The following is a 105,703-nucleotide window of genomic DNA, read 5'->3' on the forward strand; positions in this document are numbered from 1 at the left end:
AGGAACCAGAGATCAAACTGCTAACATCTGCTGGATCATCAAAAAAGCAAGAGAGTTCCAGAAAAACCTCTATTTCTGCTTTATTGACTACGCCAAAGCCTTTGACTATGTGGATCACAATAAACTGTGGAAAATTCTGAAAGAGAGCATTCAGGTATGACCTAAATTAAATCCCTTATGATTATACAGTGGAAGTGACAAATAGATTCAAGGGATTAGATCTGATAGACAGAGTGCCTGAAGAACTATGGATGGAGATTCAACACATTGTACAGGAGGCAGTGATCAAGACCATCCCCAAGAAAAAAGAAATGCAAAAAGGCAAAACGGTTGTCTGAGGAGGGCTTACAAATCGCTGAGAAAAGAAGAGAAGCTAAAGGCAAAGGAGAGAAGGAAAGATATACCTATTTGAATGCAGAGCTCCAAAGAATAGCAAGGAGAGATAAGAAAGCCTTCCTCAGTGGTTAGTGCAAAGAAACAGAGGAAAACAATAGAATGGGAAAGACTAGAGATCTCTTCAAGAAAATTAGAGATACCAGGGGAACATACATGCAAAGATGGGCACAACGGAAGCAGAAGATATTAAGAAGAGGTGGCAAGAATACACAGAAGAACTATACAAAAAATATCTTCACGACAGATAATCATGATGGTGTGATCACTCATCTAGAGCCCAACATCCTGGAATGTGAATTCAAGTGGGCCTTAGGAAGCATCACTATGAACAAAGCTAGTGGAGATGATGGAATTCCAGTTGAGCTATTTCAAATCCTAAAAGATGATGCTGTCAAAGTGCTGCACTCAATGTGTCAGCAAATTTGTAAAACTCAGCAGTGACCACAGGACTGGAAAAGGTCAGTTTTCATTCCAATCCCAAAGAAAGGCAATGCCAAAGAATGCTCAAACTGCCTCACAATTGCACTCATCTCAGAAGCTAGCCAAGTAATCCTCAAAATTCTCCAAGCCAGGCTTTAATAGTCTGTGAACCATGAACTTCCAGATGTTCAAGCTGGATTTAGAAAAGGCAGAGGAACCCGAGACCAAATTTCCAACATCCGTTGGATCATTGAAAAAGCAAGAGAGTTCCAGAAAAACATCTACTTCTGTTTCATTGACTCCACTAAAGCCTTGGACTGTGTGGATCACAATAAAGTATGGAAAATTCTGAAAGAGATAAGAATACCAGACCACCTGACCTGCCTCCTGAGAAGTCTGTTAGCAGGTCAAGAAGCAACATTAGGGCCTGACATGGAACAACAAACTGGTTCCAAATTGGGAAAGGAGTACGTCAAGGCTAAATATTGTCAACTTGCTTATTTAACTTATATGCAGAGTACATCATGAGAAATGCAGGGCTGGATGAAGCACAAGCTAGAATCAAGATTGCCAGGAGAAATATCAATAACCTCAGATCTGCAGATGATACCCCCCCTTATGACAGAAAGTGAAGAAGAACTAAAGAGCCTCTTGATGAAAGTGAAAGAGGAGAGTGAAAAATTGGCTTAAAACTCAACATTCAGAAAACTAAGATCATGGCATCTGGTCCCATCACTTCATGGCAAACAGGTGAGGAAACAATGGAAACAGTGAGAGACTTTTTGTTGGGGGGGGGGGGGCTCCAAAATCACTGGAGATGGTGATTGCAGCCATGAAATTAAAAGACGTTTACTCCTTGGAAGGAAAGTTATGACCAACCTAGACAGCATATTAAAGAGCACAGACATTACTTTGCCAAAAAATGTCCATCTAGTCAAAACTATGGTTTTTCCAGTAGTCATGTATGTATGTGAAAGTTGGACTATAAAGAAAGCTGAGCACCGAAGAATTGATGCTTTTGAACTGTGGTGTTGGAGAAGACTCTTGAGAGTCCCTTGGACTGCAAGGAGATCCAACCAGTCCATTCTAAAGGAAATCAGTCCTGAATATTCATTGGAAACTGATATTGAAGCTGAAACTCCAATACTTTGGCCAGCTGATGCAAAGAACTGACTCACTGGAAAAGATCCTGATGCTGGGAAAGATTGAAGGCAGGAGAAGGGGTTGACAGAGGATGAGATGCTTGGATGGCATCACCGACTCAATGGACATGAGTTTGAGTAAGCCCCAGGAGTTGGTGATGGACAAGGAAGCCTGGCGTGCTTCAGTCCATGGGGTCGCAACGAGTAGGACACGATTGAGCAACTGAACTGAAGAAACATATGTATTGTATAACAAAGGGAACTATGTTGTAGTATCTTGTAATAACCTACAGTGGAAAATTATCTGAAAATCTATACATATATGGCTAAATCACTTTACCGCACACCTGAAATTAACACAATACTGTAGATCAACTAAACTTCAATAAAGTTTTTAAAATTACTTTATTTTTTACTGAAGGATAATTGTTTTACAGAATTTTTTTTTTTAATTAAATAATTAAAAAAATTTTAAAGAGCATTCTTGAAAGAAAGTCTTCCTATGGAGGGCAAAGTCCTGGTCTGAAACAAGGTTGTATTTGAAAGAATATTCAAACAGAGCACCTTCCAGTGGCGTTTTATAAATGCATCTGTGTTGGCTTTTTTGCAACCTTAGTTCAAATGTAGTGAGTTTTGGAGAAATTGGACCAGTGGTTAAATGGAAAATTATGCTGGCTCTTTCCATAGTAGTTTTGGTGTATGATTATGATTCACAGCCATGACTTTAGCTAATGATGGGGCATCTTTAGTCTTTCTGAGCAACACTGCCTCCTTGTGTAATGAGAATGACCTTCCAACCCATTAATCTGTATAATTTTAAATATATATTTTCATTTGAATTTATTTATTTTTCTTTCTTTGGCTGCACCATTTGGAACCTGTGTCCCCTGCGTTGGGAGTATGCGGTCTTAACCACTGGACTGCCAGGGAAGCCCCTTGTTTGAATTTAGGCTCTTAAACAACCCCAACCAGAGAGGGTGCCTCACTGAAGAAATATCTTTGTGCCCACATTTGATAATTTCCACTGATAAGGTCAACTGTCTTGTTTTCAGGGACTGTTTGCCCAATTTGATATTATCTTGGTTTTTGATATTTTTTGCTGTTACTTCTAATCCCTCTCATTATCACTTTAAAGTGGTAGAAAGCAATAGAAAAGTGAATGAAATACAAAACAGTATTTTTGCTACTTATTACATCATCTTGTCAAGTTTTTGTTGGAGGAAAGATAGAAAAGGTAAAATAATCCACTAATCAGAGATTCAATTATACAGATATTCTAACTTTATCAAAAACAGTTGATCCAAAGTAGTAAAGCCTGATGCATTTAAGTTACATATTTTCTCACAGTTTCCTACTTAATCTTGGTTCAGGAGATTGGTGCTATTTGGCTCCATGCAATTCATCCAACAAATATCTATGTGCATCTGTTGCTGCTGCAGCTGCTGCTGCTGCTGCTGCTAAGTCACTTCAGTCATGTCCGACTCTGTGTGACCCCATAGATGGCAGCCCACCAGGCTCCTCCGTCCCTGGGATTCTCCAGGGAAGAATACTGGAGTGGGTTGCCAGTTCCTTCTCCAATGCATGAAAGTGAAAAGTGAAAGTGAAGGCGCTCAGTCATGCCCAACTCTCAGGGACCCCATGCACTGTAGCCCACCAGGCTCCTCTGTCTATGGGATTTTCCAGGCAAGAGTGCTGGAGTGGGTTGCCAGTTCCTTCTCTGGTGCATCTGTTAGGAACACTCTTTTTCAGATGCTGAACAAAACAGAGAAAAACCTTGCCCTCATGGAGCTTATCTTCTAGTGAGGAAACAGATAAGAGAGATACTAATATATAGTTAACCCTTGAACAACATGGGTTTGAACTGCATGGATCCACTCTTATTTGGATTTTTTTCATTAGTAAATACTACTGTACTACAGGATTGCTCGTTGGTTGAATCTGCAGATATAGAGGTTATATGTGTTACATATAGAGAAATTATGTGTTACACACTGATTTTCGACTGCACAGAGGGTTGGCACCCCAACCCCTTTGTTTTTTGAAGGGCTCACAGTCTATTATTTTAGATGGTGGTAAGTGCTAAGGAGAAAAAATAAAACAGAGAAAGGGGGTAGTGAACATCCAGAGTGAAGAGTGATATTACAGTGTTAGCTAGGGTGCCAGGGGAGGCCTTACTGAGGAAGTGATATTAGAGGAGGTGAGGGGAAGAGCAGACCATGCCACGAGGATATTTGGGAGAGGAATGTTCCATGCACAGCTAACAGCAAGTACAAAAGTCCTGAGAAGGGAATGTGTGCCTGGCTTATTTGAGTGACAGCAAGAAGGCCAGTATGGCTGGAGCTGAGTGAACAAGCAGCAGAGTCATAGAAGATGAGACCAGACAGAATCTTATAGCCTTTGCAAGGATTTGGGATTTTAGGCCATTGTGAGGTTTTGAGCAGAGAAGTGAGACATTTTGACTTATTTTTTAACAGAATAGAATGCAAACAGATTAGATTGAAAGTAGAATATATGACTAGAAGACTGGATTTTGACTTTGTAATCCACCCGCCCCCATTTTGGGCACCAAAATCTATTACCAGAAGGAGGTGTGTGTAGGGGGGATCCAGCTGCTCGCCGCTCAGAAGCCAATAAACAGGCCAGGTTGGTGGAAAGGAAAGTTTGCTTTGTTTCAGATGCCAGCAGCTGGGAAGGGGAGGGTGGTAGACATCTGTCCAGAGGCCAACTACCCCCACTAACAAGCAGGAGGTGAGAGCTTTTAAAGACAGAGTGGGGTTGGGGGGAGGTTGCATGCAGAAACAACATAGTCATCTCTAACAGTCGTCTTCAACTGGTCATCCGTGGTCTGACTAGCATCACCTTGTTTGTTTTAGGTTCAGTTAATCTTTAGCTCCGGGGTGCACTTTTCCCATTTCTTTGTGGTCAGTTCTTGGAATTGCGGCAGCTCAAGTCCAGGGTCCAGTCTGGTCATCATGTAGCTAACTTCTCCACTTGCTGTTTTGGTGTCTGTAAGACAGCTCACAGGATATGGCTCAGAATATTATATCCATAACCTTTGAGAAAGAACTAAAGGTCCTTGACTATGCTTAATTACTACATTATTATCATTATTTAGTCTCTTTTGACTGTTTTTCTTTGTTTCAGCATTTCCCACTTCTCTGATTAAACTTATTCTTTGACTAAAGTTTTCCACAATCTAAGACATCCAGAGGACGTGGTGGAGGGGGCAAGGACCATATGGTGTTGCTCCATTTCAGTACCATCATTTATTCTGGAGTATGCAAAAATTCATGAACCAAGAATTCGTTAATAATGTACAGGGTACTGGTCATGATCAAGGGTTTGTTATTAATAACGAGTTGCTGCTGCTGCTGCTAAGTCGCCTCGGTCGTGTCTGACTCTGTGCAACCCCAGAGATGGCAGCCCACCAGGCTCCCCCATCCCTGGGGTTCTCCAGGCAAGAAGACTGGAGTGGGTTGCCATTTCCTTCTCCAATGTATGAAAGTGAAAAGTGAAAGTGAAGTCGCTCAGTCGTGTCCGACTTAGCAACCCCATGGACTGCAGCCTACCAGGCTCCTCTGTCCATGGGATTCTCCAGGCAAGAGTACTGGAGTGGGTTGCCATTGCAGTTGAATACTGAGTAGGGAATAATTTTTAGAATTCTCAACAGTAATCAACAAGGAAATTTTTGTTTAAACAGCAAATGAGTAGATTTGGGAATAGAAATGCAAATATGATTTTAATTAGTATTTTATGTTTATAGAAACCTACCCCATTTTACAAAATTGTGACTTATATAGAAAGAAACTTAGGATACTTAGGGATAGTTCATCTTCTAAGAGCAACCCTTTCCTGAATGTGTTAATCTAGTCTAAACATTTTAGCTAGGAAGATCTTTTGACAAAAAACGGAATAAAAACTTGTTCTCTTTTCCTTTTTATATATAAGTACTCAGCCTTCACAGCAGTTCTGCTTCCCAGCAGTCTTGATTACATTGCAACTGTTTATGTTTTCCTAGAACTACCTTAAATGCATGGCATCACCATTGTATTGTATTGTAAAAAACGTGTATAAATTCACATTTTTCAAAATTAATGTTTCGAAAACTTTAGCATTATTACCCAAATGCTAGTCCCTGAAAGCAGACTGTGGTTTCTGTATATACTCTGGTAGCTCAGACAATAAAGAATCTACCTGCAATCAGGAGACCTGGGTTTGATCCCTGGGTCAGGAAGATCCCCTGGAGAAGGAAATGGCAACCTACTCCGGTATTCTTCCCTGGAAAATCACGTGATGGCGGAGCCTAGTGGGCTAAAGAGGTGCACACGACTGAGCGACTAACACACACGCACACACGGACACACACACACACACAGAGTAAGAGCTTCACACATTTTTGAATTTGCAGAGTTCCCTTACATTACCCTTCTATTCAGGAATCATTAATTTGAGGATTAAAGGCTTTAATAGTGTTGATGGTGTTCAGCCACCACTAATGTGGCAGCTCTCAAGGATATACCTCATGTCCTTGAAAAGATTCTGTCAGTGGCCTGAGGTAAGAGAAGCTGTCAATGATACCATGACTTAATGCTCACGAAAATCTTTTATTATTTATTCACTCAACATATAATTATTGGACACCTATTATGTGCAAGCTGCTGTGAGAGGATTTAGATATTCAAGAATCAAAAGAAATAGCCTAGGTGAAGTGGGGCAGGGAGGGAGGAACATCCCTGATGTACGCGTAGTATGTACCATAGCTATGACTAGCGTCAGACTGCCCAGCAGCACTTTAAGAAAGTCAGATGCCTGGATTGGACTCTGCAGAGCACAAGGGACACCTTCACATAAAGGCTGTGTTTCCTGGAATCAATACTTGTATTTGTCTAGTGCCAAGTTAAAGGCATCAAATTATAAAACACTCCTCCTTAACATTTTCTCAGTGAGACTCCCAGGGCTTTTAATATTTCCAGAATATATTTTTCCATTTTTCCATAAGACTCAAAAGTAATATAAGCTATAAAATATCCACTAAAAAGACTGCAAAAAGTATAAAACAAAGGGCACTCTGATGAAGAAGGGGACAATAATGACATGAATGAGCTGGAAGAGGAGCCCAAGGATGACCCTAGTGAGGTCAAAGGCTATAAAGACCTGGACAAAGTAGTACAGTCTTTACAGTTTGATGTTATCCTGTAGACAGGCCTAGATACCGGGAAAGGTTAAAGTGGGAGATACATTGGATCTTCTCATTGGAGAGGATATAGAAGTGGAAACAGAGAAAGTGATGTGGATTCTTCTGAAAAAAGTCCTGAGGGAGAAGATCAGCAATGAGAAGTACAGAGTGGTGTTACGACGGTGGAAAAAGTTACAACTGCCTAAAAAGAGTATGCTCAAATAAATGGATCGCTTTTCTCCAATAAAGCTGCTTTCTAGCGGTGCAGGAAGGAGCCAGGTTCAAAAGAATATATTTTTGTTAAAGTTCTTCCACCATTTGTGGAAGATGCCGAGCCGTTTGTGGAAGTCAGGATCCACATGGTAGCTTTTGAAGATGCTTCCCTGGGCCTGGATTTCCCTCCCAGGCTTGATTTGTTCACATTTTGACCTCATGAGCAAGAGTGAGACGTGTGCTGAATAAGCTAAACTCAGAGACGATTTACATGATCAGCCCGCTGTTTCCCAGGTGCACTGCCTCGAGAGGCAGTGTAAAATAAACTGGCCTTGTTCTTAGAAAAAAGAAGAAATAGCCTAGAAAATGTATGCATTATCTTTAACTAATACTTTTCTACTATTAACAACTTTACCTCTGTCCCTAGGGATTACTGTTCATAAACTGAAAATAAATCTTAATCATAAAATGTACAGATATAAATGTTACATATTCTATCTTGACCCTGTATTTGAGAATTAACTGTCTTTTTTCCTCAGGCTTAGAATAGAGAAGATCTATTGTCCCTTATCCTTCCACTTCCTATCCATACCCAAAGTTGTTGTTGTTTCTATAATTGTATTTCTTTATTTTGGCTCTGCTGGTTCTTCACTGGTGCCTGGGCTTTTTCTCTTGTTGTGACAGATGGGGGCCACTCTCTAGTTAGAGTGTGCGGCTTCTCATTGTGGGGATTTCTCATGTGGAGTGCGGTCTGTAGGGTGCGTGGGCTTCAATAGCTGTGGCCTGTGGCCTTAATGGTTGCTGCTCACGGGCTCTAGAGCACAGAATCAGTAGCCGTGGTTCACGGACTGAGTTGCTCTATAGCATGTGAGATCTTTCCGATTTAGGGATCGAATCCTTGTCTCCTGCACTGGCAGGAAGATTCTTTACCATTGAGCCACCAGGGAAGCCCACGCCCAAAGTTCTTAAACATTTATTTTGTCTTCTCTGATCATAGTTGCTGATTCCCTCTGATTAGCCAGGCTTGTTTGTTTGACGCAGACTCAGTATTTATGCCTTTAAGGAATTTCCCTGTCAATTCTAGGATGGATTACCACCTGTGCTCCCTCAATTATGTTTCCCTGGATACCAGAAAAAAAGTTCAAGCTCTTTGCTGAAGCTGCATTTAGGGCCAGTCTTATTAAAGCGTGGACTTTACTAGGTGCTCAAAGCCTTGTTTGAGGCCCTTCTCCCCTGCAGCCCCTCAAGGCCCCGTGATGTCCCTTGGCCACTGGTCCTTCAGGGTCACTTGAGAGGTCTCCTTCCTCCCGAGAGCAATCTCAGCCTCTCCTAACCTTGCCTTCTTCAGTCCTTCATCTAGAATTTTATAGCAAAATTTTTGAGCAAACAAATAAATCCTCATGGATCTCGTCAAACCACAGTAAATCACAACATTCCACCTTTGGGGTAGCTGCACTGTAGATTTATAACCAGAGTATATTTTTTGGAACTAGAAAGAACCTTAGGCATTTCTGGTTTTGTTTGTTTGCTTTTTTAGTACTCATGATCTTTGCTTAAAAGAAACCTTATTTAGAAATCCAGCATATAAAACAAGTGAGAGTAGAGCTGTGCTAGATGGAGGTGTAATGGGTCCCCACATGTTCTAATTTCTCACTCTCCACAGCCGCAGAGCCCCCAGAGACATGGTAGAAACACTCTCCCACAGAGACCTCTGCAAACCACCTGATTTGCTAGATGTAGATTGCCCAAGAGCTTCATTTTGTGTACTTCCTCCTGCCTTTTGGAGGTCTGATCTCTGCTCTCATAAACTTGAGGCTGTTATTTACTTGCCCCCAACCTGGAGAATCCCAGGGACGGCAGAGCCTGGTGGGCTGCCGTCTATGGGGTCGCACAGAGTCGGACACGACTGAAGTGACTTAGCAGCAGCAGCAGCAGCAGCAGCAACCTGCCTGGAGGCTAACAACACTTCACTGTGGTGAATGTCACGAGGCTAGTTTTGATGGATAAGGGTCGTGGAAACTATTCCAAGAGCCAGCATACAAGGGCTAAGTTTTCTTTTATTACAGCATTACACTCTTAAAAATATTGTAACAAAAATAGAGACTTGTGAAAATGTTCTCCTTTCCAGTGAGTGTGGTGAGAAAGCACTAGAGTCTGCAAAGACACAAAACAATTCTCATTCTCCCTTCAGCTTTTGACGGGCAAAATCCAGTTGAATTGCCCTTCGTATCAATAGTCTGTGTCCCCAGAGAAATCTAAGCCCATTTCCATTACTTTAATGAAAGTGGAGGGAGGCTTGGCACCAGGCTGATAGCAGTGATCATATTTTGGAAAAGTCCATGTTAGAGAACACATTGTTTTCTTTACTTGGCACACAGGACAATTTAGGACAGATAGAAGATAATCAGGAAGCTTGATGTAGGCAACTTAATTTAGTTTAGGCTTCCGATTTAAAAATAAAACCCCATGTTTAATGGTGAGGGAAGCGGAGGAAAGTAAATAGAAGGCTCCTTTGTTTTTTATTCCCGGTAATTAAATTTTGCCATCACAATAGACCACACCCTTCTGCAGAGGCAATGGAATATAGAGGAAAGTATGGGAGCTTTCAAGTCTTTCATTTTTTTTTTTGGTCATTAATCTATACTTTTTCCCCATTCCCTCCCTCCTCTCCTTCTTTTCTTCCCTTCCTTCCTTCTTTTCTTGACAGTAGTTTTTGTCTCCTAAAATGTGCTCGGTGTTGCTAGCTGCTGGGATCACAACACTAAATTACACAGTATGGTGCTTCGGGAGAATTCCTGTTCCATCTTTGCCATTTGCTGACTAAATGACCTTTGCCAAATCACTTAATATCGCTGAGCCTCAGTTTTCTCTTTTATAAAATGGGAGCAATAGTAGCTCCACACAGAGTAGCAACAATGAAATAATTAAATGAGATAGCATGTGTAAGTTACCTCCACAGAGTGCCTGGCACAGAGTAGGGGCTTAAAAAATGGGAACCTCTTATAGATTCCCATCTTTATAGTCATTATAATCTGATTCAGGTTCATCTTTCCACATCTTATGAGGAATTCTCTGAGGGTTTTGGCATCTGGCTCTTAATTTCATTCTGCCTCAGTCAGCAATTCATAGGCCAGCAATGGCTCCATCCCAGAGATTCTGAATTCTCAAAACCCCTTCCATACTCCAGCTTCTGTCCTTCAAACTCTCTCTCTCCAAGTTCACTCTCCCACTAAATGGGATTTTCAATTCTTTTGACATCCCTGGTTTCTGGATCTCATCTCAGCTTCCCAGACTCCACACTTCTCAGACCTTCCACACTCCATCCCATCCCTTCTGCCCACGGCTTCATTTCCTTCCACATTCTTCCTGCACACCACAGCCAAACTCTTTGCTGCAGGCTCACCAGGATGTTACTTATTGCATTGCTTGGTAATCTATCACTTAATCAGCCCAATTACAGATTTTTTTTTTCCTTCTCATACCCTTGGTTTACCTGTTGCTGCTGTAGAAAAGCATTCGACTGTGCCAACACTCATCTCCTTCGGTTTACATTTCCAGTCTCACTGTCCTCTCAATACTGCCCAGGGATTCTTTTACAAACCTTTAGTTGGTTTGATTTCCCTTTCCTCCTACAGAACTATTCTAGCATAAAACCTTTACTATTCTCCTTAAGCCCTCATCTCAGTGCTGTTCTTCTGAAATCACCACCCCCACCACTATCTAAAAGTCGTGTGTACATCCTTTCTTAACTGCCCAGGTGTCCAAGAAGAACGTGCGCTCTTATTCTTTTTGAAGACTCAACCTGGGCTCTTGATCCTTTCCTCTCCCAACTAGTCTGTCTGAACCAATCATTTCTCATCTGTCTCTCTCTTTTCATTGGCTCTTCATTAACCTTCAGACATGTTCAAATCAAGTCTTAGGAAGTTTCCCCTGCCCTACTCTCTCCTCAGGACACCACTGTCTTTCTCTCTTCTTCTTCAGTGCCAGATGTATCAGTAGTGCTGTTTATTTTCATTACTTTTACTTTTTAATCTACCATTTAAGCTGTCACTAAAATTGAGTTTGGCCTCCACCATTGTGCTCTCTTGGGGTCACCAGGGTTCTTCTAAAGAGCGAAGCCAATGGTTTCTTTAAGTTCTCATCCTTCTTGACCTTTCTGGATTTTGACATTGTTGATATATACCCTCTTGACATGTTCTCCTACTTTGGTCAATCTTATAATCATTTCTTTAGTTTTCCTCCAAAATCTCTGAAGATTCTGTTTCTACTAATGGTGCCTTGTCTTCCCATTCTTTAAATGTTGGTGATGTTCTACAAGTTTTCATATTCAGCTCTTTTCTCTTCTTTTTCTTTATTTTCTCTATGGATGATCTCACCCATACATGTGACTTTAACTATGATATATAAGTTGATTTCTAAATCTATAACTCCATTTCCAAATCCTTCCCCTAAATTCTACTGTCTCTGGTAATATTAATAGCTAACCAGATAGGTATACCCTTCAAATTCAGTGGAGCTTACCTGCCCCTCCATAATTTGATCACCCAATCCCTGCCACTTTTCAGCTCAATGTTAGATGCTTTCAGTAATTTCCATGCTGAAAAAAATTAGGATCTTTATAGAATTCTCTTTCTTTCCCTCTCTTCTCCGTTACAAGTAACTAGTAATTTTCAAAAATCACTACCTAATATTACAAGCAATTTCTTACCCCTGGATGTTTAAAAAGTTCAAATTGAACTCAGAGTTTAAATTATAAAGGTGAGAAAAGTCTTAATCTCCAGGTTCAATCTGAGTTGAAGAGACCAAACAAAGAAATAGCCCGAAGATGTGAGAAGCCTGGCTCCTAGTCAGAATTTGCCTTATGTTTCATCATATGGAACAAGAAAGGAAATTTCCAGTGTCTTTTAAATAAATTTAAGTATCTTTGGAATACAGTTTTGCAGGTAAAGTCTAAAGCTATTTATTAACAATGTCTAATTGCCCTATTTTTTGTTTGTTTGTTTTAAAAACAAAACAAAACAAAAAATAACCTGGGCTTCTTGGTCAGCAGGGGGAGCACTGCTACTTTGCTCTGGGAAGCTTTTCACCAGGGTAACTGCTATCTTTTAATATAGACCACATCCTAGCAACAAGGAGGAAAAAAACAATGATACGATCGATACATTTGCTCCCTTGTGGTTGCAATTTTTAAAAATAGCTTTTTTTTTTTTTGCTTTTGTAATTCAATACTGTTTGCTTAGGAAGGTGTCATCTTTTGTCTTTTCATCTTCTCTGTCCTGCCTTTCAGTCACTTTCTAATTAGAGAGGTGTTTATTAAGGGGACAGGGTCGAAAACGGGTCATGGTAACAGCACTGAGTATTTAGGCTATGTCTGTGTGACACAGAAACAAACACCCCGGTTTGCTCATTTTATTTAAATTGGTCAACATGGTGAAATAAATCAGTCAAACCAGTTTTCTGTCTAAAATGACCTTTTGCTTGAGTGAACTGTTCAAGGATATCAGTGGGACACAGTGTCCTTCTCAGACTGAGCTGGAGTGAAGCCTATCAAGCAAGGGTGGCAGCATTGTGAAAGGAGTCATAGACCAGGCTCTCATCTGGATTCTGCTCTGTGACTGTGGACAAAACATTTAACTTAACTCTTTGTACCTTGACTTCTTCTTTTTTGTGTATATATGTAAGTATGAAGTCTATACACATATAGGAGATAAGGAGGTAAGGACAGTTCTTTCTGAAAATATTGTATTGTTTATTCCATTCCCTGAGAATAATAATAGTTTACAGGCTGAATAAAAAATCTAGGTCTCTATTGATAATCATTTACTTACTAAAATTCTTACTTGGTGATGAAAAGTTTGTATCTCTTATTTCCCATGCACATTTTATAAGGAAAAAATTACAGATGATGCTTTAACTAAAGCTTATAATATACATTTATCCATATTTAATAATATACCTGATATGTGCTTAGTCGTTGTTGTGTCCGTTTCTTTGTGATCCCATGGACTGTAGCCCACTAAGCCCCTCTGTCCATGGGGATTCTCCAGGCAAGAATGCTGGAGTGGGTTGCCATGGCCTCAAAATAAACCTGATAAGACCTAATAAAACACTTTGCCACTTTTGTTCACTTTCCCCTTGTCTTATTTGTACCCTGACTAAAAGCACAGAATCAAAATATTTTTGTAGGCATTTTGAGATAAATAATGATTAAAAAATATACATGATTCCTAATAAAGAGAAATCTAGCTCAGTATGATGAAAAGTGTACATTTTATCCACTTAGTTTCTAAAATGGCTGATTTTTTTCAGTAAATCTTTCTTTTTTTCCTAATGACAACAAATAATTTAACAAGTGACATTAGGATTGTTATGTAGTGAATTTTAAGACAGCAAGTGGAATAGCTTTCAGTTTTAGCAATATATTCCTCCATTTTAAATGCAGTTGGAACTAATTTGATCTGTGGCCAGTTAACTCAGTGATTCAAACTGAAGTGCTAATGAAGTCAAAGAATAAATTTAATTCCTATGAGGTTAGGTTTATGCATTACTATTGCATAAACAGACACACACACATCCTTAATCCTACATTAAGGATTTGTCCTACAAATAATTAATACTGTCCAGAACTGAGACCAGACAATGAAATATCTACATAAGGTAAAACTATCATTATCAGTAAGAGGAAAGCGACTAAATTCCCTTACCCTACTTCTAAATGTTTTTGGTATAATCTTGGGACAGTTCATTCACAATTATATTTTGTGTTTATCTAGTCTTAGGAAGGGCTTCCCTGGTAGCTCAGCTGGTAAAGAATCCTCCTGCAATGCAGGAAACCCTGGTTCGATTCCTGGGTCAGGAAGATCTGCTGGGGAAGGGATAGGCTACCCACTCTATTATTATTCAGCTTCCCTGGTGGCTCAGACAGTAAAGAATCTGCCTGCAATGCAGGAGACCTGGGTTCAATTCCTGGGTTTTGAAGATCCCCTGGAGGAGGACATGGCAACCCATTCCAGTATTCTTGCCTGGAGAATCCCCATGGATAGAGGAGCATGGCATGCTACAGTTCATGGGGTTGCAAAGAGTAGGACTCGACCGAGTGATTAAGCACAGCACAGTGCTTAGGAAAGGTTATAGATTGAAGAATTTCAGGTATTTTAATTGAACCTAGTAGGAAAACTGATGTCATCTCAGATAAAAGCTGAAATGCTGTGAAAATTTTCCTGGACTGGGAACCAGACATACTGTATTTGAATCCCAACAATTCCACTGAGCACTTAGACAAGTCACTTGGCATTTTCTAGCCTCAATTTTCTCATGGAAGAAGGGAGAGAACTATATTCCAACTTTATTGCAGGAATTAAATAAGATAATATATGTAAAGTACTTAGCATAACACTGGTGGGCTGCAGTCCATGGGATCGCTAAGAGTCGGACATGACTGAGCGACTTCACTTTCCCTTTTCACTTTCATGCATTGGAGAAGGAAATGGCAACCCACTCCAGTGTTCTTGCCTGGAGGATCCCAGGGACGGCGGAGCCTGGTGGGCTGCCATCTATGGGGTCGCACAGAGTCGGACACGACTGAAGCGACTTAGCAGCAGCAGCAGCAGGCACAGAATAAGTACTCAGTAAATAGTAGCCATTTTTAATCCTACCAATCATGATTATAACTCCTACTGAAGATGTATTATAAGAATTAAATGAATTATTTCCTGAATTGAAAATATTTTATACACCATTAAGCATTAAATTCATGTAAAATATTACTATCTCACTAGGAGAAAATGATGCTAAGAAAACTGAGATGATTTCTTTGTTCATGAATTAAAAATTCATGGCACATTACTGTGTATTGTGCACAAAATATTGAGATAGGGATCAAACAGTCTCATATGAGATTTTCTCTTCTGGGTAAGATATAGTTCACCATGGCAAGCCAACACTCCTCCGAGTACAACAACTAGGTTAACCTGGATAAATGACAAAAATTGTATTTTAAACGCAACCAGTTGCTATGGAAGCAGTAAGGATTAGATAAACTAAAATTTCAGAGAGAGAGTAGAGTGCTTTCTAAAGTGAGTTGACACTGTCTGTTATTTGTTCCCAAAGACACTTGCTGATTCTGAGTGTGGTCAAAGGATTTGTTTAGGCAGAAAACCTCTGCTGGGGCAAAGAAAAACCAGTGAAGTTCTTAGCAAGTATAATTCAGTGATGGGAAAAATAGGAAAAAGAAGACTCAAACGTATGGCAGAGATCCCCCATAACAAGTTTTCTGAATTTAGGTACTGCACAGGAGGCTACACATCTAGGGGAAAAAATTTCAAAAGACAAAATGAAATCTACCTCCTTTAGTCTTGAAATGCTTAGGAAACAAAAGCCCTTTGAGGAAGACTTTGCCTCTAGTATCTCCTCAAGATATTGACTTAAAGTGCTGTAGAACAGGAGGCTGAAGAGCTGGGCTAGAATTTCTGAAGGGCAGATCTAGATCTCTTGTAGTCTTCCAGGGCTAAGTTGCTGAAGACCCTTAGGCTCACAATCACAAGCCCAGGAGAGCCATATGCTCAAAACAGGGTCAGATCCAAGGTAGAGCAAGTCTTTATAAAACTACAATCAGGTCCAATGCACATCATATTCTCATGTAATGAAAGTGACTAACTCCTTATCCTCAGCCTAACAGAGGAAAGGGTGAGCTCTCTTTGGTCGAAGGGAACATTTGGAATCTTTATGACATCTTTATGCCTAATGTCTGGCATATAATATAAAAATAATGGACATTCAATAAGGCAATAAAATGTGGCTAATAATCAAGAGAAAAGGCAGATTGTAGAAGTGGACCCATTGATTATCTAGATATTGAAATCAGCAGTCAGGAACTATAAAACAATTCAGAGCATAATGGGAGGCCAACAAAGGCACCATCAATGCAGAATGACGATCATGTATGACTGATCTATGGTTTATGGGGGAGTATCCTCAATCAAGAGCATTTATCCTGCTTCTCTCCACCTTATGAAGGTGGTGGTAAGATAAAAGGAAGAATGATCTTTGGACTGTGTAACCAGACAGGGGCCTCATGTCCTGGATTGTGAGCGAGAAGAAACCTAGATTAGCAAATACAAAATTCCAAAAAAGAGTCAAAGATTACCAGCAAAAAGTTCAGGAAACAATAACTGAAGTATTAAGGTGAGAACTGAAGACTTACCTTGATCCAAAATGCAACTAAAGCAGCACACAGGAGCCAGGCAGGAGGCTGGCTCTGAGAGATTCTAAAGGTTGTGAGAGATACTAAAGAAGCAGAATCAAGAGGAGATGGTGGTTGTTTGGATGAGTGAATGAAAGAAAGGGAAGAATCTATAGTGTTTCCAAATTTGGGTTATTGATGAGTAGTTCTTAAATAGGGAAAACCCAAGGAAGAGGAGGTCTGAAGAGCAAGACTTAAATATGGGACATTTTAAGTGCCATCCAGGTGGAGATGGTCACTCACTTTGATTTACACAGTCACATCAAATAATGGACACAAGTAAGAACTTTGCAGAAATATAGATGAAGGTGTCATCAAAGAAAGAGTGGGAGAGATTGCCCAGGGAGGATGTTTCCAATGAGACGATATCCAGAGATAGAACCCTAAGAAATGCTGACACTGAGGATTCAGACAGGAAAGGTAAAGTTGAAGGGGGACCTGGTAAGACAGAGGTAGGAAGAAAATATAGCAAAGAAGTATCACAGGGGCCTGGAGGAAAGCCTGGCTTAAGAAGGGGGGTGCAGTCAACTGTGCAAATGCAAATATGCAGAAGATAAGATTGAAACTTAATAAAAATTAAGCACTGGAAAATGGCAAAGAATTTCTTAGAGAAGTGGCCACAAGATTCAGAGCTATTCTTGAAAGTTTGATTATGAAGGAAAGGAAAGGCATAGGTCAGTTCTGGGAGAGGGTGGGGTGCAGTTGGACCTAGGCAGACTTTCTTATTTTGTTTTGTTTAGGAGAGACTTGAACATGCTTATATGTTGGAGAGAAAGATCTAGTAGAGATCAAGGAGGTGGAAGTAATTAATGGCATCAGTTCCTGGAAGAAATGGCAAGACTTTATTTGATTTAAAAATAGGTGTCTAATGTCTGGATATATATTTATATATCAGTAAGACTACATAGATAAAAGTCAATTCTCTGGATAGGATTTTAGCATAGTAATATTGAATATACCTAATATGTATATTTAAAGTTTTTTTATTGGTATATATTTGATTTACAGTGTTGTGTTACCTTCAAGTGTACAGCAAAGTGAATCAGTTATACATCTACATATATCTACTCTTTTTTTTTTTTTTTAGATTCTTTTCCTCATATAGGCCATTACAGAGTATTGAGTAGAGTTCCCTATGATATACAGTAGATTTTTATTAGGTATCTATTTTATATATAGTAGTATGCATATGTCTTAATTCCCCAGTTTATCCCTCTCCCCCCACCCCTTATCCCCTGGGAGTGTAAGATTGTTTTCTAATACAGCTGTGACTCTACTTCTATTTTGTAAATAAGTTCATTTTTAAAAAAATTGCCAATTAAAAAAAAATTCCACATATAAACTATATCATGTGATATTTGTCTGTATCTGACATTTCACTCAGTATGACAATCTCTAGGTCCATGCACATTGCTGTAAATGGCATTATTTTTTTCTCTTTTTGGCTGAGTAATTTTCCATTGTATATATGTACCACATCTTTATCCATTCCTCATTGATGGACATTTAGGTCGCTTCCATGTCCTGGCTCTTATACTACTGCTGCAATGAACATTGGGGGTACTTGTGTCTTTTAAATTATGGTTTTCTCTGGGTATATGCCCAGGAGTGGAATTGCTGGGTCATATGGTAGTTTTACTTTTAGTTTTTTAATGAACCTTCATAATGTCCTCCATAGTGGCTGTACCAATTTACATTTCCACCAACAGTGTAGAAGAGTTCCCTTTTCTCCAAACCCTCTCCAGCATTTATTATTTGTAGATTTTTCTATGATGGCCATTCTGACCATGTGAGGTGATACCTCATAGTAGCTTTTATTTGTATTTCTCTAATAATTAGTGATGTTGATCATCTTTTCATATGCTTTTTGGCCATCTGTATGTCTTCTTTGGAGAAAAGTCTATTTTTTGATTGGGTTATTTTTTTTTAATGTATAGATTGAGCTGCATGAGCTGTTTGTATATTGTAGAGATTAATCCCTTGTTGATTGCTTTGTTTGCAGTATTTTCTTCCATTCTGAGGGTTATCTTTTTGTTTTGTTTATGGTTTCCTTTGCTGTGTAAAAGCTTTTAAGCTTAATTAGATCCCATTTGCTTATTTTTGTTTTTATTTTCATTACTCTAGGAGGTGGATCAAAAATTCTTGCTGCAATTTATGTCAAAGAATGTTCTGCCTATGTTTTCCTCTAAGAGTTAATAGTGTACAGCCTTACATTAAGTCTTTAATCTTGAGTTTATTTTTGTGTGTGGTATTAGGGAGTGTTCTCATTTCATTCTTTTACACGTAGCTGTCTTGTTTTCCCAGCATCACTTATTGAAGAGACTGTCTTTTCTCCATTGTATATTCTTGCCTCCTTTTTCATAGATTAGGTGACTATAGGTGCATGGGTTTATCTCTGGGCTTTCTATCCTGTTCCATTGGTCTATTTTCCAGTTTTGTTCCTGTACCATACTGTTTTGATTACTGTAGCTTTGTAGTGAAAAGTTGTTGAATCACGCGAATACACCGGGATTCTTGGCCTCCGGAGAAGAATTCAATCTGGGGCCAGAGATGAGGCTTGATCACTCAGAGCTTTTGTGTAATAAAGTTTTATTAAAGTATAAAGGAGATAGAGAAAGCTTCTGACATAGGCATCAGAAGGGGGCAGAAAGAGTACCCCCCTGCTAGTCTTCAGCTGGATGTTATATAGTCACTAGCAGTCTGTTAATGAAAGAAAGGAATGTCTTAAAATTCAGAATGGCCCCAGGCCCCTCGCCCATAAGATGCATTTTGGGATAATCTTGGCACCAAATGGTTTATCCTGGGCCATGAAATGATTAACTTGAATCTTAAAGAAGGGCAGACCACCATACAAATAGTTTCATTTACATAGATTAGGGGAACAATATCTGAGTATAACATACTGGTTTGTCAAGTAGGTTCTGGGCCAAGAGGCGGAACCGACTTGGAGACAGAGTTTGGGGTAAAGGCATAGTACATTAGCATAGCTTAAGACAAACATTTCCATAAGAAAAAGGCATTGGTTATCTCTAGGCTCAAGAATAGCTAACTTCAGGTGAAACCAGGTGTCATTATGGCAACACAGTATTTTAAGAGAAACCTCCCTTTAAATTTGTATAGAGAAGGAAAAAAATATTGCTAGTTTGTTTCCTCCTGCCGCTTAAGAGAGATAAAAATGTCTGACACTTGCAGGCTATTTCCTCCATTTGGAGACCCCTTTCTCCTTGGGGACCCCTAGATTTCCTATCAACCTGCCTAGGAAATGACTCTCTCAGTAGTATAGTCTGAAGTCAGGGTGCCTTATTCCTCCAGCTCTGTTTTTCTTTCTTAAGATTGCTTTGGCTATTTGGGGTCTTTTGTGTTTGCATACAAATTGTAAATTTATTCTAATTCTTTGGTAATTTGATAGGGATTACATTTAAATTTGTAGATTGCCTCAAATCTATAGTCATTTCCCCAATATCGATTCTTCCAATCCAAGAATATGGTATACCTCTCCATCTGTTTGTGTCATCTTTGATTTCTTTCATCAGTATCTTACAGTTTTCTGAGTACAGGTCTTTTGCCTCCTTAGGTAGGTTTATTTATAAGTATTTTATTCTTTTTTGGGGATTATGCTTAATATTTTAAGTGGAAGTGCTATTAACAGCCAACATGATATAACCTGAACTTAAATGCCAACTTTAAAACTTTATTTTGGAAAGTGATTTTTCCCAAATGCTCTACTTTGCCTTCTTAAACAAAATGTTCTGAATATAATTTGACCTTATCTTGATGACTTGCTTTGAACATCAATCATTGTCCAATGCTACAATGCTGCCATGACCTCAGGAATATTTGAGGTCCTCAGGGCTCTTAGCCCAATGCTAAATGGCTCCAGACAGCTGTGCATTTGCAATTCTTCTGTCCTTCACCCTGTCATTAGTCACTTCTCTGCTGTTTTCAGTGTGTCCTGACTCCCTGCTTCTCATATATTGCCCTCACTTTGTACATACTTGCTGAGTGAGGGCCCAAGAGCAGCTCCAGCCATACAACGTACAGACACAGATGTGGGGAACAGCTTGTTCAGCCACTCAGGTGCCCTTATGCAGAGCCCTGGCCCAAAGGGATATAGGCCTTCCTGTCTCCAGGTCTCTTCCCTGGGTTCAGGTGAGAGCTGAGGGTGCAGAAGTCTAACTTCTTGGATATAGAGATACAACTGGCAAGCCTTCAGCTTGGCTTAGTCTCTCCTTGGTCACTAGGCACTCTTCCATCTTGGAGGTGTGTACACCTGAGTCATCAGGAAGCCCTGATTAAACCCTCAGTTGCATATGGTACTGCTCTAAATGAGTCATGAAATCTCACTAGTGTTCTGTTCTTGTTTTTCTGTCAATGAGGCCAGATTATTTTGTCTCTGGTAAGCTGGAGTTTAACAGCCTCCTTTTCTGTCTTTAGGAACCATATATCCCAGAGACAGATTACCTCATAGTTAGAATCTTTGTTTAATACCCCTGGTAGGAGGTATAATTCTCTCTCTTGGACTGAGTAGCCCACCTACACACACAGATATCCACAGATGCAGAGGCAGAAGCCAGGCGGTAATTGCTGCTGCTTTCCCTGTAATTGTATCTGTACACTGACATCTGTGTTAACGGCTGGGATGATTTTTACTTTAATTCTTCCAGCTCTTTCTCTATTTACAAATTCTCACATAGATAAGAGAATTGGTTCTTGGAGGTTCAGAATTATAAAGGAAACCAGAATATTACTCCAAAATATGCCACTGTTAGAGAAGGATTATTTTAAGCTAAAGGCACCTGAAAAACAGCAAGTGTAATGGGAGTGCTCTGATCTCCCCTTTTCTTCCTAAAAGCAGGAGATAAAACTTCCATGTGAAAGATGTCATCACCCTACCAAGAGGAAAGAAACATTCTGATCCCTGAAGTGAGGAGCTGAAGCTAAGAAAATTCTGTACAAACAGACCTGGTTAAAATGATTCCTTTCTTCCATTAGCCTCCCCATTTATTTTAGTTACTTTTATACAATTGCCTCTAGTTGCTTAACCTAGTGTAAAAGCATTTAGGTTTTTGCCACTTCTTTGGGTCTTCATTTCCTTGTGACGGCCCTATGAACTTAGAAATTTTATTATGTAAAACTTATATTACATAAAACTTGTATTATTTTCCCCCGGTTAACTCGCTTGTTTCAGTTTCTTAGTCCTGGCTGGAAACTCTAAGAGGGTAGAGGTAAAGTTTCGCCTGCCTTATAATTAGCTCTGGAAAATGATAGCTTTGCCTTTGGAGGAAGTGGTCAGCATTTTCTGTTGTCCTCTCTTTTAAAATGTCTAGTAAATTTCTAGAAGCACAGGGTTGTACAGGTGTATACCAGGCATAAACCTACAGGTGGACTCACATTTTCACAGGCAGATGTGATGTAGTCAGGGTATTGGCAGGAGCTACCAGTGGGCTTCTTAGCACTCAGTTACCATGACATTACTAATGGCAGGTGTTGCTATCCAGCCTTTATACAGTGCCTATTAGGTGTACAGTGATTGTTGAATCATCAATAATGAGATCCTGGAGGCTGTAAAAGTCAGAATAGCTTCCCCTGTTTCTCTTTCTCCAAAGCAATTTTTTCTCTTCTGTGTTATGTAATATGCTTTGTGGTTATGGTGGTAAAATCTACTTCCAAGTAAGAGAATAAAAAATTGAAATTGATAGAAAGCTGTTATATTTGATAAAAATGATACCTTTTTTGTATAAACAAATAAACATGTATATTCATAGATACACAGAAAAATCATTTGAAAAAATGTACATAAGGATATTAACAATAGTTTTGTATGGGTAATGACAGAAGTACTTTGAAAAGTATGAATGGGCTTTATAGAGGTATAATTTGCATATAATAAATCACATCCAGGTTGAGTATACAGTTTGATGGATTTTGACAGTATATAAGAATTCATAATCATTACCACCACAAAAAGTTTCTCTATGTCCCTTTAATCAATTTTATCTCCCCCAACCTCCAGGCCCAGGCAACCACTGATTTGCTTTTTCGCAGATGTACTTTGAATTATTTTCCTTTTGCTTGTCTGTATAATATTCTTCAGTAAACATGTATCTTTTTTTTAATTAAAAAAGCTATTTTAAAAAGTAAAAATTATGTTAAAAACAGGAAAGGAATACAAAAAATTAGTCTATGAAATAGTTATTTCAAATTGATTCATATATTTCACTCCCATAAAATATGCACCAAAGAGCAGGATTTTCATTTTCCTTTTTTGCCCCTGAGTCTGAAGGACCTCCCTATCCATCTCCCAACCCACAATCCAGGCATTTAGCTGACCCAGAGTCACTCAGCCCAAACCTGCCCAAAGTTGGGAGCTCCCCACCCCTTTCAGATTCAATAGTCTCTAGGGCTTATAACAAGCTTCTCACCCAAAATGGAAAAAAGAGAGATAGCCCCCTTTTCCGATGTTTGTAGATACATGACATTGATATAATTTATTGTACAGGACAATCATTCAAATTATTCTTCTTCCTTCAATTCTCTTTGAAATTCCTCCTGACCATTGAGTGATAATTAAATATAGTGGAAGCTTAACACAGTCCAAATATGTTAAAAAGATTGTCTTCCGTGGATAGCTCTTTTGCCAAGCAACTGGAAACATTCTGAGACTAAAGGAAATGAAGAAATTGTGGTGAATGAAATAGACAGGATCTTGGGATTAGGTCAGGATGCTGCAGACCTAGGAAGCTGGTTGCTTCTCTACCTACAGAGGTTGTGAAGCAGATCTGAGATTAGCTGTTGGGGTATCCAAAGTAATTCCATTAAAGCCAAAACAAATGATCAAATATTTGTTGAAGACCTGCCTGCCTAATATCCAGATACAAAATCCTCTTTGTACCATGTACACTTTGAGTGATGTAGCCCAGTAGCCCTGATAAAAACAGTTTTATTTAGTTTACATTGCCCTAGAGGAGTAAGGATACAATAAACACTGATGCTTATCTTGTATAAGAACTTTACATATATTATTTTTCTTAATTGTCTCCATTTCACAGATGAGAAAGTCAAGGCTTTGAAGGCTTAAGCAAATTGGTTGAGGCTGCATAGAAAGCAGCAGAATTGGAATTTAAACCTTCAAAGCCCTGATCTCATGAAGGGCCTCATTCCTGTTTGCTCTGCAAATATGGCTGCAGCGCCCTTTAGTCTACTTATTAATCTTGTATTGAAAGCACTTGCAAAAAATTCTCATGGATGTTTGTAAGGCTCATGCCTGCACCTTTCTCTTCTCTGAGAGTATTTCTTATATTCATTTCCTCTTGACTCCTCAAGTGTGAGATAAAGTAAAAAATTACTGGCTTTTATTTATTCATCTGTTTGTTACTGAGAAAACATTATCACCATGGAGAAAGAGAACAATTCAAATAAATCACATTCTCAGTTCCTTTACTGTATTTACACCTGTGTCTGTTAAACCAATTTCTTCATGGGATTTAGTAGTTGTTAGAGTGTGGTACAGACAGAGCAGTTGATTTTCCCTCAATCTCTGAATTATTAAGATTTATTAATGTAGTTAATCTTTATTATTGTTCTGATAGTTTTAAACGGAAGGTGGGGAAATTTTTTATGTGCTAAGAACTAAGTATTTTACAAAGATTATCTTATTCCTTTTATCAACATTCTTGTTTTTCAGTTTAAGAAAGTAGCTTAGAAAGGTTAAATAATTTGTAGAAGGCCATACAGCTGATAATTGCTCAAGTTCAACAGAGCCAGCTTTCAAACCCAGGCTGTGTGATTCCAGAGCTGTTGTCCTGTGTTGTTGTCGTTCAGTCGATAAGTCGTGCCTGACTTTGCAAGCCCATGGATGGCAGCACACCAAGCTCCTCTGTCCTCTCCTATCTCCTGGAGTCTGTTACACTGTGCTACACCTCTTCCCAAATTCAACTGGGCTCTTCTAGGGTGGCATACTGAATTCATTCACATAACAAATACATCTGACATTTCTTTGGCAAAAAAATGTGGGGGAAAAACAGCAACAAAAATCAAGCAATATTAGAAATAAATGAATCAAATGGAGAGAGAAGAAGAAGAAAGGCCAGTTAACAAGGGAGAAGAAGTGAAAGGGTCTTGGGGTCAATTGAGATCTTGGTCTCTAACCAGCACTGCCTGAAGCAGGGAGTTGTGTTGATGCTTTTAAGGAGATCTGGCAGAGAGTTACATGGCATGAACCAAGCCTATACAGTGATGAGTTATTTTAATTGTTTGGCTGGTGTGTGGCTTCTAAAAGACTTTTGTAAAGAGAAGTGTCAGGAAGGCTGGGAAGAATGAGATGAAAGGGATGGGCTTTTAAAGTGATTAATTGGAAAGGACTGTATTTATTGCATAAGTGCTGGCAAGATGGATAAGAAATCATTCTGATCCCTTAATGGTGCTGCCTCACAGAGGCCTGGTCACATGAGGTTGTAACAACTGTTCTGAATGGAGCATGGTTCTAATAAGGTCACAGTCATATAAGTCATAGGGACAGTTTACAATAGAGGACATCGTTTTCACCTGACCATGCTCACCCAGCCACCTGCAGGACACTGGTGACAATGGATTCTGAGTGAGAGAATATGTGCGAATTCATTGCCATTGTTACACAAAGGATTCTAGATATCTTGCCAGTGTTCAGTAATAGAATCTTGTTATGGTACATAAGCAAATATTTATTGAGCACCTACTATATTTTGGGTTCCATTATGAAAATAACTATAGTTATTATTAATTTAGGCATGAAATCCTGATAGCTTTTTTAAAAAAGTCTCTCACATTAATCTTTTTGTTTCACTTGTTACTATCTTAGGTCAGGACCTCATATCTTACATCAGGATTATTGTTAGAGCCTCCTAAAATGGAATAGATTAGAAAATAATAAATTGTTTTATTAAAAAATTGTTTTATAGTTGAAGGGATATCATTTAGTTCAAATCAATTACAAGGCTCAGATTCTACCAGAGATGAACATCTCTTAAATCATTGCCTTTATCATGGTGTTCACCTGTCTTCTCAAGGATACTCAGGATTTTCCCACAGAGTTTAATTCATAGTTTGGCTTTAAGGTCCCACCTTGTATTGTGGCCCTACTGTGTCTAGTCTCAAGTTCCCAAAGCACATCCTCTCCTTCAGATGACCCTAACTTCTTACAGTTGTCTCCCACTCATATGGTACTCAGCTCTGCCTCTGAGACTTTGTTCATGATATTTCTTTCTCCTAAAACATCTTTCCTCCCGTTCCTACTGTCTAAATTCCACCATGGACATGAGTTTGAGCAAACTCTGGGAGGACAGGGAAGCCTGTCACGCTGCAGTCCATGGGGTCAAAGAGTCAGACACAATTTAGGAACTGAACAACAACAATTACATCTTTGATGAAGCCTTCTTGGCTGTTCCAATCAATTACAATTATCATTTATCATCTCTCTCAAACCACTAGTGAAATTATAATGCATTCCATAAATTAGGGATTCATTATAGAACTTCACGGTTGAAAAGGTCTTTAAGGTCACCCAGTTACACTTTTTAGTCTGTGTGCTAATCTCCCCTACTATAGCCTTCCCAGTGAGCGTTTGCTCTTCACTCAAACATATTCTGGCAGATCTCGCCAACTTTACATTCATTCATACACTCAACCAATATTCACTGAGCACCCAATGTTCCAGGCATTGTACAAGGGGCTGGGAATTCGACAGTGAATAGGAAGCAAAAGTCCATGTACCACCATGAAGATAATATCATATAGGGATGAATGCTAAAATAAAATAGTGTTGCATTGCAAAGTGACTGGAGATGCTAACTTAGATAGGGTGCCAGAAAAGCCTTCTCATCAGAATTTACCTAAATGCTAAGGGCCTTAATGATAAAAGGGCAACTATGTACACATCTGGGGGGAAAGCTTTTCAGACAGTAGGACTAGCAAGAACATGAGGCTGAGGTCGGGTTGGTGAGTTTGAGGAACATGAAGGATGACAGTAGGTGACCTATAATGAGTGGGTGGGAGAGCAGTGGGACAGTGGCTAGAGAGAAGCCTCGTACGGTAGACCCCATAGAGCTCATTGGCTGTGGGTAAATGTTTGGACAACACGGTTTGTACTTCATTTGAGCTGAATGTGGTTCACTCTAGTTTTCATTGCTTTATCCTACCTCAGCCTCTAGATGTCATGCAGAACAAGTATAGACCCTCCTCCACAGAATAGTCTTTTATATATTTGAAGATTTGTATCCTGTTCCCAGTGACCCTTTTGGGGGATAGACATTTCCGTTTCCTTCTGTCACAGAAGCCATCTTTATTCTGGCCCATTTCTTCTACACATCCTTCACTGTTTGTGTATATCTCATAAGGATGATACCTGGGCCACTGCCTATTTACTTACTCTTTCTAATATATGTTCGATGCATACTTCTCAGTATTATAGTATCTTCTTTTTTTCTTTTTTCCAGCCAGTCACACTGCATAGTCATATTGTGTTTTCTACCAAAGTCCATGAATCATTTTCTGACATCTGCTGTTAAATTATATGTTCCTTCAACCTGTTACCGCTATGATGTCATTGTGAGTTTTTGTCATTGTTAATTTTGGATTCAAGGGAAAAGACATATTTATCTTTATTATATTCAGTATTATTTAATTTAATCTATTACACCAGCCTTTCAAGATTCCTTGGGAATAAATTTCATCATCTGCAGGATCTACTATTTTTTTTTACCTGCTTGTCATAGAAAAATGTAATTAACGTGTTTTCTGGATATTCACCAAAGTCATCTAAAAATGTTTATGGAACAGACCTGACAGACTCAAATTTAAGATCCTTAAGGGCAGAAACTGTCTGTCTTGTTCCTTGTTCCTTTTGCTCATCACAGTGTTTGGTACAGACTATGTTTGATGGATTAAATTGGAAAAAGTGCTCAGGCTCTTTGGTATGACACCAAGAACCTCCTTTTAAATGGACATAAATTTACCTTGACTACACTTTGAATAACGTATAAATTCATCAGTCACCCAATGTTCACATTCACCCAATATTCACATTCACCCAATGTTATCATCTTGACCGCCCGATATTGAGAGATATCTATTTTGTTGCTATTCAAGGATTTCCTACCTACTACAATTTTGCTGTTGCTGCTGTTTAGTCACTAAGTCGTGTCCTACTCTTTGTGACCCCATGGATTATAACCGGCCAGGCTCCTCTGTCCATGGGATTTCCTAGGCAAGACTACTTGAAGTAGGTTGCCATTTCCTTGTTCAGTGGTCTTTCCCATCCAGAGATCGAACTCACATCTCCTTCATTGGTAGGCAGATTCTTTACCACTGATTCACCTGTAACTCTTGTCCAAATGGAAATGAGGTAGTCAGAGATGCCTGACTCTTAGAGGGCTTGGTTCATTCTCACACCGGCAGATTGTCTAACTGATCATTTTCTAAGTGCTTACAATCTGGCCCTTTAAAGATTCACTGCAGGGTCATTCTGGTGATTAAATTTCAGACCATACCTTCCATCATGTTTTGGAAATTAAAATGATATTTGCCTGTCCTCCATGTTTCTGCAAAGATCTCTGGTCTTTTAGTAGTTTTCAGCTGTAATTTATTGGGCCTGAAAACGTGAACTCAAGGTAGGGAAACTTTCTTAAAATGTACTTTCTTAAAATTACTTTGCAGAAGTCTTGATTTAGTCATCCCCGTCCATTTTTTTCCATACCTTCTCAGTTTGAATACCATTCACCTTTACTGAAAAGACAGAAATAAAAGAGACAAAGTTGTGTTTTTTTTGGTATTCATAAACTACTATTTGTTCCAGTGTATCCTGATCAAATATAAGCATAAAATTTTTTTGTTAACCTTAGCATTTTTTGCAACAAGTAGTCTTTTTCCTTTCATGTAATTCTTTATATAGATTGATGCCATTCTTTTATTCTTTTTTCATTGGTCTTTTTCTCTTATGCTTTGTATGCAACTGTTATATATAACCTCGTGAGAAAACTGTATAATTACATTGCTTTTCCATTTCTTTCTCATAGAGAAACCACATAGTCAGAATTTCATTTTTGATAACTTCTTAACGCCTTAAACTATATCCCCTTAAAGAATCTTCTGCCGTGGAATTATATTTTCTTCTGTACCTCAATCTCAGGCTTTCTAATCTTAGACTATATTCAACTTCTGTTTTCCTGATGATCATCCAGAGAAGTTTTCTCCTGGGACACCATTATTTTCCTTTCACCAACAAACTCCTCCTTTCTGGCTAGTTTTGGCTCAGAGTTGAAATTCCTCTAGGCACTTCATCTGCTCTTTGGGAGATGAAATTGTCTGTGTATTAAACTAAAAGTTAATCAAGAATTAACTTTAGCTGGATGAGACCCTTAGTAAATGTCTGAATATTTGAAACTACGTCATAACTCATTCTATCCCATCAAGTGCTTCCTGTGAAAGTGTATTTACCATGCCATGCTACAATATCAAATGTATTTCCTTTATAACCCATATTCTATGTTAGTATGTAAAACACCTGATGTTATGAGACTGTGAGACTTGTTTAGGACACAATTCTCTATTATTTTTATTGAAATGATTTGTAACACACTCATAGTCATGCTTTTTTTCTACATAATTTAGATAAGAATTGTTTGCTTGCAAGAACTAGGTACCTACTCAAATTAGACTAAACTAAATATGAGGGCTTTAATGACAGAATATAGGAGCATGTTATAGAATATGTGACCATGGAGGATAGCTGAGCTCCATAGGAACTCAACTAACATCTGACACTTAGGAATTGCTATCTCTCCAGGCTTCTTTGATTTTGAGGTTTATCTGTACCATTCTCCAGCTTCTGCACCCTAGCATTTGTTGGTTATATGTGCACAAGGTAAAAAATGGTGATGTTATCAGCGATGGACATGACCTTCCAGATCAAGTGTCCAATCCCCAAACTCAGTCTTGGTACCCCTACTGTATCTCCCATATCTAATTGCCTTGTAATGGCCTATAACTTATGTTCTTTGGTGTTACAAGCTCACTTGCTCCAGCTATTTGGATCTAGAGAAGAAAGATCTTTTCTTGACACCAACAAACTGGGGAAAATAGCTTTCCTAAGAAGAGGGCACAGCAGAAAAATGTCTTGGAGTTTCCATGTTAGAACTACCATCTTTTACTCTAATTATTATTCCTATAGGTTTATTTCTAACTTTTATTCATAATTACATTAAGTAGTTTATAGACAAACAGGCTTACACTTCTTGGAAAGATACAGTCCCATCTTAGACATGGCTCTTTAATTTCATTGTTTTAAGTCATGGTTTAGAAAATTTCATTCACTAATATCTCCCATATTTTTGTCTTTCTCCCAAAGGGAGTCAATTTAAAATACCTCATGTTCTCAAATATTTGTTTCCTTCCAGTAATGGTATTACCCTAAATATATGTCCCAATTGTCTCTATGGGAATCAGCTTGACTAGGTAACAATCCTGGGCACATGCTTGAGAAAGATAGCCATACTAGCTCTCCTTTGGTTTGTTATAGCTGCCTCTAAGTTCCACCATACGGAGCTACCAACACCAATATATATTCTTTCATCCCAGGGTTAGTATTTGATAGCCTTGAACTACCAGGACTTTTTAGTTCTGGCATTTTTTTCCTTCCTCAAGGGAGGTCCAGTCACATCCCATCTCTACTTCAATGAGAAACACATCCTTTCTGTGCATTTCCAATGAACCAGCATCTTCTATTTCTTCTCTCTGTCACATTCCTATACTTTTCATTCTATGAATTCTGATTTTGATTCTCTTCTCCGATAGATTGTTCTGTTGAAATTGGTATGAAACCACTTTTATAGAAGGTCTGGATTTACTTTTGAGAGTAAATATCATTGTGCATGTTTAGTTCATTTGAATTTCTTCACCTTTGCTGTCTCTTTTTCCTTTTATTCATTACTCTTTATTCACTACTCATTTTATTCATTCATACTGTTGGATCAAGTTTTTCTTACCAAGTCCAAGCTCTCTCTGCTCACCGCATGACAGGCCAATAAATTGGGAGACAAGTTGTTGGGGCAAAGAATAGTGACTTAAATCGGAAAGCTAGCAGACTGAGATGATGGCAGATTAGCATCTCAAATAAATAAATAAAAGAGCCCCATCTTTTCTCAGCCCAGATTCCAGGATCCCTTTATACAGAGTAGGGGGAGGGGCCCACTGTGGTGCTGACCAATGGCTGAGAGGGGCTGCTATAGGTAGCGCCTGCCCCACCCCTATTACAATTCCCACCAGCAATGTTCATTCCACAGTCTTGTAGGAAAATGGGTGATGATCTTTCTGGTTACTTCCCACTGAACAGAGGTGATGAGGGTGTGATCATGAAATTTAAGTGATTGGCTTGGGGTCTGGAATATTCCTAAAATTTTTAGTAAGCAGTACACTTCTCTGTCCTTATTTACAACTGTTTAAACTTAATGAAATTCCTTCTGTGATGAGATTTGAATCTCATCACATCACCTCTGTGATGAAATTTTACTCTTTTTGAAGAGAAATCTTAACCCTTCTAAGAATTCACAAATCTATTGCTCTCTAGGCCTCTCAGGAGTTGGGTCATTTTCTGATGTCAGTGGGGCTACTTTAACCCAAGTGTGATGAATCCATGGCTTTACTCTAGCTAGCTTGATGGATGAATGTGTGATGAGTAATACCACGTATGGTCCTACTGACCTTGCAGTCAGCTGGTGTTCAGGCCCTTGTTTTCAACAGGTTTTAAGGAGGATTCAGTCTCCAGACCGGAAAGAATATAAGACTAACTCAGTTGGATAAGCAGACCTACTGGAAACAAACTCGTGAACAGAGGTTAGTTATAGTGTCCAGAGTTTAACATAATTGGCAACTGTTAGATTGTTCAGAGAATTTATATATTCTCCCCCCAAGGCAGACACCTGGAATGGCCTACCATACAATATTTCAAAGGAGCTTAATTTAAGCCTGCTTCTGGGAGCCACACTGATCCATAGCAAGGCAACTGGCAAGGCCTTATCCCAAGTTAAATTCGTCTGTTGACATATTTTAGCAATGCTCCTTTTTAATGTATAATTCATTTTCTCAGTTTTTCCTGTTGATTGTGGTCTCCAGGATGAATGTAGCTTTCTATTAATTTGCAGTACTTTATACACTTGTTGGGTTATTCTAGAAACAAACACAAGCCCATCACCTCTTTGATGGGAGTTAAGTTCAGTTCAGTCGCTCAGTTGTGTCCGACTCTTTGCGACCCCATGAATCGCAGCACGCCAGGCCTCCCTGTCCATCACCAACTCCCAGAGTTCACTCAGACTCACATCCATCGAGTCAGTGATGCCATCCAGCCATCTCATCCTCTGTCATCCCTTTCTCCTCCTGCCCCCAATCCCTCCTAGCATCAGAGTCTTTTCCAATGAGTCAACTCTGCATGAGATGGCCAAAGTACTGGAGTTTCAGCTTTAGCATCATTCCTTCCAAAGAAATCCCAGGGATGATCTCCTTCAGAATGGACTGGTTGGATCTCCTTGCAGTCCAAGGGACTCTCAAGACTCTTCTCCAAGGCAGTCCAAATTGGGGGATAATTTCCTTAAGGAGGACTTTAACACCTTCGGAAGCTTTTCCTGACCTGGTGGGATATGCTTCTACCTATCCTGAAAAAGTGTCTGCAAATGCTAGCAGGTATCTGAAGTTTCCTATGTCTCGAGGCATTTGAGTAAAGTCTATATGCCAGTCCTTGGTGCACAGGTTCTTCTGTGTTGGGTCCCCATCTGGGGAGATCTGACAGCAGTCTCTGGGTTATTTTTAGCACAGATTCTATAATTTTGAGTGATTTGTTGGATGGTCTTTTGTAGGTTAGGCCCTAGTACATACTTTTGTGTCCACTGTAAGGTGGCATCTCTCCTAGAAAGGGTACCATTATGAATGTGCTGCAGCACAGTGTCCAAGAGGGCCTTGGGAAGAAAAACATTTCTGTGTGCATGACACTCCCAACCAGGAGAGGTGTGATGAAGAGTGAATCTCCACTCTTTGACCCTCTCCTTCCCTTTTCTGAATACACAGGCTGGTATTTTGACAGGTCAGTCTATGGGAGAAGTCATGGCTTGACCAACCCCACCTTGGCTACTTTCTTTATAGCTTGGTCAGATAACCAATTGCCTTTTATTAAACGAGCCTTGCCATTTTGGTGGCCCAGGAAGTGCAATATGGCCACTTGGGGGGTTTATGGACTACTTCAAAGAGTGACAGGATTTCAGAAGCATGTTTTAAGTCTTCATTGTTTGAAATGAGGAGCCCTTTTTCTTTCCAGATTGCTCTGTGAGCATGCACCACAGAGAATGCACAGAGGGAGTCTGTGTATGTATTTACTTGCTTGCCTTTAGTGAGTAGTAGGGCTCTTGTCAGAGGAATGACTTCTGTCTTCTGAGCTGAGCTCCCCGGCACAGGGCTTTTGCCCCAACAGTCTTTTTAAAGATTACCACCACATACCCGGTGCACTGCCTACCTTGATCCATTAAGCTGTTTCCATTGGTGAACAGGTCTGATAAGTGTGGTCTGTTGGAATATACTAGCTGAATGACGTGTAGGCAGTCATGCTCTGGGGATTGTGCAGCATTAACTGGGAGCAGTGGGGCTGGATTTATGACTGAAGTGACCTGAAGCCCTACATTGGGATTGTCCAGAAGAATTACTTGGTGCTTTCCCATTTTCCCAGAAGTCAGCCAATAGCTCCCTTTTTGTTCCAGTAAAGAAAGGACATGGTGAGGGACATACACAGTGGTGGGTTGCCCCAGGGTAAACTCCTCAGCTTCCTGAAGTAACTGCTTCAGCTCAAAGGAAAGGTGGCTCCCAAATTGTCAGTTTCTTGTTCCAACTGCCAAGTGCTGGGGCAGCTGGTGCCACTTTAGGGAATTTTGAAGGGAGGGTCCTCAGGAGAAGTGGTCCTGGAAGCTGCTAGGGCCTTACATGAAAATTCTCTAATTGGGGTCAGCTGGCTTCAAGCAGCAATGATCCTGGCTGACTTTACCAAAATTTGTTACCAAGCTGGGGCTCAGTAACATTTTCACCCTCTTCTTTTTTAAGTCAAGATTTTGTACTTTAAAATTCCTCTTCTAATCTGATTTTGTTGGAATTATTTATGTTCAGATGCTCTCTGCAAAGCCAAAATATATTTTTCAAGTCTTCTTATATTTTTAAGTATGTAAGTTAGCTAGCAAGTATTCAAAATTCCCATAACTTATGCTTGCTTCTAACAGGAAGACAAACTTCATTTTTCCCTCTGCATTCCACTGAACTAGTGCCATTATGTCCCATGAATGTTGGTTAATTAAGACATCAAGATATGTATTATCCTATATCACATCATTGTTTAAAACTCATCTCTTGAAATAGAAGTTAACACCATAATAGTCTTAGAGGTCAGCTGGACCTTTGTGATACTGCAAAAGTTACTAAAACTCTGTAGGACTCACTTTCCTTGTCAGTAAAATAAGGATTATAATAGTTCCTAAAGCATAGCATAGTTATACAGATCAAATAAGAAAAAGTGGGCTCACTGTTTACTTCATAGTAGATGCAATCCCTGCAACAGTAAGGAGATCCAACCAGTCAATCCTAAAGGAAATCAACCCTGAATATTCATTGGAAGGACTAATGCTGAAGCTAAACCTCCAGTACTTTGGCCACTTGATGTGAAGATCTGACTCATTGGAAAAGACCCTGATGCTGGGAAAGACTGAGGGAAGGAGAAGAAGGGGATGACAGAGGACAAGATGGCTGAATGGCATCAACGACTCAATGAACATGAGTTTGAGCAAACTCTGGGAGATAGTGAAGGACAGGGAAGCCTAGCATGCTGCAGTCCATGGGGTTGCAAAGAGTCAGACATGACTGAGTGGCTGAATAACAACAACAAAATGCTCAATAAGTGCTGCTGCTGCTGCTGCTAAGTCGCTTCAGTTGTGTCTGACTCTGTGCGACCCCATAGACAGTAGCCCACCAGGCTCCCCTGTCCCTGGGATTCTCCAGGCAAGAACACTGGAGTGGGTTGCCATTTCCTTCTCCAATGCAGGAAAGTGAAAAGTGAAGGTGAAGTCGCTCAGTCGTGTCTGACTGCCAGCGACCCCATGGACTGCAGCCCACCAGGCTTCTCCGTCCATGGGATTTTCCAGGCAAGAGTACTGGAGTGGGGTGCCATCGCCTTCTCTGAAATAAGTGCTAGCTTTAGTTATTCTTATGATTACTTTTGTTAGATTGTAAGCTTCTTGAAATTAGCAACCATGTTCCAAATATTAAACAGTGAATACCTAATACAAATATATTATTTATTATTCATTTATATAACAGTTATATTTAGTGATAAGAATTCCAGAAAATGAAACACACTGGAATTAAGATTACTAGATTTAATTCTAGTTTATGTTCCACTTCTTTATTTCCCCCAAGTTGGTGGGTTGTTTTATTTCTTCCTCTTAATCTGACAATTTTTTATTTTTGAAAAATAGTAATCATTTCTTTTTTTTTTTTTTTAGTAATCATTTCTAAACTTCCTTTTGTCTTTTCTCACTGCAGGGTGATTCACATTCAAATTCCACCTGTGTTTTTAAGTGTTAGCTGCTCCAGGCTCTGTGCTAGGTACTTGAGCATACTTAATATTATCTCCATTTCATAGAGAAGAAAACCAAGGCTTAGAGAGTTCAATGGAATGGCCCAAGATCATACAATTAATGGGCTTCCCTGGTGGCTCAGATGGTATAGAATCTGCTTGTAATGCAGGAGACCTGGGTTCAATCCCTGGGTTGGGAAGATCCCCTAGAGAAGAGAATGGCAACCTACTCTGGTATTCTTGCCTGGAGAATTCTATGGACTGAGGAGACTGGAAGGCTACAGTCCATGGGGTCACAAAGAGTTGACACAACTGAGCAACTAACACATACTAGTTCAAGAATGACCAATTAGACTTAACTATAAACCACTGAAAAGAACTTTAGGAGGAAAATGACTAAGTAGTTTGATGTACAGAGAGATAGAAATGTCTCTTCTTCAAAAAGGGGTGAGGAGGAGAGTCAGGGAATTCTTTGTGAAGATGAAATTACTCTCGGAGATGGCCAGTCACTCCATGGACAATTGAGAGCTGACTAATCTGGAACAAAACTTTTTCCTTTCACTCCTTTCATTTTATATATATATATTTAAATATATATAAAATAAATATATATTTTATTAATCATATATATGTATATATACATGCATGTTTATGGCATATAAATGAAAGTAGATAAATTGCCACTATTTGGAAGATAACATGGTAGGCATGGGAGAAAAGCATTTTATTTGATGATGTGTGGACCATAAGTACTGGAGAAGGAAATGGCAACCCATTCCAGTATTCTTGCCTGAAAAATCCCATGGACAGATGAGCCTGGTGGGCTACAGTCCATGGGGTCTCAAAGAGCTGAACATGACTGAGTGACTAAGATGATGATGGACAATAAGTAAATTCACAGGCTTTTAATATATAAAGAATGAATCTAGTAGAAGAAGACCCCTTGTCAGTGTTGAAAATGATAGCACATACGTCCTTTCACCATGTTTAGTTACAGTTCTCATAATATAAAACTAATCCTTGAAATGCCTGGTAAATGTGCTGATTCTGGGTGCAGATGAATCCACCACTTCTGAAGGCTTGGTATGGACTCCGATTTAGGTCTCCAATACATGTCCAGCGATTTTTGGTGCCCTTGCGGGAAATACACCATTTGGCATGATCCTGATAAGAGCTGAAATAAGAGTGTCTAGATATCTTAATTGCTTTGATATTGTAGACATGGTGAGGAAGGGAGCAGTTTGAAGGAAGCTCTTGTCTCTTCCGCTGCCAGGTTTCTGTTAGCAAGTGTGTCTTCAATTGTTGAGCCATCCAGGCTGCAAAGATGTCTAGAGTTTATAAAGAGAAAAATAGGTTAATAATTATTCTTAGATAAATCCTAAAAATATCATCAGGAAGAGAATCATCACTCATGCCTGATATGTGGATGTCACAAGCATAATAAAAACAACATGATTGAAAGAGTGGATGGGAGAACATTTTGTAAACGCTAAAGTGATATGAAAATAAAAGTTATTATTAATAAGATGATATTGGTGCTGAAAATGTCTTCTGTTCTGCACAAACAAGGGAGCAATATATGTTTTTGTCCTGAAAAGACCTTTGGAAAGACTAAGGCTAGAGAAGTAATCAGAGGCCAGAGTATATATATATAGAAATATATATATAGTAATATATATATAGTATATATATAGAAATCTTTATAAACCATGCCAGAGTATATGAATTTTCCTGAAATCAATGTGAAATTTTTTAATACTGTATTTTATTTATTCATTCTAAATTAGTTAATTTTATTTCCATTGCTCTGGATCTTCATTGCTGCATGCAGGCTTTCTCTAACTGTGGAGAACAGGGGTTACTCTCTAGTTGCAGTGCACGGGGATTCTCATTGCAGTGGCTTTTGTTGTGGAGCACAGGCTCTAGGCTCATGGGCTTCAGTAGTTGCAGCACATGGCTCAGTAGTCGCTGCTTGCTGGCTCCTGGGCATGCAGGCTTCAGTAGTTGTGGCTCATGGGCTCTAGAGTGAGGGCTCAGTGGTTGTGGTGCAGGGGCTTAGTTGCTCTGAGGGAGGTGGAATCTTCCTGGGCCCGGGACTGACTGAACCCGTGTCCCTTGCATTGGTAGGCAGATTCTTATCCACTGTGCCACCAGGGAAGTCCTCAACAGAGAATTTTTTAAAGAGTGTTAGTGGCGGATCACAATAAACTGTGGAAAATTCTGAAAGAGATGGGAATACCAGACCACATGACCTGCCTCTTGAGAAACCTGTATACAGATTAGGAAGCCACAGTTAGAACTGGACATGGAACAACAGACTGGTTACAAATAGGAAAAGGAGTACGTCAAGGCTGTATATTGTCCCCCTGCTTATTTAACTTATATGCAGAGTACATCATGAGAAACTGGAAGAAGTTTCTTCCAGTTGGAAGAAGCACAAGCTGGAATCAAGATTGCTGCGAGAAGTATCAATAACCTCAGATATGCAGATGACACCACCCTTATGACAGAAAGTGAAGAAGAACTAAAGAGCCTCTCGATGAAAGTGAAAGAAGAAAGTGAAAAAGTTGGCTTAAAGCCAAACATTCAGAAAATGAAGATCATGACATCTGATCCCATCACTTCATGGGAAATAGATGAGGAAACAGTGGAAACAGTGGCTGACTTTATTTTTCTGGGCTCCAAAATCACTGCAGATGGTGATTGCAGCCATGAAATTAAAAGACTCTTACTCCTTGGAAGGAAAGTTATGTCCAACCTAGATAGCATATTAAAAAGCAGAGACATTACTTTGTCAACAAAGGTCTGTCTAGTCAAGGCTATGGTTTTTCCAGTAGTCATGTATGGATGTGAGAGTTGGACTGTGAAGAAAGCTGAGCACAGAAGAATTGATGCTTTGACTGTGGTGTTGGAGAAGACTCTTGAGAGTCCCTTGGACTGCAAGGAGATCCAACCAGTCCATCCTAAAGGAGATCAGTCCTGCATGTTCATTGGAGGGACTGATGTTGAAGCTCCAATACTTTGGCCACCTGATGCAAAGAGCTGACTCATTGGAAAAGACCCTGATGCTGGGAAAGATTGAGGGCAGGAGGAGAAGAGGATGACAGAGGATGAGATGGTTAGATGGCATCATCGACACAATGGACATGGGTTTGGGTGAACTCTGGGTGTTGGTGATGGACAGGGAGGCCTGGCGTACTGCAGTTCATGGAGTTGCAAAGAGTCGGACATGACTGAGCAACTGAACTGAACTGAGTAGGGGAATTAATAGAAACTAATTTATGATCATAAATATCAACTGAGAAACAATGTGCAGGATGAATTGAGAAGACTACATTAGATTGGAGAGAGGAAAAACATGAGGTTGTCATAATAACTGTGATAACAAGCAGAAGTGTAGACTATGCCATGACAAAGAGATGAATTGAGGGTTATTAAGGACCTGGAACTGATTGTATTTGATGATTTGATATGGGGGGGAAGTGACAAAAAAGAGGGATTTAGAGTTTCCAGGTGACTATGCAGAATATGAGAAAAGGGGTAAGATATGTGAGGGATAATGATGAGATGAGTTTGACATATTGAATTTTATGTGGCTCTGCCACTCACTGTTGAATACATCTGTCAGAACACAGGCCTTGGATGAAGATCTAGATTTGGGAATCTCTCAAGGGCTAGCTGCAATTGCCTCAAATGCATTGTAGATGACATAAGGATGAGTAGAAGACCACAGGGCAACCTAGTCACATAAGGAGTATACAGAGGAAGAGGACATGGCAGAAGAGACTTAAAAGCAGGAGGAAGACCAAAAGACTATACACTGCCAGGACTCAGGGAGGGGAAAGTTTCAGAAAGGAAACTGTTCCAACTGTGCCAAATTCTGCAGAAGCTATTTCTGTCTTATTAATTTGAGATCTCTCATGCCTACCACAGGGCTTGACAAGTAGTAGGCATTCAATAAAATTTATTCACTATTAAAGGAAGGAATCAAGGAAGACTGAGGTCAATTAAGGCTGTCATGGGTGACTGGGGATAGATACAGAGAAACAAGACTGTAGTCAAGGAGCAGCGAGCAAGTAAAGACCCTGAAGAATTTTCTCAAAATAAATTTAGAAGAAAAGAAAAAAAACAGAGATATAGGGAATCTAGAATTGAGGGAGGATTTCTTTTTTAGGAATGTTTGGGGCTCGTAGAGTAGATAGGCTAAAGTACAAGAGGGAGAACAGATTGAGTGTAAGAATCCATGTATTCTGAGCCAGGATAGTTTCTAGGGCACAGTGGGGCACTGCTTCTGTTGGGAAGGGAGGAATCTAGTAAAAAGGAATGAAAGTAGAAATGATTGTTGAGGGTGGAGTGTGCACTTGAAGTGGTTTCTCCCTCTATTCACTCTGTGAAGGAAAAACTGAAGATGAGTGAAGAGACAGGGAAAGGTAAAGGACTTGAGGGTAAGGAAGGCTTAAAATAATTGCTTAGGGAGTGAAAGAAAAGGAAGAAAGCTTGATTCTGTGCCCAACTGAGGCTGGAGACTGAGTTTTTACTGGCCTCTAGCTAGATGGTTGTGAGTTACTTTTTTTTGGATGGATCAGTAGTCCTTCTATTCAAGTGGCTATTGTTTGAATTGATCATTGATGTCCCTTTTCCCTTTCCTTTTTTTGTCTTTCCTCCTTTTCTATTTCTACACCCCTAAATAATCAGTATATTTGCTCTTTGCAATCCAAAGTGAGTCCAACAGCACTGTTACAACATATCGTTTTGATGATGGTCTTTCTTACCGTCAAGAAAAGACTCAGACTTGGCAAAATGGAGGAATTTTTGTCCCTGGGCTGACTGAAGTGTGGCCAGGTGCCGGCCTGGGATCTCTGAGGAGCTGGATCCAGCACATAGCTGGGGCATGTGGATGAGCTCCATGTGAAAGGTTACAGGGATGGAGCAGCTGTAAATGTTTGGGTTGTAGACCAAGAGCTGAGAGTCTGAACCGCAAACAGTAAAGAAAAGTTGAGAATTAAGACACAAATGGAAATGCTTGTTGGTATTTTAGATCTTGTTGTGAATTAAAAAACTGAACAGAACAAAAAACATAAATGAAAGTATTTCCTTCTTTAAGCCAATAGCCTTCAAACTTTTAATTAAAATAGTTGACACCTATTGAGCACTCCCTACTTTTTATTACTTGGGTTTACTAATTTAATCATAAGAATATTACCTTATTGTTGGGTAAGTTATTTTATCACAATCCTCATTTTATAGATAAATTAATGGAGAATTTATGCCCAAAGGTATAAAACTTGTAACTGAAGGAGTTGATATTCAAGCCCAGGCAGGCTGGCCTTGGAGACCATGTGTTTTTTATCCTATGTGTAAACATACAAAAGTAGAAAATGCCCATATACTGATCATCCAGCTCCAAGAATGACCAATTCATCACCGTGAACACCCAGTCTCTATGCTATTAAGCTCTATAATCTTTGCAGGAGCTCAGCTAGCTAGACTAGGGCTTAATTTGGGTAAGAGGCTCAGTGATCCTTTTCATCAGATGGAAATTTGATTTAAAAAAATCATATTCGAAACCTCCTGTATTAGAACAAATCACTCTTTACTATTTAGCAGCTCTCTCAGTAAAAAATGATTGGTAAAATACCATCACTACTTCTCCTCATTTGTACTTTGGATTTTTCAAGTCCAAGTATTTTTGGCCACTTGAGCTTCAGATCTTAAGGGAAAATCGTCTGGTTTAGGCTCAGAAGTATCATGTTGTTGGCCTGTAAGCAACATGAGGTCTGCACAATTTAAAAAATAAGGTGGAGATCATATTAGAAAATCAGAAGATCTCTTTCTCTCTCAATTTCTCTTTCTCTCTCTCTTTTCTACTTTACATCTTCCCCTAGATTTCTGCTTCCCCTGAAAAATATGGAGATGTACGTCTTCATTCTCATGGAGCCACAACATAATGGAGTAGCAGCTTTCGAGGAAAGCTAGTGGAGAGTCAACACCCCATTTTGTCAAATTCCCCACTGCCCATGCGATGTCCACTGGTGTCACCCAGTTTTGTCACCTGCCTGGCCCCTTTAGACATTCGAAACTACCACTTCTGATCAAGTTCAAAGACTTTCTTGGACCAGGAAACCAAGGTTCAGTAAGTGAGCCTGCCCAAGATCTCATCATGGCAAAACCAATATTGGAATCTAGGTATCAGGGTTTATGAATAGAGAAGCAAATGAAGTGATACATTTATTCATAATTTCCAAATCCCTTCTTAAATATTATGTCTTTTTTAAAACACTCTAATGTTACCTATTGCTTCATACTGGTTGTACTTGAAAGTTATGCACATGCCAGCTTGTCCATTTCGTCTCCCTGTGGGTGGATAATCATAGCCTTCTTCCGGAACTGGAGGAAAATGGGGAATGGAATGAATCAACCAGAACCCCTGGACTCTGTTCCACAGAAGTACACCTACCAAAGATACAGTTAATACAGATAAATTAGAAAAACAAGCCTCCTTTAAAAACAGAGTTCAAAGCTACAACATTTAAGCCTTTTAAACTTCAGGCTAATGTTTCCTTAGGCTAATAATGACAAAGATCATGATCTTTTTCAAAGATTTAAAAACCAGTTCAGGTACACATTACATTGCCCCATTACTGATGGTAACCCAACACAAGAGGGAGCTAGCGCAGACACCCTGTGAAGAGTTAAGAGGCATTTCATGTTGGAACTACAAGGAAAATTTGTTTTGGCAGAATGCAAATTTGCTAAATTGGAGTTTGACCTCGATAGACTATATAGTCACCTGGCAAGCTTCAGATAATGTTTTTACTGCTAAGCAGCTAAGCTATTTTCAAAACCCAGCTGAAAAACATAGTTGAAAGAGAAAATATCAAATGAAAAAATGTATTTGCAGTAATTTGTTGTGAGAAACTGATGCTCATTTATGTGCAGAAGTCACCCAATTTCACAAGTTTGAAAAAAAGGAAGCAGAAAAGGGGTGGGGGTGGGGATGAAGGAAGCCATGTCCTAAAGCATCCTGCTGCTGCTGCTGCTGCTAAGTCGCTTCAGTCATGTCCGACTCTGTGCGACCCCATAGATGGCAGCCCACCAGGCTCCCCCGTCCCTGGGATGCATGAAAGTGAAAAGTGAAAGTGAAGTTGCTCAGTCGTGTTCCACTCTTCATGACCCCATGGACTGCAGCCTACCAGGCTCCTCCGTAAAATCTCTGGAGCAGACAGTATGAAAGCCAGAAAGGAAGAAAACTGAAAGATTTTCAACATCTTGTGACATGGCACAAAGAACCCTGTCCAACAGGCACCTAGGACTATTTCTGTGTTTGTAAATATATCAGGATAATTTGGGTATGCTAACTTGGCTTTCTGGTTTGCACATGACCATGCAGATATAAAAGTCATGCTTGCCCTAGTGTTAGAGTAGAAACCAAATGCCTGCCAGTTATTTTTTTTTTTCCAAGAACATACTTTAAGAAAGCACACTGTTGCTGTCTCAGTGACTGTGGAATCAATACCTGCATCGAGATGGAAAATGTTCTAAGTTCAGCTGCCTCACAGAGCTGGATGACCTCAGGGTCTCTCTCGTGCCCAGATGAGTATGCTGTTTGTCTGAAATCCTAACTTCCTGGAACAAGTGCCACAGGATGTTGGAGCACCTGTTGGCAGGGAACTCTCCCATATGACATCAGGTTCCACTCCATTTCCAATCTTCTTTCTGAGCCCTTGTATCAACTAACAGAGTGGAGTGACAATGGTGGTGGGAGCTTGGTAAAGAAGAGTTTGCAGAATGTGGCAAATAGGACCATCAGGAGGGCAACTTAGCTAAATCAAAAGCTAAGTTGCTCATGGCATTTGACAGCCATTACAAATTAAATTCTTAATTAGAGTTGCAAACTGGCAGCCCACAGGCCAAGTCTAACCTGCAGATACATGTTATTATGCTTGCAGATTATTTTTAAAACTTCAAATTCATTGCCAGCACTTAAAACTGGGATTTTCCACAAATTCCTCATTTTCTCTGGAAAAAAATCACATTCCCATAAGGCAAGCTGAGTGGTAACTGCTTCTTTAGACCATGTTCTCTAGTTCTCTAGTTCTCTAGTTACCTGCCAATTCAGCCCCGTTGGCTTGCTGACATCATTTTCCTGACCCTGAAGGCATTTGCTTTGGGAACCTTCTGAAAAACACTTATTGCCATGGGAAGTTATTCATGGTATATTAAGTTGAAAAAAGTTTGAAGTAATCACTAAAAAAGTTTTATAAAAAATGTTTCAAAATATATATTATAGAAAAAGTAAAAAAATATTAGACACAACTGGGGGCTTCCCAGGTGGCTCAGTGGTAAAGAATCTGCCTGCAATTCAGGAGAAGCAGGTTTGATCCTTGGGTCAGGAAGATCACCTGGAGGAGAAAATGGCAACCCATTCCAGTATTCTTGCCTGGAAAATCCCATTTTCCAGGAGCCTGGTAGGATACAGTCCATAGAGTCACAAAAGAGTTAAACATGACTTAGTGACTAAACAACAAGATTAGGTGTAATTAGCTAATGAACATTAGGATTACAAATTTTTTGTTTACTATCATTTTGACTTCTTCAACAACACACATACTTATATACATAGTTTACAAATAGAAAAATATAAAAAAAATCCCTATAATAAAAATCATTATAATATATAATTATTAACAAACTTACTATAATATGAAAATTATTTTTAAATACTTTTTCAAAAATGTTTACTGTATTTTAAATGGGACTAAGAAGGGTGAATTTTACTCTATGTAAATTATACTTCTATAAGTTTGACTAAAATGTGTGTACACACACACACACACACACACACACACACACACACAGTCTGGCTAATATTTCCAGTAGTCAAATGCTTGTATTTCTGCTTTAAAGTATATTTTAAAAATGCTGAGAAATAAAATGGTATTCGTGTGAAGAATATTTCAAAGTCAAATATATCATTATAAACTGTGATACAGGAATCACTCATCTTGATAACTCAGACCATTAAAAAGAAAAGCTATCTTTTTAGTGTGGAATATAAACCTACCAAAGATAGGATGTTTTAAGAAAATGCTGACTTCCAGTAGGAAAGAGAAATAAGAGCCTTTGTCATACCTTTGGTGTGTCCATACTTTCTGCTGTAATTCACGGATTTAGGGACTCCATCATTGTATATTAGATAGGCTGTGCTGTTACTCTGCAGGAATATTTTAAGGTTATAATGGCATAAGTCCTTCACTCATAAACATTTTTTGCTCACAACATTTCTACCAGCTACCCAGCCTACGATACTGAACTTTCATTAATACACATGAGAAATCATCCATTCCCCTAATGGGCAGATTTCCCATCAATTTGAATTCTGTGACATGCGAGGCAGGAGACGAGAAGTCCATCCTCAACTTCGCAACCTGTGTGACAGGAGCCCTGTGCTCTATGATGTGTGTGTGAGGGCAATATTCCTGTTTCTCCCAGTTGTTTTGGACTCATGTTTCTGATGAAGCAACTAGTGTATAATAAAGGAGTCCTTAAATATTTGTTCAGGAAATGAAGTAGGAACAACCAGCCAAGGAGTACATCTGGGCTTTTTCCATTGATATTATAGGCACAGTGCAGAAATGGCTGTCAGGGTTTGATTTCCTCTGCCTACTTTGTGCTTTACCACTCGGTCATAGCTTCCTGTTTAATCAGAATTCCTCATTCTCTGCTTCTACTACCTCTTTGTTAGTGGAGGATTTTTTCTTCAATCTATTTCTCTGTGTCACTTCACCTTTCCAACTTGACGTTTCCCTGCTTAAAAAAAAGTGGTGTAATTGAATGTGTGATATTGGACTTCCTCTGGTAAGGCAAAATGCTAGTAAATTCTCCAAACAGTTTGCCAAATCTCTGAGTCAAAATGAAGCTATTACTTTGATAGTGTCTTTTTGTCATGTTTTGGAAACTTGCTTATATTTGTTCAGTGTCATTCCATTTCAACTGTATCATGATGCAGTGACTCTTAATGAAGCCAATAATGTCAATAGTACAAAGTCTCAGCAATATATTAATAATTAAAAGCAGGAAAGGACAACCCATCTCTGTAAAAAAGGGTCTTTGTTTTTCTCTGAGAAAAAAATACGAGTCTCCTACAGTTGCTTCATTATTTGATTTCATCTAAAACCTTTTTTTTTTTTTTAAAGGCATAAGGTAGTCTGTATAGCATTTTTGGCTACTATGTTTAGGACTATTCGGGGAAATAAGTTGTTTTCTTACCTGCATTTTCCGTAATTGGCCACAGCTACAGCTGGCATTCGCGTTCTCCGCTGGAGAGCTCTGACAGTTGTTCTATGAGCCTGAGTTGAATGTGCTAACAAGGCCATTGTGTGCCTTTAGGGTACAATGTGGAGGGCCTCTGGGAAGATTCGGTGAGGAACACAATTCTCCTAATAGATGAAGTTTATCATTCTAACTAGGAGTGTAACAATCAGCTAAGATTAAATGGGATGTAGCTCTAGTGAAGAGAGGCCCTCTTACAAAGGGGAAAAATCACGAACTAACAATAGGGCCTGGAGATTATCATACTAAGTGAAGTAAGTCAGACAGAAAGACAAATATCATATGATATTATTTATATGCAGAATCTTAAAAAAATGATGCAAATGAGGTTTTTTACAAAACAGACTCACAGACTTAGAGAATAAATTTATGGTACCATGGTGGGGGGGAAAGGTGGGGAGAAGGGATAGATTAGGAGTTTGGGATTGACATGTACACACTGCTATATTTAAAATAGATAACCAACAAAGACCTGCTGTTTAGCCCAGGGAATTCTGCTCAGTATTCTGTAATAAACTAAATGGGAAAATAATGTGAAAAAGAATAGATACATGTGTATATATAACTGAATCACTTTACTGTGTGCCTGAAACTAACACAACATTGCTAATCAACTGTGCTCCAGTATAAAACAAAAATAATAAAAGAAGAATAGGCAGAAAGAGTCCTGTGCCTTTGGACATCTTTATTTCTTTAACTCCTAGTTGGATTTGACTTATTTGACTACTGGATGTTGAACACGAAGGTTACGGTCCCCAGTCTAGCTGGGAATGTAGTCAGGCATATATAGGCAACTGTGATATGCTCTAAGTGTTATTGTCAAGGTATATGGAAGGTTCTTATTCATTGACACAACAGTAGAAGAAGGAAAGTATTTCCCAACATAACCCCAGATATTATCTTAACTTGACATTTGAGATTTAAAACCGTTAGTCTGATCTTGCTTTCTGCTTTCTGTTAGAAGTTCAATTCTGGGTCAGAAGACGGGAAAGTTGTATCTTCATGGTCACTTCTGGCACGTATGTTCAACTTCCAAAGAACATTCAGTCTTACCTGAATATCACCCTCTATTGTTGTTATTCTTTTTTTGGCTCTAGCCAATCAAACATGGCAATCAGCCCCTCTACTGTCATTTTCTTCCAGAATCCACCACTCATGGCATTGTGTGTGAGCAGGGTTTACTGAAGCTATGAAATACTGAATGGTTTTACATTACCAAGCTGACCTGCCTCAGTCTCCCTCCATGTTTTATCTACTTTTAAATTCCTAGCTTCCATCTACATTTTTTTTTTTTTTTTTTTGCAGAGCATTTTAGCTCTCCTGCCTTCCTAGGCTCTGGGACTACTTTTGCACTTCCAAAGATCATTGTTATAGTTTGTCAAACTAAGACCCGCTCTCCCCAACCAAGATAAATGACAGAGGCTTTGCAGTGTTACTCTTTCCTTTCTCTTCTTGGGCAGTGTGAAGTGGGGAGGGGAAGAATGTGTTTATTTTTTCATTGATGGGTTATACTCCAGGTTTTCCCATTACCAACCTTGGAAAGCAGAAGCAGCTACAGGTAGTTTTGATTTTATGTAATAATTTATTAATTCAAAACAGGCTTGTTGCTGAGATTGAAGAATTTCTAAAAGCCTCTAGGACAGTGTTTGGAACATCACATGTATTCAAATAGTTTACAAGTAAGTTTTGACTTGGTAACTTGGCTCTGAAGGCTGGTGTTAATGATAGGTGAATACAGTGAAATATTTGCACACACAGAGACAGTTCTCCACACATTTCAAGTAAATGTTCAAATAGACCTGTACACTACAGTGTCTCAGATGGTAAAGAATCTGCCTGCAGTGCAGGAGACTCAGGTTCGATCCCTCGGTTGGGAAGATCCCCTTGTGAAGGGAATGGCAACCCACTCTTGTATGCTTGCCTGGATAATCCCATGGACAGAAGAGCCTGGAGGGCTATAGTCCATGGGTTCGCAAAGAGTTGGACATCACTATGCGACTAACACTTTCAGTAGTGCTACGGTCTAACTCAGAATTCTTGTGGGAATTAAATTAGTTGACATATGTAAAGGCCCAGCACATTGTTAAGTGTTGAGTTATTTTACATTTTTACTTCTCAACAAATTGTTAGGAAATGCATAGATGAATATGAAGTGAAGTGAAAGTCGCTCAGCCATGTCTGACTCTTTTTGACCCCATGAGCTATAAAGTCCATGAAATTCTCTAGGCCAGAATACTGGAGTGGGTAGCCTTTCCCTTTTCCAGAGGATCTTCCCAAACCAGGGATCGAACCCAGATCTCTTAACCAGCTGAGCCACAAAGAAAGCCCATGCTGCTGCTGCTGCTAAGTCGCTTAAGTCGCGTCCGACTCTGTGCGACCCCATAGACGGCAGCCCACCAGGCTCCCCTGTCCCTGGGATTCTCCAGGCAAGAACACTGGAGTGGGTTGCCATTTCCTTCTCCAATGCATGAAAGTGAAAATGAAGTTGCTCAGTTGTGCCCGACTCTTAGCGACCCCATGGGCTGCAGCCTACCAGGCTCCTCCATCCATGGGATTTTCCAGGCAAGAATACTGGAGTGGGGTGCCATTGTCTTCTCCAAGGAAAGCCCATAGATGAGTGTAACTGGATATTAATTATTGTTTGATTTACTTGTCATCTCTGGTTGAAAAACAGTATCTTGTCACTGAATAGCAGATGCTGCCTGGATGTTGGGAGACTGCGCACACTGAGGCACTAGGCCTATCTACCCATGTCTCTTTGGCTGGTTAGTTCATTGCCTGATGAAGTCCAGTGTATGTGCTCAGTCACTCAGTCATGTCTTACTCTTTGTGACACTTTGGACTGTAGCCTGCCAGACTCCTCTGTCCATGGAATTTTTCAGGCAAGCATACTGGAGTGGGTTGCCATTTCCTCCTCCAGGGGATCTTCCCAATCCAGGGTCCAAACCCACGTCTCCTGCATCTCCTGCATTCGCAGGCTGATTCTTTACCACTGAGCCATCGGGAAAGCCCAATGAAGTCCAGATAGCAGATTTAATCTCCATACAGGCAAGTTAGTTCCAGGGCCTTGAACTAGTTCTTAACTTAGTAACCTAGGTACAGATACTCTAACCCAGTCCTAGCTCTTAACCTACTATTTTGAAAATGATTAATTAAAAGGAAGACCAAGTGGAACCCTTTACTTTTCCCCTCAAACTCATCACACTATGGCATGAACAACCCATAACTCATGGCATATTGACCATAGATCTATACTGCATTGTAATAGGAAAGTGCTCTTCTCTCTAGTTCCCTTTAAAGGGCTAAGATAGCCAGTACTGAGAAAACTGGCAGAGTTTGGCAGCCAAAAGATTTCAATATGTAATTAGTTCAGTGATGCCATTGGACATAATGCTAAATGTATCAACAATTTGGCTTTGCTGTAGAGTCTGTTGACATATCCCTTAAGGTCTTGGTTGGGTTGATTCAGATTCTGAGCTAACTTACTTCCAGCTGCTAGGATTGGGGGGTGAGCAGTAATAACTTTTTGGAAGCTTTGGAGTCTGTATAATGCATTTTATGTGATTCAAATGAATGATTAAGTATAACATACCTCAGAGGCAGGTGCTTCATACAGTTGTTGTAATGTCCTTCCCAAAACACTCTTGGTGGCATTCATCAGTTGCTTACTCCTACTCCAGCTTCTGGTTGTAGAGTCTAGATACAGGTACTCTAACCCAGTCTCTCTGCTTTCCTCGCTTTGTTTTTTGGGCAACTTATAAAAGGTAAACCTAACAAAGGAAATAATTATGAATTACTAACATTTACTTGGAGAAGGCAATGGCACCCCACTCCAGTATTCTTGCCTGGAAAATCCCATGGACGGAGGAGCCTGGTAGGCTACAGGCCATGGGGTCGCTAAGAGTCGGACACGACTGAGCGACTTCACTTTCACTTTTCACTTTCACGCATTGGAGAAGGAAATGGCAACCCACTCCAGTGTTCTTGTCTGGAGAATCCCAGGGACGGGGGAGCCTGGTAGGCTACCGTCTATGGGGTCACACATAGTCAGACATGACTGAAGTGACTTAGCGTAGCGTAGCGTAACATTTACTGTTACATTTTTTTTTTTTTTTTTTTAAATTTTATTTTTTTTTTAATTTTATTTTATTTTTAAACTTAACATAACTGTATTAGATTTGCCAAATATCAAAATGAATCTGCCACAGGTATACATGTGTTCCCCATCCTGAACCCTCCTCCCTCCTCCCTCCCCATTCCATCCCTCTGGGTCGTCCCAGTGCACCAGCCCCAAGCATCCAGTATCGTGCATCGAACCTGGACTGGCAACTCATTTCATACATGATATTTTACATGTTTCAATGCCATTCTCCCAAATCTTCCCACCCTCTCCCTCTCCCACAGAGTCCATAAGACTGTTCTATACATCGGTGTCTCTTTTGCTGTCTCGTACACAGGGTTATTGTTACCATCTTTCTAAATTCCATATATATGCGTTAGTATACTGTATTGGTGTTTTTCTTTCTGGCTTACTTCACTCTGGATAATAGGCTCCAGTTTCATCCACCTCATTAGAACTGATTCAAATGTATTCTTTTTAATGGCTGAATAATACTCCATTGTGTATATGTACCACAGCTTTCTTATCCATTCATCTGCTGATGGACATCTAGGTTGCTTCCATGTCCTGGCTATTATAAACAGTGCTGCGATGAACATTGGGGTACTCGTGTCTCTTTCCCTTCTGGTTTTCTCAGTGTGTATGCCCAGCAGTGGGATTGCTGGATCATAAGGCAGTTCTATTTCCAGTTTTTTAAGGAATCTCCACACTGTTCTCCATAGTGGCTGTATTAGTTTGCATTCCCACCAACAGTGTAAGAGGGTTCCCTTTTCTCCACACCCTCTCCAGCATTTATTACTTGTAGACTTTTGGATCGCAGCCATTCTGACTGGTGTGAAATGGTATCTCATAGTGGTTTTGATTTGCATTTCTCTGATAATGAGTGATGTTGAGCATCTTTTCATGTGTTTGTTAGCCATCTGTATGTCTTCTTTGGAGAAATGTCTGTTTAGTTCTTTGGCCCATTTTTTGATTGGGTCATTTATTTTTCTGGAGTTGAGCTGGAGGAGTTGCTTGTATATTCTCGAGATTAGTTGTTTGTCAGTTGCTTCATTTGCTATTATCTTCTCCCATTCTGAAGGCTGTCTTTTCACCTTGCTAATAGTTTCCTTTGATGTGCAGAAGCTTTTAAGGTTAATTAGGTCCCATTTGTTTATTTTTGCTTTTATTTCCAATATTCTGGGAGGTGGGTCATAGAGGATCCTGCTGTGATGTATGTCAGAGAGTGTTTTGCCTATGTTCTCCTCTAGGAGTTTTATAGTTTCTGGTCTTACATTTAGATCTTTAATCCATTTTGAGTTTATTTTTGTGTATGGTGTTAGAAAGTGTTCTAGTTTCATTCTTTTACAAGTGGTTGACCAGAGTTCCCAGCACCACTTGTTAAAGAGATTGTCTTTAATCCATTGTATATTCTTGCCTCCTTTGTCGAAGATAAGGTGTCCATATGTGCGTGGATTTATCTCTGGGCTTTCTATTTTGTTCCATTGATCTATATTTCTGTCTTTGTGCCAGTACCATACTGTCTTGATAACTGTGGCTTTGTAGTAGAGCCTGAAGTCAGGTAGGTTGATTCCTCCAGTTCCATTCTTCTTTCTCAAGATCGCTTTGGCTATTCGAGGTTTTTTGTTTTTCCATACAAATTGTGAAATTATTTGTTCTAGCTCTGTGAAGAATGCTGTTGGTAGTTTGATAGGGATTGCATTGAATCTATAGATTGCTTTGGGTAATATACTCATTTTCACTACATTGATTCTTCCAATCCATGAACATGGTATATTTCTCCATCTGTTAGTGTCCTCTTTGATTTCTTTCACCAGTGTTTTATAGTTTTCTATATATAGGTCTTTAGATTCTTTAGGTAGATATATTCCTAAGTATTTTATTCTTTCCGTTGCAATGGTGAATGGAATTGTTTCCTTAATTTCTCTTTCTGTTTTCTCATTATTAGTGTATAGGAATGCAAGGGATTTCTGTGTGTTGATTTTATATCCTGCAACTTTACTATAGTCATTGATTAGTTCTAGTAATTTTCTGGTGGAGTCTTTAGGGTTTTCTATGTAGAGGATCATGTCATCTGCAAACAGTGAGAGCTTTACTTCTTCTTTTCCAATTTGTATTCCTTTTATTTCTTTTTCTGTTCTGATTGCTGTGGCCAAAACTTCCAAAACTATGTTGAATAGTAATGGTGAAAGTGGGCACCCTTGTCTTGTTCCTGACTTTAGAGGAAATGCTTTCAATTTTTCACCATTGAGGATAATGTTTGCTGTGGGTTTGTCATATATAGCTTTGATTATGTTGAGGTATGTTCCTTCTATTCCTGCTTTCTGGAGAGTTTTTATCATAAATGGATGTTGAATTTTGTCAAAGGCTTTCTCTGCATCTATTGAGATAATCATATGGTTTTTATTTTTCAATTTGTTAATGTGGTGTATTACATTGATTGATTTGCGGATATTGAAGAATCCTTGCATCCCTGGGATAAAGCCCACTTGGTCATGGTGTATGATCTTTTTAATGTGTTGTTGGATTCTGATTGCTAGAATTTTGTTAAGGATTTTTGCATCTATGTTCATCAGTGATATTGGCCTGTAGTTTTCTTTTTTTGTGGCATCTTTGTCAGGTTTTGGTATTAGGGTGATGGTGGCCTCATAGAATGAGTTGGGAAGTTTACCATCCTCTGCAATTTTCTGGAAGAGTTTGAGCAGGATAGGTGTTAGCTCTTCTCTAAATTTTTGGTAGAATTCAGCTGTGAAGCCGTCTGGACCTGGGCTTTTGTTTGCTGGAAGATTTTTGATTACAGTTTCAATTTCCGTGCTTGTGATGGGTCTGTTAAGATTTTCTATTTCTTCCTGATCGAGTTTTGGAAAGTTGTACTTTTCTAAGAATTTGTCCATTTCTTCCTCGTTGTCCATTTTATTGGCATATAATTGTTGATAGTAGTCTCTTATGATCCTTTGTATTTCTGTGTTGTCTGTTGTGATCTCTCCATTTTCATTTCTAATTTTATTGATTTGATTTTTCTCCCTTTGTTTCTTGATGAGTCTGGCTAATGGTTTGTCAATTTTATTTATCCTTTCAAAGAACCAGCTTTTGGTTTTGTTGATTTTTGCTATGGTCTCTTTTGTTTCTTTTGCATTTATTTCTGCTCTAATTTTTAAGATTTCTTTCCTTCTACTAACCCTGGGGTTCTTCATTTCTTCCTTTTCTAGTATAGGGACCAAAAGAAAGCAGGAGTAGCAATACTCATATCAGACAAAATAGACTTTAAAACAAAGACTGTGAAAAGAGACAAAGATGGTCACTACATAATGATCAAAGGATCAATCCAAGAAGAAGATATAACAATTATAAATATATATGCACCCAACACGGGAGCACCGCAGTATGTAAGACAAATGCTAACAAGTATGAAAGGAGAAATTAACAATAACACAATAATAGTGGGAGACTTTAATACCCCACTCACACCTATGGATAGATCAACTAAACAGAAAATTAACAAGGAAACACAAACTTTAAACGATACAATAGACCAGTTAGACCTAATTGATATCTATAGGACATTTCATCCCAAAACAATGAATTTCACCTTCTTCTCAAGCGCACATGGAACCTTCTCCAGGATAGATCACATCCTGGGCCATAAAGCTAGCCTTGGTAAATTCAAAAAAATTGAAATCATTCCAAGCATCTTTTCTGACCACAATGCAGTAAGATTAGATCTCAATTACAGGAGAAAAACTATTAAAAAATCCAACATATGGAGGCTGAACAACACGCTGCTGAATAACCAACAAATCACAGAAGAAATCAAAAAAGAAATCAAAATTTGCATAGAAACGAATGAAAATGAAAACACAACAACCCAAAACCTGTGGGAGACGGTAAAAGCAGTCCTAAGGGGAAAGTTCATAGCAATACAGGCATACCTCAAGATACTGTTACATTTTTTAAAAATTATTTATTTATTTGGAGGAAAATTGCTTTACAATGTTGCATTGATTTCTGCCATACAACAATGTGAATCAGGCATGAGTGTGTGTGTACACACACATACATTCATCACACCTTCCTCTTGAGCTCCCCTCCCCTTCTGCTATCTCATCCCTCTAGGTCATTACAGAGTGCCAGGCTGGGCTCCCTGTGTTATACAGCTGTTTCCCAGTAGCTATCTATTTTACACTGGTGCTACTTTCTCAATTCATCCCACCCTCTACTTCCCCTGGTGTGTGCACAAGTCTGTTCTCTATGTCTGTGTCTCCATTCCTTCCCTGCAAATAGGTTCCTCAGTACCATTTTCCTAGATTCCACATATGTGCCTTGATATATTTTTCTTTTTCTGACTTACTTCACTCTGTATAACAGGCTGTAGGTTCATCCACCTCACTACAAATGACTCAAGTTTGTTCCTTTTTATGATTGAGAAATATTCCATTGCATATACGTACCACATCTTCTTTATCCATTTATCTGTCAATGGACATCTATTGCTTCCATGTCCTGGCTGTTGTAAATAGTGCTGCAATGAACATTGGGGTAAATATGTCTTTTTGAATTGTGGTTTTCTCAGGGTATATGCCCAGTAGTGGGATTGTGGGATCAATGGTAGATTTATTCCTAGCTTTTTAAGGACTCTCCATACTGTTCTCCATAATGGCTGTATCAGTTTACATTCCTACCAATAGTGCAGGAGGGTTCCCTTTTTTCCATTGCCTTTTCAGCATTTATTGTTTGTAGATTTTTTGATGATGGCCATTCTGATTAGTGTAAGGTGATATCTCATAGTAGTTTTGATTTTCACTTCTCTAATAATGAGTGATGTTGAGCATCTTTTTCATATGTTTATGTCTTATTTGGAGAAATGTCCAAGTATTTTGCCCATTTTTTTGATTGGGTTTTCTGATATTGAGGTGTATGAGCTGCTTATATATTTTGGAGATTAATTTCTTTGTCAGTTGCTTTGTTTGCAGTTATTTTCTCCCATTCTGAGGGCTGGACTATTTTCTTGATGGTAGCCACTGTCAAGCACTTAACTATATCATTTCACCTATATTTCACAGAAGGTCTTGAAGTTTAAGGAGAGGGATTTGCTCAAGCTTTCTGCCTCTTATATTCCACCCTTACTGTTGCTCCTTCCCTGAGAAGGAAATACAAATCTGACTGTGCATGTTCTAAAAACATTTACTGGCCTAGTGTGTGAGATCCCTGTGGTGAAAGCCCACATACATTGAAAATGGCTCTTCTATTCTTTCCACGGTTGGTAAGAATGCCAAGGCCCAGGCCTGAACTAGAGAAGTCTTAGATGTGTCTCTGCTGCCTGAAGGGCTTGGCATGCACATCTCTTTGCAGCTGGCTGGCTGAATCTGAGATTTGGGTTTGGGCATCAGAGTCAGTGGAGGCTGTTTTGAGCCTCTGGCCTGAGCTATGTTCTTCAGATCAGTTTATCGGCATACTCTGCATTGAGGATTGAGGGCCAAGACCAACCAATTAAGTAAGTGCCTTGCTTTCTTTACTATTGTCTCCTGTTTGTATGTTTCCTTTGGTTGTCTCACAGGATGGAGAGGTGGTTGGACCTGCATGGTATTCAGACATTCTTGAATCATCTGGCCCAGGGTTTCTCAGTGTGCTCTATTCACATTTTGGGGCTCATTGTTCTTTGTTCTGGGGGGCTGTCCTATGAATTGTAATATCCCTGGCTTCTACCTGTCAGTAGTACATATTCCCCAAGTCGTGCCAATCAAAAATGTCTACAGACATTGTCGAAAGTACCTGAAAGGTGAAATTGACTTTGTCTAGCCAAATACCCTTTAATAGTATGAACACACATTTAACCCTCAAATACTCACTGAACCAAACATTGTAATGCATTCACTATTACCACATAGCTGCATCTCACTTTACCCAGAAAATCTTCACTTTTCACTGGGTTCTCATCAGTCTTATGCTTCTATTTATGCTCTTTCCTGCCCTATCCAGGCTTTCTGCCTCTCAGGGCCAGGTCCTCACATGTGGCAGGAAACATGAAATTATTCTTTGATGCTGACCTCATGTTCCTCTGGCCTTTAACTCTCACAGTAAGTTGTAGACTCAAGACTGTGCCTCCCTGTGTGCTCAGTTCAGCATTCTCTCTGACAGATACTGCTAAATAATATGTCCATTCATTTGTGGCAAAAATAAATTTTTTGTGTTGATCACAATTTGATGGCCCACCCATGAAAGATTTGTGAACTATCATGGCACACCAGTTAAAGACTAGTGCTTTTATAAACAATATTCCTGGGTGACCCTCTCCAGTTATAATCTGAAGATTCTTGAATCTATTTCTAGCCCAGATCTCTGTGCTGAGGTCTCAGTTCAGTTCAGTCACTCAGTCGTGTCCGACTCTTTGTGACTCCATGAACTGCAGCACACCAGGCCTCCCTGTCCATCACCAACTCTCGGAGTTCACTCAAACTCATGTCCATCAAGTCAGTAATGCCATCCAGCCATCTCATCCTCTGTCGTCCCCTTCTCCTCCTGCCCCCAATCCCTCCCAGCATCAGAGTCTTTTCCAATGAGTCAACTCTTCGCATGAGGTGGCCAAAGTACTGAAGTTTCAGCTTCAGCATCATTCCTTCCAAAGAACACCCAGGGCTGATCTTCTTTAGAATGGACTGGTTGGATCTCCTTGCAGTCCAAGGGACTCTCAAGAGTCTTCTCCAACACCACAGTTCAAAAGCATCAATTCTTCAGTGCTCAGCTTTCTTCACAGTCTAACTCTCACATCCATACATGACTACTGGAAAAACCGTAGCCTTGCTGAGGTCTCGATAAACCCAAATGCAAAGATGATTCAGAGACCAACTCCATGTTTTTGAAACCAAGTTCATGATATTGTGCAACAAATCTATTCATTCCCTACTCTTAGGGGACACATTCACACAGTCACAGAAGCTAGCAACCTGCAAGTCTTTCTTAATATCTTTCTCTCTCCTACTACCCTTTGCCCATCCATTACCAAGTCTTCTCAGCTGCTCTTCTGCTTTACTTCTACTTCTTTGAGTATCCAGATATTGTCTGGATACTTTTCTCACCTATTATGCTGCAGAAGTCTCGCTGGTCTCCATGACTCTGCACTGGTTCCTGGCCAATTGGCCTTCACAGTACTGCCAGGGGGCTTTCTAAAATGCAAATCTGACTTTTTCAAGTCCCTACTTGATGTCCCTCAGTAGTTCCCTTTCAAGGTCAAGTTCAGATTCAGCAGTTTAACCCATAAAGCCCTTCATGACCTGGCCCTCACTTATCTCTCTAAGCTCCCCTCTTGCCATTTCCCCATGTTCTCCTGAAGCACAAACATTACTTAACTGCTTCCAGACTCTCTCCATTGTTTATTGCCTCTGGACCTCCTCAATGCTTCTCCATTGGCCTGAGATGCCCTGACATCTCCCTTGTCTTTCTAACCAACTCAAAGTTATTCTCCAAATGTCTCCTAGAGAAGTCTTTTGGGCTCCATCCTCTCTAATGCCCCATCTATACCCTTACCACACAACTATGAGCTCCTTAAGGGTAAGAACTATACTTTATTCATATTTATATTTTCAAAACTTAGCACAGGACTGGTGTGTGCTCAGTAACTGTTTGGTGAGAGAGTGATTGAGTGTATCTGTGTCTTTCAGCCTCAGCTTTACACAAAGCTTTATGCCAACCATAAAGGCAAACCTAAATATCCTAATTAAAGAGTGAAGAAGTGATCAGAGCTTTTGAGAATCCACGATTGTAATGCAAAGCTGTGTTTCACCCCTTTGACACTTCAGGAGATCAGTGGCCTCCCACCCACTCTTAACAACTGCCTGTCCTGCCCAACAAAGGTTAACCAAAGAGTGCTGTGTACCATCAAGCCCTCTTCCTCCTTCACATAAGTATATGCTCCACTATCAGGAAAAAGTCACCTATCTTCTCTCCTTTGTCAACTTAAAAGAATGCTGGGAGTGTTCTGTTAGGAAAACCACAAAGCAATTGAAGGAACCTGCCAAATGAGAGAAGCTGTCAGCTCTCCCACACCTCTGTGGCCACCAGCTTTGCCCTGCTGAGAGCATGAATCAGGCCCACAAGGCACTGCTCAGCTCCTTCTCAAGGGAAAACTCCCTCATTCAGAGCCTATCCCTACCTGGATATGTGGCCCATTTACACACTTTCACTTCCTTTCCTTTTATGGGGAGAGGTGGAGCAGAGATCTCCTTCAGAACACAGAGTGACCCAGGTAACCACCAGTAGTTTGGCTTTCCACTGGCAGGCACCAAGCCTTACATTTCATTTACTTACCAGTCCACAGCTTCACCTTCTTCATTTCTGCATGATATTTTTGTTGCCTCCAGGATTCCAAAGAGACCAAGGGAGAGCACAGTCAGCAGTGTTCCTAGAAGTCTTGCTGTCATTTTCTGTCACCTTTAGTCCATGGCACAGCAGGAAACCTTCCCCCTGGACGGTGGAGTCTGAGTTTCAAGTCTCCCTCAAACTGTGCTGGCTCTGATGTTTGGTTCCATTTACCTCTGCCATTTGCTGTCTGGGCATTTTCAGATTGGGACGCATCCTATGTAATTGTGTGATTCGGTCACAACGTGCCAGCGTGATTCCTCATGCCTTTGTGCTGAATTGTTGACTGGTTTGCAAAGTCATCAAAAAGTCCTGGAGAGAAAAAAGGGATGTACAGGTAACTCTTTGGAGTGAACATCATGTGATAGGAAGTTCAGCGTACAGGAGAACTCTGTATTGATAAGCAGATGTTGAATTAAATCTATTTCATGTGTTTTCCCCTTATGATTGTCTCTCTATGAAAAGAAAAGAAAGTAAAGTAAAGTCACTCAATCATGTCCGACTCTTTGCAATACCATGGGCTGTAGCCTACCAGGCTCCTCTGCCCATGGGATTTTCCAGGCAAGAATACTGGAGTGGGTTGCCATTTCCTTCTCCAGGAGATCTTCCCAACCCAGGGATTGAACCCAGGTCTCCCACATTGTAGGCAGATGCTTTACCATCTGAGCCACCAGGGAAGTCCTCTGTGAGTTTCCCTATGAGTGAGAGTAAATGTTTGTGGTTCACCCATTAAACAGAAATGACAAAATCTTATGTCTTAATAATACCTAGTATCTATCACTTGTGATACTCTCTATCTTAAGGAAACATTTCCTAAAGAGTACTTCAAAGGCTTGCTTCAGAGAAAGGGCAAATTCAGAATTGCTTTTAGCAAAGATGTTTGCATATCCTCTCCACCTCCTAGTTTCAGCCACTCAGCATGGTGCTTTACTTCAAAGAGGCTTTGCTGTCCAATAGGTTACAATGCAATCAGATAAACATATTGACAACTCTTGCTTCAGATCAAATGAAAAATTTTGCAAGCATTGGTTTTGCCCAAATTATTCTTTCTCTTGAAACTGAACTCTTGAAACTGAATCTGAAGTTGAAAACAAAGGGAAAATGGCTCATTACCATAATGACTATCAAAAGGTGAGCCCATTCTCTTTTTGGAGGAGGGAAGAGGTAGATGGGCATATGAAAAAATTTCTTTAAGTCCCTGCTGACTTTTAATCAATTATTAAAGATGCTGTCATAATAAATAGAAGTTTACTTTATACCTGAAAATAATTATGGCTCTGATCTGTCTCTTTGATTATGGATCCAGATCAGAGTTACTTAAGGATTCAGACTAAACTGGACCCTTGCAAATTGGATCACTTCTGTGGTTGAACTGGACTTATTCAGGATTCTCAGGGGTTCATAGGAAAGAGAGGGGTAGTTCTCCTATAACAGAATTTTGTGTGAAATGTTCTGGACCACCTGTCCATATTTTCCTGAGGTGCCTGCAAGAAGAACAGAACTCTGGACCTTGATTCAAACCTGATAAATAAAAATCCTTCCAGTTGGGTCAGGAATCTACCTTAATTACCAGGTTTTTGGTGATCTGCTGTACTTTAAACTTTGAGAATCGCTGGCCTGAAATCAAGGCTGTGCTGTATCTGGTTACCAAATTGGTAAACTGAGAAGCCTTTTTCTGACTATTCCTCCATGGGTATCATATTATTTAATGTATGTTTTTACTGCACTCAGATTAAAATGATCTCAGCAAACCCAAGCTTTTCATCAATTTTCAGGATGGGGAACACATGTGGCAGATTCATTTCGATATTTGGCAAAACTAATACAATATTGTAAAGTTTAAAAAAAAATTTTTCTCCTTAGGGAAAAACCCAACAAACTAAGAAAAAAAAACAAACAAACAAAAAAAAACAAACAAAAAAAATTTCATAGCATGAAGTTTACTTTTCTAAGTTAAAGTGAAATAAATTTAATTTTATTCATATTTATCTTGTGATACCTTTTCGTATTATGATATAGATGAATACACTAGGCATAAGATTCATTAATTCATAGAAAATATAAAGAACTTGTTTTCAGTTACGTAAGCTAAAGATCTTTTGTTGAATAAGATATAAAATAATTCATTTTTTCTCCTCATTACACACTTAGCACATGCATGCATACTTAGTCACTCAGTCGTGTCTGATTCTTTGCAATCCGATGGACTGTATGTAGCCCACCAGGCTCCTCTGTCCTTGGCATTTTTCAAGCAAGAATCCTGGAGTGGGTTGCCATTTCCTCCTCCAGGGGATCTTCCTGACCCAGGGATCAAACCTGCATCTCTTGCATTATCCTGCATTAGCAGGCGGATTCTTTACCAACTGTTCCACCTGGGCATCCTACACACTTAGCACAGTGCATGGCAAATAATAAGTGATCTGTAAATGATAGCTAAGAATAGCTATCATTAAAAATAAATAGCTATCATTAAAAATAAATTTAAAAAAATTTATTTTTACTTCAACCTGAGCCTTTCCTGTGACTGGGCTTTAGGATACCTGTATTAGGATGGTTTTGCTAAAGCTAATTTTATTTCAAGGTCTGGAAAAACAGGTAGGTTCTTTTCTTGGAGATGTCATTTTTAATAGGCTTTCTTATCTCTTGTTTCTGACCTGATCATGATGGTTGTCAGTCAACAGCCTTCATTATGCAATCACTAAGTGTCAAACAATGCACCCCAGACACTGAGGGGATCCGGGGATTTCAACATTACCCTAAAGCCTAAATTCCAGTGTGTCCTGGGTTTTTACTAAAAACAGCAAAGTAATGTCATGGAAGGAAGCACAATGAATTTAATGGATAGGCAAAACAAACTGGGCAGAATGTTTTTCACATTACCCACTTTTGAAACCCAAGTAATACAATATTATGAAAATACCACGTCTCCGTCATAATGATTAAATCTTTATAGAAGGAATCGTAGAAAATCCCTTCATTGTAACTTGGCCAAGTATAGTGAACAAAGATGAGTTCTTCACTTGGCATTGGGCTTCTTATTTTATGGTTGAAAGTTTGCATTAATTCATCCAGTAATTCTAGAAAATCTGTCTTTCTTTAATTGAAGTGTAGTTGATTTGCAATGTTAATTATTGCCATACAGTAAAATGATTGTTGTATATATATATTCTTTTTTAAATACTCTTTTCCATTATGATTTATCATAGGATATTGAATATAATTCTCTGTGCTATACAGTAGGGTCTAGTTGTTTATCTGTCCTATGTATAAAAGCTTACATTTGCTAACCCCAACCTCCTATTCCATCCCTCCGCTAACCCTCTCCCCACAAGTCTGTTCTCCATGTCTTTGATTCTGTTTCATAGACAGGTTCATTTGTGTCATATTTTAGATTCCACATATAAGTGATATCATATGATATTTGTCTTTCTCTTTCTAACTTACTTAGTAAGATAATCTCTAGTTGCAAAAAGCTCAGTCTTAATCTCTCCAAATTTTGCCTCTTTCACATTATCTCTATCATATCTTTCTAGTACATTTTTATACTATTCTTTTTCCAAAAAAAATTTTTTTTTCATGGAAGTATAGTTGATTTACAATGTTTTGTTAGTTTCAGTTGAGTATAGAGTTCTCTGTGCTATACAGTAGGTCCTTGTTAGTTATCTATTTTATATATAGTAGAGTGTATATGTTACTCATAAATTCCTAATTTATCCCTTCCTCCAACCTTTCCCCTTTGGTAACAATAAGGGGATAAACAAATAACAATAAACTCTTTATGTTTGTGAGTCTGTTTCTGTTTTGTAAATACATTTTGTGTTTATTTCGTATATTCGATCTCCTGTGTATCTGCTTCAATCTTTGATTCTTTATTTGGATCAGTCTCCCAGATCAATCTCTTTGGCAAGATTAAATCGTTACTTAATCTATCTCTTACAAATAACTAATTCTTTCTGTTTCAGTCTGTTTCTTAATCCACTTATTAGTGCATTTCTAGAAGCTCTGTTGGATTCTTTTTCAAATTTTCTTGGTCTTTTTTTATGGTTTTTTTATTTCTTTTTCAAGACAAGCTATTTTAATTTTCTCTTTTATTTCTGTAAAAATATTAAATACATGATTTTACATTTTGTGTCTGATAATTCCAGTATCTGAACTCTTTGCAGCTCAGACTTTGCTACCTGTTATTTCTGTGACTCTCTCTCAAGATACCTTGTTACTATGTATGCTTTTGATTTTTCATTATGAGTTTATGTTCCTTAAAGCTTTATATGTGAGAATGTGAGGATGAGATACAGTTGGGTTTGTTCAGACCATGGTCTATGTTGGCTTCAGCACAGTGCATTCATCTTGCAAAGACTCCTGGGTATTAGACTGCTGGCTTTGTTTCTTTAGCCTCAATAACTCTTTGAGGCATGGCTTCCCTGGTGGCTCAGACAGTAAAGAATCTGCCCACAATGTGGGAGAGGTGGATTCGATCCCTGGGTGGATAAGATCCCCTGGAGAAGGGCATGGCAACCCACTCCAGTACACTTGACTGGAGAATTCCGTGGACAAAGGAGTGTGACAGGCTACAGTCCATAGGGTCGCAAACAGTCGGACACAACTGTGCTACTTTCACCTATATACTACAACATTTTTATGTTTAAGTCCAACTTTAATTTTGTTCAAACTGTTAAAAAAAAACTATTAATATACAGAGTAAAATCTAGAATGTGACAAACTGAAAGAAAAAGTTGATATGCTTGTTGCATTGTTATTTTGATGGAATAGGCTGAGACAAGCAAAATGGCCCAGGTATTTGTAACATAAAGAATTGTTGATGAAAATGTGGTTAAAAAAAAAGATAAGGAGAATAATCAGAAGAGGACCAGACAATCTGCCTGTCAGCTATGTGACTTCGGGAAACTTGCTTAACATCACTGATGTAGCTTATTTTAAAATAAGTGTTCTTCCCACCAAATCACAGGGGTTTTGTGAGGAATAGATTAGATAGTGTAGGTCTTTAATGGATGGAAAATTTTTAAATGTATAGAAGTGCAAGTTTCTACAATAGCATGTCCACTTCCCTCCCTCTGTTGGGATCAGAGTACTTCCTTTCTCTCCCTAATGAGTGTAGGGACTTTGATGTAGTAAGATAGAAGATATCATTTTAGGGCAAATGGGCTGGGTTTTCCTCCTGCCTCTGTCACCCAATAACTGTGTGACCTTGACAAGTACTTAACCTTAAAGTCTTCCTTTGTGAAACTTGATTAAGGATATATGCTTCACAGTGTTCTGGTAAAGGGTTAGAGGAAATCATACATGCAAATTTCCCAACATGTATCAAACCCTCACTAAATGGTTGCTACTCTTGTTTTTACTTGTTAAGTCTTACACATTAGGAAAGAGAAATCTTTCAGTGTATGCATTTCAGTAGAACTTCCTTCCAACTGCATGTTTGGAAGTCTCCATCAATTCTTTTTATTTTTTACAAAGTTAAAAAAATATATATTTATTTATTTATACGACTGTGTTGAGTCATAGCTGTGGCAAGAGGGATCTTTAGTTGCAGCATGTAGGATCTAATTCCCTGATGAGGGAATGAACCTGGGCCCCCTGTATTAGGAGAACAGAGTCTTAACCACTGGACCACCAGGGAAGTCCCTCCATCAATTCTTTGTTGTGAGATTTCTTGCCCCTAATTCTAGAGGCTCCAGAGGTCTGTTCCAGCTAAGGCTGTTGCTACCTTGGAGAAGCTGGCAAGAAGAAAATTAGCATTTCCCTTTGCATTTAGTAATGAGTCTCTCTTTCTTTGTAACAGGCAGAAGTATGAAAATAACTGAGCACCTATAAATGGAGTCTTCATTAGGTGACAGGTCACATTTTCTACAATAATTATACTTATGAATTTTCACATTGTTCTTGAAACCTCTGCTTGACAAATCCCTTAGTGTTAGTCAATACACTTTGAACATAACTCGAGGCATATCCCCCCTTGATAGTAAAAATGAGCCACTATACAACCTAAAGCAACATGACATTTTCTATGAGATATCAATATTTTTCCATCTGACATTTAGTAGATCCTAAGCAGCCAAAAAAAAAAAAAGTTGCCTCTAAGGTTATTATTTATCATTATTGTTTTTATCATTATGTATTATTAAGATCCACCAAAATGATATTAAGATGGTTCATATGAATGCTCTTTTTTTCTCATATTAGTTCAGCATTTTTCTTGGAAGTCTTCTTGTTCACAAATGCCCAAGAAAATACCCAGGCAAAGGAAGAACCTAGGCAGAGAATTGGAAGGACTTCTCTAACACATTCCAAAGACAAGGAGGGAGGCATGTCTCCTGGCCGAGTTCTTCCATCTATCACTGCACACTGCAACTGAATTGGTATTTATACATGAGTGATGAGTCCAAAATAGCTCGCACTTCTGTATTTCCCTCTATTATGGTGGGTAGAGATATGCTTACAAGAGCTCCTCTAATACTTGAGAGAAAATTCTAGTCATTCTAAAATTTAAATTTATAAAATTTTCCCTTGTCTTTCCTAATATTTTTGACCTCAGATCCATCCACGGGACCTTATAGACCTTAACAGACTCTAGGCTAGCAAATCCTAGACCCGTAGTGATAACCTACATCACTTTCAGTGTGACCTGGGAAAAACAGAACACTCAGTATCTCACTGCAGAAGTGAAAATGCACGAGTCATTTAAAATCTCTGAGAGTTCTCTCCAACATTACTTAGAGGCAATCAATGATTCTCTATTCCTTTATATTTCAAGACTTGTCTAAGAAAAGGGAACTTTTCTCGTGCAGTGCCAAGTATAGATTTACTCCTACTGATACTTTGTCGAGAGTTCTGCTCTGGGAAATTAAGTTTTTTATAACTGTGTTCCCCCAAGCCACATAAGCCTGAGGAAGGACAATCAAAGTATGAAGGCAGAAGCAGGCTGGATCATAGCAGCAGTCTTTGAGTTTAGCTACCCTAGTTCCGGATTGACGTGCAGCCTGAGTAGTTCTCTCTAATGGTAACTGGAAGAACCCTTTGATGCAAAATATGACATACAATCATTGTTCATTAATGGTAATCATAGCTAATGTTTGTTGAACATTTATTATTTGCCAGGTACTTTTCTAAGTGTTTTATGTGGTTTTTTTTTTTTTTTTGGTCATATAATCCTCACAGCAATCCTGATAGATTGGCTCTAGTATTATTGATTTTACAAATGAAGAAATTTACTTCCATTCAGAGAGTTAATAGGTCGCAGAAACAGGAACGCACACTTGGCCCATCGGATTCCATCCTCTCAGCTCCCCACCCACCCTGCAGATGAGAGCAGCCTTGGTATTTTCCTATCTGGTTATCTTGGATGTGGATCTCTGCCCCACACTGTGCAGTGTACACAATAGGATTCTGGCACCTACTTCTGGTTCTCAGACTACAGAACTGGGGAGGCTTCACTGAGAACAGCCTCAGTCTGGCCTGGGCCATTATCTGTTCTGTCAGGTCCTGCTGAGGGACTCTTGAGCATCCCACACTGTTCCTGTTCCTTCTTGCTCCAGCCTCAGATGGTTATGTCCTCTTTATTCTGACTCATTTGCTCAGTAAACATAATTACTCAGCCTTTGCTGGAGCGCCAAGGCCTAGGCAGGGGCTTTCTAAGGTTGCTGACCTCTCCCGCGTGTGTCACCCACGAACCCTGGGTGGCTGTGTGGTGCTGGAGCGCTCTGTCTTGTTAGCATTGTGAACACTTTGTGCTGTGTCACTGACTCTGTCTACCCTCAACTCTGCCCTTCCTGACCTTATTCTCCGGCCAGCTGTTCCTGTGATCTCCGTGCTATGGTGATCAGAGAGCAGAAGTTGCCTTCCCCTCTTTTCTAGGAAGAAGAACTTCCTGATGGGGGTTCTGAGCTGAAGCAGCTCTTCCTGTATTGAAATCTTAGGGGCATTTTCATGAACGAGTGAGTCCGTGTCACTACACAAGAGGTGCAGGTGATGGGGCAGCAGTCAGTCATTCATGATACATTTATTAGGCACCTATTTATGTTCCAAAAACTCTGTTGAGCACGGGGGTTGCTATGGCGACCAAGATGGAAATTGTTTCTGCTTTCAAGGCTTACTGTTTTTGAACAAAACACACACATGAAGAGGCAGTTATAGTTCTACTTGATAAAGTCTCTGATAAGGCAATAACAGAGCATTTTTAGATCACACAGAAGGGGCACCTACTTCAGACTTCAAGGGCTGGGGCAGATTACCTGGTGGAAGTGACATCTGAGATTTAAAGAAGCTGAGTCAGAAGTTAGTCAGGTGAAGAGATTCGTAGTCAGATAGCGAGGAAGAGAAGAATGTTCAAGAAATAAGTAATAGTAAATTCAAAGGCCTATGGCAGAGCAGAAAGCAAGCAGAGCCAGGGTGATCACAATTAGCTCAGGATAGCCAAAGTGCAGTTTGAAGTAGAATGTGGTAGAATACAAAGCTGGATTGGTGAGCAGGACTGGGGATATGAAGGGTAGCTTCCATTCCATCTTTCTTGGTATCTCATGGTAACTACTCGCTTTCTGGGCAAAGGCTAATAGAGTTTTGCCAAGAGAACGCGCTGGTCATAGCAAACATCCTCTTCCGACAACACAAGAGAAGACTCTACACATGGACATCACCAGATGGTCAACACCAAAATCAGACTGATTATATTCTTTGCAGGCAAGGATGGAGAAGCTCTATACAGTCAGCAAAAACAAGACCAGGAGCTGACTGTGGCTCAGATCATGAACTCCTTATTGCCAAATTCAGACTGAAATTGAAGAAAGTAGGGAAAACCACTAGACCATTCAGGTATGACCTAAATCAAATCCCTTATGATTATACAGTGGAAGTGAGAAATAGATTTAAGGGACTAGATCTGATAGACAGAGTGCCTGATGAACTATGGACGGAGGTTTGTGACATTGTGCAGGAGACAAGGATCAAGACCATCCCCAAGAAAAAGAAATGCAAAAAAGCAAAATGGCTGTCTGAGGAAGCCTTACAAATAGTTGTGAAAAGAAGAGAAGTGAAAAGCAAAGGAGAAAAGGAAAGATATTGCCATCTGAATGCAGAGTTCCAAAGAATAGCAAGGAGAGATTAAAAAAAAAAGCCTTTCTCAGCGATCAATGCAAAGAAATAGAGAAAAACAACAGAATGCGAAAGACTAGAGATCTTTTCAAGAAAATTAGAGATACCAAGGGAACATTTCATGCAAAGATGGGCTCGATAATCTCTGGCTCAATTATCTTCATGACCCAGATAATCACCATGGTGTGATCACTCATCTAGAGCCAGACATCCTGGAATGTGAAGTCAAATGGGCCTTAGAAAGCATCACTATGAACAAAACTAGTGGAGGTAATGGAATTCCAGTTGAGCTATTTCAAATCCTGAGAGATGATGATATGAAAGTGCTGCACTCAATATGCCAGCATATTTGGAAAACTCAGCACTGGCCACAGGACTGGAAAAGGTCAGTTTTCATTTCAATCCCAGAGAAAGGCAATGCCAAAGAATGCTCAAACTTCTGCACAATTGCCTTATCTCACACACTAGTAAGTCGGACATGACTGAAGTGACTTAGCAGCAGCAGCAGCACATACTAGTAAAGTAAAGCTCAAAATTCTCCAAGACAGGCTTCAGCAATACATGAACTGTGAACTTCCAGATGTTCAAGCTGATTTTAAAAAAGGCAGAGGAACCAGAGATCAAATTGCCAACATCTGCTGGATCATCAAAGAAGCAAGAGAGTTCCAGAAAAAAACATCTATTTCTGCTTTGTTGACTATGCCAAAGCCTTTGACTGTGTGGATCACAATAAACTGTGGAAAATTCTGAAAGAGATGGGAATACCAGACCATCTGACCTGCCTCTTGAGAAACCTGTATGCAGGTCAGGAAGCAACTGTTAGAACTGGATATGGAACAACATACTGGTTCCAAATAGGGAAAGGAGTACATCAAGGCTGTATATTGTCACCCTGCTTATTTAACTTATATGCAGAGTACATCATGAGAAATGCTGGGCTGGAAGAAGCACAAGCTGGAATCAAGATTGCCGGGAGAAGTATCAATAACCTCAGATATGCAGATGACACCACCCTTATGGCTGAAAGTGAAGAGGAACTAAAAAGCCTCTTGATGAAAGAGAAAGAGGAGAGTGAAAAAGTTGGTTTAAAGCTCAACATTCAGGAAACTAAGATCATGGCATCAAGTCCCATCACTTCATGGCAAATAGATGGGGAAACAGTGGAAACTGTGTCAGACTTTATTTTTCTGGGCTCCAAAATCACTGCATATGGTGATTGCAGCCATGAAATTAAAAGACACTTACTTCTTGGAAGGAAAGTTGTGACCAACCTAGATAGCATATTGAAAAGCAGAGACGTTACTTTGCCAACAAAGGTCCGTCTAGTCAAGGCTATGGTTTTTCTAGTGGTCGTGTATGGATGTGAGAGTTGGACTGTGAAGAAAGCTGAGCGCCGAAGAATTGATGATTTTAAACTGTGGTGTTGGAGAACTCTTCTGTGTCCCTTGGACAGCAAGGAGATCCAACCCGTCCATCCTAAAGGAGATCAGTCCTGGGTGTTCATTGGAAGGACTGATGCTGCAGCTGAAACTCCAAAACTTTGGCCAGCTGATGCAAAGAGTTGACTCATTGGAAAAGACCCTAATGCTGGGAGGGATTGGGGGTAGGAGGAGAAGGGGACGACAGAGGATGAGATGGCTGGATGGCATCACCGACTTGATGGACATGGGTTTGGGTAGACTCCGGGAGTTGGTGATGGACAGGGACGCCTGGCATATTGCGATTCATGGGGTCGCAAAGAGTTGGACACGACTGAGCGACTGAACTGAACTGAACTTGCTTACAACAGACTAACCAGCATGGGTACTTAGTGGCAGGGAATGGGACTGAGGAGTAATATTTATGGAGTCTTGCTGTGTGCCGAGGTTGCTGGAAGGTCTCAGAGACCTCTGGTCTCTGGTCTCCCAGCCCATATCACCCAGGGACCCCAAGCCAGCCAAGCACCTCCCTCTTCTGGGTAGAATTCATAGTGATTCTAGAAAACACCAGAGTCTTCCATCTGCTGCTACCAGCAGGGCTTTCCACTCCAGAAACTAGTGCCCTTGCTCAGGGTTCCTTCTGCTGTCTCTGCTGCTGCTGCATCCACAGCCAGACCTGACATAGCCTCTCTTGCTACGGGGGGACCTCACTGCATCAGTGGGTACCAGGAATGGAGCCCAGCCCTTCACATTCACCAGCACTTGTTGAGGTAGTTTTCTCCATTTTTACAAAGCAAGGGGGAAACTTGGGCTTACAGACATCAAATTATTTGTCACAAGCCACAAACCTATAAATGGCAGGGCAGAATTTGGACCTGGTCTGATTTCAAAGCCACTTAAAGCTCAACATTCAGAAAATGAAGATCATGGCATCTGGTCCCATCACTTCATGGCAAATAGATGGGGAAGCAGTGGAAACAGTGTCAGACTTTATTTTTCTGGGCTCCAAAATCACTGCAGATGGTGACTGCAGCCATGAAATTAAAAGAGGCTTACTCCTTGGAAGGAAAGTTGTGACCAACCTAGATAGCATATTAAAAAGCAGAGACATTACTTTGCCAACAAAGGTCCATCTAGTCAAGGCTATGGTTTTTCCTGTGGTCATGTATGGATGTGAGAGTTGGACTGTGAAGAAGGCTGAGCACCAAAGAATTGATGCTTTTGAACTGTGGTGTTGGAGAAGACTCTTGAGAGTCCCTTGGACTGCAAGGAGATCCAGCCAGTCCATTCTGAAGGAGATCAGCCCTGGGATTTCTTTGGAGGGAATGATGCTAAAGCTGAAACTCCAGTACTTTGGCCACCTCATGCGAAGTGTTGACTCATTGGAAAAGACTCTGATGCTGGGAGGGATTGGGGGCAGGAGGAGAAGGGGACGACAGAGGATGAGATGGCTGAATGGCATCACTGACTCAATGGACGTGAGTCTGGGTGAACTCCGGGAGTTGGTGATGGACAGGGAGGCCTGGCGTGCTGCGATTCATGGGGTCGCAAAGAGTCAGACAGGACTGAGCGACTGAACTGAACAATCACACAACTGTGCCTCTTTCCCGGTCAGCAGTAGAGTTCTTATAGAAAGTGAAGTTGCTCAGTCGTGTCCGACTCTTTGAGACCCCATAGACTGTAGCCTACCAGGCTCCTCCTCCCATGGGATTTTCCAGGCAAGAGTACTGGAGTGAGTTGCCATTTCCTTCTCCAGAGAGAGTTCTTATTAGGATCCTTTAAGTCTCCTCTTCAGATTTTCTTATTGATGTTTTTGTTGAAGATGAGTCCCCCAAAGATTGGGTCAGAGGCTTCTGAGGAGACTCTCTAAGAGTGTCCCTTCCGCATGTCACTCCTACAGGGGAAGCACTGAATGCAAACACCTCCGACCCTCAGGATATGTGCAGTAACAATAGCAGCGAGCCCTACTAGGCTCTATCCCCAAGATTTAAGACAGCCTCTGCTACCTCAATTTGATAAAGGATATGACAATAATTTCTAATTTTAGTATTTTAAAATTCCTCCTAGGGGGTGTGGTGATTTTTTTAAATGCAGGTAGGTATTTAGGCAGTTCCTGACCTGTCTGAGCATATCACATATTTGTGATTAGCAGGTGAGGTTTCTTCTTTGTGACCTCCCCAGATTCTCACTGCATGTTGTTTTTGATTTACTTTTATTTTGGTCACCTTTTCTTATTACCATTTCTATGACAATTTTCATGCTAAATAAAATAAGTTTTCCTGTTCCTCTGCTCCCTCTTGCCTCTTTTCTCAAATACCAAGAAAGCCTAGGCACAAGTCTTAAAGGGCCTAGCAGTGGAGACAGGCGTAATCACCAGTGAGGGCTCCAGCTTCAGACAGGGATACTAAGAAATCAATCACTGGCTTTTATTAAGTGTCTCTTCTCTAAAAGTATAGCTCTCCCTACAGCCAGATGGCCCTGGCTCTGTGCTGCTGAAGGTCATCAAGACCCTGTCACTAATTGCTCTTCTTCCTGGTAGCAAGTAGAAGAAGCAATTTTCCAGTTGTTTTTATTGATCATAGGGCTGTTTCTCTAGAATACTACTCTCTATAAAAAGAAGGGTATGATTATTTTCAGATAACATTGTCAAAACACTTTCATAGAGGAAGGCAGTTTATACAGTGGTTAGAAGTACACAATTTGGAGTCAACAGCCATGAGGGTGAATTCTTGGCTCTATCCTTTACTAAATAGGGCAAGTCACTTAAATTCTTTGAACCTCAGTTTTTCTCTCTGGAAAATGGAAATAATATTACTTCATGGAGCTGATACAAGGATTAAGTTGCTGCTGCTGCTGCTGCTAAGTCGCTTCAGTCATGTCCGACTCTGTGTGACCCCACAGACAGCAGCCCACCAGGCTCCCCCGACCCTGGGATTCTCCAGGCAAGAATACTGGAGTGGGTTGCCATTTCCTTCTCCAATGCATGAAAGTGAAAAGTGAAAGTGAAGTTGCTCAGTCGTGTCCAACTCTTAGCAACCCCATGGACTGCAGCCCACCAGGCTCCTCCGTCCGTGGGATCCTCCAGGCAAGAGCACTGGAGTCGGGTGCCATTGCCTTCTCTAAGGATTAGGTTAGCAGAGATTAATTAAGACAGAGTAAATAGTTAGCCTTATAAGGTACTGTTTTTATTATCATTGGTTAGTATTATCAAGAAAGTCATCTACCTGTCTCTCTTAAGGCCAACCTGATATATTTTAGTCTATTTCTTGCAATTCTCTTTTCTCCATACAAATTCTCATTCTTCAAAGGTAAGGCATGATCTTGGTTTCATCTCACCATTTGCAATTATATGATAAAATTAAGGCTAAAAGAAATTGCATTCAAGAGGGAGGGGACATATTTTTACCTATAGCTGATTCATGTTGATGTATGGCAGAGACCAACACAATATTGTAAAGCAATTATCCTCCAATTAAAAATAAAAATAAAAGAAATTGCAGTTGACTTCTGGTTTTCATCTAGCCTTCTTCAATAAGATGACTATTTTCATTGCAGAATGATGAAGTGGAGTTTGTCCGAACTGGTTATGGTAAGGATATGGTAAAAGTTCTTCATATTCAGCGGGATGGAAAATATCACAGCATTAAGGAAGTGGCAACTTCAGTGCAACTTACTCTGAACTCCAGAAGAGAGTACCTGCATGGAGACAATTCAGACATCATCCCGACAGACACCATCAAGAACACAGTTCACGTCCTGGCCAAGTTCAAAGGCGTATGTGTTATTCTTCTTCTTAGATGCTACCTATCTGGATGGCGAATTCACTGTACTATACTGTGAGGATAGTACTTGCTTATTTCAAGTTCCCTGTACGTTTTAACTTTATTTGTACATTTAAGCCATTGGAAAAAAGATCCCTTTTCTATTCTAAAATTCTTTACAGAAAATTTCACTTTTTAAAAAACTTACCACTTTATTTGCTTTTCTTTTTCTGTTCCCTCTTTGTTCTGTTTCCTTGGTTTTCAACTCAGTACAACATCTTTTAGAAGGCAGAGAATCCTATTTGACAAATTTACATGTTATCACTTATTTAGGATCATTGGCAAATCAAGGCCCTGAGACAATTTCAGATTAGAATTTTACCCATTGTTGCCATGCATTTATTTGAGTCCTATTGTTTTGTTTTCTTTCTTTAAGAATGGTGTGTATTTATAGAAGAAAGTACCATTTCTCTTCTTGGTATTACTAAAGAAGAAAATTCAGTATGAGATAGAGTTTGAAATCTATTTGTCCAACTTTTAATGCCTTCCTAATTTTCTCAACTCTATGACCACTTAGTGTCTATATTTGATGGTAACTGTAGTTTTAAAAAGGGTCTTGGAACTAAGAGAATCTGATTTTTTTTTTAGCACTTTACCTCAGATTTCTCTAAAAAGTGTGAGTGAAATTGTGCTGGGTGACCACCAGATTTCTGGGCAATTCAGGATGATTTTTTATTTACCAAGAAGTTTAAAAAGACAAGAAATGTAGACTAGAAAGTTTCTTTTTCCATGATTTTGCATGAAATCCACACCTATAATGCATGAAATGAACAAACTAATTGAAAGATTATTTCTGCAAGGCCTGTCTCCACCGTGAACCTTTCTCTTGCTAATCAGAATGGCCCAGCAAGCACAGACAGTGCTCTGGAAAAAGGCATTGCTTTCTTTAAAAATAAATTGAAAATAAGCTTCTAGTACGCTGTTTAAGAAGATGGTTGGGTACCAAAAATTCTTATATTACCTGTACTATGTGAGAGATACAGAAAAGTGAAGGAATGGACCTGGATGTTAAAAAAAAAATTCATTCATTGTACGTAGCGACCATAATTTCTTATCCAAACCAAGATACTTTTGAGAGTTCAATAGAATGCTTATAAACCTCAGATACGAAACAAAACTATCCTGGAAACCTGTATAGTCTACCTTAAATATACTCCAAACCATAAATAATCTGTAGACTGAACTAGTACCATAAAATAGAGGTTAATATGAAGAATTTGGGTGGAAGTAGGGAGCTGCTTTATGGGGGTGGAGAGCTGGAGATGGTCTGTAGAAGGCATGTTTGCAAGGAAAGAAGGCTGAAGCGACCCTTCCTTAACGTTCTTCCTGGGGAAACTGGGAGGTCTGTTTGCCAGCCTCATAAAGAGAGCGGAGTGTTTTGGAGTATCCTGCAGTACTTTTGCTGGCATGGGTGATGACTGAGCTCATCTCGAGGAGAATCTAAATATTCAGTTCCGTTTTGCTCATCCACTGATGGACAGACACATCCTCTCCAGCACACAGTTTTCTTTTAAAAACAGGGTAGTCTCACCTGGTGATGGTGATCCATTAACTACACTTAGGGGCCCATGTGAAAAATGGGGATAAAAAGATAAATTCATCTCTAAGATTCTTTCTAAGTCTTCATTTCTCTGATTCTAAAACACACTTGATCAGGAAAGAGAGTCCCATGGATATTTAAAAATGACTTTCAATTGGGGCAAGTATTGCTGCTCATTCACATTTGTTTCTCTTTATAGATCAAAAGCATAGAAACTTTTGCTATGAATATCTGTGAGCATTTCCTTTCTTCTTTTAACCACGTCATTCGAGTTCAAGTCTACGTGGAAGAAGTCCCTTGGAAGCGTTTTGAAAAGGTTGCCTCACTTATTTGTGTTCTCAGTTTAATTAAAGACATTGGCTTTATGACATATGCTGAAATTTTACTGGAAACCATCTTTTTTTTTCTAATTTTCAGAATGGAGTTAAGCACATCCATGCATTTATTCATACTCCCACTGGAACGCACTTCTGTGAGGTTGAACAGTTGAGGAGTGGTGAGAAAATGTTTTTCATGTTTGATTCTGTAATAGCAATTTTAGTTTTTTTTTTTTTTCTTCTAAACAACTCTGTTTATCAGCACCAAGGAGAACTGTAGAGAATTTTGAACTCTTTAATCTGAGATGGGAATGAAAGTTGTGACCTTGGATTACATTAAAGAACTATCTGCTTTTTATCTTTAAAGTATAAAGATGAAATAATACCCTTTACAACATATCTGGGGGTTGAGTGGGGTCAATCATTTTTATTGCATGATCTTGAGGTGAGAGGAAAAAAAGACTCAGGCTGACAAAAGTCTCAAATCTCTGAAATTTCTGACCAGTGCTTTTTGTACTATATCAAACTATGATTATAATAACTTTATAGGAAATACCTAGAAAATAACAATCATGTTTCCTTATTTTGTCCTAATAATAAAACCATTGATATTATTATGATTACAATAAAATAAGCCTCATTTAAAATAGCAGTGACAATTATATAGTTCTTTATGTTTAATAAGAAATCTAAACATTAACTGTGGAACATAATTATAATATAGACCTTTTTGGTACTGATGACTAAACTTAGCAAAGTATGTCTTCCATTGATTTGTTGAGGTTGTCAGAATAGAGTTTAATAATTGGTTAAGAGTTGGACTAGATGAACTTTAAGAACTGTGAAGCCACCATGGTAGAAATGTCCCTATCCTAATGAAAAATAAACTTTAGTGATCATTATAAACTGAAAGTGAGGACTCTGAATTTTTTCTTTTCTCATCTCTCTTTTCTTTTGTCTCCTCTCCTTCTCTTTCCCACTTGTTTCTTTCATTTCATTTCTTTTACTTTATCTTCCTTTCATTTCTAGCTCTCTTCACTAAGAATTTAAGGTGGTATCTGGTAAACATCATAAATATCTTTTAAAAGATTAGTAAAATACAAGTGCTTCTTATTCTGAGTTCTACCGGGTGCTGCCTTCCCTTAGAAAGTCCTAGTCATTTAACATTTTAATCATTTAATGTTTTCCCTATCTGTGTTAAATTCTAGACACAGCCAGAGCCTTCTCAGTGTTTGATTAACAGTTATGAAATTATTATTATATAAAGAAGACTGAATAACTAGTTGATAAGTTGAGAAGATAGTGAGTTTTTAAATCCTCCAAATGTGAAGAGGTTGGTTTGGGCCTTAATCTACGGTACTAGCAAGACTGGTGTAACTAGGGAATTCCTGGTGGTCAAGTGGTTAGGACACCACACTTTCACCATTGAGGGCCTTGGTTGGATCTCTGGTTCAGGAGCTAAGATCCTACAAGCTGAGCAGCATGGCCAAAAACAAAACAAAACAAAACAAAACCCTCATGCAATGAGGAAGTTTTTGCATGGTAGCTAAGTCTACAGTTCTTGCAGACTAAGATGTTTTGCTTCCTTTATTGCTTTCCTATTTTAATTTTTTAAATGTAAACCATTTTTTACATTATAGTTTAACTTACAGTGTTGTGTTAGTTTCAGATGTACAGCAAAATGATTCAGTTATACACACACATATACATATATGTATATATAAAATCTTTTTCAGCTTCTTTTCCATTAGAGATTATTTAAATGCAAGATATTGAATATAGTTCCTTGTGCTATATATTAGGTCCTTGTTATCTATTTTATATGTAGTAATGTGTATATATTAATCCCATATTCCCAGTTTATCTTCTTCCCATAGCTGCTATCCCTTTTGGTAGCCATAAGGTCAGGTTCTATGTGAGTCTATTTCTGCTTTGTAAATAAATTCATTTGTATCTTTTTTTTAGATTCCACTTGTAAGTGATATCATATATTTGTCTTTGTCTGATTTACTTCACTCAATATGATAATCTCTAGATTCATCCATGTTGCTGCAAATGGCATTATTTCATTCTTTATTATGACTGAGTAATAAATATTCTTTATCCATTCATCTGCCTATGGGTATTTAGGTTGCTTCTATGTCTTGTTGCTATTTTTGTTGTTGTTGTTTTTGGTCGCTAAGTCGTGTCCAACTCATTTGTGACCCCATGGGCTATAGCCCACCAGGCTCCTCTGTCCACGGGATTTGTAGGTTTCCTTTTTCCTTCTCAGAGGATCTTCCTGACCCAGAGAGTGAATCTGAATCTTCTGCACTGGCAGGAGGATTTTTTTTTAACCACTGAGCCACCAGGGAAACAGTTCCATGTCTTGACTATTGTAAACAGTGCTGCTATAAATGTTGGAATGCCTGTATCTTTTCAAATTAGAATTTCCTTTGGATATATGCCCAGGGGTGGGATAGCATGATCATATGATTAATTCCTTTCTCTCCACAGTCTCTCTGGCTGTGTCTATTATCAGTAGACTTTTTAAATAATGGCCATCCTGATCTGAGAGTGATACTTCATTGTAGTTTTGTATTTTTCTAAAATTAGCAATGTATGTATATGTGCATGAACAGTCATGTCCAAGTCTGTGCAACTGCATGAATTGTAGCCTGCCAGGCTCCTCTTTCTCCAGGCAAAAAAACTGGAATGGGTTGCCATTCCCTTCTCCAGGGGATCTTCACAACCCAGGGATTGAAACCGGGTCTCCTGCTTTGCAGGCAGATTCTTTACTGTCTGAGCCACCAGGGAAGCCCCAAATTAGCAATATTGTGCATCTTTTCATGTGCCTATTGGCCATCTGTATGTCTTTTTCTGAGAAATTTCTCTTTAGGTCTTCTGACCATTTTCTGATTGCATTGTTTGCTTTTTTATATTTAGCTGTATGAGTTATTTATACATTTTGGAAATTAATCCCTTGACATCTCCCAGTCCATAGGTTGTCTATTCACTTTGTTTATGGGTTTATTTGCTGTGCAAAAGTTTTTAAGTTTAACTTGGCCCTATTTGTTTTTCTATTTGTATTACTCTAGGAGATGAATATAAAAAAAATTTTCCTGCAGTTTATTTCAGTGTTCTGCCAATGTTTTCCTCTAGGAGTTTTATAGTATCTGGTCTTACATTTAGGTCTTTAATCCATTTTGTATATGATTTGTATATGATATTAGAGAATGTTCTATCTTCAATCATTTACATATAGCTGTCCTGTTTTCCCAGCACCACTTATTGAAGAGACTATCTTTTCTCCATTGTAAATTCTTATCTCTTCTCACAGCCTTTATTTTAAAGTCTATTTCGTCTGATATAAGTGTGGCTACTCCAGCTTTCTCTTTTAAAAATTGTATTTATTTATTGGCTGTGCTGGGTCTTCATCCCTATGCACAGGCTTTCTCTAGTTGTGGTGAGTGGGGGCCACTCTTGTAGTGTGTGAGTTCATTTAGTGTGTGCAGTGAGTGAGCTCTCATTGTGATAGTTTCTCTGGAAGAGCACGGGCTCTGGGTAGGTGTGCTTCACTAGTTGTGCCACACTGGCTCTGCAGCCCTGGCTTGGCAGTTGTGCATGGGCTTAGTTTTCCCACTAAGGCATGTGGCATCTTTCCAGACCAGGGATTGAACCCATATCCCCTATGCTGGCAGGAGGATTCTTAACCACTGGACCACCAAGGAATTCCCTCTAGCTTTCTTTTGATTTCCATTTTCATGAAATACCTTTTACTAATCCCCTCGCTTTCAGTCTGTGTATATCTCTAGATCTGGAGTGAGTCTTTTGTAGGCAGCACAAATGGAAGCTGTTTCTTTACCCATTCAGTCAGTCTATATCTTTTGGTTGGATCATTTAGTCCATTTATGTTTAAGGCAATTATTGGTATATATGTTCCCATTGGTTTCCCAAGTGGCTCAGTGGTAAATTATTTACCTGCCAAGCAGGAGATGCAGGTTTGATCTCTGGGTCAGGAAGATCCCCTGGGGAAGGAAATGACAACCCACTCCAGTATTCTTGCCTGGAATATCCCGTAGACAGAGGAGGCTGGCGGGCTACAGTCATGGGGTCGCAGAGTCAGACATGACTCAGTGACTAAACAACAGCAGCAGTAGCTTGTTCCTATTGTCATTTTATCAATTGTTTTGGGTTTGTTTTGTAGGTGTTTTTTCCCCTTACTTCTTTTGTTCTCTTCTTTTGTGATTTGATGACTATCTTTAGTATTATGTTTGGATTTCTTTTTCTTTTTCTGTGTGAATATTTATTATAGATTTTTGTTTTGTGGTTACCATGAGGTTTTTGCACAGCAATCTATCTATATAGATACATAGATACTTTGCATTTGTATTCTCCTCCCCTCATGATTACTGTTTTTGATATTATTTTCTAATCTAAATATTTTGTGTATCCCTTAACTTCTTATTGTGGATATGAATGAATTTATTACTTTTGTCTTTTAATCTCCCTACTAGCATTTATTACTTTTGTCTTTTATTCTCCCTACTAGATTTCCTACTTTTATTCTATGAAAACTGAAGTGTTTTTGAACTTGTGCTCCACTACTTAATGGGCTTCCCTGGTGGTTCAGATGATAAATCTGACTGCAATGCAGGAGACCTGGTTTCAGTCCCTGGGTTGCCAAGATCCCCCGGAGAAGGGACTGGAAACCCATTCCAGTATTCTTGCTTGGGAAATCCCATGGACAAAGGAACCTAGCAGGCAGTCACAAAAGTCAGACACGACTTAGTGACTAAACCACCACCACTTAATAACTTTGTGACTGTTAGCACGTTAAATACACTACTTCAGTGTTTTTTAATTTGTAAGATGAGGATAAATGTCTACCTTAGCAATTATCCAGATAATTAAAGGAAATAAATATTAATTGAAAGCATTTAGCCTAGTCCCTAACATATAAGAAGCACTTCTTGAAAGAAAGCTGTTATTATTATTATTTTGAATGATTATAGAGATCCAGGGAAGGTCTTTGTGTATGTATGTGTACATTTGGGTAATTCTGACCAAGATTATGGTGAACTGGCTAATGAAATAGGCCACAGGGAAATATTTGGAGACTTGCTGCAGAGATGAAGTAATGATGAAGGCTGACCTCGGGTAGTAGAGGCAGAGATGGAGGGACTGCAGAAGCTGGGGAGGGACATAATGTGAGGCATTTTTGAAGTGTACTTAATAGGTCTGTGTAGTTGCATAGGGATGCAAGGGTAGAGAAAAGGAGGGGTTAAAGTTACCCTAAAGTCAGGAGCCCAGGGGTGTTGACTAAGAATAATACGTGTAATGGGGAAGTTTCCAGAGGAAGCTGGTGCATTTGGAAATAAGGAAAAGATTTGGAGACTGATAGTTGTTGAAGCCATGGGAAGAAGGACTGATCCAGAAAAACATATAAAGTGAGAAGAGGAAACATGAAAGGGCCATGGGGAAAATTCCCCAGTTTAAGAGTTAAAAGTTTAAAGACTGAGACAGAAGAATGGTCAGAGAGACAGGAGGAAACTTGGAGACAATGGTATTATGGAAGCAAAAGGAAAAGGACATTTCAAGAAATGAGGGATAGTTATTGGGGTAGCAGAATGCACAACAAGTAAGCTTATATGCAGGGGCTTCCTACACAAAGTTTAGTGCTATGTGTAAAAGTCAAGTTCACTGTGTATGTGAGTGTGTTGGGAGGGTGCTCTGCTCCAGGAATTTATTCAGGAACCCAGGTTGATGCAACCAGACATTTTAATCCTTTCCTTTCTGGGTCACCTTGAGAGTGGATCCCATACCAGACAAGTGGAAGCAAAGAGCTTAGAGAAGAAAATGGAGGGGCAAAACCACTCAAGCATAGCACCAGGCCTAAAAGTCGCACAGAGCACATCACACGAAGAGAACCCAATTATACAACCACACCTGAAGGCTGGGGAATGTAGTCTAGCCAAGGACCTAGGAAGGAGAGAAGCTGCCCATGGTCTCTGCTGCAGGAAGGTTAAAAAGTTTGGTTTGAAAGGAGACTGAAGAGATTGTGCAGTTTGGCAATTAGACATTGGTGACCTCCCTCTGCAAGAATATTTAGCAGAGCCCTGGAGGTGGAAGTGGAATGGCCAAATATAGGGCTCAGCTGATCAAAGAGAGAAGACAGGCTTCACACCCTGTTCTTTCCAGGAATTACCAGGAGCTATCATCAGCTTGCATGCTAGTCACCTGGCTGCTGCAGGGTGGGAAAGCTTATCAATAGAATCAGGCCCAAAGCTTTTTCTTTCTGCAGAAAACTTCGGGGTGTTGCGATCACTGTGGCGATGTTCCCAGAGCTCCAGCTTGACTGTCTAGAGCCCAGTAAACCCTGCGCCCCCGCCCATAGCATGCGGGGCTGGCAGGGATCTGAAGGGAGGAGGCATCTGTTGCCTGAGTGTGTGCAGTATGTGTGTGTACACGTCCCTGAGTGTGCATATCTTCCTGCATTGTCTATTTGAAGATGATATTTGTACTCTGTCCCTCTTTGGATTTTTGGTAGCAAAGTTTAATTCTTAATTTGCTTATTTTCCAAGAGCTAAACCCACAGATATCATGAGGTGATTCAGTGTACAATCATTGTCATAAGAAATGCCCTTACATAGGCTTAACTGAAGAAAATAATTATTATCTGACACACACACACATTCCAGTTCACATGCTAAAGGCTACTGTTTTTTGTTATTTAGTTGCTAAGTCATGTCTGAATCTTTTGTGACCCTATAGACTATAGCCTGCCAGGCTTCTCTGTCCGTGGGATTTTCCAGGCAAGAATACTGGAATGGGTTGCCATTTCCTTCTCCAGGGATCTTCCCAACCCAGGGATCAAACTCACGTTTTCTGCAATGCAGAATGACAGGCAATGTCAATGGCAGGCAGATTCTTTGTCACTGCAGCAGCAGGGAAACCCAAAGGCTATTGTTGCTGCTGCTGCTGCTAAGTCGCTTCAGTCGTGTCCAACCCTGTGCGACCCAATGGACTGCAGCCCACCAGGCTCCCCCGTCCCTGGGATTCTCCAGGCAAGAACACTGGAGTGGGTTGCCATTTCTTTCTCCAATACATGAAAGTTACAACCCTCTAAATAAGACTTTCAGTGTGGGGCTGGCTAGAGTCGTGAGAATTCTGCCCTCTTGAACACATATACTTAATCACACATTCAACCTACAACTTTCCCCAGCAGGATATGTAACTGGGTTTCTCCTAGCGGAGTGGATTCATTTTTATTGATTGAACAAACATTTAGAGAAAGCACACTGAATCTGAGGAACCCATTTTAGGCCCTGAGAATTGCTGTAAAACTCCGACCACTCTATCGTTTCCTACCGTACCTTTTAAAGTTACATCATGAGTGTACTCTAGCTGTTTCAGAGTCTGCTAGTTCCATGGGGGAATCTGGAAGAGAGAGAAATTTTTTTCACCAAAGGGATGAGGGTGGGTGCTATGTTTGTGACTTCCTCAGCTCTGAGAGGACAGCGAGGCTCTACATGTGTGGCGCAGGCTGTGGTGTAGGCATTATATGGAGCCTCAATCTTCCGAACTCCTTCTCTCATGAGTCTCTGTGAACTGCAAGCTTAGACAAGCCTTGAAGTCACTAGGATGGTTAAGTCACTAATTTAAACTAGTTTAAATAAGCAGAACACCCTGCCAACACACACACACACACACACACACTCTATTTGAATTGTAATACATAATTCTTTAAGTATCAAATTTCTCCCAATCTGACACTAATTATAAAAATGCAACTAAAGCGTAACCAAATCAAGGAATGAAATATAAAGAAGATATTTCAAATAAGAGATACTATCTTCTAGTGGTGAAAAAAAATCTATTGACATGGGGACTAGCAGGGGTAGGAAGATGGTTTTAAGGAAGTGGGGAGATGAAACTGAAGTCCAGAAGAAGAGATTTAAGAGGTGTCAAGCAGGACAGATGGAAGAGAAGAGAGAGGAAAATAGGAGACTCAAGACAGAGAGGGCCACTGCCAAGAAGTTTGCTTGTGTCATTCTGATGTCAAGATTAAGGCACTCATTAGTTATTTCAAATGAAAATTTCTTGGCAAGCACATATCTTGAGGATCACGTTGCTGTACAAAAGCCCAGTTAACGTCCTTCGATGGGGTGACGTCATCTCTCCTCATCCAGAATTGCACACAGAGAGCTTTCACCTTCCTTCCATGAGCTAAATGGACTCTCAGAGGCAAATGATATTTAATTGATCTTCACTTGTTCTAGCACTTTACAGGTTTGAGGTTTTCTACTAGAATTATTTAATATAGTTTTAAAATAGCCCCCTTTTAGCTATTTGTGTCCTTTTTGGAGGTGTTGAATGTGGAAGCAATTATCCTTTTCATGACAGGATTTTTTTTTTCTTGGCTCAGTAAAGCTTTGTGCTTTGTGACACCTGATGCGTAGGTAAGGAATCAGGCTTATTTTCTATTAATTTGCAGTGAGTTTCTTTCCCTTAGAGACCTGAAGGGGTAGGATGTATGCTTCTCTGAGAGATAAACCACAATCTGTTAAGTGTGTAGGAGGACACTAAAAGCTGGAAAAGATTATGTTCTAGCAAAGGAAAATGTGGAAATCTTCCTTTTGTGTTACTCCATAAACATGGCAGAAAGGCAAAAAAGAGCTGATTAAGTGGTTTCATGGGAAGTAACCTAGAAAAGGACAGTCTTTGGGGTTGAATTATTTCTTCTCTTCTAAATTGGAATCTTTTTTAGAGTGTGTGAAGTATCATATTTTTAGTTGATGGGCCCATGAATTTGAAAGGCTCAGGTTCCTACTAGTGTTCAGTAAGCTGAGGCACTGCCAGCAGAAAAGATAAAATAAGCTCCCAGATTTCATCGAGGGTGTCTGATGTGTGCCAAGAGAATTTATTTTTCACATTCAAAGAGAATAAGTTTTTGTTGTTCACAGAATGATGAGCATACCAGCGTAGATGGTGTGCGTTCTGCCTAAACCATGGCAGTAGTGAACTGTCTGGGAGAATGTAAGATGTTTTATACTGCATGAAACTGAAGCCAAAATACATTAGAAAATACAACTGCTTTCTCCGTTTTCAGATTCTAGCGAGAAAGTAGATCATTTCAAAGTTGCCTAGCAAACTGACACTCCCCAAAGATGAACAAATATCACCCCAGGGCCAGAGGTGGATAGGAATGGCATGTCATAAGGAGTTTTCAGAACCCAATGATCCTTTGTGAAACATGGGCAGTATTTACAGGGGGTTGAAGTCAGTTAGGGCAAAATCATCTTAGTAACTTCTGTAGAGCATTTCCAATGGGGCAGCCATTTTACTGAGTCCTTTATGTGTACCATCTTAGACATTGATCACCTCTAGGAAATAGTTATGATTATCGTCTTCTGCAAATGAGAAAATCAAGATAGAGAGAGGTTAAGTAATTCTGTCAGGGAAACACTGCTCATAAACAGGGGAGGAGAAGCATGAAGAGCACTGGAATTGAATTCAAAGGATCAGAGTCCCAAGACTGTGGACTCAGCTGTATGGAACACAGAATCTGGAAATCCTTTTACGATTGGGACAGCTGAGGGGTCCAAGTCTGGTTGGCTCACAGAGATACTGGTGATCAAGGCCATCTATATAGGAAAAGTGGAAATGGATAGAGTTTGCCTTTGGTTTCTCTTGCCTTCTCTTTATCCACCTTCAAGGGTTCCCACCACTTGTTCTAACCCCGCTCCTGTTTGCAAATTGAAGTCTCATTTCTAGAGCATTTTTTTCCTAGGAGGGATTACTATTAGAAGTAAATTATAATACCAGTTTATAAAATATTAAGGAGTCACTCCTTTAAGGGGTCTTGGTATTTCAATAGGAAATTTTTGAATGATAAAATATTTTCAAAACACATAGGGATCATTTCTAAAAGTGATGCTTCATTTCAAACCAATGGGGATGGTATTTTTCAACTGAAGCCCTCAAAGCACATTGTGGAATGGTGGTGGCAACTTTCTTGTCTCTTGCAAAGTCCTCTTTTATTACAGAAATGGAAAGAGAGAACTGAAAGAAGGAGGAAACATTTTGAGGATGGGAAGTGATGCAAAAGGGGGGAAGACAAGCACAAAATCTCATAATGGGGTGGTGAGTTCAAACTCCACCTCTGCTAGTGTCTAGCCATGTGACTAGGATGCATGTTGGCAGTCAGGACCTTCTCAGTCAGTGCTGATGCCCTCCCCTTCTACCCCTGCCATACTGTCTGAGAGCTGAGAGGAGGGACCAGATCAGGAAGGGAAATGCTAGAGACTGATAGAGGAGGACTGTCTAGAAGAAAAAGACACTAAGTTATGAGGCTGAGTTGTTAAGGTGAATCAATGGCATTGCATTCATTCATTCATTCATTTAATGGATATTTATTGATTGCTTCTGCAATTCTCTTGGGTCTGAGACTAGACTCACTTGGATTAGCTCTACACTGCATTTTGAAATGCTGATTTTGCAGAATTGTGTCTTTATACACTTCAGTTCAGTTCAGTCGCTCAGTCGTGTCCAACTCTTTGCAACCCCATGAATCGCAGCACGCCAGGCCTCCCTGTCCATCACCAACTCCCGGAGTTCACTTAGACTCACATCCATCGAGTTAGTGATACCATCCAGCCATCTCATCCTCTGTCATCCCCTTCTCCTCCTGTCCCCAATCCCTCCCACCATCAGAGTCTTTTCCAATGAGTCAACTCTTCGCATAAGGTGGCCAGAGTACTGGAGTTTCAGCTTTAGCATCATTCCTTCCAAAGAAATCCCAGGGCTGATCTCCTTCAGAATGGACTGGTTGGATCTCCTTGCAGTCCAAAGGACTCTCAAGAGTCTTCTCCAACACCACAGTTCAAAAGCATCAATTCTTTGGCGCTCAGCCTTCTTCACAGTCCAGCTCTCACATCCATACATGACCACTGGAAAAAACAGAGCCTTGACTAGACGAACCTTTGTTGACAAAGTAATGTCTCTGCTTTTCAATATGCTATCTAGGTTGGTCATAACTTTTCTTCCAAGGAGTAAGCGTCTTTTAATTTCATGGCTGCAGTCACCATCTGCAGTGATTATGGAGCCCAGAAAAATAGTCTGACACTGTTTCCCCATCTATTTCCCATGAAGTGGTGGGACCAGATGCCATGATCTTCGTTTTCTGAATGTTGAGCTTTAATCCAACTTTTTCACTCTCCTCTTTCACTTTCATCAAGAGAATCTGATAAAGTCAACCAACTTAAGGTATTAAGTCCAGGTATTCTCTTGATCCTTCTTCAAATAAAGCTTCCAGTGGGAACTTCGGAATGTTAAGCAAATACCATTTTCTATCTTACCACATTATCCTAGACTACTCTGGCCAGAATGTTTATTTAAGCAGCACATATTTAATCAGCAGATCTACCACTAACCATGGCCCCTGCTCTCTCTGGTAGGTACACACATGTGGTTGGGAAAATATCAAAAATATAGTCACTGATTACCTACTTGTGAAACTCCACAGTTCCCAAGTTAACCACAGCAATTGAAATCACATAGGATGATGTAAACCACTGGATTATTAAGAGCTGCTTAGGATTTTAATCGACGATCATGGATTACATTCTTGTTCTTCAGCCACGGCCATGTGCAACATAGTGCTGCATGATAATATACCTCCAGCTTTTGACTTAAGATTATAGGTCAAAAGGGATAGATATTAGTCAGGACTAATTTCAAGATCTAAAAGAGGTTGACCTTAGTCATCCTGCTTTGACTATGCTATTGGGAGTTTGCACCCAACTGCTCCCTGTGTATACTGGCCTCACCAGCCTGCACACACAAAATAAGGCCATGATGATGTTAATTCCTGCATTTCCCTGGTCTTGTAGTTCTCTTATTATCAAACTGTTGCTCCTCTCCAGCCCAACTCTCCCACCTTCTCCCAGCCGGGAGGGCTGTCTCACAGGGGCTCAGAGGGAAGTCTGCACCCACTGAGGACAGCTGCTGCCTCACAGCTCTGTCCAGCATCTGCTGTGCCAGTTACCACTGCTCCTTGGGAAGAAAGCTGCTCTCCACAGACACTGTGTCCTGGGCTTCCCAGTGTGTCAGCTGGTGCCATGTGCTCTTCAGGCTACACCAAATTGCTGGAGCTACAGTGCATTCCACAGGGAAAAAGAAAGACTCTTCCCCTCACCAACTCAGTACCCTGCCTGTCACCTGGTCCCTGAGCTAGAACTACCAGGCACAAGCAAACGAGGTTTTCAGATTTTTGCCTCTCCCCCTACCATCTTTCCAATGCACCTCATGAGGTGATGTCAGGGACTTCCAGAAAGACATATCATCTCCTCCAATATTTTCAACTCTGCCCTCTCTCCCCCAGGTCCCCACAAACCAACTTTGCTCCCTCTCAGTTCAGCCAAAAGCTAAAAACCTTTATGGGTGTCCATGTATGCAATCTATAACTTATGGATCACTGGTCTCATCTTCCCAGTCTCCATTTAGGCTCATTCGGGCCCATGCTGCTACCCATTCATAAAATTGTCTGGTTTTGCTGAATTCATAACCACAGGGAACTGAGGGGTCTGGTGGGGTCTGAGGGGTCTGGAGCCATTTGGCAGTAAAGAGAACCCATATGAGAACCACCCCCAACTGAAGGCATCACAGTGCTGGATAGAAGAGCTGCTTTTGAGGAGTTTATGAACTCTTTCCAGCATGACTGCCTGCTGAGGGAGATGGAGCTCAAAATGTGGAAGGTAATTTGGCCTAGAAGACACACCTGCATGTAGCTAAGAAAAAGGTTCCTGTGGGCTTCAACACAGCATGGAGGTTCAGTCTCTGCCCTTCAGTTCTCTTAGGGCATGGGAAGGCAGGGAGTTGTGGAATTCAGATGGGGCAAAGGCACACCATCTTCATCACATGGACTTCAGAGGGGACCAAGAGACAGAACACTCGGGGAGTGATGTTGCTCTCTGTACAGGCACAGGGTGCCATGTTTTACTGACCCCAGAATCCTCAGGGCTAGGCAGCAAGAAGGCACTGTTTCCTTTATGACTTCATCCCCTCTTACCTTTTGACTTAAAACAGGACCTCCAGTCATTCATTCTGGAATCAAAGACCTCAAGGTCTTGAAAACAACGCAGTCTGGATTTGAAGGATTCCTCAAGGACCAGTTCACCACCCTCCCTGAGGTGAAGGACCGGTGCTTTGCCACCCAAGTGTACTGCAAGTGGCGCTACCACCAGGGCAGAGACGTGGATTTTGAGGCCACCTGGTACGAAGAAGGGCTAGGGTTTGGCACTGGCACGGGTAGTGTCCGCCCTCTTTTCCAGGGGCCTAGGGGTCTTCAATCTGAAAGAGAAACTTGGAGGCCATTTAGTTCAGCCTCCCCACTGTAAGAAATCCCTTCTGATGGATAACAGAAAGAACACTGGTCCTACTCTGAGTTAGTAAGCCTGCACTTGAATCCTAGGTGCTCTTAGCTGGAACAGCCTTAAGTGGACTGCCTGATTTCTCTGGTGCTCTCTTTCCTAACTGACTAAATCAGTAGTACACAAACATGATTGGGTATGAGAACCACTTGGAGGGTTTGTTACACTGTAGCTCACTGAGCCCATCCCCAGAGGTTCTGATTCTGTGGCCTGGAATGGGGCCCGAGAACTTGCATTTTCTAACAAACTCCCAGGTGTTGCCCATGCTGCTGGACCAGAGGCCACACTTCCAGAATCGCTGGATCAAATGAGGATAGTGGCCTTGTCACTTCATAGCAGGTGCAGGGAGAGCTAAACCAGGCTGACCAAACTCGTCCCAGTCTGTCATTTTAACACTGAAGGTCCCATGTCCTAGGAAACCTCTTGGTCCCAGTCAAATTGGCCACCGTAGGCCAAACTCAAAACGAGATGACAGTTACAGAAGCATTTTCTAAATAAGTTCTTTAACATTGTAAAGGTATGGCTTTTATTTTAACATCCTAGACAAGGAGTGATTAGGCCTCTGAATTCCCAGATTGCTTTTGACCAGGTATCTCATTCCTTTGTCGAAGTTCCAATTGTTAGAAACTTGTACCCTGTGATGAGCTAGAATCTGCCTCCGGTAGCTTCCTCCCACGGGCAGAGTGTCGCTCTGCTCCTTTTATTATATGCTAGGTTGGAAATGCTTGAAGAGAACCTCACCTCAGTCTTTTTTTTTTTCCCTTGTTTTTTCAAGTGTTACCCATGGGCAGCAGTCTGATGTATTTATGTTGAAATGAGTATGAAATTGAGATAGTCAGGGTACCAGTTGGGCCTCCCACTGAGGAGGACTGAGAGTAGATCATTTAATTTTTAAGCTCATATTCCTTCCAAATTGGGGAAATAATAATAGGAACTGCCTCAGGTACATTGAGAAAATTTAATGAAGTAATCACATAAAACACTTAGCCTACAGCCTGGCATGGTAAAACCCCTGAAAAAATGCAGCAATTCAAGCAACCAGCCAAGCCAAGCAGTACAAAGGTTAGAATATGAGGAAGTCTTCTTCATAAATTCTTCAAGCATGGAGGGAAACTTAGCCTGGAATGCCCATTGAGCCCTGGTGCCAGATTATGAAGATAGCCTAGTTATGCTCAACATGTCTGTTGACTGGTGTGTGTGTGTGTGTAAGGAAATTAGAAGTTAGGTTTTTTTTTTCTCTTTTTGGCAATATAATATATTCCTGTGCTGTGCTAAGTCACTCTGTCGTGTCTGACTTTTTGCGCCCCTGTGGACTGTAGTCCACCCAGCTCCTCTCTCCATGGGATTTTCTAAGTGAGAATACTGAAGTGGGTTGCCATGCCCTCCTCCAGAGGATCTTCCCAACCCAGGGATTGAACCTGCATTCCTTAGGTCTCTTGCATTGGCAGGCACGTTCTTTACCACTAGCCCCACCTGGGAAGTCCCTATAATCCTCTCTAAAGCCAGCAATAAAATTGTTTTGGGAGGAGGGGACAGAGAGGTCTCCACATCTTAGTTTCGCAGTGAATTCCCAAAGACCACCCTGTGGGAGCTCTCAGTTCTCCTTTCTGTGTTCTAGGGAGGCTGTCAGGAGCATTGTCCTGAAGAAGTTCGCTGGACCCTATGACAAAGGCGAGTACTCGCCCTCAGTCCAGAAGACCCTCTATGACATCCAGGTGCTCTCCCTGAGCCAGCTTCCTGAGGTACGTTTTGTCACTTGCCATTCTGAAGACTGAGAGAACTTTCTGTGTCTCCTGTTAGCTCTGAGAAAGAGCTGAGAGTTAAAATAAGAAAGTGGAAGACACATGAAAAATGACATCTGTTGTTGCTCAAAAGCTTGTTATAGCAAGTGAGAAAAGAGAAAAAAAGTGGAAAAATCTGTGCAACCTGAAAACATAGGCCACTGCTGTAGTTCTTTAGTTTTCTTGAAGATTCTGAGTCTCTTCAGTCTGCTACAATTTGAGTCTCATATTTAGGACACTCGAATGGCCTGAAGGAGGGGTAATTATCCCAAGGGTCTATGTTTCAGGAGAGCCAGAGAATGAAGGATAGAAGCAGAGAGACTGCATCCATCCATCCATTTGATATTATTGAATGTTACTTTGTCTCTATCAGCACATGAGAAAATCAGGGATAAATTAGACATAGAGTCCCATAGACTCTACCCTCAATGAGTTCATCATTCAGTGAAAGAAGAAAATAAGTAAGCTAACAATTCAATAAACAATAGAATATTCGGAAGATGGCACCTAACTCAAGTATATGGGAAGTGCCTGTCAGGCTCTCTGGAAGGAGAGGTATTTGAGTTGAGCTTTAAGGGACAAGTAGGGGTTTTCTGGGTTCATACTCAAGGGTTGGGGGGGGATAGGTATGGACAACAGGAGGCAGCATGGAACAGGCATTTATTGTTGAAGGTCTGCCACATGTGGAGATCCAGGAGTGAAAGCCCTTCCATGTGCCTAGAGATGAGGTGGGAAGCAGGTCTGGAGGGCTTTGTGGTCTTTGTAGAGTCTATATTTCATCCTGAAAAAATCTTAGGAGCCACCAAGGGGTCTAAGCAAGGTGCCATGCTACCAGCTTTGCACTCTAGAAAGACCGACTGCTCTGAAAGATGTGTGATAGATTAAAAGGATGATGGGCCATAGACAAGGAGACCTATTGGGCAAGAGGGAATCCCACCATGGCCCAGAGGCCCCCTCAGGCCATCTTCTACCTATGCTTCTCTCTACTGGAAGAGGCACGTCAAGGGAGTGAACACTTCAGGAGCCCATGCTTCCCCTTCTAGACAATTTTCTGGGATGTTTGCTATTAGGCAACTTGACATGCAAGCTGGAATATCCACCCACATGAGTCCAAGAGAGAGGGTAGGGTGGGCCAGGGGTTGGGGGCTGGCTCTTCCCATGCTACCAGGTCCTGGCCCGATGCTGCAAGGAGTCAGAGGATTTAAAATTTGGTCCCAGCCTTTCGGATAGTTGTGAAGGATGATCTGTTAAGTTACAGAGATAGAACATATTTCTATCTCTGTATTTTAGCTTGATTCATAACTTTAAATCTTTAAACATGTGGTATGAGTGTGTGCTAAGTCACTTCAGTTGTGTCCAACTCTTTACAACCTTATGGACCATAGCCCACCAGGCTCCTCTGTCCATGGGATTCTCCAGGCAAGAATACTGGAGTGCGTTGTCATTTCTTCCTCCAAGGAATCTTCCCAACCTAAGGATTGAACCCACGTCCCCTGCATCTCTTGCATTGGCAGGTGGGTTCTTTACCACTAGCGCCACCTAGGAAGTGCAAAACATCTGGTGTGGGGACCTCCAGATGCTCACTCCAGGGCCTGCAAATGTCGAGGACAGGCCTGGAGAGGAGGGTATGGACTGAGCAGGAACTGAGGAGGTTGACGGGCCGACATCTGGAGGACAGCTGGATGCTGAATATCTTCCAGGTGTCTGACCCCAGGAGATTTTACTTTTCTGAGAAATGACTTTCATACACGGAGGGAGGAACGAGTCCATCATTTAATAATAGTACTAGCGAGAGAGAACAGCGTCGAGCAGTAGAGGAACACCAGAGGGTGTCCTGGAGACAGAGGTGGAATCTGAGTAATGAGCTAATTGGAGGTTGGGGGCGAGTAGTGATAGAGACAGATTCCCAGTTTTCCAACGTGATACGTATTATTGTGGATTCCAGATAGAAGATATGGAAATCAGTCTGCCGAACATTCACTACTTTAACATAGACATGTCCAAAATGGGACTGATCAACAAGGAAGAGGTAAGAGAACTTTTAAAAAATTTAAAGAACATTTCCCTGCCTTGCCCACCTTTTAACCCTCTTTGTAAACTTGGGGTGGTACAACTGCCACAACTTTTAATAGCTGTTGCTGTTGGGATATTTATAGTTGCAACTGTTTAGAGCCCACTTAGACTCTGGCCTTTCAATATCTGAGGCTGGGATGGCCTAGAGGTGGATGAATGCTTATAAAGGAGGCTTGAAAGCTGCAGAGAGTAAAAGACAAAGAAAGAACAGAGTGTGCTGAAAGAAACAGTTCAGAAATCCACTTCTCCAAAAGGTGCCACAGAAGGTCACTGCTTCATTATTTTTCCATCACAAGGTGATAAGAAGAAAGGAAGAAGATTATATTTTTATTTTCTTCTATCATCCCTAACTTTTAGATAGTCAGTTTGAATAGCATGCAATGAACACACACAAAATGAAAGATATTTGTGTTTCTAATTGCAATTACAGCAGGCAAGACGAGGAAGTTCAGTTTTCGAAAGGAAACCCGGCCTTAGAAAAAGCACTTAACCATGACTTGGTTTTAGCCACGGCAGAAGGTTCAGCCAAGTTAGTGTGTCTCATTAACCAGCCTGAAGCCCCAACAGATAGGCTTGCTGTGCTCAGTCCTGGGAGATCAGAACTGTCCCTCCCCACTTGGATCACTCTCAGACTGGCAGGATTTCTCTGATCCATCTTCCCATTGGCTTCCAGTGTGCTAAAAAACCACCATTCTGTTGGCTGCTTCTAGTGTTGTTGGGGAAGTGAGATAGGAAGGGACCCTCTATTACCATGGCTGCGCAGCCAGAGAATCATCTCTTTTGATGGAAAAAGGTCAGTGAAGGGTGTCCAGAAGGTCCTACCTTCTGGGCCTGCTGCCCCAGGAGCTTATCAGTCACAGCCGTCTGGCCAGGTACCCTGTATCTGTTCTGTATGTTATGCTCCATCACGCTGTGTACTGCGACAGCTGTGAGGGAGGCTGGGGAGCAGCGCTGGGTAAGTAAGGTCATGCTGAGGTGCCTGGTATGGCTGAAATAGGGCCCCGAGTTGCAGAGGAGGACAGTCACTGTTCATTCAGCTGGAAGGAGAGGCAGCACTGTTTACTTCAGAGGATGGAGAGGATGTAGATTCCCAGAATGCCACTGTTAATTTGGATGTAAAGACTTTTTTGACAGCTTACTTTCTAAAGGGAAGAAAAGGGACATGTTCAGCAAAGATGAAACCAATGGGCCCCAAATAGAGAAAGGCTCAGGCTCATGGCTAGAGCAGTGCTTAGCTCAGGAACCCCAACCCAAGGAGGAGGGTCTCCCAAGGCTCCTGATACCCCAGGCCTGCAGTGATCCTAGCTCGATGGTGTTCTGGCAGACCGAGGCCACTGTGTCTTTTGCTCTAAGAAGTCAGACTCAAAACTTCCCCTGGAGACCTGCAGGCAGGAAGGCCTGAGATCCTTTGGGTCAGGCTCTGTGTAAAGGCACCCAAGGGGGTGAACAAACTGTCCCTATGTCTGTGTTTGCACCTTGAGGATGGCTGATCACTCTTGGGCCCTTACTCAGCAAGTGCCTACAAAGTGAGGGCAACATATGAGAAGCAGGGAGTCAGGACACAAAGAAAACAGCAGAGAAATGACTAATGATAGAGTGGAGGACAGAAGAACTGCAAATGCAGAGCTGTCTGGAGCCAGTTAGTATCAGGCTAAGAGTCCTGAGGACCTCAAATGTTCCTGAGGGCATGACAGTATTATAGCCTTGGACAATGATTGATGTTCAAAGAGAGTCATCAAGCAAAGGCCAAATTGTGTTCACTACACTCTGTTTAAAAAGCAGGGATATGTAATGCATATGAGAAACATTTATATCCTGATAATTAAACATTTTTGAAAAACTCTTTAATTTTCTGGAAAATTACCTCATCTCTCTTCAGTGTCTCTGAAGTTGCCCTGTGGTTTTTCTACAGGTCTTGTTACCATTAGACAATCCGTATGGCAGAATTACTGGTACAGTCAAGAGGAAGCTGACTTCAAGGCTGTGACATTGTGGCCACCAGTGGGAGTCCATGCTCCATTGAGGCATTCCTTAAGCCACTTGTGATGCTGGAAATCATAGTGCATAGCCATGCAAATTTTCAACCTAGTATGTTGATTTATAGTGTTCATTTTCCTCCTATATGAAAGTGTTTTTTAGCTCAGCAAAGTGTTTTGGGATTAGTAATTAAAAACATGCTTTGTGGATACAGTTTACTTCACAAATGCTGAGTAGTATTAGAATAATCATAAATTAGTATTTCATTTTAGTGGTCTTGGGCCTTCCTATCTTAGAGGAGCTTTAGAATACATTCAATAGGAAGATAATCATGAATCAATGGAGGTGTGATAACAGTTAATCTTGTGAACAAATTTAAGAAGCCAGCATTGCTTTCATCCTACTGATGCTAAAACTTGCTCCTTGGCAATGCAGAAAATGCAATGATAAAGTAATATTTTGAAAAATATCACCATTGTGACTTCAATTAGACTGAATACTTGAGTTCTTAAATATGCTCTAGCATATGTATTATTGGGAGCTTATTTCTACTCTAAAAGTACTTTTGAAATTTTAATGTATTTGTTTTATGATTTTACAGTCCTTAAAGAATGTTTAGTACACATTGAGGCATTGAAAAAAAGTGTAAATTGTTTTTCTTTGAATAATGCATCACTTTGGCACAAAGAGTCACATTTAATAAATGGTAAGTCATTACCCAGGTGGTTGAATATACATATAGAAAGAAGACTAAAGACTATATGTATGAATATATCAGCAGTGATGATTTCTGGATGGTGGGATTATGAGTGATTTTCATATTTTGTCTTATGATTTTCTGAATCTTCCAGATATGAGCATTTATTACTTTTATAATCAGAGAAATAAATATAATTGATGATTGAAAGATATATGCATAGTTGAATGGTGGTCATCTTTACATCAGTAAACTAACACTACTGTTGTACATATACCATAAAACTTCATAAACTGGAATTTTAGAAACCCATGATAAAAGTTGTTTACATAAACATCCTAGATAACCTTCCTCCATTAAAAAATTGTCATCCTGCTTATTTAACTTATAGGCAGAGTACATCATGTGAAATGCAGGTATATTATCACCCTGCTTATTTAACTTATATGCAGAGTACATGATACGCAATACCAGGCTGGATGAAGTACAAGCTGGAATAAAGATTGCCAGGAGAAATATCAATAAACTCAGATATGCAGATGACACCACCCTAATGGCAAAAAGTGAAAAGGAATTGAAGAGCCTTTTGATGAAGGTGAAAGAGTAGAGTGAAAAAGCTGACTTAAAACTCAACATTTAGAAAACTAAGATCATGGCATCTACTCCCATCACTTCATGGCAAACAGATGGGGAAACAATGGAAACAGTGACAGACTTTATTTTCTTGGGCTCTAAAATCACTGTGGATGGTGACTGCAGCCATGAAATTAAAAGATGCTTGCTCCTTGGAAGAAAAGCTATGACAAAACTGTTGCTGTTGCTAAGTCTCTTCAGTCGTGTTCGACTCTGACCCCATAGACGGCAGCCCACTAGGCTCCTCTGTCCCTGGGATTCTCCAGGCAAGAACACTGGAGTGGGTTGCCATTTCCTTCTCCAATGCATGACAGTGAAAAGTAAAAATGAAGTCGCTCAGTCGTGCCCGACTCTTAGTGACCACATGGACTGGAGCCTACCAGGCTCCTCCGCCCATGGGATTTTCCAGGCAAGCGTACTGGAGTGGGGTGCCATTGCCTTCTCCTATGACAAAACTAGACAGCATATTAAAAAGCAGAGACATTACTTTGCCAACAAAGTTCCGTCTAGTCAAAGCTATGGTTTTTCTAGTAGTCATGTATGGATGTGAGAGCTGGACCATAAAGAAAGCTGTGCCAAAGAATTGATGCCTTCAGACTGTGGTGCTAGAGAAGACTCTTGAGAGTCCCTTGGACAGCAAGGAGTTCAAACAAGTCAATCCTAAAGGGAATCAACCCTGAATATTCATTGGAAAAACTGATGCTGAAGCTGAAGCTACAATACTTTGATCACCTGATGAGAAGAGCTGACTCATTGGAAAAGACCTGGATGCTGGGAAAGATTGAAGGCAGGAGGAGAAGGGAATGATAGAGAATGAGATGGTTGGATGGCATCACCGACTCAATGGACATGAGTTTGAGCAATCTCCAGGAAATGGTGAAGGATAGGGAAGCCTAGTGCGCTGCAGTCCATGGGGTCGCAAAGAGGCGGACATGACTGAGCAACTGAACAACAATGATTAAAGATCTCCATTTATTTAAATTGTTTGTCTCCCTTTTTATAAATACATACCCATGTGTACTTAGTATTATTTGACAATTCTGCATCACTTTTATAATACTATTACTTAAGGTGTCATGTTTGATTGCAGAATCTCGTTTAAATCCTGACTCTGTCTCTTACTAGCTCTGTGACAAGTTTCCTCATCTGTAAAATGGAGGTGAACATATAGAACCTACTTCATAGGTTTTTTTGAGGATTAAATGAATTAATGTCTGTAAAGAACTATGGTAGTAAGGGGGCTTCCGAGGTAGTGGTAAAGAGTCCACCTGCCAAAGCAGGAGATGCAAGAGACAAGGGTTTGATTCCTGAGTCAGGAAGATCCCCTGGAGGAGGAAATGGCAACCCACTCCAGTATTCTTGCCTGGAAAATTTCATGGACAGAGGAACCTGTCAGGCTACAGTCTATGAGACCACAGTCGGACATGTCTGAGTGACTGAACACGTGGTAGTTTTCACACCTGACACATAAATTCCTGTATGTGTTTGTTAAATGAAAAATTCTGCCTTCTTTTCATTTGTTTTTAGACCTACATAGAAAGTTATCATTGAACTTTGTGGGTGAGATGAGAGATGGGAAGTCTGAGAGCAGCAAACTCTAGAAGGTACTGCAGGTCATTCTCAAGCTGCTGCTGCTTAATGAAGAACATAAAATAAGAAGGAAGAAGTACTGTGATATAGAAAGTTTTGTGATGTATTGATTACTCTTGTTACAAAATGTGCTTTTACATCATGTAACTTGCATGGACAAATGGCTAGTACATTTTATTCCTCTGCTGATTTGATAATTCTGTGCAAAGAGGAATTTAGATTCTAACATGATTTTCCCTAAAAAGAAAGAAAAGAAGAGAAAAAAAGCTTAATTAGTCCCATTTTACTCAATGGTCATATAAATCTTAGAAACACTATATTTGTTTCAGAGAAGAGCAGAATTCTTAGAAATTGTAGTTTACTTTATACATATATGCATTTATTGTAATGAATTGCAAAAGAACTATTGGAGGTTATATCCCAGGTGTGTGGCAGCAAAGTCTGTAGTCTGTGAAAATTTCAAGGAACAATTTCCTGTTTTGTGTGGTCAAGCCATTCAAGATGGCTGTTCTCTTGTTCTCTGTGCAGTTTCTGCTCAACCATGTGACTGCTTAACTCACATGACTATCCAGTCCTCTGAATCAGAGGGCTTAATCAGTAACTGCCTATGTGCTTGTCCCCTGCCCCAGCTGCTGGTTTCCCTGGTAACTGATGACCAACTTGTTGTCAATCCCCCCTATAAAGTGTAGCCTCCTTCCCTAAATAGTGAAGACTGCAGCCATGTCCTGCCTGTTATTTGCCAGACTTGGTGGAATGTTGCTCCAGGATCCTTTGTTTTGTATGTCTAAGACATCAAACCATTGATGTCTCTGATGCTGTCTCTGGGCTCTATCTTCGGTCTTGAGCCTGGGCAACCACAAGGCTTGCAGGCCTGTGGGTGCAGCCCAACAATTGGCAAGCCAGCCAAGAGGCCAAGGAAACTCCCATGAGTGCTGTGATAGCAGGAAATAAGGACAGGGAGTGAAAAGTTGTGCGGGTAACCCTGCGGTGACTAGCATGTGGGCCTGTGGCAGTTGACCACCATGAGACCTGTCTTCCTCTTCTATTATATTGATGATACTCCATAAAGTTCAGTCTCTTTCCAGTTAAAAAATAGCCCTGTGCTCATGGCTTATCTGACTGCATGGGGTGGTGGTGAATACAGATGCCAGGACTTGGATTATCTATCAAACACTTGGGTGTTACCTGGTCAGGTAAAATAAGCATACTCCCAACCTACCATCCTTAAAAAATAAGCCATTGACACAGGTTTTAGGGATATTAACTCAGGGACAGGTTTGAGAATTGGATGTGGCCAGTTACCTTGAAGGGTTTGTTTGGGGCCTGTGGCAATGACAAAATAATAGAGCACCCTTGGACTCCTGGCCCCAGCTCTGAAGTATGCAGTGTGATGGAACAGCAATGATATGTGGCCTATAATGCCTTACAACAGGTGGAAGACATTACAGCAGGCATACCGAGTCATCAGGCCACAAGAAGAATGACTGTTGAGGGTCTAGACCTCTGTGCACAGGGCACCCCTTGGTACTGATGGTGAGCAAGGATTCCACTTTGCCAGCCATGAAGTTCATTCATGGGCTGGGCTGATGAGAAGTCATATACTGGTGTTTCCACCTGCCTCACCACCCCACTGCTGCCAAACCAGTGGGAAGAATAAAGGGGCTACTTCAACAATAGTTGAGGTTCCCAACACATGGACACACCCAGGAACAATTGTCTCAGTGCCTGCGCCGTGTTAATCCAGAGGCAACCAGCCCACACCATTTGAGTTCAACTGCTGACCACCATAGGACCACTGCCAACTATGGGTCAGGACAACAACTCACTTTTACCCTGGCCACAGGGTCTATGCTGAGGGGAACATACTGTAGAAAGGCTGTGGGACTGGCAGGTGAGTCCCCAGTGCTTTGGTTTTGCTGCATCATGGGGAACAGGATTAAAAAAGGACATACAGGTTTCATTTGTCTTCTACCTGGCCCCACTTAAGACTCCTAAGGACTAATCTGGGCCTCTACTGGAAACAAGCACCATTGTATTGGGTTGGCCAAAGAGTTCATTTGGGTTTTTCTGTAAGATGTTATGGAAAAACCTGAAATATTTTAGGCCAATCCAATATTAACCCTGGGGTCTGTTGTTTTGCCACCTCTCCTGGATTTGGCACTGGCTGTGGGCACTGAAGGTGGACAGGCGGGATGGTGCTGCTGGCCAGGACAAAGCCCATAGGCAGGGGTGGTATGACCTAGAAAGCTGTTACTGCTTGTACTCTGCTTAATGGTCATGATCTTCCCTATATTGTGTTTATTAAACATCTCACATTTCATCCCGAGTCTGACCAGAGGGAATCTGTGCACAGAGATGGCCACACTGTAAAATGAGTCTGATTGCTGGGTCGACAGTGAGATGCTCTTGTTGCCCTCTGGACTTGCGTGGAAAACCGACATCAATGCCTGGCTTACTCTTGATACTCTTCAGCTGCTGGCGTCTGTACTGCATTTGTGGTATCTGGGTTGCAGTGTACTCTACACACCTCACTTCAGGGATATCTCAGAAGAGGGGTGAACCAACACGGCAAGGGACATGCAGGGTATAGAGGAGTGGAGTGCATGGTTAGGCCATTCAAGATGGCTGTTTTCTTGTTCTCTGTTCATCCCCTGCTTGACCAGTCCCCACTTCACTCACGTCATTGTCCAATCTTCTGAATCATAGGGCTTAATCAGTAACTGCCTACATGCTTGCCCCCTGCCCCAGCTGCTGGTTTCCCTGGTAACTGATGAGATAGCCTGACATCAATACTCCCTATAGATGATAGCCTCTTTCTCCCCCAAATAACAAAGATTGCCATGTCCTTCCTACCTGCCATCTGTCAGACATAGAGGGGTGTGGCTCCAGGACCTTTGTTTTGGATGTGCTTATCCCCAATAAGTGAAGTCGCTCAGTTGTGTCTGACTCTTTGCAACCCCATGGACTGTAGCCCACGGGGCTCCTCCATCCATGGGATTTTCCAGGCAAGAGTACTGGAGTGGGTTGCCATTTCCTTCTCCAGGGGATCTTCCCGACTCAGGGATTGAACCCGGATCTCCTGCGTTGTAGGCAGACGCCTTACCATCTGAGCCACCAGGCTGTGTGGTGCAGGAGCGGCTGAGAGGTGACACCTCGCATACAAGGTAAGGAGCAGCCATGAAGAGATACCCCATGTCCAAGGTAAGAGAAACTCAATAAGACGGTAGGCGCTGAGAGAGGGCATCAGAGGGCAGACAGACTGAAACCACACTCATAGACAACTAGCCAATCTGATCACATGGACCACAGCCTTGTCTAACTCAGTGAAACTAAGCCATGCCGTGTGGGGCCACCCACGACAGACAGGTCATGGTGGAGAGGTCTGACAGAATGTGGTCCACTGGAGAGGGAATGGAAAACCACTTCAGTACTCTTGCTTTGAGAACCCCTTGAACAGTATGAAAAGGCAAAAAGATAGAACACTGAAAGATGAACTCCCCAGGTCAGTAGGTGCTCAATATGCTACTGAAGATAGTGGAAAAATAACTTCAGAAAAAATGAAGCTATGGAGTCACAGCAAAAACAACACCCAGTTGCGGATGGGTGATAAAAGCAAGGTCCAATGCTCTAAAGAGCAATATTGCACAGGAACCTGGAATGTTAGATCCATGAATCAAGGCAAATTGGAAGTGGTCAAACAAGAGATGGCAAGAGTGAACATCGATATTCTAGGAATCAGCGAACTAAGATGGACTGAAATGGGTGAATTTAACTCAGATGACCATTATATCTACTACTGCAGGCAGGAATCCCTTAGAAGAAATGGAGTAGCCCTCATTGTCAACAAAAGATTCCAAAATGCAGTACTTAGATGTAATCTCAGAAATGACAGAATGATCTCTGTTCGTTTCCAAGGCAAACCATTCAATATCACAGTAATCCAAGTCTATGCCCCAACAAGTAATGCTGAAGAAGCTGAAATTGAAAGGTTCTATGAAGACCTACAAGACCTTTTAGAACTAACATCCAAAAAAGATGTCCTTTTCATTATAGGTGACTGGAATGCAAAAGTAGGAAGTCAAGAAACACCTGGAGTAACAGGCAAATGTGGTCTTGGAGTACAGAATGAAGCGGGGCAAAGGCTAATAGAGTTTTGCCAAGAGAACACATTAGTCATAGCAAATACCTTATTCCAACAACACAAGAGAAGACTCTACACATGGACATCACCAGATGGCCAACACCGAAATCACACTGATTATATTCTTTGCAGCCAAAGACGGAGAAGCTCTATACAGTCAGCAAAAACAAGACCAGGAGCTGACTGTGGCACATATCATGAACTCCTTATTGCCAAACTCGGACTGAAATTGAAGAAAGTGGGGAAAACCACTAGACCATTCAGGTATGATCTAAATCAAATCCCTTATGATTATACAGTGGAAGTGAGAAATAGATTTAAGGGACTAGATCTGATAGAAAGAGTGCCTGATGAACTATAGACAGAGGTGCATGACACTGTAGAGGAGACAGGGATCAAGACCATCCCCAAGAAAAACAGATGCAAAAAGACAAAATGGTTGTCTGAGGAGACCTTATAAATAGCTGTGAAAAGAAAAGTGAAAAGCAAAGGAGAAAAGGAAAGATATAAGCATCTGAATGCAGAGTTCCAAAGAATAGCAAGGAGAGATAAGAAAGGCTTCCTCAGTGATCAATGCAAAGAAATAGAGGAAAACAGCAGAATGGGAAGGACTAGAGATCTCTTCAAGAAAATTAGAGATACCAAGGGAACATTTCATGCAAAGATGGGCTCAATAAAGGACAGAAATGGTATGGACCTAACAGAAACAGAAGATATTAAGAAGAGGTGGCAAGAATACACAGAAAAACTCTACAAAAAATATCTTCATGACCCAGATAATCACGATGGTGTGATCACTCATCTAGAGCCAGACATCCTGAAATGTGAAGTCAGGTGGGCCTTATGAAGCATCACTAGGAACAAAGCTAGTGGAGGTGATGGAATTCCAATTGAGCTATTTCAAATTCGGAAAGATGATGCGGTAAAAGTGCTGCACTCAATGTGTCAGCAAATTTGGAAAACTCAGCAGTGGCCACAACTGGAAAAGGTCAGTTTTCATTCCAATCCCAAAGAAAGGCAATGCCAAAGAATGCTGAAACTACCGCACAATTGCACTCATCTCACACGCTAGTAAAGTAATGCTCAAAATTCTTCAAGCCAGGCTTCAGCAATATGTCAACCATGAACTTGCAGATGTTCAAGCTGGATTTAGAAAAGGCAGAAGAACCCAAGATCAAATTGCCAACATCTGCTGGATCATTGAAAAAGCAAGAGAGTTCCAGAAAAACATCTATTTCTGCTTTATTGACTATGCCAAAGGCTTTGACTGTGTGGATCACAATAAACTGTGGAAAATTCTGAAAGAGATGGGATTACAAGACCACCTGACCTGCCTCTTGAGAAACCTGTATGCAGGTCAGGAAGCAACAGTTAGAACTGGACACGGAGCAACAGACTGGTTCCAAATAGGTAAAAGAGTACGTCAAGGCTGTATATTGTCACCCTGCTTTTTTAACTTATATGCAGAGTACATCATGAGAAACGTTGGACTGGAAGAAGCACAAATTGGAAGGAAGATTGCTGGGAGAAATATCAATAACCTAAGATATGCAGATAACACCACCCTTATGGCAGAAAGTGAAGAACTAAAGAGCCTCTTGATGAAAATGAAAGAGGAGAGTGAAAAAGTTGGCTTAAAGCTCAACATTCAGAAAACGAAGATCATGGCATCTGGTCCCATCACTTCATGGCAAATAACTGGGGAAACAGTGGAAACAGTGGTTGACTTTATTTTTCTGGGCTCCAAAATCACTGCAGATGGTGACTGCAGCCATGAAATTAAAAGATGCTTACTCCTTGGAAGGAAAGTTATGACCAACCTAGGTAGCATATTCAAAAGCAGAGACATTACTTTGCCAACAAAGGTCTGTCTAGTCAAGGCTCTGTTTTTTCCAGTGGTCATGTATGGATGTGAAAGTTGGACTGTGAAGAAAGCTGAGCACTGAACAATTGATGCTTTTGAACTGTGGTGTTGGAGAAGACTCTTGAGAGTCCCTTGGACTGCAAGGAGATCCAACCAGTCCATTCTAAAGGAGATCAGTCCTGGTGTTCTTTGGAAGGAATGATGCTAAAGCTGAAACTCCAGTACTTTGGCCACCTCATGCGAAGAGTTGACTCACTGGAAGACTCTGATGCTGGGAGGGATTGGGGGCAGGAGGAAGAGGGGATGACAGAGGATGAGATGGCTGGATGTCATCACCGACTCAATGGATGTGAGTTTGAGTGAACTCCGGGAGTTGGTGATGGACAGGGAGGCCTGGCGTGCTGCGATTCATGGAGTCGCAAAGAGTTGGACACAACTGATCGACTGAACTGAACTGAGTCAAAGCCATGGTTTTTCCAGTAGTCATGTATGGATGTGAGAGTTGGACTATAAAGAAAGCTGAGAACCGAAGTATTGATACTTTTGAACTGTGGTGTTGGAGAAGACTCTTGAGAGTCCCTGGGACTGCAAAGAGATCCAACCAGTCCATTCTAAAGGAGATCAGTCCTGGGTGTTCATTGGAAGGACTGATGCTGAAGCTGAAACTCCAATACTTTGGCCACCTAATCGAAAGATCTGATTCATCTGAAAAGACTCTGATGCTGGGAAAGATTGAGGGCAGGAGGAGAAGGGGATGACAGAGGATGAGATGGTTGGATGGCATCACCGACTCAATGGACATAGGTTTGTGTGAACTCAAGAAGTTGGTGATGGACAGGGAGGCCTGGTGTGCTGCAGTTCATGGGGTCTCAAAGAGTCGAACACTACTGAGTGACTGAACTGGACTGAACTGAATTCCCAATAAGCTGTTATTGTCTCTGTTGCTGTATCTGGGCTCTTTCAGTCTCCATGTTGCACAACTCCAAGGGTTGCGGGTCACAGGGTGCAGCCCAAGGGGTGTTTTCTTGTGGTTGGAATTGTGAACCCTATGCTGAAAACCAGGCTTCCTATTTCACCTGCTCCTCTTGGCACTGGCAGAGGAATAGGCCAGCCTGGACTGTAAACACCTGGGAGGTAATTTGTATCAAAACACTTTGTGATTTTGTTATAGAAGCTCACATAGACTCTTCCAGTTTTCTGGGAAGCAGACTTCTCTCACAGCACTTTTCCCTCTTATCTCCCTGTGTTTAGCCCAACCCGTCAGGTACTAGCCAGGAATAAAGCAGGTGATTGTAGCCCATTTGCTCCCTGGGAGGCAGTCTGCATGGTCTCTGGTGGAGTGGCTGTCACCTGGGGCTTGAGGTTTTGGCAACCAAGATTCTGGCTATGACTTATTCCAAATCCTCTAAATCTCATCTGCTAGGTTTTCACAGAGAGAGGCTCAGAAAATATTCCATTCCCTCCCTTTATACAGTCAGACTTAAGTTCATACCATTCTTTACTCTTAGTAAACTGATTTTCTCACAGTTTTCCTCCCCACAATATATAGAAATAATTTTTGAGATAACAGTTTGTCATTGAAACAGAATATACCTTTTTCAGTCACCTACAAGATTCAACTATAGAAATATGACTTTCCCTCTACCCTCCTAACCCTGTATTCAGAAAGGACTTGGGGCTGTCGGACTTTGTGTTTTGTATCCTCCTTTATAATACTTCTGTAACTCTGCCTTCCTCATCCTCATGCATGAGGAAACCAAATCTTATTTCTAAAGACATAGATTTCCAGTCTTCTAACCAGAAACACTTTTCAAACACTGGAAACTTCATCTCGTTATTATAGTCTTTGTTGTTGCTTCTCCTAGAGGTTGGGTGCCTCTCATTCTTTCATTTGCCCAACTCTTTCTCAGAAATCCTTAGAGTTCTTTGGATCCTATGGAGACTGTATTGTAAATACAATGTCTATGGACCTTCTTCTAGGGAAATCATTCATTCACATCTCTACAGATGTTCAACTTCTGCTAAGGAAATTGTTTATACTCTATCTTCAAAGTGTAAAGGATTCCATTGGAAATTTCCTACATAAGGAATACACTCAACCAAACATAAGAGAAAAACACACTGATTACCTTTATGTGAGAAAGGAAAAGTGTCTTTAGAATGAAAGAAAGATCACAGATGTATTAGCTTACTGAGACTGCCATAACAAAGCAACACTAACTTGGTGGTGTGTATAACAATAGAAATGTATTCCCTTATTGTTCTGCAGGCCAGAAGTCCAAAATCCAGGTGTTGGCAGGATTGTGCTAGAGTGGATTGTTGTCCTTGCTCTTGCAGAGACCCTTGGCTGTGGCTGAGTTCCCTCCAAGCCCAGTCTCCACTGTGTGTCCCTTATGAGGACTCTTGTCTTTGGATTTAGGGCCCACAGAGACAGCCCAAGGGACTCTCATTATCTCAAAACCTGGAGTTAATGCCCACTGCAAAAGACCTTTTTTCTACATAAGGTCACACTTACAGGTTCTGGCAACTAGATGTGGACATAGGATTTGGGAGCCACCACCCAGGAAGCAGGGAGCTTCTTAAGAGCAGTTCTTCTGGTATATATTGAATCTTTAGCTACACAGACTCCTATTCTTTTCAGATCTGGGAATGCCACATGCCTCTTTCCAGTTTGATCACATAGATGTTTCCTAAATGGAAAAGAGGATGGAGTTTGGATTTAGATGGTGTGACATTTTAGACTAAGTTTCATTGATTTCTAAACTGTGTGACCTTGGGGAAGTTACCCTAAACTTTAATTGTATAATTTTGAAATGGGATTGATATCAACTTCCGAATAACTGGGGGTTAGCTGAAATAACACAATGCATGCATGTGTTAGAATGCTTTTGGTTGCAAGAAAATTAATACAGTGTTTCACCCAAAACTTTCACAACATTGTTTATTAATCCTCTATATATCTATGTGATCAAACTGGAAAGGGGCACATGGCATCCCCAGATCTGAAAAGATTAGGAGCCTGTGTAGCTGAAGATTAATCCTCTATACTTTTAATTTAAAAATTAAAAGTTAAAAACTAAAAAATTACAGTGTCTTAAATGAAAGTGTTAGTTGCTCAGTCGTGACCAACTCTTTGCGACCCCATGAATTGTAGCCCAGGAGGCTCCTCTGTCCATGGATTTCTCGAGATAAGAATACTGGAGACGGGTTGCTATTTCCTTCTCCAGGGGATCTTCCTGACCCAGGGATCGAACCTGTGTCTCTATGTCTCCTGCATTGGTAGGCAGATTCTTTACCACTAGTGCCACCTGGGA

At 40.5% G+C, this 105,703-nt stretch overlaps 2 protein-coding genes and 1 pseudogene across 2 annotated transcripts; 2 read left to right on the plus strand and 1 right to left on the minus strand.

The window, feature by feature from the left end:
- The first annotated feature begins 5,270 nt into the window (after positions 1 to 5,270).
- Positions 5,271 to 7,359, plus strand: LOC129656447 (mitochondrial transcription rescue factor 1-like; annotated as a pseudogene).
- A 28,843-nt stretch (positions 7,360 to 36,202) lies between these two features.
- DNASE2B (deoxyribonuclease 2 beta) lies at positions 36,203 to 58,082 on the minus strand. Its single transcript, XM_055586913.1, has 6 exons — positions 57,970 to 58,082; positions 49,141 to 49,318; positions 44,349 to 44,430; positions 41,508 to 41,603; positions 39,989 to 40,186; positions 36,203 to 36,544 (listed from the first exon to the last, which is right to left on the minus strand). The coding sequence occupies exons 1-6, from the start codon at positions 58,080 to 58,082 to the stop codon at positions 36,204 to 36,206; spliced, it is 1,008 nt and encodes a 335-aa protein (XP_055442888.1). The 3' UTR covers position 36,203.
- On the plus strand, positions 41,139 to 93,598 carry LOC129656173 (uricase). Its single transcript, XM_055586914.1, has 8 exons — positions 41,139 to 41,349; positions 72,099 to 72,317; positions 74,104 to 74,220; positions 74,322 to 74,400; positions 87,290 to 87,476; positions 89,252 to 89,375; positions 91,360 to 91,443; positions 93,400 to 93,598. Exons 1-8 carry the CDS (start codon positions 41,239 to 41,241, stop codon positions 93,472 to 93,474), a joined length of 996 nt encoding a protein of 331 aa, XP_055442889.1. The 5' UTR covers positions 41,139 to 41,238; the 3' UTR covers positions 93,475 to 93,598.
- The last annotated feature ends 12,105 nt before the right edge of the window (positions 93,599 to 105,703 follow it).

This window comes from Bubalus kerabau, chromosome 6 (assembly GCF_029407905.1).
Source record: "Bubalus kerabau isolate K-KA32 ecotype Philippines breed swamp buffalo chromosome 6, PCC_UOA_SB_1v2, whole genome shotgun sequence".
NCBI classification, from domain to species: domain Eukaryota; kingdom Metazoa; phylum Chordata; class Mammalia; order Artiodactyla; family Bovidae; genus Bubalus; species Bubalus kerabau.

Coding starts and splice junctions, on each gene's coding strand:
- LOC129656173 (XM_055586914.1), top strand. CDS start 41,239: ATGTCCACTGGTGTCACCCAGTTTTGTCACCTGCCTGGCCCCTTTAGA. Junction 72,318..74,103: donor TCCTGGCCAAGTTCAAAGGC/GTATGTGTTATT, acceptor TTCTCTTTATAG/ATCAAAAGCATAGAAACTTT. Junction 89,376..91,359: donor CCCTGAGCCAGCTTCCTGAG/GTACGTTTTGTC, acceptor TGTGGATTCCAG/ATAGAAGATATGGAAATCAG.
- DNASE2B (XM_055586913.1), bottom strand. CDS start 58,082: ATGACAGCAAGACTTCTAGGAACACTGCTGACTGTGCTCTCCCTTGGT. Junction 49,319..57,969: donor GAAGGTGAAGCTGTGGACTG/GTAAGTAAATGA, acceptor TTCCTTTGTTAG/GTTTACCTTTTATAAGTTGC. Junction 36,545..39,988: donor GTCTGAGTCTTTTCTTGACG/GTAAGAAAGACC, acceptor TATAAACTCTAG/ACATCTTTGCAGCCTGGATG.